Genomic DNA, 144179 nt, shown 5'->3' on the forward strand with positions numbered 1-144179 from the left:
GTGTGCGGGTTAGGTGCATTGGCAATGATAAATTGCCCCTTAGTGTCCTGCGATATGTCCGTTAGAGGGATTAGCAGGGTAAATATTTGGGACTATGGGGATAGGACCCGGGTGGGATTGTTGTCAATGCAGACTCGATGGGCCGAATGGCCTCTTTCTTCACTGTAGGGTTTCTATGATAAGAGGTTTAACAACACCAGGTTAAAGTCCAACAGGTTTATTTGGTAGCAAAAGCCACACAAGCTTTCGGAGCTCTTATCTCCTTCTTCAGGTGAGTGGGAATTCTGTTCACAAACAGAGCTTATAAAGACACAGACTCAATTTACATGAATAATGGTTGGAATGCGAATACTTACAACTAATCAAGTCTTTAAGAAACAAAACAATGTGAGTGGAGAGAGCATCAAGACAGGCTAAAAAGATGTGTATTGTCTCCAGACAAGACAGCCAGTGAAACTCTGCAGGTCCACGCAACTGTGGGAGTTACAAATAGTGTGACATGAACCCAATATCCCGGTTGAGGCCGTCCTCGTGTGTGTGGAACTTGGCTATCAGTTTCTGCTCAGCGACTCTGCGCTGTCGTGTGTCGCGAAGGCCGCCTTGGAGAACGCTTACCCGAATATCAGAGGCCGAATGCCCGTGACCGCTGAAGTGCTCCCCAACAGGAAGAGAACAGTCTTCCTGGTGATTGTCGAGCGGTGTTCATTCATCCGTTGTCGCTGCGTCTGCATAGTTTCCCCAATGTACCATGCCTCGGGACATCCTTTCTTGGAGCGTATCAGGGAGACAACGTTGGCCGAATTGCAAGAGTATGTACCGTGTACCTGGTGGATGGTGTTCTCACGTGAGATGATGGCATCTGTGTCGATGATCCGGCACGTCTTGCAGAGGTTGCTGTGGCAGGGGTGTGTGGTGTCGTGGTCACTGTTCTCCTGAAGGCTGGGTAGTTTGCTGCGGACAATCGTCTGTTTGAGTTGTGCGGTTGTTTGAAGGCAAGAAGTGGGGGTGTGGGGATGGCCTTGGCGAGATGTTCGTTTTCATCAATGACATGTTGAAGGGTCCGGAGGAGATGCCGTAGCTTCTCCGCTCCGGGGAAGTACTGGACAACGAAGGGTTCTCTGTCCAGTGTCCCGTGTTTGTCTTCTGAGGAGGTCGGTGCGGTTTTTCGCTGTGTCACGTCGGAACTGTTGATCAATGAGTCTAGCGCCATATCCTATTCTTATGAGGGCATCTTTCAGCGTCTGGAGGTGTCTGTTGCGATCCTCCTCATCCGAGCAGATCCTGTGTATACGGAGGGCTTGTCCGTAGGGGATGGCTTCTTTAACGTGTTTAGGGTGGAAGCTGGAGAAGTGGAGCAGCGTGAGGTTATCCGTGGGCTTGCGGTACAGTGAGGTGCTGAGGTGACCGTCCTTAATGGAGATGCGTGTGTCCAAGAATGCAACCCATTCCGGAGAGTAGTCTATGGTGAGCCTGATGGTGGGATGGAACTTGTTGATGTCATCATAGAGTTGTTTCAGTGATTGTTCACCATGAGTCCAAAGGAAGAAAATGTCATCGATGTATCTAGTGTATAGCATCGGTTGAAGATCCCGTGCGGTGAAGAAGTCTTGTTCGAACCTGTGCATGAAGAGCTTGGCATAGTGAGGTGCGAATTTGGTCCCCATGGCTGTTCCGTGTGTCTGGATGAAGAACTGGTTGTTGAAGGTGAAGATATTGTGGTCCAGGATGAAGCGGATGAGATGTAAAATTGCATCTGGAAACTGGCAATTGTTGGCGCTGAGCACTGAGGCCGTTGCAGCAATGCCATCATCATGGGGGATGCTGGTGTAGAGTGCCGAGACATCCATTGTGACGAGGAGCGCTCCTGGTTCAACTGCTCCATGTGTGCCGAGTTTCTGTAGGACGTCCGTCGTGTCGCGACAAAAGCTGGGGGTTCTTTGTACAATGGGTTTCAGGATGCCCTCGACATAGCCGGAGAGGTTCTCGCACAGGGTCCCATTGCCCGATACGATGGGACGGCCGGGTGTGTTTGCCTTGTGTATCTTCGGGAGGCAGTAGAGATCTCCAACGCGGGGAGTACGTGGGATGAGAGCACGGAGGGTGTTCTGAAGGTCCGGATCAAAGGTCTTGATCAGAGTGTTGAGTTGACGGGTGTGTTCTTTGGTCGGATCTGTGGGTAACTGTCTGTAGTGTTCCTCGTTGTTGAGTTGTCGGTACACTCTTTGCAGTAATCCGTTCTGTTCAGTATGACGATGGCCCCTCCTTTGTCTGCTGGTTTGATGACAATGTTGTGGTTGGTCTTGAGAGCGTGGATGGCGTTGCGTTGTGCTTGGGTGATGTTCGGTGCTGTCTTGTGAGTGCGGCTGATGAATTTGGTGTTGACGCACCTCCTGATAGCTTGGGCATACATGTCAAGTCGAGGGCAGCGGCCTTCCGGAGGAGTCCAATTCGACTCTTTCCTCTTCGGATGCACTGCGGTTCTCTCTGTCGGCTGTTCCCGTTCATCGGCTGTCTCATTGTCTTCGTTGTTGGCCTCTTGGGGTTTGTGGAAGAACTCCCTCAGCCTCATTCGCCTGATGAATTCCTCTGTGTCTGCTGCGAGACTGATGGGGTCTATTTTGGTGGTGGGGCAAAAATTAAGCCCTCGGCTGAGAACTTCGATTTCATCTGGTTGAAGTGTGTAGTCGGACAAGTTGACAATGGACTTCCCTGCAGTGGTACTGTTTTCTACTGTGGTACCGGGGGAGGCTTGGTTGCTGCTGGTGGTGATGCCGAGTTTCTCGAGAACACCATCCACCAGGTACACGGTACATACTCTTGCAATTCGGCCAACGTTGTCTACCTGATACGCTGCAAGAAAGGATATCCCGAGGCATGGTACATTGGGGAAAATATGCAGACGCTGCGACAACGGATGAATGAACACCGCTCGACAATCACCAGGAAGACTGTTCTCTTCCTGTTGGGGAGCACTTCAGCGGTCACGGGCATTCGGCCTCTGATATTCGGGTAAGCGTTCTCCAAGGCGGCCTTCGCGACAGACGACAGCGCAGAGTCGCTGAGCAGAAACTGATAGCCAAGTTCCGCACACACGAGGACGGCCTCAACCGGGATATTGGATTCATGTCACACTATTTGTAACTCCCACAGTTGCGTGGACCTGCAGAGTTTCACTGGCTGTCTTGTCTGGAGACAATACACATCTTTTTAGCCTGTCTTGATGCTCTCTCCACTCACATTGTTTTGTTTCTTAAAGACTTGATTAGTTGTAAGTATTCGCATTCCAACCATTATTCATGTAAATTGAGTCTGTGTCTTTATAAGCTCTGTTTGTGAACAGAATTCCCACTCACCTGAAGAAGGGGCTTAGAGCTCCGAAAGCTTGTGTGGCTTTTGCTACCAAATAAACCTGTTGGACTTTAACCTGGTGTTGTTAAACTTCTTACTGTGTTTACCCCAGTCCAACGCCGGCATCTCCACATCAGGGTTTCTATGATTCCAGGGAAAGGAGAGGGTGCTGAATGTTACAGTCATATCTAGGGTGGAGAGAAAGGTCAACTTAATGCGGGGTAGGTCCATTCAAAAGTCTGATGGCAGCAAGGAAGAGGCTGTTCTTGAGTTGGTTGGTACATGACCTCAGACGGAGGTCACCTGGTGGAAGAAGGTGGGAGGGAGAATGCCCGGTGTGTGTGGGGTCCTTGATTATGCCGGCTGCTTTTCCGAGGCAGCGGGAAGTGGAGACAGAGTCAATGGATGGAAGGTGTGGATAGAGATGCGCAAAGAGACATATTTAGAATGTATATCTCTGTGAATGGAAAAGTACTGAAGGACTACAATCGATATGTCGATATATTATCCTGTGAATAGGGAGTCACTGAAATTCTGTATCTCGAGTGTAGATGTTTCCCTGTGGGTGGAGAGGCTGTTAGGGTGCAGGGCACTAATCAAGAAAGGTTGTCTTTAATAAAAATGTTAGTTTAAAAGTTTATTTATTAGTGTTAAAAGTAGGCTTATATTAACATTGCAATGAAGTTACTGTGACATCTTAGCGTTCAACTGAACTCAACCGTCCAACCTGCTTTGAGCTCAGCTCAAGTCATGTCATGGAATGTAAAGCTGTATAAACTCGATCCGCTTGAAGCCAATGCAAAAACGGAACTGAACCACTGGATTCCATTCAACCCAAAATAATGCAACATTTAACAAGGCAAAACCATCATGTGGCCACCGGGATTTACTGGATGGTTTCAGAATGAGAAATGAGAAGGGAGCCTGACGGTCAAAGCATCGTCATGAATATCTCCCGTGCTATGTTTTTTTTAGCTCCCATGTTTCACGGAATGGCGATGTTTAAAATGAGAAGGAATGTCTTTTTTTATTCCGCACGATATTATAAATAAGAGATTTTTCGGCCAGATTCCCCCGTTAAAACAGCAATGTCATGATGCTAATTTGCTGTCAACTCAATGATGTGATGCACAGTGTAATTTTTCAGGAATGAATCTTCTGTTTTCTGTTGAGGAACTAGTATACCTTACAATGAGGCTGCTTGAAATATTCAAATCCTGAAATAAAATGCAGTTTCCACGACAGTTTAGCTCATTGTTCTTCAAAGACTTTTACAAAAAGAAGTTTCAACAAATGCCGGAGGTCGAATGTCTCCTTCAGCTTTTAAAAATGTTGATAGTTTACAATCGCACTCCGGTCTTCATTTCTCAGAAGGTGATGCTGCTCTAGTTGCTTCATGTGATATTCAGCTGCAATGAAGCTCGCAGGAAGTGAGTTGATGTCCTCTACAATGATGTCTTCGGTGTTACTGCTTATGCAACTACTGGATTGATGTTACATCAAGTGCTGAAGCAGATTCTAAGCGCAAACAACAACCACGTCCCGAAAGACCAGCCAGGAAAGAACGTGTTTGTCTGGGGAGGAAAACAGAAATAATGTTTCAAATTCACTTCTGTGTTAAACATCAAATCACAGAATCCCTGGAGTGCAGAAGGAGGCTATTCGGCCCATCAAGTCTGCACCGACCACAATCCCACCCAGGCCATATTCCCATAACCCCACATATCCCTGCTAATTCTCCTGACACTAGGGTCAATTTAGCATGGCCAATCAACCTAACCCACACATCTTTGGACTGTGGGAGGAAACCGGAGCACCCGGAGGAAACCCACGCAGACACAGGGAAAATGCGCCAACTCCACACAGTCAGTGACGCGAGACCAGAATTGAACCCGGGTCCCTGGTGCTGTGAAGCAGCAGTGCTAACCACTGTGCCACCGTGCCGCCCCAGATAGTCCACATCTTTTCCCGAAGGTAGGGGACTCCAAAAGTAGAGGACATAGCTTTAAGGTGAGAGGGGAGAGATGCAAAAAGGCCCAGAGGGACAATTTTTTCACACAGAGGGCGGTGAATGTCTGGAAGAAGCTGCCAGAGGCAGTAGCAGAGGCGGATACAATTTTGTCTTTTAAGAAGCATTCAGACAGTTACATGGGTAAGGTGGGTAGAGAGGGATATGGGCCAAATGCAGGCAATTGGGAGTAGCTCAGTGGTTAAAAAAAGGTGGCATGGACCAGTTGGGCTGAAGGACCTGTTTCCATGCTGTAAACCTCTCTGACTCTATGACATGGGGGACAACAGTCAGACTCCGCACAGACAGTAACCCAAGCCGGGAAGTGAACCCTGGTCTCTGGCGCTGTGAGGGAGCAGCACTAACCACTGTGTCACCTAGTCTCAGACTATCTGATCTTATTATTGTTGGGTGAACAAATATATATATATATATATAGAGAGAGAGAGAGAGAATATAATGAATGATATGAATTAAAAGAGTTTCCATAGCTGGAATCGTGGTCTGTGTGGATGAGCAATCCAAATTAAGATGATTTGCAGAGATACAATTTAAAATTCACTTTGTTATATGACTGCATCATATAACCACGATTTTGCAAATTATGGGTCTGTGTGAATTATGGAAAAAGCTATTCGATTTCCCATTCATCTGGTTTTCTTGTGGAATTACCTTTCTTTTTACTGAGTTACCTTTTAGATCAACACTAAATCTCACATCCTGGCAACAAGAAGGTCATTTATTCTTGTTTTCTTTTGAATATTAATGTCTCAAACGGATAAGTAGCGACCGTTTGGTAGATAAGACAACTGCAAATGACTTGCTGGGACTGAAAGGGCTTCACACAATTGATGTGAGCTTAATTTTCAGCTTATCTGGATTTGATTTGATTTATTATTGCCATATTTATTAATATATAATGAAAAGTATTGTTTCTTGCGCGCTATACAGACAAAACATAGAGAAGGAAAGGAGAGAGTGCAGAATGTAGTGTCACAGTCATAGCGAGGGTGCAGAGAAAGATCAACGAAATGCGAGGTAAGTCAATTCAAAAGTCTGACGGCAGCAGAGAAGAAGCTGTTCTTTAGTCGATTGGTACGTGACCTCAGATTTTTGTACCTTTTTCCCGAAGAAAGAAGGTGGAAGAGAGAATGTCCCCGGTCCGTGGAGTCCTTAATAATGCTGGATGCGTTGCCGAGACAGCGGGAAGTATAGACAGAGTCAATGGATGCGAGGTTGGTTTGTGTGATGGATTGGACTACATTCAAAACCTTTTGTAGTTCCTTACAGTCTTGGGCAGAGCAGGAGACATACCAAGCTGTGACCCAACCAGAAAGAATGCATCTGTAAAAGTTACTGAGATTCGTAGCTGACATGCCAAATTTCCTCAGTCTTCTGAGAAAGTAAGAGGCGTTGGTGTGCTTTCTGAACTATAGTGTCGGCATGTGGGGATCAGGACAGGTTGTTGGTGTTCTGGACAACTAAAAATTTGAAGTTCTCGACCCATTCTACTTCGTCCCCATTGATGTAGACAGGGGCATGTTCTCCTTTACGCTTCCTGAAGTCGATGACAATCTCCTTCATTTTGCTGACATTGAGGGAGGGATGACTGTGGCTGCACCAGTTCACCAGATTCCTGATCTCATTCCTGTACTCTGTCTCGTCATTGTTTGAGATAAGTTTATTTATTAGTGTCACATGTAGGCTTACATTCGCACAGCAATGACGTTGTGAAAATCCCATAGTCGCCACACTCCGGCACCTGTTCGAGTACAAAGAACAGTACAGCACAGGAAACAGTCCCTTCGGCCCTCCAAGCCTGTGCCGCTCCTTGGTCCAACTAGACCATTCGTTTGTATCCCTCCATTCCCAGGCTGCTCATGTGAATATCCAGGTAAGTCTTAAACGATGTCAGCGTGCCTGCCTCCACCACCCTACTTGGCAGCGCATTCGAGGCCCCCACCACCCTCTGTGTAAAAAACGTCCCTCTGATATCTGAGTTATACCTCGCCGCTCTCACCTTGAGCCCGTGACCCCTCGCGATCGTCACCTCCGACCTGGGAAAAAGCTTCCCACTGTTCACCCTATCTATACCCTTCATAATTTTGTACACCTCTATTAGGTCGCCCCTCATTCTCCGTCTTTCCAGGGAGAACAAGCCCAGTTTACCAAATCTCCCCTCATATCTAAGACCCTCCATACCAGGCAACATCCTGGCAAACCTTCTCTGCACTCTCTCCAAAGCCTCCACGTCCTTCTGGTAGTGCGGGGACCAGAACTGGATGCAGTACTCCAAATGTGGACTAACCAGCGTTCTGTACAACTGCCACATCAGACTCCAGCTTTTATAATCCATACCCCGTCCTATCAAGGAAAGCATACCATATTCCTTCTTCACCACCTTCTCCAAATCTACTGCCACCTTCAAGGATTTGGGGACTTGCACACCGAGGTCCCTCTGTGTTTCTATACTCTTGATGGCTCTGCCATTTATTTTATACGTCCCCCTACATTTGCTCTTCCACTGAGGGACAATTTTGCATGGCCAATGCATCTAACCAGCACGTCGGTCGGACTGTGGGAGGAAACCAGAGCACCCGGAGGAAACCCATGGAGACACAGACATGGGGACAACGCGGCACGGTGGCACAGTGGTTAGCAGTGCCGTCTCACAGCACCAGGGACCCGTGTTCAATTCCAGCCTTGGGTCACTCTCTGTGCGGAGTCTGCATGTTCTCCCCCTGTCTGTATGGGTTGCCTCCGGGTGTTCCGCTTTCCTCCCACACGCCAAAGATGTCTGGGTTACGTGGATTGGCCATGCTAAATTACCCCTGAGTGTCAGGAGGATTAGCAGAATAGATATGTGGGGTTGCGGGGACAGGGTCTGTGTGGGATTGTGGTCGGTGCAGATGTGATGGGCTGCATGGCCTCCTTCTGCTGTGTAGGGATTCTATGACTATTCTATATCAACATGCAGATTCAGCACAGACATTGACCCAAGCCAGGAATCAAACCCAGGTCCCTGGCGCTGTGATGCAGCAGTGCTAAACACTATGGGATAGCAGCATTTGATGCACAGTTTGTGATAAATCTTTTAGAATGTGATTTATTGTTTACTGTATCAGACAGGTTCTGATTACATTGCAAGGTCTCAAGCGCCAGTGAATGACTGGGCCATACGGTGACACAATGGTTAGCACTACTGCCTCACAGCACAGGAACCCGGGTTCAATTCCCAACTTGGGTCACTGTCTGTGTGATGTCTGCACGTTCTCCCCGTGTCTGCGTGGGTTTCCTCCGGGTGCCCCAGCGTCCTCCCACACTCCAAAGATGTGCGGGTTAGGTGGATTGGCCATGCCTAAATTCCCCCTAAGTGCCAGGGGGCACTAGCAAGGGTAAATAGGGATTACCGGCATGGGGGCTGGGTGGGTTTAGAACATAGAACATAGAAAGCCACAGCACAAACAGGCCCTTCGGCCCACAAGTTGCGCCGATCACATTCCCACCTCTAGGCCTATCTATAGCCCTCAATCCCATTAAATCCCATGTACTCATCCAGAAGTCTCTTAAAAGACCCCAACGAGTTTGCCTCCACCACCACCGACGTCAGCCGATTCCACTCACCCACCACCCTCTGAGTGAAAAACTTACCCCTGACATCCCCCCTGTACCTACCCCCCAGCACCTTAAACCTGTGTCCTCTCGTAGCAACCATTTCAGCCCTTGGAAATAGCCTCTGAGAGTCCACCCTATCCAGACCCCTCAACATCTTGTAAACCTCTATCAGGTCACCTCTCATCCTTCGTCTCTCCAGGGAGAAGAGACCAAGCTCCCTCAACCTATCCTCATAAGGCATGCCCCCCCAATCCAGGCAACATCCTTGTAAATCTCCTCTGCACCCTTTCAATGGCTTCAACATCTTTCCTGCAATGAGGTGACCAGAACTGCGCGCAGTACTCCAAGTGGGGTCTAACCAGGGTCCTATAAAGCTGCAGCATTATCTCCCGACTCCTAAACTCAATCCCTCGATTAATGAAGGCTAGTACGCCATACGCCTTCTTGACCGCATCCTCCACCTGCGAGGCCGATTTAAGAGTCCTATGGACCCGGACCCCAAGGTCCTTCTGATCCTCTACACTGCTAAGAATGGTACCCTTCATTTTATACTGCTGCTCCATCCCATTGGATCTGCCAAAATGGATCACTACACACTTATCCGGGTTGAAGTCCATCTGCCACTTCTCCGCCCAGTCTTGCATTCTATCTATGTCTCGCTGCAACTTCTGACATCCCTCCAAACTATCCACAACACCACCTACCTTGGTGTCGTCAGCAAACTTACCAACCCATCCCTCCACTTCCTCATCCAGGTCATTTATGAAAATGACAAACAGCAAGGGTCCCAGAACAGATCCCTGGGGCACTCCACTGGTCACTGACCTCCATGCAGAGAAAGACCCCTCCACAGCCACTCTCTGCCTTCTGCAGGCAAGCCAGTTCTGGATCCACAAGGCAACAGCCCCTTGGATCCCATGCCCTCTCACTTTCTCAAGAAGTCTTGCATGGGGGACCTTATCGAACGCTTTGCTGAAGTCCATATAGACCACATCCACCGCTCTTCCTTCGTCAATGTGCTTGGTCACATTTTCAAAGAACTCAACCAGGCTCGTAAGGCACGACCTGCCCCTGACAAAGCCGTGCTGACTACTTTTGATCATACTAAACTTCTCTAGATGATCATAAATCCTGTCTCTCAGGATCCTCTCCATCAACTTACCAACCACTGAGGTTAGACTCACCGGTCCGTAATTTCCCGGGCTGTCCCTGTTCCCTTTCTTGAATATAGGGACCACATCCGCAATCCTCCAATCCTCCGGAACCTCTCCCGTCTCCATCGACGATGCAAAGATCATCGCCAAAGGCTCCGCAATCTCCTCCCTCGCCTCCCACAGTAACCTGGGGTACATCCCATCCGGTCCCGGCGACTTACCAACCTTGATGCCATTCAATAGTTCCAACACATCCTCTTTCTTTATGTCCACATGCTCGATCCTTTCTGTCCTCCGCAATCCAGCAGTACAACCACCCAGATCCCTTTCCACCGTGAATACCGAGGTAAAGTATTCATTAAGCAGCTCCGCCATTTCTAACGGTTCCGCACAAACTTTTCCCCCTTCACCTTTTAAGGGTCCTATGCCTTCACATCTCATCCTTTTACTCTTGACATATTTGTAGAAAGCCTTGGGATTCTCCTTAATCTTACCCGCCAAGGTCTTCTCATGACCCCTTCTCGCTCTCCTAATTTCCTTCTTAAGCTCCTTCCTACATCGCGTATACTCCTCTAAATCCTTAACACCTCCTAGCTCTCTGAACCTTCTGTACGCCTCTCTTTTCTTATTCACCAGGTTCATCACAACCTTCGTACACCACGGTTCCCGTACCCTACCAACACCCCCCTGTCTCATCGGAACGTTGTCATGCAGAGCTCCAGACAAACATTCCTTGAAAATCCTCCACTTTCCTTCGGTACTTTTCCCCAAGAATGCCTCCTTCCAATTTACCCGTCTAATTTCCTCCCTGATGACACTGTATTTCCCTTTACTCCAGAGAAACACTTTCCTAGCCTGCCTGACCCTATCTCTTTCCAATGCTATCGTGAAGGAGATAGAATTATGATCGCTATCCCCAAGATGCTCACCCACCGAGAGATCCTCCACCTGTCCAGGTTCATTAGCCAGCACCAGATCAAGAACAGCCTCTCCTCTAGTAGGCTTATCCACATACTGTGTCAGGAAACTCTCCTGGACACACCTAACAAACTCCTCTCCATCCAAACCCCTAGCCCTAGGGATATTCCAATCTATGTTTGGGAAATTAAAATCTCCCATCACGACAACTCTGTTATTCCTACATCTCTCCAGGATCTGTTTCCCCATCTGCTCCTCAACATCTCTGTTACTATTGGGCGGCCTATAGAAAACACCCAGCAAAGTTACCGACCCCTTCCTGTTCCTAACCTCCACCCACAGAGATTCCGTAGTCAGTCCCTCCACGGCGTCCACCTTCTCTACAGCCGTGACACTATCCCTGATCAACAGTGCCACTCCCCCCCCTCTCTTGCCTCCCTCCCTGTCCTTCCTGAAACATCTAAAACCCGGCACCTGAAGCACCCAGTCCTGTCCCTGAGACATCCAAGTCTCCGTAATGGCCACCACATCACAATTCGAAGCAGCAATCCACGCTCCAAGCTCATCCACTTTATTCACTACACTCCTGGCATTAAAATAGACACATCTCAGACCTTCAGCCTGAGCACTTCCCTTCTCCCTCACTCGTCTAACCTCCCTCTTACCCTGTCTACATTCCTTATCTATTTGCGAGCTAACCTCCTCGCTCTCAGTCCCCTCATTTCGATTCCCTCCCCCCAACCTTTCTAGTTTAAAGTCTCACCAGTAGCCTTAGCCAACCTTCCCGCCAGGATATTGGTCCCCCTGGGATTCAAGTGCCACCCGTCTTTTTTAAACAGGTCACACCTGCCCCTAAAGAGGCCCCTGATAGAGAACAAAGAGATTTATGTTAAAGTTTGCAGGAAATGATGTTGAAACGAACAATATTTGTGCATTGAGAGGCGTTCAGGTCTTCACATTTAAATATTAACTTTGGTCAGTGCAGGCGTGAAGGGCCGAATAGACACCTTCTGCACTGCAATCGGTACGTCTTTCATACTGTGGGAGGAAACCGGAGCACCCGGACAAAACACACGCTGATAGGGGGAGAACATGCAAACTCCACACAGTGACCCAAGCCGGGAATCGAACCTGGGTCCCTGGCGCTGTGAGGTAGCAGTGCTGACCACTGTGCTGCCCCAATGAAGTCCCCAGTGATTTTGCACTCTATGTTTCAAGTATTCTCAAGCTTGAAACAAACTCAGTGAATTATTTTAGCGCTTAATCAATCACCTCACGAATTTATTGGAGGAGATGAATGGCAAAAAGTTCAATGAAGTTTGTTACCCTCACTGTAATATTTAGGGACATATCCTGATAGAGAACAAAGAGATTTATGTTAAAGTTTGCAGGAAATGATGTTGAAACGAACAATATTTGTGCATTGAGAGGCGTTCAGGTCTTCACATTTAAATATTAACTTTGGTCTTTCAAGAAAACATGTACCCGGATCATTCCAATGCAGATAAGATGCTCTGTCAGAGAGTCGGTGCAGACTCGATGGGCCGTAGGGCCTCCTTCTGCACTGCCGTGGGTTCGATGGTTCACGGCAATGCTGTGATCTTGGAATTCAGCATGTATAATGCACTCTTTTTTGATACATCTCTTAGATTGTGACTCGCTTTTGCCAAGTGAATATGTGCTGGTCACATTGTTGTCTTTTCATACTCCAGTACCAGTCAATTAAAGGAAACTGTGTAGTTTACAGAGATTCTGATGCCGTTTATATTTCTTCACTGTCTGTCTGAATGTTGTATAATCAATATTGTGTAATCAGTATTGTGTAAGCAACGTTGTGTAATCAATATTGTGCAATAAATATTGTACAATCAGTATTGTGTAATTAATGTTGTGTAATCAAAGTTGTGTAATGAATGTTGTGGAATCAATATTGTGTAATCAAAGTTGTGTCATCAATATTCTGAATATTCCGGGGTACAAGTGTTTTAGGCGAGACAGAGGAGGGACCAAAAGAGGTGGGGGAGTAGCAGTATTAGTTGGCGAGCGTATTACAGCGGTGCAGAGGGAGGACAATTCAGAGGTGTCGTGTAACGAGTCACTGTGGGTGGAGCTCAGAAACAGGAAGGGAGCTGTCAATATGTTGGGGGTATACTACAGGCCCCCCAACAGCTCAAGGGAAGTGGAAGAACGGATATGTCAGGAGATAATGGATAGGTGCAGGAGAAATAGGGTTGTTGTAGTGGGAGACTTCAATTTCCCTGGTATAGACTGGAAATCGCGTAGGGCTGGGAGTCTGAATGGGGAGGAATTTGTAAAATGTGTACAGGAAGGTTCTTTGGAACAATATGTAGATAGCCCGACTAGAGAGGGGCTATACTGGACCTAGTAACGGGGAATGAGCCCGGTCAGGTCTTCAAAGTTTCGGTAGGGGAACATGTGGCAAAAATAACCACAATTCTGTTAGCTTTAGGATAGTGATGGAAAAGGATGAGTGGTGTCCCAAGGGTAAGGTGTTGGAATGGGGGAAGGCTAACTTAAGTGGGATTAGGCAGAAATTGGCAGCTGTTGATTGGGAGAGGCTGTTTGAGGGTAAATCCACATCTGGCATGTGGGCGTCTTTTAAGGAACATTTGATAGGGCTGCAGGATAGGCATGTGCCTGTAAAAAAGAAGGATAGGAAAGGTAGGAATCGAGAACCATGGATAACCAGGGAAATTGAGGGATTGGTGAAAAAGAAAAGAGAGGCGTACGTTAGGTCCAGGCAGCTAAAAACAGAGGGAGCTCCGGAGAAATACAAAGTCGGAAAGAACTCAAACGAGGAATTAGAAGGGCAAAAAGGGGTCACGAAATGTCATGGCAGACAGGATTAAGGAGAATCCCAAGGCATTTTATTCATACGTTAGGAACAAAAGAGTTGTCAGGGAAAAAATCGGACCTCTCAGGGACAAAAGTGGGGAATTATGCTTCAGAGCCCAAAGAAGTAGGGGAGATCCGAAATGAATACTTTGCACCTGCATTCGCAAAGGAGAGGGATGTGTTGACTGGGAGTGTCTCGGAGGGGAGTGTTGACCCATTAGAGAAAATCTCCATTACAAGGGAGGAATATAAAGACTGACAAATCCCCAGGGCCTGATGGAATCTATCCAAGGCTGCTCATGGAGACGAAAGATGAAATCGCTGGGCCTCTGACGCAAATCTTTGTCTCGTCACTGGACACAGGTGAGGTCCCAGAGGATTGGAGCATAGCTGATGTGGTCCCGTTATTTAAGAAGGGTAGGAAGGATAACCCGGGAAATTATAGGTCGGTGAGCTTGACGTCTGTGGTAGGGAAGTTGTTGGAGAGGATTCTTAGAGATAGGATGTATGCGCATTTAGAAAGGAATAAACTCCTTAACGATAGTCAGCATGGTTTTGTGAGAGGGAGGTCATGCCTCACTAACCTGGTGGAGGTTTTTGAAGAAGTGACGAGAATGGTTGACGAGGAAAGGGCCGTGGATGTCGTCTCTATGGACTTTAGTAAAGCGTTTGACAAAGTCCCTCATAGTAGGTTGGTGCAAAAGGTTGGATCTCATGGGATAAAGGGGGAGGTGGCTAGATGGGTGCAGAACTGGCTTGGTCACAGAAGACAGAGGGTGGTAGTGGAAGTGTCTTTTTCCGGCTGGATGCCTGTGACGAGTGGTGTTCCGCAGGGCTCTGTATTGGGACCTCTGCTATTTGTGATATATACATAAACGATCTGGAAGAAGGTGTAACTGGGGTGATCAGTAACTTTGCGGACAACACGAAAATGGCTGGACTTTCAGATAGTGAGGAACATTGTCAGATGCTACAGAAGGATATAGATAGGCTTGAAATTTGGGCAAAGAAATGGCAGATAGAGTTCAATCCAGATGAATGCGAAGTGATGCATTTTGGTAGAACTAACGTAGGGAGGAGCTATACGATAAATGGCAGAACAATAAAGGGTGTAGATACGCAGAGGGACCTGGGTGTGCAAGTCCACAGATCCTTGAAGGTGACGTCACAGGTGGAGAAGGTAGTGAATAAGGCATATGGCTTGCTTGCCTTCATAGGATGGGGCATAGAGTATAAAAGTTGGGGTCTGATGTTGCAGTTGGATAGAACGTTGGTTCGGCCGCATTTGGAATACTGCACCCAGTTCTGGTCGCCACACTACCAGAAGGACGTGGAGGCTTTAGAGAGAGTGCAGAGGAGGTTGACCAGGATGTTGCCTGGTATGGAAGGGCTTAGTTATGAGGAGAAATTGGGTAAACTGGGGTTGTTCGCATTGGAAAGACGGAGGATGAGAGGTAACCTAATCGAGGTGTATAAAATTATGAAAGGCATAGATAGGGTGAACGGTGGGAAGCTTTTTCCCAGGCCGGTGGTGACGTTCACGAGGGGTCATAGGTTCAAGATGAGGCGGGGGGCGGGGGGGGGCAAGGTTTAACACGGATATCAGAAGGGCGTATTTTACACAGAGGGTGGTGGGAGCCTGGAATGCGCTGCCGGGCAAGGTGGTGGAGGCGGATACACTGGGAACGATTAAGACTTATCTAGACAGCCACATGAACGGAGTGGGAATGGAGGGATACAAAACAATGGTCTCGTTTGGACCAGGGAGCGGCGCGGGCTTGGAGGGCCGAGGAACCTGTTCCTGTGCTGTTTTGTTCTTTGTAATATTGTGTAATCAATGTTGTGTAATCATTCCTGTAATCAATGTTGTGTCATCAATATTGTGTAATCAATATTGTGTAATCAATGTTGTGTAATCAGTATTGTGTAATCAATACTGTGTAATCAGTATTGTGTAATCAATGTTGTGTAATCAATGTTGTGTAATCAGTATTGTGTAATCAATACTGTGTAATCAGTATTGTGTAATCAATGTTGTGTAATCAATGTTGTGTAATCAATGTTGTGTAATCAATGTTGTGTAATCAGTATTGTGTAATCAGTATTGTGTAATCAAAATTGTGAATTGAAGGTATTTGACCCAGATTATTTTAACGTGCGTCACTGAACACAGTACTTTAATTTAACAGCAAAGTTCCTTTTCTGACTGTCGATTCTGGGCAGTGGTTCGAGAATCACCATTTTGTTATGAAATAAGGGACCTTCTGTTTCCACTGTCTGTTTACTTTAGGAGGTATAACTTTATCAAAAACAGAAAATACTGGAAAATCTCAGCATGTCTGACAGCATCTGTGAATCATAGAATCCCTATAGTGCAGAAGGAGGCCATTTGCCCCATCGAGCCTACACCGACAACAATCCCACCCAGGCCCTATCCCCTTAACCCCACACATTTACCCTGCTAGTCCCCCTGACACTAAGTGGCGATTTATCATGGTCGATCCACCTAACCTGCAGATCTTTGGACTACGGGAGGAATCCGGAGCACCCGGAGGAAACCCACACAGACACGGAGGGAATGTGCAAACTCCACACAGACAGAAGAGAGAATAGAGACAATGCTTTGAGTCTGACGAAGGGTCATCCAGAGTTGAAACATTTGCTCTATTCTCTCCCCCCAGATGCTGTCGGACCTGCTGAGTTTTTCCAGCATTTCCTGTTTTTATTTCAGATTCCAGCATCCACGGTATTTTGCTTTTATCTTACTCTTCATCAAAGATGGCACCGTTTACAGATTAAATTTTATTTATTGGTCACAAGTAGGCTTATATTAACTCTGCAATTAAATTAATTTTGTTGAAAAGTCACTTATTGCAAACGAGCTGCCAGAGGCAGTAGTGGAGGCGGGTACAATTTTGCCTTTCAAAAAGCATTTAGACAGTTACATGGGTAAGATGGGCTGCACAGTGGCACAGTGGTTAGCACTGCTGCCTCACAGCGGCAGGGTCCCGGGTTCAATTCCAGCCTCAGGTCTCTGTCTGTGTGGAGTCTGCACATTCTCCCCGTGTCTGCGTGGGTTTCCCCCGGGTGCTCCAGTTCCCTTCCACAGTCCAAAGGTGAGCAGGTTAGGTTGATTGGCCATTCTAAATTGCCCCTTAGTGTCAGGTGGACTAGCATGATAAATGGGTGGGGTTACAGGGTTAGGGTCTGGGTGGGATTGTGATTGGTGCAGACATGATGGGCCAAATGGCCTCCTTCTGCACATTAGGGATTATATGATTTCTATGGGTATAAAGGGATATGGGCCAAATACGGGCAATTGGGACTAGCTTATTGGTGAAAACTGGGATGTGTGGACATGTTGGGCCAAAGGGCCTGTTTCCATGCTGTAAATCTCTATGAATCGACTGTGAAAATCCCCAAGTCGCCACACTCCGGCACCTGTTCGCATGTCCTCAGGGAGAATTTAGCATGGTCAATGCACCTGACCAGCATGTCTTTGGACACTAAGGGGCAATTTAGCGTGGCCAATGCACCTGACCAGCATGTCTTTGGACAGTTGGGGAGAATTTAGCATGGCCAATGCACCTGACCAGCATGTCTTTGGACACTAAGGGGCAATTTAGCATGGCCAATCCCCCGAACCTGTACACCTCTGCACACTAAGGGCCCGATTTTACCATTTTGATTCCAAGCGCTGAATCTGGACGCAATTCAGATCTGACTTGGCAATCTGTTCTCCGGGGCCCCATACGCACTTACCCTGGAAAAAACATTGTGAGTCTGAATCGCTCTGTGGGCGGGGCTTCTCGCTCTCGAAACGCTGCAACTCCGATTGGAGCTCTGAACTGCACGTGCGCAGTGAGAAATACATCTGAAATGGGCGCCCCTGTCACATCGCTCCCGGGCAGCAACAAGCGGATAAAGTGACCTGGGAGTGAAAAGTGGGAGTGATGGCCCCCACAGACATCGTTCCACCCCACAACATAACTATCCCCCTTTACACCCACCTCCCCCACTACCCAGACCGATCGCGACCCCTTGTCCCCCCCCGGCACCGATCACCCGCAGAATGGCAACGGCAACCCTCCCACCTCTGCCCCCTTCACCAGAGAATTATCTGGCCTCCCTCCTCCTGCCCCCCCCAACAGAAAACGGCCTGCCCCCCCCTCCCATCCCCTCCCCCCCGCAAAAACAGAACGATCGGGTCCGCTTCCCTGTCACCCCCACCCCCCCTCACTCACCAGAGAATGATCTGATACACCTCCCTCCCCCCCCCCCCCCACCCCGCCCCCCTCACCAGACAATGATCTGATCCACATCCCCCCCCCCTCACCAGAGAATGACCTGATCCACTTCCGGCCTCCCGCACCCCCCGCTCCCCCCACCACTGATCTGATTCAGAGAGCCGCCAGAAGCTCTGGTCTTACCTCCTCAGAGCTGGACTGCCCGAAACAGACCTTTGCCGAGCACATCTGTTCCGCGCCGAATCTGGACGGGCGAACGCGATGGTAAGGGGGGAAAGGCAGGTAAGATTGGGCATCCAACTCATTAAGTCAATTTAAATGCATCACCCATTTCGGGCGCGGTTCGGATCGCGGCCATTTTCGGGCCTTGGTAAAGTGGACATCTGCACGGATTGTTCTAATCGCCTCACACCTGACTTTACCAAGTTTTCGCACCCGTTAAGGCAATTTAACATGGCCAATCAACCGATCCTCCAGATCTTTGGACACTAAGGGGCAAGTTAGCATGGTTAATCCACCTATCCTTCTCATCGTTGGACACTAAGGGGCAATTCAGCATGGCCAATTCACCCAACCTGCACATCTTTGGACACTACACAACCTGCGGTTCTGAGGCTTTATCCTGCTGGCAAATCAACCATGAGGCCCTCAGTGTGGTGTAACATAACCGATGTGTCGTGCAAAAATCAGTATTGTTCATTCTCAGTGTGTGGGCATTGCTGACTTTAGTGTCCATCCTTGGAAATTCATCGTTGGAGCTTTCTTACAACCACAGGGCTTACTCAGTCACTTCAGAGGACAGTTGAGTCAACCACATTGGTGTGGGGCTGGAGTCACGTAGAGCTGAGCCTGGGTAAGGACCTCTCCCGAAGTACATCAGTGAACTGGTCAGATTTTTACAACAACCCATCAACTCCACCGCTATTTTCACGGACTTATTTCCAGGTTTTACAAACTGAATTCAAATGTTTAAACCCCCGTTCTCTGGCCCAGCTCAACACGAAGGCGCCCTAAAATCCTCTTATTCTGCTTACACTCTGTACCCCCAACATCAATAAATCTTGATATTCAGAAATAGGTTGGTACTTCGTGGGATGTCACAGCGCCAGTGACCCGGGTTCGATTCCTGGCCTCGGGTCACTGTCTGTGTGGAGTTTGCACGTTCTCCCCGTGTCTGCGTGGGTTTCCTCCGGGCGCTCCAGTTTCCTCCCACAGTTCAAAGATATGCAGGTTAGGTGGATTGGCCAGGCTAAATTGCCGCTTAGTGTCAGGGAGACTAGCTAGGGTAAATGCATGGGGTTACAGGGACAGGGCCTGGATGGGATTGTGGACGGTGCAGATTCGATGGGCTGAATGGCCTCCTTCTGCACTAGAATTCTATGATTCATCGTGGCAGGAGTGCTAAATGTGGCATGACCAATTCACCTAACCTGCAAATCTTTGGACAGTAAGGGGCAATTAGCATGGCCAATCCACCTAACCCGCACATCTGTGGACACTGACGGGCAATGTAGAATGGCCAGTCCACCTATCCAGTACATCTGTGGACACTAAGGGGTAATGTAAAATGGCCAATCCACCAATCCAGTATATCTGTGGACACTAAGGACACTTTAGCATTGGCAATCCACCTAACAGCACGTTTTTCAGACTGTGGGAGGAAACCAGAGCAGCCGGAGGAAACCCATGCAGACATGGGGAGAACATGCAGACTCCGCACAGACAGTGACCCAAGCCGGGAATCGAACCTGTGTCCCTGGTGCTGTGAGGCAGCATAGCTAATCCAATTAGCCAGGCAGCAGGTTATATTCGTCTTGGCATTCTGCAATGTGATCGGATTCATTGAACTGTCATGATTTTTTCACTATCAGTTTAAATGTCCAAGGATTATCACATTAAAAGCATCTTAGGGAAATGTCTGAGTGAATAACCCATCGCCCCCATGAATGTTTTGGAGGAGTTGAACAACAGGAACTGAACTGAAGGATGTTTTTCTTACCATAAAAGTCAGATCCATAACCTGATGTGAAGAAGACAGATTTATGTTAAATCTTGGATAAAATTATTTCAAAATCAACATGTTTAAAGATATTTATGCCTTCGGAACAAAGAAAAGTGCTGCAGAGGAACAGGCCCTTCGACGTTCACTCTCCTATGTATCTCTTGGAATGGGATTGTTTTTGCTGTGTAAACAAGTGCTGATTGCATCGGGAGGTTTAACACTCAAGCATCAGTGAATAAGTATAATGGTTATTTACTCGTGTCACAAGTAGGCTTACATCAACACTGCAATGAAGTTACTGTGAAAATCCCCCAGTTGCTACACTCCGGCGCCTGTTTCGTTAACACTGAGGGAGTATTTAGCATCGCCAATGTACGTAACCAGCACTTCTATGGGACATTGGAAAGAAATCGGAGCGCCCGGAGAAAACTCATGCAGACACGGGGAGAACGTGCAGACTCCACACAGACAGTGAGGCAAGCCGGGAATCGAACCTAGGTCCCTGTCGCTGTGAGGCAGCAGTGCTAACCACTGTGCCACTGTAGTGGGAGTGGTATAAAGCAGCCTATCAGGAATCACAATGTAGAACAATGTAGGGCATCTTACGGGAAAGGGACAGCAGATTTAAAACAAACATGGGGAGAAATTACTTCTCTCAATGGGTGGTGAATCTGTGGAATTCATTAACTCGGAGTGCGCCGGATGCTGGGACATGGTAAATTTGAGGAGACAGACAGAGTTTTAATTAGTAATGGATTGGAGCATGGGCTGGGTGGCGCTGTTTGGTAATGGGAAGGGGCGGCTGGGCACTATCGTACTTGTTGCACCCCTGATAGTTAAGGGTTTACCCGGCGATTGTCCAGAAGGCCTATTCTACTGGAGAATTGTGCTGTTCCTGCGACCATCTGACAAACTGATTTCAATCACTGACATCAGATCATAGTTACAATGAAAACATTAGGAGGGGAAAAAACTCATGGAACTTTGGATTTAATTTTAAAGGCGCAGACGGTGCCCCGTATGGGACAGCCCCACACGCCCTACCCTCACCCCCACCCCAAATAAACACCCCACCCTCCTCGGAATCCCATGTTCATCCAGCAGAAGGGACTCTTCAGTTCTGGGCAATAAAATGAAACAAAACTTACTCCAACTTGTAAATCAGACAAAACGTTTCAATAATGAAACTTCATTACTCCAACACTCGAGGCCTCACCCTGGGCCATTCCAAGCTCCCACAAACCACAGCAGCTTCTTACTTATACAGAGTCAGCTGGTCAGCTGACCACCACACCATTTTCTCATTGGTTACATAGTTTACAGGGTCAGCTGACCCTCACAGCTTGTTCTCATTGGTCACTGCAACAGATCCAATGTGGTTCTGTTGGTTGTTACATTGGTTCCATTCCAACATTCCACTCACACCCGCCTCTCCCACCACCTGATCCCCACCAACCCAACCAGCCTGAACCCATCACTTCCCGGCCACTCCATGACCTCAGCAACACTCAGAGAATCATAGAATCACACGGCGCAGAAGAGGCCCTTCGGCCCATCGAGTCTGCACCGATACATGAAATGCCTTGACCTGTCCACCTAATCCCACTTGCCAGCACCTGGTCCATAGCCCTGAATGTTATGGCTGTGCCAAGTGCTCATCCAGGCACTTTTTAGAGGATGTGAGGCAACCCACCTCCACCACCTTCCCAGGCAGCGCATTCCAGACCGTCACCACCCTCTGGGTAAAAGGGTTTTTCCTCACATTCCCCCCTAAACCTCCTGCCCCTCACCTTGAACCTATGTCCCTCGTAACTGACCCTTCAACTAAGGGAAACAGCTGCTCAAAGAACAAAGAACAATACAGCACAGGAACAGGCCCTTCGGCCCTCCAAGCCCGCGCCACTCCCTGGTCCAAACTAGACCATTATTTTGTATCCCTCCATTCCCACTCCGTTCATGTGGCTATATCGATAAGTCTTAAACATTCCCAGTGTGTCTGCCTCCACCACCTTGCCCGACAGCGCATTCCAGGCCCCCATCACCCTCTGTGTAAAATACGTCCTTCTGATATCCGTGTTAAACCTCCCCCCCCCCCTCACCTTGAACCTATGACCCCTCGTGAACGTCACCACCGACCTGGAAAAAAGCTTCCCACCGTTCACCCTATCTATGCCTTTCATAATTTTATACACCTCTATTAGGTCACCCCTCATCCTCCGTCTTTCCAGTGAGAACAATCCCAGTTTATCCCTGCTCCTTATCCACTCTGTCCATGTTCCTCATAATCTTGTACAACTCGATCAGGTCGCCCCTCAATCTTCTCTGCTCCAACGAAAACTGCCCAAGCCTATCCAACCTCTCTTCATAAAACCTTGAGATAGAGGAACAGATTTCGGCCATACGGCCCATCGAGTCTGCTCCGCCATTCAATCCTGATATGATTCTCATCCCCATTCTCCTGCCTTCTCCCCATAACCCTTGTTTCTTTTATTGATCAAAAACCTATTTATCTCTGTCTTAAACACACTCAATGACCTGGTCTCCACAGCCCTCTGTTGCAACGAATTCCACAGATTCACCACTCTCTGGCTGAAGAAATTCCTCCATTTTTCTCCGTTTTAAAGGATCGTCCCTTTAACCTGAGGTTATGCCCTCTGGTTCTTGTTTTTCCTACGAGTGGAAACATCCTCTCCACGTCCACTCTATCCAGGCCTCGCAGTATCCTGTAAGTTTCAATAAGATCCCCCTCATCCTTCTAAACTCCAACGAGTACAGACCCAGAGTCTTCAACCGTTCCTCATACGGCAAGCTCTTCATTCCAGGGATCATTCTTGTGAACTTCCTCTGGATCCTTTCCTAGGCCAGCACATCCTTCCTTAGATACTGGGCCCAAAACCACTCACAATACTCCAAATAGAGCCTTATGCAGCCTCAGAAGTCCATTCCTGCTCTTGTATTCCAGCCCTCTCGACATGAATGCTAACATTGCATTTGTCTTCCTGACTGCGAACTGAACATTTAAGAAAAGCTTGGATGGGTTCATGGATGAGAGGCGTGTGGAGGGATATGGTCCAAGTGCAGGTCAGTGGGACGAGGCAATAAATGGTTCGGCACAGACTAGAAGGGCCAAAAGGCCTGGTTCTGAGCTGTAATTTTCTATGGTTCTATGAACTTACACGTTAACCTTAAGAGAATCTTGAACAAGGACTCCCTGGTCCCTTTGTGCTTCTGATTGCCTAAGCATTTCCCCAATTAGAAAATAGGCTATGCCTCCATTTCTCCTTCCAATGTTTATAATCTCACACTTTTCCATGTTATATTCCATCTGCCACTTCTTTGCCCACTCTCCTAGCCTATCCAAGTCCTTGTGCAGTCCCCCTGCTTCCTCAATACTATCTCTCCCTCTGCATATCTTTCAATCATCTGCAAACATGGCAACAGTGGCTTCATTTCGTTCTTCCAAATCATTAATGTGTATTGTGAAAAGTTGTAGTCCCAGCACCGACCCCTGAGGCACACCACTAGTCACCGGCTGCCATCCTGAAAAAGACCCGTTTATCCCCACTCTCTGCCTTCTGCCAGTCAACCAATCCTCTATCCATGTCAGCTTCTTACCCTTAACACCACGGGCACTTGACTTATTTAAAAGTCTCCTATGTGGCACCTTGTCAAAGGCCTTTTGGAAATCCAAATAAATCAGGTCCACTGGTTCTCCTTTATCTAACTTCCTTGTTACCTCCTCAATGAACTCTAACAGATTTGTCAGACATGAGCTCCCCTTGACAAAGCCGTGCTGACTCAGTCCTACTTTATCATGCACTTCCAAGTACTCTGCGATCTCATCTTTAATAATGGACTCTAAAATCTTGCCAATGAAGGAAGTCAGTCTAACCAGCCTATAATTTCCCATCTGCTGCCTCCCTCCCTTCTTAAACCGCGGTGTTACATCAGCTAATTTCCAGTCCTCTGGTACCCTCCCTGCCTCCAGTGATTCTTTTGCTTTTATGCTGTCCTTTACTTTCCTCGTCAGCCATGGAAGCTTCGTCCTCTCTTTAGCAGGTTTCCTCCTCCTTGGGATGAATTTCTGTTGTGCCTCCCGAATAACCCTCCACCCCGGAAAACTCCTGTAATTGCCGTTCCACTGTCTCCCCTGCTCGGCTCCCTTTCCAATCAACTCTGGCCAGCTCCTCCTTCATGTCTTTGCAGTTACCTTTATTTAATTGTCATATTCTTGCATCTGATTCCAGTTTCTCCTTCTCAAACTGCAGGGTAAATTCTATCATATTGTGGTCACTGCTCTCTCAGGGTCACTTCACCTTAAGTTCCCTAATCAAATCTGCCTCATTACACATCACCAACTCCAGAATTCCCGTTTCCCTGGTAGGCTCTGTCACAAGCTGCTCCAAAAAAGTATCTCTTAGACATTCCACAAATTCCTTTTCTTGGGACCCACTACGTACCGGATTTTCCCAGGCCACCTGCATATTGAAGTCCCCCATAATTATTGTAATATTGCCTTTTTATGTGCCTTTTCTATCTCCAGATTTATTTTCTGCCCCTCATCCTGACTACTGCTTGGAGGCCTGTACATAACTCCCATCTGGGTCTTTTTACCATTGTTTCTCCTCAACTCTACCCACAGAGTTTCTCTGCCTTCTGATCCTGTATCGATTCTTGCTATTGATTTAACGCCAGTCCTTACGAACAATGCAACCACGCCCCCTTTGCCCATCTGCCTGTCCTTCCAATAAGACACCTATCCTTGGATATTTAGATCCCAGCCCTGATCCCCTTGCAGCCACGTCTCTGTGGTGCCCACAACATCGTACCGGTCAATTTCAATGTGCGCAACAAGCTCATTTACCTTGATTGATACACTGCACGCATTGAGGTTCAACACCCTGAGTCCCGCATTGACCACCTCCCTTCTCATTCCTGTCACCTTTATTTTGCTCTGCCTGAGGTTCGATTCCTGCCACCTTCTATACTCTCTGTTCTATTATGTGGAAGGCCAGGGAGGCCTGGTATCAACAGCTCCTCCGCTGATGGAGGGGACAGGGAACTCGACATTGGTTACTGACGACCGGCGGGAAGACGATCAAACGTTCGTGGGTTCATCGAGGCCTCACTCACCAGAGAAGATCTTAAAACTGGCTCCAGTCCCCAGGCATCAAGCCCCAAGGGGTTGTCGCTCCCCCTGATCATGTCTATGTGAGATGGTCATAAGGATCAGGAATGAACTATGGGATGTATTATATTGTAAATATGCTGTGGATTCTGCACCAAGCCTGTATGAAGTGAAGAGAGAAAAATGTTCGCAAATGGTTTCAAATGCTGTTGCTGTACCGGGGGGTGTGGGAGTGGCGGGGGGTGGGGGGAGGTGTTACTTACAGGGGAGAGTGTTATATATGTTGGGGCTTTCTTTCAGGGAACGGGATATGTGATCTCAGGTGTGGGGTGAGCTGTTGGGATCCTCGCAGATTGGGCAGTCAATGTTTGGAGTGTTGTGTGAACAGACGGAATAAAGAGTTGTGTCCCTGACACCTGACTGTGGAGTCGATATTGAAGAGAATCCTCAGCACCACAGGACAGAAACAAACAGTCTCGATCCCAGTGCTGCACAGCTCTCCCAGTAGCTTCAATCCTCTATGTCTCCATCTCACACTCTCCTCAAGGTGCTGACTGTCTGTCCCGGTGTCCCAGTGTCCCTCTCACACTCTCCTCAAGGTGCTGACTGTCTGTCCCAGTGTCCCAGTGTCCCCCTCTCACACTCTCTTCAAGGTGCTGTCTGTCTGTCCCGGTGTCCCTCTCACACTCTCCTCAAGGTGCTGTCTGTCTGTCCCGCTGTCCCAGTGTCCCTCTCACACTCTCCTCAAGGTGTTGTCTGTCTGTCCCAGTGTCCCTCTCACACTCTCCTCAAGGTGCTGTCTGTCTGTCCCAGTGTCCCTCTCACACTCTCCTCAAGGTGCTGTCTGTCTGTCCCAGTGTCCCTCTCACACTCTCCTCAAGGTGCTGTCTGTCTGTCGCAGTGTCCCTCTCACACTCTCCTCAAGGTGCTGTCTGTCTGTCCCAGTGTCCCTCTCACACTCTCCTCAAGGTGCTGACTGTCTGTCCCGGTGTCCCAGTGTCCCTCTCACACTTTCCTCAAGGTGCTGACTGTCTGTCCCGGTGTCCCCGTGTCCCTATCACACTCTCCTCAAGGTGCTGACCGTCTGTCCCGGTGTCCCAGTGTCCCTCTCACACTCTCCTCAAGGTGCTGACTGTCTGTCCCGATGTCCCGTGTCCCCCTCTCACACTCTCCTCAAGGTGCTGCTGACTCTGTTCAGGTGTCCCGGTCTCCTTCTCCCACACACTCCTCAACTCACCCTTGCCTCCTTACAACCTCACAAGAGAAAACGCTGAGAAAGTTTGATGTGAATCTTCTTGATCAGGTTCTTCTGTACATAACACTGAGAGATAGTTCTATCTGAAGCCTCAGATTGTACTGTACATAACACTGAGAGATAGTTCTATCTGAAGCCTCAGATTGTACTGTACATAACACTGAGAGATAGTTCTACCTGAATCCTCAGATTGTACTGTACATAACACTGAGAGATAGTTCTATCTGAAGCCTCAGATTGTACTGTACATAACACTGAGAGATAGTTCTATCTGAAGCCTCAGATTGCACTGTACGTAACGCTGATAGTTCTATCTGAAGCCTCAGATTCCACTGTACATAACACTGAGAGACAGTTCTATCTGAAGCCTCAGATTGTACTGTACATAACACTGAGAGATAGTTCTATCTGAAGCCTCAGATTGCACTGTACGTAACGCTGATAGTTCTATCTGAAGCCTCAGATTCCACTGTACATAACACTGAGAGATAGTTCTATCTGAAGCCTCAGATTGTACTGTACATAACACTGAGAGATAATTCTATCTGAAGCCTCAGATTGTATTGTACGTAACAAAGAGATAGTTCGATCTGAAGCCTCAGATTGCACTGTACGTAACGCTGATAGTTCTATCTGAAGCCTCAGATTCCACTGTACATAACACTGAGAGATAGTTCTATCTGAAGCCTCAGATTGTACTGTACATAACACTGAGAGATAATTCTATCTGAAGCCTCAGATTGTATTGTACGTAACAAAGAGATAGTTCGATCTGAAGCCTCAGATTGCACTGTACGTAACGCTGATAGTTCTATCTGAAGCCTCAGATTCCACTGTACATAACACTGAGAGATAGTTCTATCTGAAGCCTCAGATTGTACTGTACATAACACTGAGAGATAGTTCTATCTGAAGCCTCAGATTGTACTGTACATAACACTGAGAGATAGTTCTATCTGATGACTCGAGCTAAGACTGTACTGTACGTAATGCTGAGAGATTGATCCATGTGAAGTCCTATATTAAGATTGTTCTGTCCATGAGCTGTACATAAGATCTGCTACAACCTGGATTAAGCAGACTATATCAACCCTGATTGACGTTAACTTCATCTAAAAACCACGACCAGGATACCCATAAGACAATAAGATATAAGAGCAGAATGAGGCCATTCGGCCCGTCGAGCCGGCTCCACCATTCAATTCTGGCTGATAAGTTTCTCAAACCCATTCTCCTGCTTTCTCCCCGTAACCCTTGATCGCTGTACCAGTCAAGAACCTATTTATCGCTTTATTAAATACAGTCAATGATCTGGCCTCCACAGCCTTGTGTGACAATGAATTCTACAGATTCACCACCCTCTGGCTGAAGAAATTCCTCCTCGTCTCAGTTCTGAAGTAAGAAGTCTCACAACAGCAGGTTAAAGTCCCACAGGTTTACTTCGAATCACGAACTTTCGGAACGCTGCTCCTTCATCAGGTGAGTGGGAAACTGGTGTTGTGAGACTTCTTACTGCGCACACCCCAGTCCAACACCGCCATCTCCACATCACATTTCTAAAGGGCCATCCCTTTCCTCTGAGTCTGTGCCCTCGGGTCCAAGTCTCCTCTACTCATGGAAACATCTGCCCCAAGTGCACTCTATCCAGGCCTTTCATTATTCAGTAAGTTTCAATGTTATCTCCTTCCTCATACTTCCAAACTGCATCGCGTATGGACCCCCAGTCCTCAGACGCTCCTCATGCGTCAAGTCTTTCATTCCCCGGATCATTCTTGTGAACCTGCTCTGGACCCTCTCCAAGGCCAACACATCCTTCCTTAGATACGGGGACCACAATTGCTGACAATATTGTGAATGCGGTCAGGCCAGTGTCTTATAAACCCTCAGCAGTACACCCCTGCTTTTGTATTCTCGTCGTCTCGAAATTAACGCTCGCAGAGTGATCTCTGCTATATCGAATTAATATTGACCCTACATTATTTCCAACTTTCCATACCTCCCTGACCCTCAACACTCCATCGAGGCTGTAACTGCTCTACTTTGGGTTCTAAAAAGTGTTGGATTGAAGGGGGTTAAGTGAAGCTGTTTGTTTAGTGACTGGAATTGATGTGAGTCTCCATGGATCCGATTAGTGTGCCTGGAGGGATTTCCCTCTTCTATTAATAAGGGATTCCGTTCAATGTGTTGTCCCATTGAGTCAGCGGGAGCGGCAACTCCGACACCAACAGAGATCAGCGGCTGTGGAGAGAGAGGGAGGGAGAGGAGAGATCAGAATCTTGGAGCAATGGATTGGAGTCTTCCAACAATGGGTCAGAACAGAGTCATAGAGGTTTACAGCATGGAAACAGGCCATTCGGCCCAACTTGTACATGCCACCCTTTTTTTTAAACTCATAAACTAACCCCAATTGCCCGCATTTGGCCCATATCCTTCGATAGCCACGTAACTATCTAAATGCTTTTTAAAAGACAAAATTGGACCCGCCTCTACTACTACCTCTGGCAGCGTGTTCCAGACACTCACCACCCTCTGTGTGAAAAAAGAATTGCCCCTCTGGACACTTTTGTATCGCTCCCCTCTCACCTTAAACCTGTGCCCTCTAGAATCTGAGAACAATGAACCGGAATGTTCCAACAATGGATCAGAATCTGGGAACAATGGATTGGAATCTTCCAACAATGGATCGGAATCTGGGAACAATGGATTGGAATGTTTCAACAATGGATCAGAATCTGGGAACAATGAACCGGAATGTTCCAACCAAGGACAGGAGTGTATTCTATTGGATTTCTCAGTTTACTGCTGATTATTGGTGGATGACATCAGTTGATCGGATTGTATATCTACTGAACGTGATTCAATGCTTTTACTATCCCCTCCTGGCGATTGTTGGTGTTCCGGGTAAGTCTCTGGCTGGAATTGGACCGGCCCGACCGCCACGGGAATCGGAGCAGGCGAGGGGCGGAGACTGGGGAAGGTCTGTTGAACACGGGTGGGATTTTGCAGCTTGGGGAAGAGTGAGGCTGGAAGGTCCCGTCCCCTGTGTCCAGTTCCTAATTCTAGAAAGGCTGTTTAACTGTATTGATTTTCTTGTCATTTCCTGTACAGGGTTTGCTGCTCTTGTTGAATCTCTGTATCCGGTTATTAATTCTTTCAGCCACTGACAATTGTCTCAGGGTCTGTGGGCTGGGATGTCTTCTGAGTGCTGTGACTTTCCATAGACATGTGACCTCAAACACTATTCCACCGTGAGGAAAAGATTGAGACAGAATCCTTTTCACCCTCTGCATATAACACCAGTTCACCCACCCAATCACCAGGCCACAGAATCAATTTTATTGGTCATATCTGCACAGCAGGATCTCACAGAGAGAACATATTTCATTAAATTTGAAATTTATTCATCAGTGTCACAAGTATGCGAACATTAACATTGCAATGAAGTTACTATAAAAATCCCCGAGTCACCACACTCCAGCGCCTGTTCAGGTACACTGAGGGAGAATTTAGCACGGCCAATGCACCCAACCAGCACAACTTTCAGAAAGTGGGAGGAAACTGGAGCACCCGGAGGAAACCCACGCAGACATGGGGAGAACATGCAGAATCTGCACAGTCAGTGGCCAAGCCTGCAATTGAACCAGGACCTCTGGTGCTGTGAGGCAGCAACGCTATCCCCTGTGTCACCACAAGCTCTCCGAGAGCAACAGGAACACAAACACACAGACACACCCAAACGCACATACATTAATACACACATTTGTTGATAGAAGCAATCAGATTTAGAAACTTACTCCCACTCACACACAAATTCAAGAAGCAAAATTGCTGCAACACTCCAGAATAACGCACACTTAGGAACACTCGTCAGGTACTCTGTTGCTCACACACAAACACGCACACATACACATGCATACTGGTACAGACAATATAGACACACCCAACACATACACGGTAGTGGGGGGGGGGGGTGTGGCGGCAGGATAACAGCTACTCCCTGTCCATTGATGGTGGGATGATCAAGTAAAACCGCGTGACAGCCTGGAATTCAGGTCCACGTCCCATTTCTCACCTCTTGCAACTTTCACCGGCAATGGAAACAGCGGATTCAGTCTCCTGCCCATTTCCGGCAAGAGGCTGTATAAATTATTTCAATTTATTTTAAAACAAATTTAAATGAAATTAGCGAGCCAGGGATGGAATTGTGCGCCACACTTGCCTTTGCAGCCTCACCGGGAGCGGTTGTGTCCCGTGAGGAAAACAGCTGGCCACATGTATGAGGACGAGTCATGATGACCTCGCCGGGAGAACTGAAGGCCATTGAGGGCACTGGGCAAGGTCGAGGGCAAAGGTAGGTGCCCCTTGGGCAATGCCCACCGGGCAGTACCAGGGAGTGGGGCATGAGGTGGCGGGGTCTACAGGGGCGGACCCTGAAGGTAGCGGGGCCGACTCTGAATGTAGTTGCTGGGTGGGAGAGGGTCCCGTTACCACTCTGCCCGCTGTCTGTGGGGTGGGGTGGTCCCCGCTGCCACTCTGCACGTGATTGGTGGAGGCAGGGAGGGGGGCATCACTGCCTCTCTGCATGCACAGTGGGGTAGGGAGGGGTCTCGCCGCCTCGCTGCATGCACAGTGGGGTAGGGTGGGGGTCTCGCTGCCTCTCTGCATGCACAGTGGGTTAGGGAGGGGGTCTCGCTGCCTCTCTGCATGCACAGTGGGGTAGGGAGGGGTTCTCGCTGCCTCTCTGCATGCACAGTGGGTTAGGGAGGGGGTCTCGCTGCCTCTCTGCATGCACAGTGGGTTAGGGAGGGGGTCTCGCTGCCTCTCTGCATGCACAGTGGGGTAGGGAGGGGTTCTCGCTGCCTCTCTGCATGCACAGTGGGGTAGGGAGGAGTTCTCGCTGCCTGTCTGCATGCCCAGTGGGTTAGGGAGAGGTGCCCTGCTGACACTCTGCATGCAATTGGTGTGGGGGAATGGAGGGTGATTGGTCCAGGTGGTGGGGAGGGGGCTGGGTCTATATCTGGTCGAGAGCTGCTCAGAAAGAGCTGAGGACCCCCGGACTACCTGGCGGCAGCTGCTGTGTTGAAGCGAGCTGCAGCAGCAGAGAGCTGACAGATGTCTCTCTCAAACCAGGCAGGTCACTGCTGGCTACAATTGCGCATTTGCAACCAGATAGGTTTGGGAGGTGGTCGGTATCCCAGCCAGCGCTGTGAGAACTGCAAGTGTTGGGGCCACTGCTGTGGGTGGTCCAACAGCCACCGAGTGTTAACAGCACAAAATGAGGCCATTATGTCTGAACTGGTCCTCAAACACCTATCCAATCGAATCCCATTTTCCAGCACTCGATCCACAGCCTTGTCATAGAGTTTACAGAATGGAAACAGGCCCTTCGGCCCATCTTGTGCATGCCGCCTTTTCTTTTTAAACCCCGAAACTAATCCCAATTGCCCACATTTGCCCCATATCCCTCGATACCCATCGTACCAATTTAACTATCTCAACGCTTTTAAAAAAATAAAATTGTACCCGCCTCTACTACTGCCTCTGGCAGCTCGTTCCAGACACTCACCACCCTCTGTGTGACAAAATTGCCCCTCTGGACCCTTTTGTATCTTTCCCCTCTCTCCTTAAACCTGTGCCATCTAGTTTTAGACTCCCCTACCTTTGGGAAAAGATATTGACTATCTCGCTGATGTGTGCCCCTCATTATTTTATAAACCTCGATAAGATCACCCCTCTGCCTCCGACGCTCCAGGGGGAAAAGTCCCAGTCTATCCAGCCTCTCCTTATAACTCAATCCATCAAGTCCCAGTAGCATCCTAGTAAATCTTTCCTGCACTCTTTCTAGTTTAATAATTATATGCTCTGGCGTTTGAGTTGCTGATCAAAATGCCTTTTGTGGTTGTTCCCGCTTCTACCATCCTTTCAGGCCGTGAGCTGCAGATCCCAGCACCCTGTGGATGGAAACATTTTCCCTCAAATCCACACAAAAATCTGCCCTTTACCTTAAATCCACGCCCCTCTGGTTATTGACACCTCTACTAAAGGGAAAAAAGTTTCTTCCTATCCGTGTGCCACATAATTTTGTACATATCACTCAGTTCCCCCCCCCCCCCGCCCCCCCCCCCGCCGCCTGCCACCTGAGAGCATTCCCCACCACCACCCACTACACCCGCTCCACCTCCAGCCATCTCTGCTCTAACGTAAAAAACCCAGCCTTACCAGCCTCTCCTCATAGCTGAAACTCTCCAGCCCAGGCAGCATCCTGGTGAATCTCCTCTCCACCGTTTCCAGTGTAATCACTTCCTTCCTGGAGTGTGATGACCAGAGCTGTACACAGTTCTCTTGCTCTGGTCTAACCAGCGTTTTATAAACTTCCATCATCACCTCCCAGCTCTTATATTCTATGTGCGGCTGCTAAGGCAAGTATCCTACATGTCGTCTTAACCACCTCATCCACCTGTCTTGCTGCTTTTAGGGATCCTCATAAATGCACCCCAAATTCATTCTGGTCCTCTGCACTTCCTCAGACTCGACCGGACATGGTGCATTTCCTTGCCCGGATAGTCGTCCCAAATGCATGGCTTCACATTCGTCAGGTGTAAATTACATTTGCCCATTTGACCAGCCTTTCAGTTTCCTGAGCACGATGGCACAGTGGTTAGCACTGCTGCCCCACAGCGCCAGGGACGTGTGTTCAATTTCTGGCTTGGTCCACATCTGTGTGGAGTTTGCATATTCTCCCCGTGTCTGCATGGGTTTCCTCTGGGTGCTCCAGTTTCCGCCCACAGTCGGAAGACTTGTGGGTTAGGTGGATTGGCCAGGGTATACTGGACTTAGTGTCAGGGAGAATTGCTTGGGTAAATGCATGGGGTTCAGGGGATATCGCCTGGGTGTGATTGTGCTCAGTGCAGACTCGATGGGCTGAATGGCCTCCTTCTGCACTGGAGGATTCTATGATTCCTGTAATCTAAGGCTTTCCTCCTCAATATTTACCACACCACCAATTTTTGTATCATCTGCAAACTTACTGATCACACCTCACACATTCATGTCTCGACCATCAATGTACACTACAAACAGCAAGGGACCCAGCATCGATCGCTGTGGAACCCCACTGAACACAGGCTTACAGTCACAAAAACAACCTTCCACCATCACCCTCTGCCTCCTGCCACTCAGCCATTTTGAATATAATTTACCAAATTGACCTGGTTCCAATCGGAATCACTTCCTTGTTCAGTCTCCCATATTTGTCAAAAGCTTTTCTGAAGAACACGTAGACTACATCGACTGCACTTCCCTCATCTTCTCATCCAGTCACCTCCTCAATATATTCCAGCGAATTGTTAGACATGATCTCCCCCTATCAAAGGAATGCTGACTATTGTTCATAAATCCTTACCTCTCGAAGTGGAGATTAATTCTGTCCCTCAGATTGTTTTCCAATGATTTCCCTACTACGGATATGGTGATGATGGTGTCCTGGCCGTGATCTTGGATATCTCCAGGGCACCTTGCAGGATGGCAGTATGGCACAGTGGTTAGCACTGCTGCCTCACAGCATCAGGGATCCCATTTCAATTCCTGGGATTCCATCAGCACCAGTGAAGCTTTTTTTTTTACTTTGTTCCATTCTCACATCTCGCCTGTTGGGATTTCTCCTATTACAAGAACGTGTGGTATTCCTCTGGAAAGAATCCACTGTGAGCAAGTCCAGTTTCTCGCAGCTCCCCAATGTCCACATTCAGCCTTGTAAATTCAGTCTCGATCACAGCCGTCCCGTGTACATCATCAACCTGCATAAGTTGATTGGTAAGGTCAGGGCACATCGTGCTGATGTTTCAGCTTGAGATGTGAAAGACTGATTTGATTTGAATTGATTTGGTTTATTATTTTCGCATATAATAAATATGTGATCCAAGCCGGGAATCGAACTCAGGTCCCTGTGAGACAGCAGTGCTAACCATTGTGCCACCATGCTGCCGACTCAAGAACAGCTTCTTCTCTGCTGCCATCTGACGTTTGAATGGACCCACATCACATTCAGATGATCTTATTCTACACCCTAGCTCTGAATCCAACATTACATTCTGCACTCTCTCCTTCTCTATGTTCAGAGTTACAGTGTTACAGAGTTCAGTGTTGGGCCAGGGAGATGGTGTCTGTGGACCTGTTGGGGAGGTAGGTGAACTGTAGTGTATCCAGGCAATCTGGGAGGCCGGAATTGATTCATGCCATGACTAACCTTTTGATGCATTTCATAACATTGGATATACAGTGAAAAGTGTTGTTGCTCGAGTGCCATACAGACAACGCATACTGTACATAGAGAAGGAGAGAGGGCAGAATGTAATATTGCAGTCATAGCTAGGGTGTAGTAAAAGATCATCTTGATGCAATGTGGGTCCATTCAAACGTCTGGTGGCAGCAGAGAAGCTGTTCCTGAGTCGGCAGCATGGTGGCACAATGGTTAGCGCTGCTGTCTCACAGGAACCTGAGTTCGATTCCTGGCTTGGATCACTGTCTGTGTGGAATTTGCACATTCTACCCGTGTCGGCATGAGTTTGTTCCGGATGCTGCGGTTTTCACCCACAGTCCAAAATGTGCAGATTAGGTTGATTGGCCATGTTAACTGCCCATTAGCGTCCTGGGATATGTATGTTTGGGGGATTAGCAGGCTACATATGTGGGACTTTGGGGATAGGGCCTGGGTGGGATTGTTGTAGGTACAGACTCGATGGGTCAAATGGCCCCCTTCTGTACTGTAGTGTTTCTATGATTCTGTGATTCGGTTGGTCCATGTCCTCACACAATCTTTATATTTTTCTCTGATGGAACAAGTGGGAAGAGTTGATGTCTGTGGTGCGTTATTCCTGAATTAGGCTGGTTGCTTTTGTGAGGCAACGGGAAGTTTAGACAGAGTTAATGAGTGGGAGGTTGGTTTGAGTGATGGACTGGTCTGCATTCACCAAGCTTTGAAGTTTCTCGCAGTCTTGGACAGAGCAGGAGCCATACCAAGCTAGAATGTTATTTATGGTGCATCTGTAAAAGTTGGTGAGAGTCGCAGCTGACATGCCAAATGTCCCTAAACCTCTGAGAAAATAGAGGTGTTCGTAGGCTTTTTTAATTATAGGGACGTCATGGAGGAACCAGGAAAGGTTTTTCGTGATGTGGACCCTAAAACGTGAAGCTCTCGACTCTTTCAACTTCATCCCATTGATGTAGATCGGGGCATGTACTCCACTGGGCTTCCAGAAGTCGATTTGCTTTGTTGACATTGAGGAAGAAATTATTGTTGTCGCCCCAGTTCACCAGATTCTCTGTCTCTTCCTCCGGCCCACTGCAGGTGTCATCAGCAAACTTGGAAATCGAGTTTCAGGGGAATTTGGCCACACAGTCACCAGTGTATAAGGAGTATAGTAAGGGGCTGAGGTCGCAGCCTTACGGCGCACCGCTGTTCAGGATGATTGTGAAGGAGATGTTGTTGATTGTCCTTAATTTTGCTTTCTATGGATTAGGAAGTTGAGGATCAAATTGCAGAGGCAAGAGCCAAGCCCAGGGCCACGGACTTTGGACACGAGTTTCGTAGGACTAATGGTGTTGCAAGCTGAGCTGTAGTTGATAAACACGAGTCTGTGTTCCATGGTTCACTATCGGGCCAGGGAGAGGCATTGTGGACCTGTTGTGGGATGTCGGTGAACTGTCGTGGATCCAGGCAATCTGGGAAGCCGGAACTGATTCATGCCATGACTAACCTTTTGATGCATTTCATAATATTGGATATCAGAGTCACCGGACGATAGGCATTAAGGCAGCCTGCTTGGCTTTTCCTTTGGTACTGGCCTTTGTTTGAGTTTTACCTGGTGCATAGATTGGCAACCTTCCTGTCGAGAGAGGACTGATGCAGCTGCACTGGTCCAGTAGACCAACGTGGGACAGCAGTAATCGCACTGAGCATTATGGACGATAGCTATTCGCTGAACCTTGAAGCTTTCTCCCACTCTTGAAAGCAAACACTGGAAGTTGTGTTCTGTGCCAATCGAGTGTGAGATTACTATTTTTTCCTGTGCTGTGCTAACAGTGGCCACAATGCTGTGATCTCCTCTCCAGGGTACAGTTCTGTGTAAATATAAGAGATTCCATGCTGTCAAGGCATCAGGATCTCCCTCTGCCAATTGTTAGTATTGTCCAGAGGCAAGGGTCAAACCAGCCCTCTTTGGTACCAGCTCTGATGCAGGGGTTGTCAGTAAACTGTCTGAGAGACGACAGATTACCATCTACAGGACTCCAGTCTGGATTTTCTGTCAGGGTTCACACCCTCATCCTTCTCACCCTCCAAATACCCCACAAGGTAGAGGGGCTATTTACTTTTAGGTGAGTGAGGGTCAATGTTGTGGACTCTCCATAAAGCTCTCTCCCAAATGTATACCACTGTGTTGCTACCATGGAGCAGCACGGTGACACAGTGGTTAGCACTGCTGACTCACAGCGTCAGGGACCTGGGTTCATTTCCAGGCTTGGGTCACTGTCTGTGTGGAGTTTGGACCTTCTCCTTCACTTTCCTCTCACACTGCAAAAGACGTGCTGGATATTTAAAAACAGATTTCAGTGATTTTATGTGTGTACATGATTTTTTATTTCAATCCATCCTCAGTCTAAATGGTAACTTCTTTCCCTGAATCCTGTCTAATTCTATTCTTTATTTCCCTTCCTGACAGTGAACATAATCACAATTGTGACCCTGACGAGCAGAAACTGTGGTCTGTCCAAATGTGTCACTCAGTACCTGGTGGCCATGTCAGCGGGGGATCTGCTGGTCGTTATCCTCGACCTGATATTAAGACACATTCCCATTCTTTATCGGGAACAGTTTGATTTCCTGCTGTCGCTCCCCGTGTGTAACATCCACGCCGTCCTGCTTTATGCAGCCACTGACTGTTCTGTCTGGTTCACCGTCACTTTCACCTTTGATCGATTTGTGGCCATTTGCTGCCCCAAGCTGAAGAGTAAATACTGCAGTGAGAAATCAGCGGCTGTGGTTCTGGGAACAGTGACGGTGCTGAGCTGTTTAAAGAACATTTTCTGGTATTTTATGTTATTTAATAGATATTCGCTGATGAACGAACCCTGGTTTTGTGATGTCACAGAGAATGTTCTGTTCTCTCCGGTCTGGACAACAATCGAGTTCCTCCACAACATTCAAACCCCAACTGTCCCGTTCGTCCTGATTCTGCTGCTCAATGCTTTCACCGTCAGACACATTTTAGTGAGCAGCAGAGCGTGCAGGAGACTCCGGGCTCACAGCAGTGGGGAGAATCCCAGAGACCCAGAGATGGAGAGTCGCAGGAAATCCATCATTTTACTATTTGTTATCTCAGCCAATTTCATCCTCTTATGGTCGACATTAATGGTTTATTCTATATGGATTCGGATGTATTATTTGGGCTATCGGTCGGTATGGTTAGATTTCTATGTTATGGAATTTGGTTTCATGTTGCAACTCACAAGTTGTTGTACAAACACTGCCATTTATGCTGTGACACAGACTCACTTCAGGCAGCAGGTAATAAATCTGCTGAAATATCCACTTACTTCAATTCTTCAACTCATTAGACGCTGAGAGGAAACTACAACTACAAGACCCCTGACTCTTTCTATTGGACTTTCAAATATAAATAACGAACAGCCTCACAAAGACAGAGAGAGTGACAGATAAAGAGAGAGAGAGGGCAGTGAGAGCAAAAGTGAGAGTGATAGAGAGACAGAGATTGACAAAGAGAGGGAAGGGCACAAATACATGGAGCGTGACACAGTTTGAAAGAGTTTCTAACAGATACAGAGAGAGAAACAGAGAGAGCGAGAAAGAGAGAGACAGAGAGAAAGGAAGAGACAGATAGGGATTCTCACAGAGCGAGAAAAACAGGGATAGAGATTGGGGGAATGGGGAGGGAGATGGACAGGGAATGAGAAAGGGAGACAGAGGGAGACAGTTGGAAGGATGCAATGAGAGAGGGAAACTAAGACGGAAAGGGAGACAGAAAGGGAGGCAGAGAGAAACAGAGACAGAGACAGAGAGCGTCAGCGAACTTGAAACAGTGAGACTGAATCAGTACAATGGACACAGCAAGAGCAAAAGACAGAGCGAGGTAGAGAGAGAGAAAGACAGAGAAATAAGAAAAGGGGGACAGAGAAGGAGAGGGAGAAGGAGAGTGAGACTGAGAGGGAGGAGGAGACACAGAGGAAGAGTGTAGAGAGAAGGTGAATGAGGGCGATGCAGAGAGACAGTAAGAGACACAGAGAAACAGGCAGAGAGAGGGAGAGAGATATACAGAGAGGGATGCGCGGAAAGACAGAAAGAGACACAGAGAGAGACATACTTAATGACTTTAACGATAACCATCAGGTGGAGTTATTGGAATATGAGCTCTCTGATTGAGACAGTTAATGCTGTCCAATCCGGGAGCCCTGCAGACGTATATAATATGGTGTGTCGAGGTTACCGGAAGTCAGGGTGTGTACACTCTGGGTGTGGATGTGATGGACTGGTGGTTTTATCACTACACTATTAATACAGAAACTCAGCTAACGTTCTGTGCACCCGGGTTCGAATCCCGTCACAGCAGATGGTGGAATTTGAATAAATATATCTAGAATTCAGAATCAGCTGGTGACCATAAAAGCATTGTCGATTTTCGGAAAAACACATCTGGTTCACCAATGTTCCAGTGAAGGAAATCTGTCGTCCTTATGTGGTCAGGACTAAATGCGACTCAAAGTGGTTGACGCTTAATTGTCCTCTGAACATGGGCAACTAGGGATGGGCAATAAATGCTGGCCGGCCAGCGACACCCAAGTCCCAAGAGTGAATACAAATACTTTGTACTGGGAATTTTTAAACAAACGGTGAACTGTTTCTCACAGCTGGATAAATACCCAATCCCTCTGATCGAGGACTTAACCTCAAAGCTGGCAGGAGAATTCTTGCTTCCAATTATGAACTTATTCACGTTCACTTACACTAACAGCTCGATGAGGATTCACAGCGATATTCAACCATTCATACTCAGAGGAAGTTTAACATTTATAAAGTGTCAAATGTAGGCTTACATTAACACTGCAATGAAGTTAATGTGAAAATCGCCTCGTCGCCACACACTGGTGCCTGTCCGGGTACACTGAGGGAGAATTGAGCATGGCCAACGCACCTAACCAGCACGTCTTTCAGACTGCGGGAGAAAACCAGAGAAACCAGAGTAAACCCACGCAGATACGGAGAGAATGTGCAGACTCCGCACAGACATTGACCCAAGCCAGGAATTGAACCCAGGTCTCTGGCGTTATGAGGCAGCAGCGCTAACCACTGTGACACCTCGTCTACGGTGATAGTTTGGGCAAAGAAATTCCAGAAGTACCTGCATGACGGTGCGGCCCATAATATTGGCCCATATCCAGCTGTGGGCTTTATTACTGTCCGCCTACCATTATTGATTGGAACACCTTCCAGGAGGCCGAGTCGTTCAGGTAGATGCCTTGAGTTGGCTACGATTAACAGACACTTGTCATATTCCCAATGGAAGAGACGGTAATCATGAACTTTCTCAAAACTCTCCCAGTGGCTGCCGATGATATTCAGCTGTGGACGTAAGATTACCCATTCCTGAATGAATTGAAGCAGCGAGTGCTGATGGGGGAATCCAAATGGGCGTTACAGCCTGAATTGCACCCATATTGGAATGGCAGCGAGCATCTGACTATGGAAGATGGCACACTCCTGTGGGGTTCTAGAGTGTCATCCTGAGCCAGGTTCACCCTCCCATCCAGGCTGAACTTTACCATGGCCACCGAGAAGTGGCAAACTGAAGATCCTCCAAGTTGCCATATCTGGTGGCCAGGTATAGAGACAGATATTTGCCCGTGGGTCAGTGTTGGCAATATCAACAAGGGCAGAAGTACCGCCAATTACTACTCTTCACACTTGGGAATGGCCAGGACATCCGTAGACGTGGCTGCACGTGGAGAGTGCCGGACCGTTCATGGTGTCTATGTTCCTGGTAATGGTAGATGCTGATTCAAAATGGATGGCCGTCCACAGGGTGAGTTACTCAAACACAAGGACAAGAGTGGAGAAACTTCACACCTCTTTCATGACACCCGGGATCCCGGAAATGTTAGTTTCTGAAAATGGACCACCCGTCATCAGCCAGGAATTTGTGCATTAGATGAAGTTGGACAGAATTTGACACGTTAGGACAGTGTCATATTACCCATCATCCAACGGCCTGGCAGAAAGAGCGGCCCAAACAGTAAAAGCAGGTTCAAAATACCATCCCTCAGTCTCTTTGCACACCAAACCATCCAGATTTCATCTTCAATTACAGAATGACACCCTCCAACCTCCCCCCCGACCTCCCCTCTTCAACAACTGGAATTGCCCCAGCAGAGTTGGTCATGGGAAGTTCACTCCGCCCAGTGTTAAGTCTGACCTTCTGAGGGCGGGAGCTGACACCCAGTGCCTTTCCCACCAGCCGGGAGAGGCACCGAAAGGCAGGTGATAGGTTATTGGTAAAGAATCATGGCAATGGATCCGCGTGGTTATGAGGCACGGTCGAGTCTGGAACAGGGCCAGTTTCCTATCAATTCCGCTTGGGAGATACCATCCTATGGGAATGCTTCAATCAGCTAAAGCCATGAAGCCCCAAGCCGTGCAGGAAAAATCAATTCCGAGCAGAATTCCAGGCACTCCGGCTCCTGTTCTCCATCTCCGCCAGTGGGAACCTCGGAGTCTGAAATGGACACAGTGGGTTTAGCCTCTCGACCATATTGTCACCCGATAAAGGGAACTCGGGCCACACGCTCATGGTGGAAGAGGTGAGCTCCGGTCTGCTGAACCCCACTCACTTCCGAGGCTGAGCAGCAGGAACCGGACCCAGCATTGAAACGCCAAAAAAGGCTTCCAAGGCGGTCAGCCCTCGGCGGTTACTCAGACCTGGAGGGGGAGGGGGTGCAATGACTTCAATCAGGTTCATGAGTTGGACACAGGCAAATGTAAACTATCAAACTGAGGCCTGTGAAATCTGCCCACTCAGGGAGCTCGACAGAGTTCAAGCTGCAGAGATTGAAGCACTGAGAGTTGGGGTAAGTGTGGGAGTTCAGGGAAGTGGATGGAGATGTATTGCTGTGTCTTGTGTCCCTTACTGCCCGGTCCCTTACAACCAGGTCCAGTGCGGGTCGGTGTCACCCAGACATTACTGCTCAGAAAGTGATGTGAGCAGATGTGTTTATTGAGGCTTTCAGAAGACTTTTGACAAGTTCTAACGTAACAGACTACCATGTAAAGTGAAAGCACATGGGATTGCAGGCAATGTTTAGAGACGGATAGAAAGCTGGTTCACTGATAGAAAGCAAAGAGTTGGCAATAAATGGGCCTTTTTCTGATTCGCAGTCAGTGTCTAGTGGGGTACCGCAGGAATCTGTGCACGGACCCCGACTGTTCACATTATATATTAATTATTCTGAAAATGGAACTAAATGTATCATCTCCAAATTTACAGATGATAAAAGGTGTGTGAGGGTGAGCTATGAGAAACATGCAGACATGCTTCAGTGTGATCTGAACAGGCTCAATGTGTGGGCATGTGCAAAGCAGTTGCAGTAAAATGTGGGTAAATGTGAGGTTATCCAATTTAGCAGCAATAATAGGAAGACAGATTATTATTTGAATGGGTGTAAATTGAGAGAGGTGGATACTCAGCGAGACCTTGGTATCCACATGCATCAGTCAGTGAAAGTCAGCGCGCATGTACAACAGGCAGTAAAGAAGACAACGGTAATGCTGCCCTTCATAGGGATAAGATTGGAGTACAGGAAGAGAGATGTCTCACTGCAGTTGTACAGGGCATTGCTGAGGCCACACTTCGAGTATTGTGTGCAGTTTTGGCGTCCTTATCTAAGGAAGGATATCCTCGCTATAGAGGGAGTACAGTGAATGTTTACCAGGCTGATTCCTGGGATGGCAAGTCTGCGATATGAAGAGAGACTAAGTCGGTTAGGGCTTTATTCATTGCAGTTCATTAGAGTGAAACATATAATATTGAACAGGTTTAGACAGGATAGATTCAGAAAGAATGTTCCCGATGCTCAGGGAGTTGAGGACCAGGGTTCATGGTTTGAGGATAAGCATCAACCTTGTGGAACAGAGGTGAGGACAAATTTCTCCACTCTGATGATCTATGGACTTCACTACCACAGAAAGTAGCTGAGGCCAAAATCTTTCGTGATTTCAGGAAGAAATTATATGTCGCTCTTGGGGCTAAAGTGATCACGGGATATGGGAGCAAGGGATGGTCAGGATATTGAAGTTGATGATGATCCATGATCAAACTGAATGTCGGAGCTGGGTCGAAGGGCCGAATGGCCTGCTCCTGCTGTTCCTATATTTCAATGTTTCTATGATTGTGAAGCTGAGGTGAGTCTGTACACGGTGTGAATCTGAACATGATCCGAGTCCGAACCTTGTGTGAATCTGAACTGCGTCTCTGTCTGAACCTGGGTGGGTCTGAACCTGGTGCGGGGCCTCTCGACATGATTGCCAGTATTCCACTTGCCTTCCTAACTGCCGATTGAACCTGCAGGTTAACCTTTAGAGAATCTTGAACAAGGCCTCCCAAATTCCTTTGTGCATCTGATTTCCGAAGCATATCCCCATTTAGAAAATAGTCTATGCCTCCATTCCTCCTTCCAAAGTGCATAACCGCACACTTTTCCTCATTGTATTCCATCTGCCCCCTCTTTGCCCACTCTCCTAACCTGTCCAAGTCCTTCTGCAGCCCTCCTCCTCCTCCTCCTGCCCCTGCCCCTCCCCCCCCCCCACTTCCTCAATACTCCCTGTCCCTCTGCATATCATTGCATCACCAAACTTAGCAACATTGCCTTCATTTTATTTTTCCAAATTATTAATGTGTATTGTAAAAAGTTGTGTTCCCAGCACCGATCCCTGAAGCACACTGTCGGAAGTAGGCACGGCTCCCAGTCTGAGGCCAGTCAGTTTGTATGGATTACACCCGAGCAACTGACCCAGTCCTGGAGGGGTGGACGCTCGACCGGCTTAGTTGTCACCGTTAGGTTTCCACCGGCAGCAACCCCCTCAGGAGACACCTCTGGAGACACGAGTCCACTTCTCTCCCCCTTAACCCCGTTCGAGATGAAAGACACGGATGAGTGTTCTTCTAAGTCAATTTATTCTTTCTTGCAAGAAAGGGTGCAGTCCCGTAGGAACACACACTTATAATACATGATTATACCTTATATGCATCCGCGAGTTCATCATACGCCCCTCCCCCTCCCTTGCTTATTGGTTCCCGCGCTTCCTTATCCTGAACTGTTCAGCCCTCCAGCGCCTACTTTTCCTTTTATAGTCCGCAGTAACCATTTCTCTCGTAACTCAACTTGTGACTACTGGTACTTTGACCACAAGCAACTGATTACATACTGGTGGTTAAGCATCTGCCCCTGCAAAGCGTTTATACAGCATATTTCACTTCTCGATTTCCCCGCTCTGAGCCTGTCGGTTCATCATTTTCAAAAATTACATCATCCTCCCCTTACAACACCACGAGATTACTGGCTGCCATCCTGAAAAACGATCCCTTCATCCCCACTCTCTGCCTTCTGCCAGTCAGCCAATCCTCTATCCATGCCAGGATCTTGCCCTCAACACCATTGGCCCTTAACTTATATAACAGTTTTCTATGCTGCGCCTTATCAAAGGCCTTCTGGAAATCAAAATAAACCAGGTTCTCCCTATCTAACTTCCTTGTTACCTCCTCAAAGAACTCTAACAGATTTGTCAGACATGAGCTCCCCTTGACAAAGCCGTGCTGACTCAGTCCTACTTTATCATGCACTTCCAAGTACTCTGTGATCTCATCTTTAATAATGGACCCTAAAATCTTGCCAATGAACGAAGTCAGTCTAACCGGCCTGTAATTTCCCATCTGCTGCCTCCCTCCCTTCTTAAACAGCGGTGTTACATCAGCTACTTTCCAGTCCTCTGGTACCCTCCCTGCCTCCAGTGATTCCTGAAAGATCACCACCAATGCCTCCACAATTTCCTCAGCTATCTATTTTAGAACCCTGGGGTGTAGTCCATCCGGTCCAGGTGATTTATCCACCTTCAGACCTTTCAGTTTCCCCAGAAACTTCTCCTTAGTAATGACCACTACACTCAGCTGTGCCCCCTGACTCTCCTGGACCTCTGGCATCCCACTGGTGTCTTCAACCGTGAAGACTGATGCAAACTAATCAGTTCCTCTGCCGTTTCTTTTTTTCCTATTATTCCTTCTCCAGCCTCATTTTCCAGTGATCCAATGGTTATTTTTGCCTCTCTCTTAACTTTTATATATTGGAAAAACTCCTCCTGTTTTTTTTATAATACGAGCTCGCTTACACTCATATTTCATCTTCTCCCCCCTTATTGCTTTTTTAAGTTGTCCTCTGCTCGCTTCCCAATCTTCTGCCTTCCCACTAATCCTTGCCACTAAGGATGCTTTCCCTTTTGTGTTTTTGCTGTCCTTGGCTTCCCCGTCAGCCATGGATTCCTCGTCCTCCCTGTGGCATGTTTCCTCCTCCTTGGGATGAATTTCTGTTGTGCCTCCCAAATAACTCTCAAAGAACTCCTGCCATTGCTGTTCCACTGTCTCCCCTGCTCGGCTCCCTTTCCAATCAACTCTGGCCAGCTCCTCCCTCATGTCTTTGTAATTACCTTTATTTAATTGTAATACCGTTACATCTGATTCCAGCCTCTCCCTCTCAAACTGTAGGGTAAATTCTATCGTATTGTGATCACTGCTCCCTCAGGGTTCCTTCACCTTTAGTTCCCTGATCAATTCTGCCTCACTACACATCGCCAAATCCAGAATTACCTGTTTCCTAGTAGGCTCTGTTAGAAGCTGCTCCAAAAACCATCTCTTCGACATTCCACAAATTCCTTCCCTTGGGATCCACTACCTACCTGATTTTCCCAGTCCACCTGAATATTGAAGTCCCCCATGATTATTGTAACATTGCCTTTTCTATCTCCTGATTAATTTTCTGCCTCTCATCCTCTCACTATCCTCATCCCTACCCTCAGACTGTACTTTACCCTTTACCTCCGCCAATCGTACCCGATCTTTACATTTGAAGGCCAGTTTCCGAAGTTCAAAGTCTCTCTATTTTTCCTTTTCCCTTGCCTCCTTTTTCCCTTTTGCCTGTAATTCAGGTTGATTTAATTATTTTGCTTGCTGTTCCTCTCTTTCCTTTTCTTTTCCCTGTAATTCAATTAGTTTTAATTCACTACTTTTTAGCTACTCTCCCTCTCACATCAACACTATCCTGTAACTTCAACACACTCCCTCACCTCAACACACTCCCGCTCACCTCAATACTCCCCTTCCCCTCTCCACACAATCTCTATCACACAGACATGACACCGGGCAGCACGGTAGCACAGTGGTTAGCACTGCTGCTTCAAAGCTCCAGGGACCTGGGTTTGATTCCCGGCTTGGGTCACTGTCTGTGGGGAGTTTGCACATTCTCCTCGTGTCTGCGTGGGTTTCCTCCGGGTGCTCCGGTTTCCTCCCACAGTCCAAAGATGTGCGGGTTAGGTTGATTGGCCACACTAAAAATTGCCCCTTGGTGTCCTGAGATGCGTAGGTTAGAGGGATTAGTGGGTAAATATGTAGGGATGTGGGGGTAGGGCCTGGGTGGGATTGTGGTCGGTGCAGACTCGATGGGCCGAATGGCCTCTTTCTGTACTGTAGGGTTTCTTTCTATGATTTCTATTTTTTATATTGAGTCAGTTTCATTTGTAACTGAATTCTCGCCATTTCCAACGATTCTGACTGAGCTTCTGACAATTCCAAATGTTGTTCTATTGCCACAATTATCTCTCCTTTCCGTACTCTGTCAGGCAATGTCAACTGGAATGTGTTTCCAATTCCAAAAGCTTTGCTTTAGTCATTATCTGTCAGGTAACTTGCGTGACTTCCTCCACCCGCAGAAACTTCTGAGCCTCTGAAAGAGACATTAATCCAAACCACACTCCCTATTTAAACTGGAATACAACACCTGAAAAGGAAACACAAATCTGCTCACCGCTCACTGTCTTTGGGTTCACTCATCCCAAATCAATCAAGAAATACAGGTTTCAATCCCGGAGCCCCCAGTTGTTCTCAGTCAGGTTGGATACGCCCAGGTGTTCCATGAAGCTGGAGTGACCTGTAACTCTGTACCTTGAATCTGGCTAGAAGGAGCACGAGAGTTTTCACTTCAGGTGTGAGTGAACTGACCCACGAAGAACTCTTATTCAATACAAAGTTTAATTAAGAATATTGTTGACATTTATAGTAAGACAATTAGCAAGAACTTTTAACAATTACAAACAAGAAACACAACAACCACAATAATGTACAACTCTGAAGGAAATATATCTAGTGTGTTCCAACCAAAGCCAACATCCAATCCACAAAACCCTCGAAATCACCACAATACAGCAGAGGTTAAAGCCGAATTATTACACGTGTCCAGCCTCCTGGGCTGAATGCTCAAATTCCCTTGAAAAACTCAGCAGAGGTTGCAGTCGAATCTATTTGGCAAAACACAGCCTTTTAAAAAGAGAAGGACAGGGAGAGGGAGAGAGATTGCGTCTGAGCTTGCTGCTAAACTGCTTCCCAAAACTAAACTAAAATACCAAAAAAAAACTACCACCTGACTGCCACAGCTTAGCTCCACCTTCATGTAAGCTGCATGATTTAAACAATAATTCTTCAAGGAGCACTCACATGACAACATTAACACTCACGCTCTCAACTCAGCACTCCCCATTACCCCAACACTCTCTCTCTCACACCAACACTGTTCTGTCACTTCAACACACTCCCTCACCTCAACTCACTCCCACTCACCTCAATACTCCCCTTCCCCTCTCTACACAATCTCTATCACACAGACATTACACCCTTTCTCCTCAACACTATCCGTCTCGCTTCTAAATTCTCCCCCTCACACCCGAATTCACCGCCTGCGATCCACACTTCCCTTATCTCAAAACCCACCCCTTCTGATCTCAGCGACCACTGCTATCTAAACACTCCCCGCTCTCCTTAATACTCCCCCTCACACATCAACACAGCCCTCTCACATGAACATCCCTCCCCTCAGCTCGACATGCCCCATTACCTTAAACTATTGTGTGCAGTTCTGGTCACCTCACTACAAGAAGGATGTGGAGACACTGGAAAGAGTGCAAAGGAGATTTACCAGGATGCTGCCTGGTTTGGAAGGTAGGTGTTATGAGGAATGGTTGAGGGAACTTGGGCTTTTCTCTTTGGAGTGGAGGAGGTTGAGAGGAGACTTGATAGAGGTTTATAAGATGATGAGGGGGATAGATAGAGTGAACGTTCAAAGACTATTTCCTCGGGTGAATGGAGCGGTAACTAGGGGGCATAACTATAGGGTTCATGGTGGGAGATATAGGAAGGATGTCCGAGGTAGGTTCTTTACTCAGAGAGTGGTTGGGGTGTGGAATGGACTGCCTGCAGGGATAGTGGAGTCAGAAACTTTAGGAACATTTAAGAAGCTATTGGATAGGCACATGGAGTACTTCGGGATGATAGGGAGGAAATAGCTTGATCTGGGTTTCAGACAAAGCTCGGCACAGCATCGTGGGCCGAAGGGCCTGTTCTGTGCTGTACTGTTCTATGTTCTATGCCGTGCCTCAATGGAACAATGTCCCTCTCATGACAAAACCCCCCTTCTCACCTCAACACTCTCACCCCTCAAAAACACTTCCCCTCAACCCAGCACTCTCCACCACCTCAACACATCCCCACACATCAACACACATCCCCGCACCTCAACACATCCCCTCTCATCGCAACAGGCAAATTCTCACCTCAACACTCAACTTCTCACATCTATATTCTCCCATTGAGGTTAACATCATTCCCTCTCACCAGAACACCCCCTCTCAGCTCAACACTCCCCCACTCAACACTCCCCCACTCAACACAACTCTCCCCCTCCCACCTTAACATATCCCCCCTCACATCAATCCTCCCACTCACCTCTACATCACCCCACGCATCACAACACTACCCATCTCATCTCTATACTCCCCGCTCAGCTTCACACTCTCAACTCAACATCCCCAAGAGATAAATCTCCCGTCCCACACCGCATGGGAGTCGGAGCAGACGGGCACAGACCGTGTGAAGATCCCATTACCTCTGGTGGGATTATCCGATTTAGGGGTAAGCGCGGAGGACAAATCCCACCCTCTGTCTCAGCACAACATTCTCCCCCCATCACGTCAGCTCTCCCTTCTCATCTCAGCACATTGCCTCACCTCAGCTCCCGCTATCTCACCTCAATTTTCCCCCCTCTCACCTCAACAACCCCCCCCCCTCATCTCAATACACCCCCTCATGTCATCACTCTCCCTCTCACTTCCACACGCCCCTTTCACCTCAACAATCTCTCTCTCTCACATCAACAATTTCCTCTCATCTTAACATTCCCCCGTCTGGTCACCGTCTCGCTCTCAAATCCCGCCTCCCTCCTCGAACTCAACAATCTCCATCTCACCTCAACACTCCCAGAATCACCTCAACACTGTCTGTCTCTGACCCAAACTCCTCCTTCACACCTCAACAATCTCCATCTCATCACTCCCAGAATCACCTCAACACTGTCTGTCTCTGACCCACTCTCCTCCTTCACACCTCAACAATCTCACCTCTCATCTCAACACTCCCAGAATCACCTCAACACTCTCTGTCTCTGACCCACTCTCCTCCTTCACACCTCAACAATCTCCGTCTCACCTCAACACGCCCAGAATCATCTCAACACTGTCTGTCTCTGACCCACTCTCCTCCTTCACACCTCAACAATCCCCATCTCATCTCAACAGTCCCAGAATCACCTCAACACTGTCTGTCTCTGACCCACTCTCCTCCTTCACACCTCAACAATCTCCCTCTCACCTCAACACGCCCAGAATCACCTCAACACTGTCTGTCTCTGACCCACTCTCCTCCTTCACAGCTCAACAATCTCACCTCTCACCTCAACTGTCTCCTCACATCACAACACAGAACCACTCCTCAACATTTTCCACCCTCACCCCTCACTCACACTCCACTCAAGATATCCCCCTCCTCATGATGCTCCCCCACTCACATCAACAGTCCCCCTCCAACCTCAACACACTCCCAGGCCTCAACAACCCCCGTTCCAGCTCACTCGCTCTACCCTGCATTCTCCCCATCTCACCTCAACAATCTGCTCGCACCCTCTCCCCCCCCCGTGCCCGCACTCCACCCCCTCACACCCGCAACCCACCCCCCCCCCCGCACCCGCACTCCACCCCCCCCCCCGCACTCCACCCCCCCCCGCACTCCACCCCCCCCCCCCGCACCCGCACTCCACCCACCCTCGCAACCGCACTCCACCCCCCCTCGCGCCCACACTCCACCCCCCTCTCGCACCGGCACTCCACCCCCCCCCCCTCGCACCCGCACTCCACCCTCCCCCCTGCACCCGCACTCCCCCCCTCTCCCAAGAAGGTAGATAAGGGCAGTGCCATTGATGTTGTCTACATGGACTGCAGCAAGGCTTTTGACAAGATACCACATGTAAGGTTGTTGCATCAGGTTAAACCTCACGGGATCTCGGGTGATGCATCGAACGAGATACAAAACTGGCTTCTTGACAGAAGCTAGAGAGGGGTTGCAGAGAACTGTTTTTCAAACTGGAGACCTGTGACCAGTGCTGTGCCTCAGGGATCAGTGCTGGGTCCACTGTTATTTGTCATTGAATTAATGATTTGGATGAGAATATAGGAGGTACGGTTCGCACGTTTGCAGATGACACTAAGATTGGTCGCATAGTGGACAGTGAAGAAAGTTATTTCCAATTGCGATGGGATCTTGATCAATTGGGCCAGTGGGCTGACGAATGGCAGATGGAGTTTAATTCAGACAAATGCGATGTCATGCATTTTGGTAGATTGAACCAGGGCAGGACTTACTCAGTTAATGGTAGGGCGCTGGGGTGAGTTACAGAACAAAGAGATCGAGGGGTACATGTTCATAGCTTCTTGAAAGTGGAGTCACAGGTGGACAGAGTGGTGAAGAAGGCATTCGGCATGCTTGGTTTCATTGGTCAGAACATTGAATACAGAAGTTGGAATGTCTTGTTGGATTTGTACAAGACATTGGTAAGGCCACACTTGGAACACTGTGTGCAATTCTGTTCACCCTATTATGTAAAGGATTTTATTAAACTAGAAAGAGTGAGAAAAGATTTACTCGGATGCTACAGGGACTTGATGGATTGAGTTACAAGGAGACGCTGGATAGACTGGGACTTTTTTCTCTGGGGCGGAGGAGGCTGAGGGGTGATCTTATAGAGGTCTATAAGATAATGAGGGACACAGATCAGCTCGATAGCCAATGTCTTTTCTCAAATGTAGGGGAGTCTAAAACGAGAGGGCACAGGTTTAAGGTGAGAGGGGAGAGATACAAAAGTGTCCAGAGGGGCAATTTGTTCACACAGAGGGTGGTGAGTGTCTAGAACAAGCTGCCAGAGGTAGTAGTAGAGGCGGGTACAATTTTGTCTTTTAAAACGCATGTAAATAGTTACATGGGTAAGATGGGTATAGAGGGATATGGGCCAAACGCGGGCAATTGGGATAAGGTTCGGGGTTTTAAAAAAAAGGGCGGCATGGACAAGTTGGGCCGAAGGGCCTGTTTCCATGCAGTAAACCTCTATGACTCTATCTATACATGTACCTTACTGGTCCTGGCAGCATGTGGTTGAGATAGTGCAAGAGGAGCTTTAGAATGTATCGAACCCCATGCTGTATCTGTCCTGGGAGTGTTTGATGGGGTCAGTGTAGAGGGAGCTTTACTCTGTATCTAACCCCGTGCTGTACCCGACCTGGGACTGTTTGATGGGGTCAGTGTAGAGGGAGCTCTGCTCTGTATCTAATCCCGTGTTGTATCTGTCCTGGGAGTGTTTGATGGGGCACAGTGTTCAGGGAGCTCGACTCTGTATCTAACCCCGTGCTGTACCTGTCCTGGGACTGTTTGATGGGGTCAGTGTAGAGGGAGCTTTGCTCTGTATCTAATCCCGTGTTGTATCTGTCCTGGGAGTGTTTGATGGGGCACAGTGTTCAGGGAGCTCGACTCTGTATCTAACCCCGTGCTGTACCTGTCCTGGGACTGTTTGATGGGGACAGTGTCGAGGGAGCTTTACTCTGTATCTAACTCCATGCTGTATCTGCCCAGGGAGTGTTTGACGGGGGACAGTGTGGAGGGAGCTTTAGTCTGTATATAACCCCGTGTTGTACGTGTCCTGGGAGTGTTTGATAGGTCAGTGTAGAGGGAGCTTCACTCTGAATCTAACCCCGTGCTGTTTTTTTGGTAATGCGAAGAGATCTAATATTGTCTCTGCGCAGTAAAGGTTGATGGAAGAGTGCAGAGGCAGTGTACTGTGTCCAATTGGTCTGTACCTGCTCCAGGAGAGATGTATAAGGACAGTGTAGCGTTACTTTTATTCTGTAGGAGCACCCCCCACCCCCCAGCCCCCCACACAACACACAGCCCCCCACTCCATCAAACGAAACATCCGCCCGTTGTCCCTGCCCTGGGTGTGTTTGCTGGGGAAATTGTAGATGGAGTTTTATTTTGTGTTTCCTCTATGCTACACCTGTCCCTGCAGATGCAGAAATAACCTGATTCTTATTGGAACCAGGTATTTAGGAACAGCAGTGACCGCACTCTCCTTTCACAACCTGCACAGATACATTACTGAATTGCTCTGATTGTCAATACACATCCAGGTACATGGATAACCTCATCCCTACTGCCTTTACCTTCCAGGTGTATCACCAACTTCATTCTTACTACCAACTGACAAACAGATCCATCACTGACCTCACTCTTATTGTCGCGACTGATTCCCTGCGACCCCCACGTTACAAAACGAATAAAGGCAACACAGCAGCAGCGTCACACAAACTGTCTCAAAAACCTTCAGCTCCTTCAATTATTCTGATCCTGGGCTGATCTCAACAACATAAAGTTTGAATGCAGAATGTACGTTTGTACCTCCACGAATACACTTGGTTTAAATAATTGCGGAACAGAGCATCTATTTCAGGTCAAGCAGAGGTGGCAGTGTGGGAGCATGGTGCTAAATATCAGAATTATCTGTATCAATATCTGACTGCTCAGGGACCGGAATTAAAATAAATATATTCACTGCATGTGAAACATGTATAAAATGATATGCATTAAAAAGTTACTGCTGGTGTTCAGTGACTGGAACTAATGTTATTCACCTTGAGATCTCTATAAATGTACCTCTTCTGTTCTGTACAGTCAGTTGGAGAAACGGATTTCGAAATGTTTTTCAATTAGATTATATAAGATCTCCACATGCATTTTCACAAATTCCCTCAATAAATCCCCAGCTGAATTTAACAAGGCAATCCCCAGCAATTGAATTCTGGTTTTCACTCTGCGTGAGATGTCAGCACCTCCGGGAATGTCATCCCGCTTGGTTAACGCTGACACACAGACTCACTGTTACTGGGAGATATTGCAAAGTGTTCTTGTGTTGGATCGGGTCATCTCATTGTCCCAATACTGCAAACAATCACAATATGGAACAGGTTCTCACTTCGACACAGGACAATTATTCCCCATTTGGCATTGATTGCAATCAGTTGATCAATCTGATTTACTTTACTGAGGCAGTTTTCACCTGGCCTTCATCAATCTAGGGATTGAGTTTAGGAGTCCGGGGATAATGATGCAGCTATATAAGACCCTCGTCAGACCCCACTTAGAGTACTGTGCTCAGTTCTGGTCGCCTCATTACAGGAGGGACGTGGAAATTATTGAAAGGGTGCAGAGAAGATTTACAAGGATGTTGCCTGGATTGGTTGGCATGCCTCATGAAGATATGTTGAGGGAGCTCGGTCTTTTCTCCTTGGAGAGATGAAGGATGAGAGGTGATCTGATAGAGGGATATAAGATGTTGAGTGGTATAGATCGGGTGGACTCTCAGAGGCTTTTTCCCAGGGCTGAAATGGCTGCTACGAGAGGACACAGGTTTAAGGTGCTGGGGAATAGGTACAGAGGAGATGAGGGGTAAGTTTTTCACTCAGAGGGTGGTGGGTGAGTGGAATCGGCTGCCGTCAGTGGTGGTGGAGGCAAACTCGATAGGGTCTTTTAAGAGACTCCTGGATGAGTACATGGGACTCAATAGGATTGAGGGTTCTTGGTAAGCCTATATATAAGCCTAGGTAGGTAGGGACATGACCGGCGCAACTTGTGGGCCGAAGGGCCTGTTTGTGCTGTAGTTTTTCTATGTTCTATACAACAGAAAATGTTTGCAATTAATTCATTCTAATTCCAAAGTGTCTAAACTGTACTTAGGAAAGATCTGAAGGACTATTTCACAAACTGTTACAACAAATTAACAGAAGACAGTTATTATGAAAGCACGAGTGGAAAATATCAATATCAGTGAGGCTCCCCTGGGATTACTTCATGGACGGTGATGGAAACGTGTTTGATACAGAAGATACACGTCCCTTTTGTCAGCCTGTTTGAATTGGCAGTGCAGCAAGACCATATACTTTACCCAGTGCTGTCCCTATCCTTGGAAATGTTCAATGGAAGCACAATTTACAGTAACCCAATGGCAAATACAGAAACATAGTTCAGAATGGGATTCGACACAGAGTAAACACCCTTTGCAGTGAACTATTCAATGGGACACTGCAGAGTGAGCTTTGCTCTGTCTGCAATCCCGTGTGTAACTGTTCTGGGAGTGTTTCAGAGGGCAGTATCAAGAGGAGATGTATCTGTATTGAACTTTTCTTTACCCATACATGGGATTTTATTCTGGCACTATACAGGGAGAGCAGAACTATATGTATCTCTGAGTCCACCTGCGCTCGTGTTCCTGACGGGACAGTGTCGAGAGATTTTCTGTGTACCTTACCCTATGCTGCTCCTGCTCAAGTCTTTCGTGTTTGGACCGTGTATGCGGACATTTTTTGTGCATCTCACCCTTGCTACACTTCACTGGAGTTCTTGGTGATACAGTGTGATGGGAGGTTTCTAGAAGTCTCAACCTGAGCTGCATCTGAACTCACACTAGTTGCATCTGTCTTGGGAGAGTTTGATGGGGACATTATAGAGGGAGATTTACTCTACATTTAACCACGTGCTGTCCCTATCCTGGTGTATCCTGGGAGTGTTTGATGAGGACACTGTAGAGAGGTTTATTATGTATCTACCCCCACCCCGGCCAATGCTGTAGCTGTTCAGGGTGGTACAGAGGGAATTTTACCGTGTGAATGTTTAATGGGCACAGTCTTAAATTTACTCTGCGTTTATTCCCATGCTGTACACGTCCTGGGAGTGTTTGATGGGGACATTGATGAGGGAAATTTACTCTGTATCTAACCCCGTCCAGTACCTTTCCTGCACGTTGCCCGTCTCCTCAAGTTAGCGTGGCTAATCAAACTAACTCCCACATCTTTGGAGTGTGGGAGGAAACGAGAGCACACAGAGGATTCCCACGCAGACAGGGGAGAACGTGCACACTCCACACAGAGAGTGACCCGAGGCTGGAATCAAACCCGGGCCTTTGGTGCCATGAGGCAGCAGCGCCAACCAGTGTGTTACAGAACCTCACCCCTCACCACAAAATTCCCCCCTCAGCTCAACGCTCTCCCCCCCCTCACCTCAACACTCTCCCCCTCTCACCTCAACACTCTCCCCCTCTCACCTCAACACTCGCCCCTCTCACCTCAACACTCTCCCCCTCTCACCTCAACACTCGCCCCTCTCACCTCAACACTCGCCCCTCTCACCTCAACACTCTCCCCCTCTCGCCTCAACACTCTCCCCCTCTCGCCTCAACACTCTCCCCCTCTCACCTCAACACTCGCCCCTCTCACCTCAACACTCGCCCCTCTCACCTCAACACTCGCCCCTCTCACCTCAACACTCTCTCCCTCTCGCCTCAACACTCTCCCCCTCTTGCCTCAACACTCTCCCCCTCTCGCCTCAACACTCTCCCCCTCTCGCCTCAACACTCTCCCCCTCTCGCCTCAAAACTCTCCCCCTCTCGCCTCAACACTCTCCCCCTCTCGCCTCAACACTCTCCCCCTCTCGCCTCAACAATCTCCCCCTCTCACCTCAACACTCGCCCCCTCTCACCTCAACACTCGCCCCTCTCACCTCAACACTCTCCCCCTCTCGCCTCAACACTCTCCCCCTCTCGCCTCAACACTCTCCCCCTCTCGCCTCAACACTCTCCCCCTCTCGCCTCAACACTCTCCCCCTCTCGCCTCAACACTCTCCCCCTCTCGCCTCAACACTCTCCCCCTCTCGCCTCAACACTCTCCCCCTCTCGCCTCAACACTCTCCCCCTCTCGCCTCAACACTCTCCCCCTCTCGCCTCAACACTCTCCCCCTCTCGCCTCAACACTCTCCCCCTCTCGCCTCAACACTCTCCCCCTCTCGCCTCAACACTCTCCCCCTCTCGCCTCAACACTCTCCCCCTCTCGCCTCAACACTCTCCCCCTCTCGCCTCAACACTCTCCCCCTCTCGCCTCAACACTCTCCCCCTTTCTCCTCAACACTCTCCCCCTCTCGCCTCAACACTCTCCCCCTCTCGCCTCAACACTCTCCCCCTCTCGCCTCAACACTCTCCCCCTCTCGCCTCAACACTCTCCCCCTCTCGCCTCAACACTCTCCCCCTCTCGCCTCAACACTCTCCCCCTCTCGCCTCAACACTCTCCCCCTCTCGCCTCAACACTCTCCCCCTCTCGCCTCAACACTCTCCCCCTCTCGCCTCAACACTCTCCCCCTTTCTCCTCAACACTCTCCCCCTCTCGCCTCAACACTCTCCCCCTCTCGCCTCAACACTCTCCCCCTCTCGCCTCAACACTCTCCCCCTCTCGCCTCAACACTCTCCCCCTCTCGCCTCAACACTCTCCCCCTCTCGCCTCAACACTCTCCCCCGCTCGCCTCAACACTCTCCCCCTCTCGTCTCAACACTCTCCCCCTCTCGCCTCAACACTCTCCCCCTCTCGCCTCTAAACTCTCCCCCTCTCACCTCAACAGGCTTTTTACTCTTATGTGAGGAATAAAAGAATGACCAGGGTGAGGTTAGGGCCGCTCAAGGAAAGTAGTGGGAACTTGTGTATGGAGTAAGTAGAGATAGGCGAGGTGATGAATGAATACTTTTCTTCAGTGTTCACCAAGGAGAGGGGCCATGTTTTTGAGGAAGAGAAGGTGTTACAGGCTAATAGGCTGGAGGAAATAGATGTTCGGAGGGAGGATGTCCTGGCAGTTTTGAATAAACTGAAGGTCGACAAGTCCCCTGGGCCTGATGAAATGTATCCTAGGATTCTCTGGGAGGCAAGGGATGAGATTACAGAGCCTTTGGCTTTGATCTTTGGGTCCTCGCGGTCCACGGGCATGGTGCCAGAGGACTGGAGAATGGCGAATGTTGTTCCTCTGTTTAAGAAAGGGAATAGAAATGACCCTGATAATTATAGACTGGTTCGTCTTACTTCGGTGGTTGGTAAATTGATGGAAAAGGTTCTTAGAGATGGGATTTACGACCGTTTAGAAAGATGCGGATTAATCCGGGATAGTCAGCACTGATCCGTGAAGGGCAAGTCGTGCCTCACAAATTTGATAGAATTTTTTCAGGAGGTAACTAAGTGTGTTGATGAAGGTAGGGCAGTTGATGTCATATACATGGATTTTAGTAAGGCGTTTGATAAGGTCCCCCATGGTCGGCTTATGATGACTTGTTCCACTGGAGCAAGCTGAGAGGGAGTGATTGGAGGCAGCAGTGCTGGTGAGACATTAATTGAATTGTTTATTTATTTAATTAGTCAGCTAAGTGTGTGGGTTTTTTTTGGCCTTTACTTTTGCAGTAGAATTTTAAGTTTAAAGTGAAAACTGGAAGTGGGCTGCTAACGAGTTTGGGAAGGGTTTTTTAAGCGCGTGAAGTATAAAAGGTAGGCTGCAGTATACAGCGGGCAGCGCCGGGAGCGGGCAGTGGAGTGTGTGGGAAGCAGAGTGTGAGCTATAAGGGCTTTGGCTCACAGGGCTTCGGCGAAGGCGAGGAAGGTTGTTTGTATTTCTTCTGTTACACCCCCTTTTTTGTTTTATCTCCCAAAAACTAAAAATGACATGGCTGGTATGAGTGGGAGGCCAGTATACTGCATTCGGTGTGGGATGTGGGAGTTCCTGGAGACAACTTGCCTCCCGGAAGTCCATATCTGTGCCAGATGTGTGGAACTGCAACTCCAGAAGGATCGTGTAAGGGAGCTGGAGCTGAGGCTCGATGAACTCAGTTTAGTAAGGGAAAATGAGAGATTAATAGATAAAAGTCATAGTCAGGTAGTGACACCAGGGTCTCGGAAGGAAGACACGTGGGTCACAGTTAGGAGGGGTAATAGTCAGAAGGGTGATGTGCCAGAAAGTACCCCAGTGGCAGTCTCCCATAAAAGAAAGGGATGGGCAACAGATGGGAGAAGGGAAGGGAGTGAGCAGTCTGTGGAGGGATCCCCTGTGGTTGTCCCCCTCCAAAATAGGTATATTGTTTTGGATTCTGTGGAGGGGGATGACCCTCCAGGGGTAAGCCACGAGGACCAGATCGCCTCCACGGAGACAGGCTCAGGGGTCCGGAAGGGAAAGAAGGGGTTTAAGAGAGCGATAGTTGTGGGGGACGCAATGGTTAGAGGCATGGACAGGCGGTTCTGTGGGAGTGAACGAGAATCCAGGATGGTTGTCTGCCTCCCTGGTGCCGGGGTACTGGATGTCTCCGAGAGGGTAGGAAGCATATTTAAAAAGGAAGGTAGTCAAACGGATGTGATTGTACACATTGGTGAAAATGATGTAGGTAGGAAGAGCAGGGGGGTCATACGAGAGAAATTCAGGGAGTTGGGTGCTCGACTAAAAAATAAGGCCTCCAGGGTAGCAATCTCTGGACTGCTCCCGGTGTCTAGTGCAAGTGAGGCTCGGAACAGGGAGATTCTACAGTTGAACGCGTGGCTAAAGGACTGGTGCAAGAGGGAGGGTTTTAAATTCATAGATAACTGGGAAATCTTCAAGTCAGGATGGCAACTGTACAGAAAGGATGGGTTACACGTCAACTGGAAGGGAGCAAATATCCTGGCTGGGAGTTTTGCTAGAGTGTTTCGGCAGGATTTAAACTAGTGTGGCAGGGGGGTGGGGAACAAAACAGTAGGTCAGTAAATACTGAGGCTGGGGTTGAGCTGGAGGCCAGGGCAAGGCTAGCTAAGAAGAGGAGCACTCTGGAGGGGGATGACCTGAGTGGGGCTGGAGGTCTGGAGTGCATCTGCTTCAATGCGAGGAGCGTAACGGGTAAAACAGACAAACTTAGGGCCTTAATGCTTATGCGGAATTTGGATGTGGTTGCGGTGACGGAAACTTGGTTAACAGAAGGACAGGACTGGCAGCTGAATATTCCGGGGTATAAGTGTTTTAGACGAGACAGAGGAGGGGCTAAAAAAGGTGGGGGAGTAGCGATATTAGTAAAGGAGCATATTACCGCGGTGCAGAGGGTAGACAACTTAGAGGGGTCATGTACTGAGTCGCTGCGGGTGGAACTCAGAAACAGGAAGGGTGCAGTCACTATGCTGGGGGTGTACTACAGACCACCCAACAGCCCACGGGAAGTGGAGGAAAGGATATGTCAGGAGATTCTGGATAGGTGCAGAAAAAAATAGGGTTGTTGTAGTGGGGGACTTTAATTTCCCTGGCACAGACTGGAAAGTGCTTAGAGCTGGGGGTCCGGACGGGGAGGAATTTGTATAATGCGTACTGGAAGGTTCTTTGGAACAGTATGTAGATAGCCCGACTCGAGAGGGGGGCTATACTGGACCTAGTTCTGGGAAATGAGCCCGGTCAGGTCGTCAAAGTTTCGGTAGGGGAACATGTGGCAAATAGTGACTACAACTCTGTTAACTTTAGGATAGTAATGGACAAGGATGAGTGCTGTCCTACGGGCAGGGTGCTAAATTGGGGGAAGGCTAACTATAGCCGGATTAGGCAGGAATTGGTGGATGTTGATTGGGAGAGGATGTTCAAGGGTAAGTCCGCGTCTGGCATGTGGGAGTCTTTTAGGGAACTATTGATAAGGCTGCAGGATAGGCATGTGCCTGTAAAAAGGAAAGATAGGAAAGGTAGGATTCGAGAGCCGTGGATAACCAGGGAAATTGAGGATCTGATTAAAATGAAAAGGGAGGCGTACGTTAAGTCCAGGCAACTGAAAACAGATGGAGCTCTGGAGGAATACAGAGAGAGTAGGGAAGAACTCAAACGAGGAGTGAGAAGGGCAAAAAGAGGTCACGAAATGTTCTTGGCAGGCAGAATTAAGGAGAATCCTAAGGCATGGACTGCCTGCAGTGATAGTGGAGTCAGACACTTTAGAAACATTTAAGCGGTTATTGGATAGGCACATGGAGCATACCAGGATGATAGGGAGTGGGATAGCTTGATCTTGGTTTCAGATAAAGCTCGGCACAACATCGTGGGCCGAAGGGCCTGTTCTGTGCTGTACTGTTCTATGTTCTATGTTCATTCTACTCATACGTTAGGAACAAAAGAGTTGTCAGGGAGAAAATCGGACCTCTCCGGGACAAAGGAGGGGAATTATGCTTAGAACCCAAGGGAATAGGGGAGATCCTAAATGAATACTTTGCATCGGTATTCACGAAGGAGAGGGGCGTGTTAACCGGGAGTGTCTCGGAGGGAGGTGTTGACCCGTTAGAGAAAATCTCCATTACAAGAGAGGAAGTGTTAGGTTTTTTAGGGAACATTAAAACTGACAAAGCCCCAGGGCCTGATGGCATCTATCCTCGACTGCTCAGGGAGACGAGAGATGAAATTGCTGGGCCTCTGACGGAAATCTTTGTCGCTTCTTTGGACGTGGGTGAGGGCCCTGAGGATTGGAGGATAGCGAATGTGGTCCCGTTGTTTAAGAAGGGTAGCAGGGATAACCCAGGAAATTATAGGCCGGTGAGCTTGACGTCCGCGGTAGGGAAGTTGTTGGAGAGGATTCTTAGAGACAGGATGTATGTGCATTTAGAACGGAACAATCTCATTAGTGACAGACAGCATGGTTTTGTAAGAGGGAGGTCGTGCCTTACAAATTTGGTGGAGTTTTTTGAGGAAGTGACAAAAACGGTTGATGAAGGAAGGGCCGTGGATGTCGTCTATATGGATTTCAGTGAGGCATTTGACAAAGTCCCACATGGCAGGTTGGTTAAGAAGGTTAAGGCTCATGGGATACAAGGAAAAGTGGCTAGATGGGTGGAGAACTGGCTTGGCCAGAGGAGACAGAGGGTAGTGGTCGAAGGGTCTTTTTCCGGCTGGAGGTCTGTGACCAGTGGTGTTCCGCAGGGCTCTGTACTGGGGCCTCTGCTATTTGTGATATATATAAATGATTTGGAAGAAGGTGTAACTGGTGTAATCAGCAAGTTTGCGGATGACACGAAGATGGCTGGACTTGCGGATAGCGAAGAGCATTGTCGGGCAATACAGCAGGATATAGATAGGCTGGAAAATTGGGCGGAGAGGTGGCAGATGGAGTTTAATCCGGATAAATGCGAAGTGATGCATTTTGGAAGAAATAATGTAGGGAGGAGTTATACAATAAATGGCAGAGTCATCAGGAGTATAGAAACACAGAGGGACCTAGGTGTGCAAGTCCACAAATCCTTGAAGGTGGCAACACAGGTGGAGAAGGTGGTGAAGAAGGCATATGGTATGCTTGCCTTTATAGGACGGGGTATATAGTATAAAAGCTGGAGTCTGATGATGCAGCTGTATAGAACGCTGCGTCCAGTTCTGGTCGCCGCACTACCAGAAGGACGTGGAGGCGTTAGAGAGAGTGCAGAGAAGGTTTATCCGGATGTTGCCTGGTATGGAGGGTCTTAGCTATGAGGAGGGATTGGGTAAACTGGGGTTGTTCTCCCTGGAAAGACGGAGAATGAGGGGAGATCTAAAAGAGGTGTACAAGATTATGAAGGGGATAGATAGGGTGAACAGTGGGAAGCTTTTTCCCAGGTCGGAGGTGACGATCACGAGGGGTCACGGGCTCAAGCTGAGAGGGGCGAAGTATAACTCAGATATCAGAGGGATGTTTTTTACACAGAGGGTGGTGGGGGCCTGGAATGCGCTGCCAAGTAGGGTGGTGGAGGCAGGCACGCTGATATCGTTTAAGACTTACCTGGATCGTCACATGAGCAGCCTGGGCATGGAGGGATACAAACGATTGGTCTAGTTGGACCAAGGAGCGGCACAGGCTTGGAGGGCCGAAGGGCCTGTTTCCTGTGCTGTACTGTTCTTTGTTCTTTGTTTTGTTTAGCCCTGAACTCAGCGAGAGGTTTTGGTCTCATTTATTATGAGATTTAAACCCAGAACTGCGAGATTGTGTCAGTGGGAACAATAATCAGCTTCACTGTAATTCAATCACTCCAGCCTTCCATCCGATCAAAACACCGTTTGTTCTTTCCTCCTCTCCCTCTCTATTTTTCTTGACTCTGTACTTATCTGTAAACCAATAAATCACTACTTTTTTCCAGTTAGGGTCCAAGGTCAGCAACCTGAATCATTCACTCTCTTTCCCTCTCCACAGAAGCTGTTGAAGCCGATGAGTCCTTCCAACATTTTCTGTTTTGAGGTGGGATTCGCAGCAACTACAATTCCTTGTTTTGGATCACAGTGGATCACTTTTCTCTGACTGAATCTTACCTGTTTGAACAGGTGAAAGGCTGAGGTTTTAGATAATAAGACACTGGAATATATCACCCTGTTTCACATGAAATGAAACAAAATGAGAATTAATCATTTCTTAAAATGCTGCGAATGCAATATATATTTTGTTGTCAGTGCCAGCATCTGTTGTCCATCCCTATTTCCCTCTGAACTGAGTATTTTGCTGGGCCATTTCAGAGGGCAGTTAAGAGTCAATCACATTGCCTTTCCTCTGGAGTCCCATGGAGGCCAGAAAGGAGAAGGATGGCAGATTTCCTTCTGCAAGATGTGTTTTCATGGCAATCAGAAAACAAAGCTTCATTACTGAGACTAGCTTTCACTTCCGTTGCAGTTCTAGACTGCGGTGGGATCGTGACCTGCGAGCCTGGGTCACAGGATTCATACTCCACTGATTTTACCACTATGTCACCATATTCCCGGAAGAGTGTAAGTTTAAATGCTTCACATGGAATCAAACCACTTAATTTCACATTGAAAACAAACATTTAAAGCAGTGTACTGTTGAAATCAGTGTCGTCCACTCAGGATACAGGGGAATTGACGAGATATCTATTGCTTTCATTCAAAGACAGAAAAATGTGGTGAATCCTCAGCGTCAGTGATGAAGGAACTGCGCTCCGAAAGCTCGTGATTTCAAACAAACCTGTTCCACTTTAACCTGGTGTTGTGCGAATTCTTACCGGGTACTGAAGGCCATTTCATTTACAATTCGCAAAAAGATTATTTTTATAAAATTAACAGCTTTCAGCAAATCGCACCGCAATCACATTGCAGACGGTGCAGTGAGTTACTCTCCTGGCCTCATTGCATCAGCCCCAGAGGACGACTTCTCAAGAACACAAAAAGCTCAGCGAAAAGAGGTTGGTGGCTTCATTCATCAAGGATTACCCTGGAGCACGTGACCTTTCCCCCAAATCACACACGCACACACACACACGCCCACAATTGCTCAATAATGCTCAGGTCACCTCAATTTCCGTGTTGGTTTCGTTGATAAAATTCGCTGCTTTCACTGCCATGGTCTGGGTTCGATTCACGGTTAGGGAATGATGATTCATTGCTCTCGTGCAACACATGAATTAAGGAGAGTGGGTGTGGTTCCTGGTCGAAAACGGGAGAGATACTTGTGGCAGGTTGATCAGGAAGAAGGAAAAATCTGCCCCATTCCACAATCCTGTCAATTACCCACAACGATTCAAATTTACATTACGAAGTCTTACAACACCAGGTCTATTTGGAGTCAGGAGCTTTCGGAACGCTGTTAAAATAAAGCAAATTGATTTTATTATCGGAGCAAATGAACCAGTTGGACTTTAACATAATGATGTGAGACTTCTTATTGTGCCCACCCCAGTCCAACCCGGTATCTCGACATCATATTTACATTGCAATTGCTGGTACCTACTGTCAGAATGAGTGAGTTACCTTCTACTGCATTAAATTTCACTGTGGCTCACCACATTCAAAGAGTAGTGTTTGTTATAAACCTTAGTGTGGTAAATCTGTTGAAAACCTTCAGCTTATCACTGCTCTGCTTTCATCACACTCGAAGCTAATGTGAAAAGATGAATAATTTCAAAGCTGAACAACGTGCACAAGACTGGAAGGAGAATGCTACTGTGAATAATTGGCACTGTGCATATTCCTGTATCCAGTCTATGGGAGAACCAGGAGAATGAAACCCTGATGGTCCAGTGCTTAGGATTTGGCGCTTTCAGGGTCATAGATCGGTTTCGATGTGCCAAGATTTAAAGTTTTTGCTAATCTATTTCACAAACCTGAGTTGTTTCCTGATCGAAAACAGCTCTGTCGGAAGTAGTGGAGTTAGATCTATCTTTACTCCGAATTGGAAATGTCACATGGGCAACAGTTCAAGAACAAACACAGATAGTGAAGGTCAGTGATAGGCTGCAAAGCGCTGCCAATAGAGATGGGGATACAAGGTCAAATCTGTATGACAATGGGGTAGATTTTATCGATTAGATTGACACAAACATCTCCGAGACCTGGATCCAAATCTCAGCCAAATCACAAGGAAACATCTCGCGAACTTAAACGCTAAGCTTTCCGACTTCACTCAGAAACCAATAACTCTGAGACAAAGCGGGATGCAGTCTGACCACTGGATCCCCCTCCACCACTTAATAAGACTATGCTGGATCCCGAGCAGTAGTTGACAGCTGAGGGGGCGTAGCTCAGTGGTAGAGCATTTGACTGCAGATCAAACGGCCCCCGGTTCAAATCAGAGTGACCCCTTCCTTGTCTTAATTGTTGCCTTAGTTTCAATTGTGACTGTCTTTCTTTGGCTGCAAAGCGCATTGTGACGTCCACCAACCGGGAAAAGCGTGATATAAATGCGAATCGGTCTTTCCTTAATTACCTTCAGTCCCAATTATTTGATTACTGACAATCGTCAGTGGAAACAGTTTGTCCCTTTCTGCTCTATCAAACGGCCCTTTCCCATGTTGGGAGAAGCGGGAAACCCCTAAATCGCTGCAACACTGTGGGGAATGAAGTAGTCAAAAGGGCTTGCATAGTATTGTAAACGATGTGGTCATGTTGTTGTTTTCGACTATGTTTTAAAAAAAGAGAATTGGGGTTGGATATATACAGCACTCGCTGACACCCTAATATAGTGTGTCTTCGTCTAAGTGGCGGAATTCGTTATTGCGTTCGACTTTAAGCAAATGGTTGGTGGCTCAGTACCATCCAGAGGCGGTGGTTGTACTTTTATTTTCCCCATAAGCATTCATTGTCGCGCAGTTCCGGCTTGTGAACGGAGGCAACAATAAAAATATTTCTCAAGTGTTGCCGCTCGACTGTTGTCAGGAGTTGTCAACATTATTTATTTCATGAATATTGATATCATACATATCACATGCTATAATATATATTCATTTCAAATATGCAATTAAAGTTAAGAATTAGAGTCTTGGCTGGATGTGTTTGTGTGTCAGTTCTCCGATGAGTCCTCATCTGAGACTGGGAAACAATCGCTCAGTATTCTGTAGGTTCAATAAGATTGCCTCTCAGGGAATTTCAGCCCAATTTACACAGCCTCTCATCCCAGGAGAACTTGGCTGATCTCATCGCAGAATTAGAGTCTTGAGAAGCTTGTCTCATCGCAGGAACCTACCAAGTGGACCGTCTCCAATGGAAGGATAGCCTTTTTTCTGAAAAAAAAGCATTGTGGATATCAGAACTGCGCCGAATATTTCACACTTGCTCCCAACAAAACCCTGTATAAATGTAAGTTGGTGTTTTTAATCTTATACAGCAATCTGTTGGCAATAAAGACCAAAATGTCATTTCCCTTCCTATTGTTTGCTGCACCACCATGCTACCTTCCTGCGTTCCTTATACAAACACACCCAAATCTCTTTCAACATAAACGCTTATATTAGGAAAGACGATGGCCTAGTGGTATTATCGCGAGACTATTAATCCAGAAACTCATCCAATTTTATGGGTCCCGGTTTTGAATCCTGCCAAGGCACGCTGTGGAATTTGTATTCAATAAAAACTATCTGGAATTAAGAATCCACTGATGAACATGAAACCATTGTCGATTGTCGGAAAAAAAACCATTGAGTTCGGTAATGTGCTTTAGCGAAGGAAACCTGCCGTCCCTTATCCGTCTTGGCCTACATTGATTCCAGAGCTGCAGCAAAGTGTTTGACCCTAACTGTCCCAGGGCAACCAGGATGCACAATAAATGCTGGCCAGCCAGGGAAGCTCATTTCTAATTAATTAAAAAAAACTAGGTCACCTTTTCAAACATTGTCTGCTCTTTCTCTGTTTATGAACAAGAGAATACCTTTTTGGCAACATGGTGGCACTGTTGCCTCACAGCGCAAGGGGCCCGGTTTCAGTCCCCGGCATTGGATACTGTCTGTACAGAGTCTGCATGCTTTCCCCGTGTTGCGTGGGTTTCCTGCGGGTGCTCCTTCTTACCCCCACAGAGTGAAAGATGTGCTGGTTAGGTACATTGGCCATGCTAAATTAGCTGTCAATTTACCCGAGAAGGTGCCAGTTCTGCCGACGACGTAATTGTCACAGAACTTCATTGCGGTGTTAATGTAAGCTCAATTGTGGCACTAATAAATAAACTTTAAACTGTCCAACCTTACACCCTATCTGCTGCAACCACTGAGCTATGGAGCCAATTCCTGCGCCCAGCGCGGAATTGGTGTATCATTATCGGTGGAGCGAAAAGGGGATTGAATATTCAGGTGCGTGATATTTGATGGAGGTGGAAATATCCGAGATGGAGAACAAGGAGTTAATCGAGGAGACTTGAAAGAGGAAGAATTTGACATGTGTGTCAGTTGCTTTTGTGATAAATGTCTGCCGTCTTATTCTTCTTCAGAGTTTATTGTTATTGTTACATCTCTGATTTTTCCAGCTCTGATAAAATTTATCCAGCTGCGGATTAATCTTGTTTCTCCCTCAACAGACACTGTGAGGCGTGTTTTCGTTTAATACTTGCCTGGGACTCTAACGCGGAACATGGCGCCGAAACCTGACCACGGGACGCCAGGAAAGCTAATATCAGAGATTTGAAATTCATTGATAACCATCTCTGTCTCCACCGCTTCATTTCAGGTCACTTTCGCTACTGACATTGTCACACAGTCATTCCAACATTTTATAACCAACTGAAACAAATTATGTCTTCTTCCTTCATGTTCAAATACTTTCGACTCGAGAAACTCGGTACGTGCTGAGCAAAGTGCCGTTTAGTTAACAGTTTATCATCAATTCCGGGCTATAGCGGTGGAAACATTGACTATGAACCACTCGACCACACAGGCTCCACTATCACTGGCTCAGTGTTTCCTTGTCCACCATTCCTGGTGTCATGTAATCCATCCTCCCTTGTGCTCTACCACAGAAATTCCTTTTTTTTTAATTTCACTGAGTGATTCCTGACTTTTCAATCAGAAAATACTCGGAATAATCAGCAGGTCAGTTCATGTTTAGTGACAAACGCGCAAACAATTCCACTAATCGAACCCCTCTGAAACTAAAACCGTTTGGATTTTTTTCTGTGAAGGCAAAATACTGCAGATGCTGGAACCGGAAACAAAATAGAAAAATGCTGGAAAATCTCAGCAGGTCTGACAGCATCTGTAGAGAGAGAATAGAGCCAACGTTTCCTGAAGTCTGCCCACTCAGGGAGCTCCACAGGCAGCTCCAAGCTGCAAAGAGTGAAGCACTGAGAGTTGGGGTAAGTGTGGGAGTTTAGGGAAGTGGATGGAGTGGTGTTGCTGTGTCTTGTTTCGTTTACTACCCGGTCCTTTACGACCAGGTCCAGTGCGGGCAGGTGTCCCCAGACATTACAGTTCAGAAAGTGATGTGAGCAGATGGGTTTATTGAGACTTTCAGAAGGCTTTCGACAAGGTCTCACAAAACTAACTACCATGTAACATGAAAACGCATGGGATTGCAGGCAATGTTTTGAGATAGATAGAAAGCCAGTAAGCAGACAGAAAGCAAAGAGTTGGCAATAAATGGGCCTTTTTCTGATTGGAAACATAGAAAAACATAGAAAACCTACTGCACAAAACAGGCCCTTCGGCCCCACAAGTTGTGCCGAACATATCCCTACCTTCTCGGCCTACCATCCTATTAAGTCCCATGTACTCATCCAGGAGTCTCTTAAAAGACCCGATTGAGTTTGCCTCCACCAGCACTGACGACAGCCGATACCACTCGCCCACCACCCTCTGTGTGAAAAACTTCCCCCGAACAATTCCCCTGTACCTACCCCCCAGCACCTTAAACCTGTGTCCTCTCGTAGCAGCCATTTGCACCCTGGGAAAAAGTGTCAGAGTGTTCACCCGATCTATGCCTCGCAACAACTTATATACCTCTATTAGGTCTCCTCTCATCCTACGTCTCGCCAAGGAGAAAAGACCCAGCTCCCTCAGCCTATCCTCGTAAGGCATGCCACTCAATCCAGGCAACATCCTCGTAAATCTCCTCTGCACCCTTTCAATCTTTTCCACATCCTTCCTGGAATGAGGCGACCAGAACTGAGCACAGCACTCCAAGTGGGGTCTGACGAGGGTCTTATGTGGCTGCATCATTATCCCCGGACTCCTAAACTCAATCCCTCGATTGATAAAGGCCAGCACACCATACGCCTTCTTAACCACCCCCTGCACCTGCGGGGTCGATTTTAGAGTCCTATGGACCCGGACCCCAAGATCCTTGTGATCCTCTACAGTACTAAGAGTCTTTCCCTTTATATTGTACTCCTTCATCCCACTTAACCTGCCAAAATGGACCACTATGCATTTATCTGGGTTGAAGTCCATCTGGCACTTCTCCGCCCAGTCTTGCATCCTATCTATGTCCCTCTGTAACTTCTGACATCCCTCCAGGCTATCCACAACCCCACCAACCTTCGTGTCGTCGGCAAACTTACCAACCCATCCCTCCGCTTCTTCATCCAGGTCATTTATGAAAATGACAAACAGCAAGGGTCCCAGAACCCTGGGGCACACCACTGGTGACCGACCTCCAACTAGAAAAAGACCCATCTTTACCCACTCTCTGCCTCCCTTGGGCGAGCCAAATCTGGATCCACAGGGCAGCAGCCCCTTGTATCCCACGCCCTCTCACTTTTTTCCGGAAGCCTTGCATGGGGGACCTTATCGAACGCCTTGCTAAAATCTATATAAACCACATCTACAGCTTTCGCTTCGTCAGTGTGTTCTCTCACATTTTCGAAGAACTCCACCAGGCTCGTAAGGTACGATCTGCCTTTGACAAAGCCATGCTGAGTATTCTTGAGCATACTAAACCTCTCTAAATGCTAATAAATCTGGTCGCTCAGGATCTTCTCCATCAGCTTACCAACCACTGAGGTTAGAATCACCGGTCGGTAATTTCCTGGGCAATCCCTATTCCCCTTCTTGAAAATAGGAACCACATCCGCAATCCTCCAATCCTCCGGCAACTCTCCCATCTCCATCGACGACGCAAAGATGCTCTGCAATCTCTTCCCCCGCCTCCAACAGTAACCTGGGGTACATCCCATCCGTACCCGGCGATTTATCTAACTTGATGCCATTCAAAGATTCCAGCACAACCTCTCTCTTAAAGTCCACATACTCCATCTTTTCAGTCAGTGTCTCGTGGGGTGCTGCAGGCATCTGTGCACGGACCCCAATTGTTCACATTGTATGTTAATTGTACTGAAAATGGGACTAAATGTATTATCTCCAAATTTGCAGATGATAAAAGTAGTTGTTGTCATGGGGGACTTTAACTTTCCAAATATTGATTGGAACCTTTGTCGGTCAAGTAGTTCGGAGGAACAGTTTTTGTGCAGTGTGTGCAGGAGGGTTTCCTGACACAATATGTGGATAGGCCGACAAGAGGTGAGGCCACGTTGGATTTGGTACTGGGAAATGAACCGGGCCAAGTGTTAGATTTGGTTGTGGGGGAGCACTTTGGAGATAGTGACCACAATTCAGTGTCTTTTGTTATTGCAATGGAGAGGGATAGGGCCGTACGGCAGGGCAAGGTTTACAATTGGGGAAGAGGTAATTATGATGCGATTAGGCAAGACTGAGGGGGCATAAGATGGGAACAGAAACTGTCAGGGAAAGGCACTAATGAAAAGAGGAACTTTTTCAAGGAACAAATAGTGGGTGTCCTTGATAGGTATGCCCCTGTCAGGCAGGGAATGGCCGAGCGAGGGAACCATGGTTCACGAAAGAGGTGGAATGTCTTGTGAAAAAGAAGAGGGAAGCTTATGTCGGGATGAGGAAACAAGGTTCGGGTGGCTCGATTGAGGGTTACAAGTTAGCAAGGAATGAGCTGAAAAGGGGGCTTAGGAGAGCTAGGAGGGGACATGAGATGTCCTTGGCGAGTCGCACCAAGGAAATCCCCAAGGCTTTTTACTCTGATGTGAGGAATAAAAGAATGACCAGGGTGAGTTTCGGGCCGGTCAAGGACAGTAGTGGGAACTTGTGTATGGAGTCAGTAGAGATAGGCGAGGTGATGAATGAATACTTTTCTCCAGTGTTCACCAAGGAGAGGGGCCATGTTTTTGAGGAAGATAAGGTGTTACAGGCTAATAGGCTGGAGGAAATAAATTTTCGGAGGGAGGATGTACTGGCAGTTTTGAATAAACTGAAAGTCGATAAGTCCCCTGGGCCTGATGAAATATACCCTAGGATTCTTTGGGAGGCAAGGGGTGAGATTGCAGAGCCTTTGGCTTTGATCTTTGGGTCCTCACTGTCCACGGGGATGGTGCCAGAGGACTGGAGAGTGGCGAATGTTGTTCCTCTGTTTAAGAAAGGGAATAGAAATGACCCTGGTAATTATAGACCGGTTAGTCTTACTTCGGTGGTTGGTAAATTCATAGAAAAGGTCCTTAGGGATGGGATTTACGACCATTTAGAAAGATGTGGATTAATCTGGGATAGTCAGCATGGATTCGTGAAGGGCAAGTCGTGCCTCACAAATTTGATTGAATTTTTTGAAGAGGTAACTAAGTGTGTTGATGAAGGTAGGGCAGTTGATGTCATATACATGGATTTTAGTAAGGCGTTTGATAAGGTCCCCCATGGTCGGCTTATGATGAAAGTAAGGAGGAGTGGGATAGAGGGAAAGTTGGCCGATTAGATAGGTAACTGGCTAACTGATCGAAGACAGAGGGTGGTCGTGGATGGAAAATTTTCCGGCTGGAGGCAGGTTGCTAGCGGAGTGCCACAGGGATCAGTGCTTGGTCCTCTGCTCTTTGTGATTTTTATTAATGACTTAGAGGAGGGGGCTGAAGGGTGGATCAGTAAATTTGCTGATGACACCAAGATTGGTGGAGTAGTGGATGAGGTGGAGTGCTGTTGTAGGCTGCAAAGAGACATAGATAGGATGCAAAGCTGGGCTGAAAAATTGCAGATGGAGTTTAACCCTGATAATGTGAGGTGATTCATTTTGGTAGGACAAATTTAAATGTGGATTACAGGGTCAAAGGTAGGGTTCTGAAGACTGTGGAGGAACAGAGAGATCTTGGGGTCCATATCCACAGATCTCTAAAGGTTGCCACTCAAGTGGATAAAGCTGTGAAAAAGGCCTATAGTGTGTTAGCTTTTATTAACAGGGGGTTGGAGTTTAAGAGTCGTGGGGTTATGCTGCAACTGTACAGGACTTTGGTGAGATCACATTTGGAATATTGTGTGCAGTTCTGGTTACCTCACTATAAGAAGGATGTGGAAGCGCTGGAAAGAGTGCAAAGGAGATTTACCAGGATGCTGCCTGGTTTGGAGGGTAGGTCTTATGAGGAAAGGTTGAGGGAGCTCGGGCTGTTCTCTCTGGAGCGGAGGAGGCTGACGGGAGACTTAATAGAGGTTTATAAAATGATGAAGAGGATAGATAGAGTGAACGTTCAAAGACTATTTCCTCGGGTGGATGGAGCTATTACAAGGGGGCATAACTATAGGATTCGTGGTGGGAGATATAGGAAGGATATCAGAGGTAGGTTCTTTACGCAGAGAGAGGTTGGGGTGTGGAATGGACTGCCTGCATTGATAGTGGAGTCAGACACTTTAGGAACATTTAAGCGGTTATTGGATAGGCACATGGAGCACCCCAGGATGATAGGAATTGGGATAGCTTGACCTTGATTTCAGATAAAGCTCGGCACAACATCGTGGGCCGAAGGGCCTGTTCTGTGCTGTACTGTTCTATGTTCTATGTTCTATAAAAGGTGGGTGAGTGTGAGCTGTGAGAAACATGCAGGCATGTTGCAGTGAGATTTCAACAGGCTCAATGTGTGGGCATTTGCAAAGTAGTTGCAGTATAATGTGGGTAAATGTGAGGTTATATACTTTGGCACCAATACCAGGAAGACAGTTTGTTATTTGAATGGGTGTAAATTGAGAGAGGTGGATACTCAGCGGGACCTTGGTGTCCGCGTGCACCAGTCACTGAAAGTAAGCGCGCATGTTCAACAGGCAGTACAAAAAGACCAATGGTATGCTGGCTTTCAGAGGTAGAAGATTTGCGTCCAGGAATAGATATGTGTTGCTGCAGTTGCTGAATGAAATTTTACCAAATAAATCTGTCGGACTTAAGCCTGGTGTTGTTCAAACTCTTACAATGTTTACCCCAGTCCAACGCCGGCATCTCCACATCATCACTGCAGCTGTAAAGGAAATTGCTGAGTCCACACTTCGAGTAGTGCAGTTTTGGTGTCCATATCTGAGGAAGGATGTCCTTGCTATAGCAGGAGTACAGCGAATGTTTACCAGGCTGATTCCTGGGATGGCAATCTGTGATATGAAGAGAGACTAAGTCGTATGGGCTTTATTCATTGGAGTTTATTCGGGTGAAACATATAATATTGGAACAGGTTTAAACAGCGGAGTTTCAGAAAGAATGTTCCCGATGCTCAGGAAGTTGAGGACAAGGGCTCATGGTTTGGGGATAAGCATCAAACTTTTAGAACAGAGATGAGGAGAAATTTCTCCACCCAGATAATCTTTGGACTTCACTCCCACAGAAAGTTGTTGAGGCCAAAACCTTTCGTGATTTCAGGAAGAAATTATATATTGCTCGTGGGGCTAAAGTGATCACGGAATATGGGTGGAAGGGGTGATCAGGATATTGAAGTTGATGATCAGCTATGATCAAACTGAATGGCGGAGCAGGCTCGAAGGGCCGAATGGCCTACTCCTGCTTTTACCATATTTCAATGTTTCTGTAATTGTGAAGCGAGGTGAATCTGTACATGGTCTGAGTCCGAGCCTTCTGTAACTCTGAGCCTCTTCTGAGTCCGAACGATGCGTGAATCCGAACCGCTACTCTGTCTGAACCTGAGTAGGTCTGAACCCGGTGCGGGCCCGAGCCTGGTGCGGGCCTGAGCCTGGTGCGGGCCTGACCCTGGTATGGACCCTCTCGACACGAATGCCAGCATTCCATTTGCCTTTCTAACTGCCGACTGAACCTTCAGGTTAACCTTTAGAGAATTTTGAACAAGGACTCCCAAATTCCTTCGTGCATCTGATTTTTTTAAGCTCTTCATCATTTCGAAAATAGTCTCTGCCTCTATTCCTCCTTGCAAAGGGGAATAATCCCACACTCTTTCTCATTGTATTCCATCTGCCACTTCTTTGCCCACTATCTAACCTGTCCAATTCCTTCTGCAGCCCTCCCTCCCCCCCGACTTCCTCAATATTCCCTGTCTTTCTCCGTATCTTTGTATCATGTGCCAACGAAGCAACAGTGCCTTCATTTCGTTCTTCCAAATCGGTAATGCATATTGTGAAAAGTTGTGTTCCCAGCACCGACCTCTGAGGCACCCCACTAGTCACTGGCTGCCATCCTGAAAAAAGATCCCTTCGTCCCCACTCTCTGCCTTCTGCCAGTCAGCCAATCCTCTATCCATGCCAGGATCTTGCCCTCAACACCATTGGCACTTAACTTATTTAACAGTCTCCTGTGCAGCGCCTTCTCAATGGCCTTTTGGAAATCGAAATAAATCAGGTCCACTGGTTCTCCCTATCTAACTTCCTTGTTACCTCCTCAAAGAACTCTAACAGATTCGTCAGACATGAGCTCCACTTGACAAAGCCGTCCTGACTCAGTCCCATTTTATCATGCACTTCTGCGATCTCATCTCTAATAATGAACTCTAAAATCGGACAGACGTCAGGCTAACTGGCCTGTAATTTCATGTCTGCTGCCTCCCTCCCTTCTTAAACAGCAGTGTTATATTAGCTACATTCCGGTCCTCTGGTACCGTCCCTGTTTCCAGTGATTCCTGAAAGATCACCACCAATGCCTCCACAATTTCCTCAGCTATCTATTTTAGAACCCTGGGGTGTAGTCCATTTCTCCCATGCGATTTATCCACCTTCAGACCTTTCAGTTTCGCCAGAAGCTTCTCCTTAGTGATGGCCACTTCACTGACCTGTGCCCCCCGACTCTGCTGGAGCTCTGGCATCCCACTGGTGTCTTCAACCGTGAAGATTGATGCAAAGTAACTATTCAGGTCCTCTGCCATTTCTTTGTTTCCTATTATTCCTTCTCCAGCCTCATTATCCAGTGTTCCAATGGCTATTTTTGCCTCTCTCTTACGTTTTTATATATTGAAAAAAAACCTCTTCCCATCTTCTTTTATATTACAAGCTAGCTTGCACTCATATTTCATCTTCTCCCCCCTTATTGCTTTTTCAGTTGTCCTCTGCTCGCTTTTAAAGGTTTCCCAATCCTCTGGCTTCCCAAAAATCCTTGCCACTTTGTGTGCTTTTTCTTTTGTGTTTATGCTGTCTTTGACTTCCTCGTCAGCCATGAATGCATCATCCTCCCTCTGGCATGTTTCCTCCTCACTGGGTTGAATTTCTGTTGTGCCCCCCGAATAACTCTCAAAAACTCCTGCCGTTGCTGTTCGACAGTCTTCCCTGCTGGGCTCCCTTACCAAACAACTCTGGCCAGCTCCTCCCTCATGTCATTGTAGTTGCCTTTATTTAATTCGAACACCTTTACACCTGATTCCGGCTTCTTCCTCTCAAACTGCAGGGTAAATTCCATAATTTGTGGTCACTGCTCCATCACCTTAAACTCCCCAATCAATTGTGCCTCACTACACATCACCAAATCCAGAATTGTCTGTTCCCAAGTCTGCTCTGTCACAAGCTGCTTCAGAAATCCATCTCTTCGACATTCCACAAATTCCTTTTCTTGGGATCCACTACCGACCTGATTTTCCCAGTCCACCTGCATATTGAAGTCCCACATGATTATTGTAACATTGCCTTTTGTATTGGCCTTTTCTATCTCCTGATTTATTTTCTGCCCCTCATTCTCTCACAATCCTCATCACTACCCTCACACTGTACTTTGCCCTTTACCTCCGCCAATCATTCCCGACGTTTACGTTTGAAGGCCAGTTTCCGATGTTCAAAGTCTCTCAATTTTTACTTCTCTCTTCCCCTTGTCTCTTTTTTTCCTTTTGCCTGCAATTCAGATCGTTTTAATTATTTTGCATGCTGTTCCTCCCTTTCCTTTCGCCTGTAATTCAAGGAGTTTCAATTATTTTTCATATTTCAGTCAGTTTCATTTGTAAATGAATTCCCGCCATTTCCAACGATTCTGATTGTGCTTCTGACAATTCCAAATGCGTTCGCCACAATTATCTCTCCTTTCCGTACTCTGTCAGGCAATGTCAACTGCAATGTATTTCCTAATTCCAAAATCTTTGCCTTACTCACTTTCTGTAAGGTAACTTGCTGACTTCCTCCAGCTGCAGAAATTTCTGAGCCTCTGAAAGAGCCATTAATCCAAACCGCACTCGCTATTTAAACTTGAATACAACATCTGAAAATAAAACACAAATCTGCGCACCACGCACTGTCTTTGAGTTCACTCATCCCAAATCAATCAAGAAATACAGATTTCAATCCCGGAGCCCCCAATTCTTATCAGTAAGGTTGGATACTTCCAGGTGTTCCATGAAGCTCGACTGACCTGTTACGCTTTACCTTGAATTTGGCTGGAAGGAGCACGAGAGGTTTCACTTCAGGTGTCAGTCACCTGACCCACGAGAAAATTTTATTCAAAACAAAGTTTAATTGAGATTATTGTTGACATGTATAGTAAGACAATTAGCAAGAACTTTTAACAATTACAAACAAGAAACACAACAACCACGATAATGTACAACTCCGAAGGAACTATCTCTCGTGTGTTCTAACCAAAGCCAACATCCAATCCACAAAAACCTCCAAATCACCACAATACAGTGGAGGTTAATGCCTACTTATTGCACGTGACCAGCCTCCTGGGTTGAATGCTCATAATCCCTTGAGAAGAAACGCTGAATAGGTTGTAATCGAATCTGCTTGTCAAAACACAGCTTTTTAAAAAGAGAAGGACAGGGAGAGGGAGAGAGAGATTGCTTCTTGGCTTGCTGCTAAACAGCTTCCCAAAACAAAACTAAATGACCATAAGGAAAAATAAAACTATCACCTGATTGCCACAGCTTCACTCCACCTCCATATAAGCGGCATGATGTAAAATAATTCTTAAAGGTACACTCACATGACAACATTAACACTCACGCTTTCAACTGAACACTCCCCGTTACCGCAACACTCTCCCTCTCACATCAACACTATCCTGTCACTTCAACACACACCCTCATCACAACACCCCCCCCCCCACTCACCTCAATACTCCCCTTCCCTCTGACAATCTCTATCACACAGACATCACATCCTTTTTCCGCAACGCTATCTGTCTCAACTCAACACTATCCATCTCACATCGAAATTCTCCCCCTCACATCCGAATTCACCACCTGCGATCCACATCTCCCTTATCTCAAAACCCACCCCTTCTGATGTCAGCGACCACTCTTTTCGAAACACACACCACTCTGCTTAATACTCCCCCTCACACATCAACACAGCCCTCTCACATGAACATTTCTCCTCTCAGCTCGAAATGCCGCCTTATATGAACACTGCCATGCTTCAATGGAACCATGTCCGTCTGATGTCAAAACTCCCCTTCTCACCTCAACACACCCACCCATCAAAAATACTTCCCCTCAACTCAGCACTCTCCACCACCTCAACACACTTTCCCAAACCTCAACACACATTCCCCTCACTGCAACGCAACCTCTCTCATCGCAACAGGCCAACGCTCATCTCAACACACAACTTCTCAAATCTACATTCTCCCACTCAGGTCAACATCACCCCTCTCACCAGAACACCCCCTACCAGCTCAACACTCCCCCACTCAACACAACCCACCCCCTCCCAACTTAATATCCTTAAACCTCACATCAGTCCTCCCTGTTCACATCTACATTGCCCCACGCACCACAACTCTACCCATCTCATCTCCACACTCTCCATCCAGCTTTGCACTCTCACCTCAAGATCCCCAAAAGCTAAATCTCCCGTCCCACAACACATGGGAGTTGGAGCGGGCGGGCACAGACCATGCAAAGATCCCATTAATTCTGGGGGGATTATCTGATTTTGGGGTGAGCGCGGAGGACAAGTCGAGCCCTGCCTCAACTCAACATTCTCCGTTCTCATGTCAGCTCTCGCTTCTCATCTCAGCCCTCTGCCTCACCGCAGCTCCCACCATCTTACCTCAACTTTCCCTCTCTCAATTCAACAATCCACTCTCATCTCATCACTCTCCCTCTCACTTCTACACGCCCCTTTCCCTTCAACAATCTCCCTCTCTCACATCAAACAATTTCCTTTCATCTTTACATTCCCCCGTCAGGTCGACGGTCTCACTCTCAAATCCATACTCCCCCTCGAAGCTCAATAATCTCCGTCTCGCCTCAACACTCCCATAATCACCCGAACACTGTCTATCTCTGATCCACTCTCCTCCTTCAGACCTCAAAAATCTAGCAACTCATCTCAACTGTCTCCTCACATCTCAACACTGACCCACTTCTCAGCATTTTTCACCCTCACCTAATCATTCCCATTTCACTCAACATATCCCCCTCCTCATAATGCTCCCCCTCTCATCAACATTCTCCCTCCAACCTCAGCACAATTCCTGGCCTCAACAGCCCCCTTTCCCTCTCACCTCCACATCCCCCTTTACCTCTCCCCTCTTCATACCCCTTTCCCTCTCACCTCAAAATCCCCCTTTCCCTCTCACCTCAACATCCCCCTTTCCCTCTCAGCTCAACATCCCCCTTTCCCTCTCACCTCAACATCCCCCTTTCCCTCTCCCTCAGCATCTCTCTTTCCCTCTCACCTCAACACCCTCCTTTCCATCTCACCTCAACATCCCCCTTTCCATCCCACCTCAACATCCCCCTTTCCCTCTCACCTCAATATCCCCCTTTCCCTCTCACCTCAGCATCTCCCTTTCCCTCTCACCTCAATATCCCCCTTTCCCTCTCACCTCAGCATCTCCCTTTCCCTCTCACATCGACATCCTTCTTTCCCTCTCACATGACGACTCCACCGCTGCACACCCCTCTCACACTCACACTCCAACCCCTACACACCTCCCCCTCTCGCAAACGATGCAGAGTGAAGGTACATGGGGACAATGAAAACATTTGTTAAGTAGTGGATAGCTCGTATCTGAAATGCAGTGTCTGATCATGAGCCGTAAGCACATTAAATCAAGAATTTCAAGAGGAAATGGGAAGCTGAAGGGTAACTATTTTCAGAATTACGAGATGAGAGACAAATCAAATGAGCCAAGATCTTATCAACTGGATGACCAGTCTCGAGGGGCTTAATGTTTTCCTCCAAGGAGGTAGGCTTGTCCTCCACTCCCGCCCCCCCCCCTCCGCCCACCCCCACGACTGTACTTCCAAAAGAATGCTTGATGGATAAGTGCAGGGGCAGAGTCCTGTGTCTAATTGGTGCTGTATCTGACCTGAGAGAGATGCATAAACACAGTGTAGAGTGAGGTGGAATCTGTATGCAATCGCTCATTCGACACAAACTCTCACCAGCTCCCAAACCTCAACACCAATCTTCTCATCACTACTTACTCAATTACATCACTAAATTCTTTTATTATCAATATATATCCAGGTGGATGCCTGACCTCAGTACTACTGCCATTACCCTCCAGGTGCATCACCGACTTCATTTTTAATATCCACAGACAAACAAATGCAACACTCACCTCATTCTCACTGCTTAGTCCTTGGAACCTCCACATTACAACATCGATTATGGACAACACAGCAAAAGTGTTACACAAACTGTCTCAAACACTTTTAAGAATTCCTTCAATGTTTCTGATTCTCGGCTCATATGAACAACATAAAGATTGAATTCAGGACTAAGTCTCTTCCTCACGAATACACTTGGTTTACCTAATTGCTGAAGAGAGCATCTATTTCAGGTCAAGCAGAGGTGGCAGTGTGGGAGCATGAATATCAGAATTTATGCTCCCACAAATAAATATCAGAATTATCTGTATCAATATCTGACTTCTCCATGACGCTTGCTACGTTGTTTTTGGCCAATTATTAGCAGTCGGTCCAAACTGAGATAGCTGATTCCAGCTCCGGAAAGAGGTCAGAAATTATGTGGAGGGAAAGGAGATCTTTGGATCATTTATTTGGATAGAAACAATGGAATATCCCCCATTAACAGCGACTTTGCATGTCAGCGTTAAACAAGAGGGCTTACATTCCCAGACCTGCTCAAAACTCTAACATCACTCAGTGACCGAAAGCATCATTCAGTTGCTGGGGATTGGTTTGCTGAATTCAGCGGAATATATATCTGTGGAAATCATAAAGCTGCATTTTGTGACCTTATACAACTTAATGGAAAAAAAAAATATTTCTAAAGCTGCTTCTTCTACTCACTGGAAGGAAAAGAAGGGCCACAAATACTGAGATCTCAAGGTGAAGAACATTAATTCCAGTCACTGAACGGCAGCATTAACCCTTTTAGAATCCAAATCTTTTTATACACGTTGACACGCATCTAATATCTTTATTTTAAATCTCGTCATGTACTTGTCATCATATGACAAAGGTTTAAGGTGTGTGGGGAAAAGTTTAGAGGAGATGCACGATGCACGTTTTTTACACTGAGGATGGTGAATGTCTGGAACGCGCTGCCCGGGGAGGTGGTGGGAGCAGGTACAATAGCGGCATTTAAGGAGCAACTAGACAAGTACATGGATAGGATGGGAATGAAAGGATACGGACTCTGTGAGTGCATACGGTTTTAGTTTAGGCAGGTATCATGTTCGGTGCAGGCTTGGAGGGCCGAAGGGCCTGTTCCTGTGCTGTACTGTCCTTTGTTCTTTGAAGGCTGAGTTGTACTCAATAAATAGGAGTCTGGCACAGTTGTCCTGGTTACCTAACTGTTCCAGGGTTGAGCGCAGGGCCAGGGAGATGGTGTCTGTTGTGGACTGGTTGTGGTGGTAGGCTAACCAGAATGGATCCAGGCAATCTGGGAGGCTAGAAATGATTTGTGCCATGAATAACCTTTCAAAACACTTCATAATGATTTTGAATTGATTTGGTTTGTTTGTTATTGTCACATACATTTGCATACAGTGAAAAGTATTGTTTCTTGCGCGCTATACAGACAAAGCATACCGTTCATAGAGAAGGAAAGTGAGAGAGTGCAGAATGTAGTGTTACAGTCATAGCTAGGGTGTAGAGAAAGACCAACTTAATGCAAGTTCTTCAATTCAAAAGTCTGACGGCAGCAGGGAAGCAACTGATCTTGAGTCGGTTGGTACCTGAGCTCAGAATTATGTGTATTTTTTCTGATGGAAGAAGGTGGAAGAGAGAATATCCGAGGTGCGTGGGGTCCTGAATTATGCTGGATGCTTTGCTGAGGCAGCGGGAAGTGTAGACAGAGTCAATGGATGAGAGGCTGGTTTGAGTGACGGATTGGGCTACATTCACGACATTTTGTAGTTCCTTGCGGTTTTGGGCAGAGCAGGAGCCATCGCAAGCTGTGATACAACCAGAAAGAATGCTACCTATGGTGCATCTGTAAACGTTGATGAGAGTCGTAGCTGACATTCCAAATTTCCTTCGTCTTCTGAAAACGTAGAGGCGTTGGTGGGGGTTTCTTAACTCTCGTGTTGGCATGGGGGGACCAGGACAGGTTGTTAGTGATCTGGACACCTAAAACATGAAGGTCTCGACCCCTTCTACTTTGATGGATGGATGTCAGAGCCAGTGGAAGATCGTCATTAAGGCACGCTGCTTGTTTTATCTTTGTTACTGGGATAATTGCCGTCTTCTTGAAGCAGATAGGGATCTCAGATTGTTGCAAAGAAAGTTTGAAGATGACGGTGAATACCCCCGCCAGCTGATCCACGCAGGGTGTGACTGTTCATCTGTGTCCGGCATCCGGGCCAGTCACTTTCCATGGGTTGACTTTCGAGTGCGCTGTTCTGACATCTGCAATGGCGATCTCAGATGCAGTTTGATCCGAGGCTTCTGGGGTGGAGAGCATGCTCTTACTGACCTCATGCTTAACACGGGCAGAGAACGCATTGAGCTTATTAGAAATGGGTGTGTTGAAGCCAGCGATTTTACTTGCCTTCATCTTGTAGCCTGCTATGTCTTGCAGACCTTGGCATAGTCGATGGGGGTCTGTGTGGCTAGCATGGGACACTAGCTTGGTCCGGTGTTGGCTTTTGGCATCTTTGATGGATCTGTGCAGATCGTATCTGGCTTTCTTGTATAGATGTGGAGATGCCGGCGTTGGACTGGTGCAAACACAGTAAGAAGTTTCACAACACCAGGTTAAAGTCGAACAGGTTTATTTGGTCGCAAATGCCACTAGATTAAGGCAAAAGGCCTGTTTCTGGGCTGTAATTCTCTATGCTTCAATGGTTCTATGGCAAGAACTTTAACAACAGTTCGTTAAAGTCCAACATGTTTTTTGGGAGCAAATGCCACGAGCTTTCGGAGCGCTGCCCCTTCGTCAGGTGATGTGGAGAAATGCTCACAAACAGGGCATACAGAGACACAAACTCAATTGACAGAATAATGCTTGGAATGCAGTCTGAGATTCTGCAAGTCCAGGCAAGCTGTGGGGTTACGGATAGTGTGACATGAACCCAAGATCCCGGTTGAAGCCGTCCTCATGTGTGCGGAACTTGGCTATCAGTTTCTCCTCAGTGACTCTGCACTGTCGTGTGTCGTGAAGGCCGCCTTGGACAACGCTGACACGAAGATCAGAGGCTGAATGGCCGTGACGTTCGTGGCATTTGCTACCAAAAAACATGTTGGACTTTAACGAACTGTTGTTAAAGTTCTTGCCATAGAACCATGGAAGCATAGAGAATTACAGCCCAGAAACAGGCCTTTTGGACCTTCTTGTCTGTGCCGAAACATTTTTTGCCTATTTCCACTGACCTGCACTTGGACCATATCCCTCCACACCCCTCTCATCCACGAACGCATCCAGCTTTTTCTTAACTGGTAAAAGTTACCACTTTCTCATTTCCCACTTATTAATAGCATTTACCACTTTATCCGGCAGCTCATTCTACACTCCTACCACTCTCTGTGTGAAGAAGCCCCCCAAATATTCCCTTTGAACTTTTCTCCTTTCACCCTTAACCCATGCCCTCTGTTTTTTTTTCTCCCCTAGCCTCAGTGGAAAAAGCCTGCTTGCATTCACTCTATCTATACCTATCAAAATCTTATACAACTCTATTCAATCTCCTCTCATTCTTCTCCGCGCCAGGGAATCAAGTCCCAACCTATTCAATCTCTCTCTGTAACTCAGCTTCTATGTCCCGACAAAATCCTTGTGAACCTTCTCTGCACCCTTTCAACCTTATTTACATCCTACCTGTAACTAGGTGACCAAAACTGTACACAATAATCTAAATTCTGCCTCACCAATGCCTTATAGAACCTTACCAAAACACACCAACTTTCAAACTCGACACTCGGATTTATAAATGTACCAAAGGCACTCTTTCCGACCCTATCCACCTGTGACATCACTTTTAGGGAATTCTGTACCTGTATTCCCAGATCCCTCTGTTCAACTGCACTCTTCAGAGTCCGACCATTTACCGTGTACGTTCTACTTTGGTTTGTCCTTCCAAAGTGCAATATCTCACACTTGTCTGCGTTAAATTCCTTTTGCCATTTTTCAGCTCATTTTTCCAGTTGGTCCAAATCCCTCTGCAAGCTTTGAAAACCTTCCTCACTGTCCACTGCACCTCCAATCTTTGTATCGTTAGCAAATTTGCTGATCCAATTTACCACATTATCATCCAGATCATTGATATAGATGATAAACAACAATGGACACAACACCGATCCCTACGGCACACCACAAGTCAAAGGCCTCCACTCAGAGAAGCAATCTTCCACAACCACTCTCTGGCTTCTTCCATTGAGCCAGTGTCTAATCCAATATACTAAATCCCCATGTATACCCAGCGACTGAACATTTCTAACTAACCTCCCATGAGGGACCTTGTCAATGGCCTTGCTGAAATCCAGGTAGACAACATCCACCGCCTTCCCTTCATCCACTTTCCTGGTAACCTCCTCGAAAAACTCTAATAGATTGGTCAAACATGACCTACCACGCACAAAGCCATGTTGACTCTCCCTAATAAGTCCCTGTCATCCAAATATTTGTAGATCCTATCCCTCATCACACCTTCCAATAACTTGCCCACCACTGACGTCAACCTTACTGGCCTATAATTTCCTGCATTTCTTTTGAAAACTTTTTTAAACAACGGAACAACATGAGCCACCCTTCAATCATCCAGCACTTCCCCCGTGAATACTGACATTTTAAATATGTCTGCCAGGGCCCCTGCAAGTTCAACACTAGCTTCCCTCAAGGTCTGTTTGGGATACCCTGTCCGGTCCTGGGGATTTATCCACTCTGATTTGCCTCAAGACAGCAAGCACCTCCTCCCCTTTAATCTGTAAAGGCTCTATGACCTCCCTACCTGTTTGCCCTATTTCCGTAGACTCCATGCCCGTTTCTTGTATAGGTCAGGGTCGCCTGACTTGAACGCCTCAGACCTGCACTTCAGTAAGTAGTGGACATCCCTGTTCATCAATGGTTTCTCGTTGGGAAACACACACAATATCTTCTTGGGCACACAGTCTTCTACACACTTCCAATGAAGTCAGTTACTGTCGTGACCTACTCGTTCAGGCTGGTCGCAGAGTTTTTGAATATTGACCAGTCCACGGACTCTAAGCAGTCACGTAGGAGTTCTTCCGATTCCTCCGACCAACACTGCATGACTTTATTTGATGGATCATCCCGCTTTAGCCTTTACGTGTAAGCCTATAGCAGGAGCATAGCCTTGTGGTCTGATTTGTCGAACTCTCTCTTACCCCAGTTGCGTCTTTCCTGATGCACACTCTCAAAGAACAAAGGGCAAAGAAATGGACAGCACAGGAATAGGCCCTTCGACGTTCCAAACCTGTGCTTATCATGATGCCCGATTTTAAAATAAAACATTCTGCGCTTACTCGATCCGTATCCCTCTTACCTCAAATAATGTATCAATCCAGATGCCTCTTAAATGTTGCTAATGTGCCTGATTCCACCAACTCCCCTGGCAGCGCATTCCAGGCACCCACCACTCTCAGTGTGAAAAATTGAAATTCTAAGGGCACATCGCCCTTAATATTTCCTCCTGCATTTGAAACCGCTCCCCCTTGTAATTGACACTTCCACCCTTGGAGAAAAGCCTCTGACTATGCACCCTGTCTGCGCCTCTCACAATTTTGTAGACCTCTATCAGTTCTCCCCTCAGCCTCCGTCTTTCCAGTGTAAACAATTCTGGTTCATTCAACCTCTCCTCATAGCCAGCGGAGCTGACTTCTTCCTAACTTAAGTTACTGTTATAAACACCATTCCTCTTACAATAACTGCTTCCCCCATCATCACGCCCTCACTCCCGCCCCATCTATCCTTCTCTCTTCCTCTTTTTCACTTTCACTCGCTCAGAGTCTTCCTCTCTCACTCTTATCCATTCAATTTCCGAGTCTCACACCCTTTCTAGATTCAAACCATCAAACAAAACGTCCATCTCTCTCGTGCTCATCTCTCTCCTTCCACATCAGAGCACGTTTCTGAACACTGTATCAGATGTGGGTCCAGTGTCACTTGGAGGCTGTGCATTGCTCGTCACAGTTAAGTCTGTTATTTTACTGCTCCAAGAGGCGATGTGATTGTATCTGCTGCAGGGCCTGAATTTTCTGAGATGTCCCATTTTTTCTGAATATTTTCTCAGTTTGAGGAGTTGCAGTAGATTTCAGGATAAAAAACAAATGTATTTGCAGACTAAATAGTTCCAAATTATTGATCAATAGAATTTTGCAATTTATGCTAAACTCTAACCCATTTAAATCACATCGCAGATGTCCACAGTTCAAAATCACACAGAGAGACAAGGTAACAATTGAAACTCAATTACTAAAATGTCACCGTCCAGTGACAAGTATCACTGAAACAATGTGAGATCTAGAGGTGGGACCGATGGTGTTTGAGTGGACAACATCTTCCCTGTTATTATTAGTTGATCAATGTTATTAACAGAATCCAGTGTTTGGTAAGAGGTAAGTCAATACTAAAAATAAATATTTTCCATCACTGAACTCAATGTCGAAATCTGTTTATTCATATATTTTTAAAAAAACTTCAAACCAGGTTTCTGCCACAATGTCCCTAAGGTGAATATACAGTGCATAAATTAAAGGGGTGGGTTTGGGAACATATAACGTCAGATTTTAAGACAGAGAGACTGTCAGCACCTCGAAGAGGCACATCACCTCACACTGAAGATAATGATTCCAGTCGTGGTCGTTCAGAAAATATTCTACCCAATCATCGCGATTCTTGGTGTTCCCGGTGAGTGACTAACTATTGAGGTTGTGCAAATCTGTGTGTGAATGGCTCGCTGATTTTAAGCTCTGACTGAAAATGCTCCATGCTGATCTCGTGGTCACTGTTATACAGACTCCAGGTGAACGATGTAATTTACTTAAATCAAATGGCTTGAAATATCTCTGTGTGTTTAATCCTTTTCATCAACTGAAAATGAGCCTCTGTCTGTTATTCACGGGCTCACTACTCAATGAAGTTAATGTATTGAGGAGTGAACTACTCAGTCTTATCTATTGTAAGATTGGACCTCAGTGAAGGTGATCTCCCTGAAATAACGTTGTGTGGGAGTAAGAATATAATGGAAATTTGAATGTGGGTCAACAACCAGAGTGGAATACCAGACACCAGTGAACAAGTATTGCAGGGTATATTTGTCAGTGTAAAATTGTACTGATTGTGGTTCTTTCACCTGAGTGGAATATCTGATCAAAGTCTCCTTTAATATCTGGCAATATCTGTCCACGTAGAATTGTATTGTGTTTAGGAAAAGAATTGGAATGAAAGAAGTTGTTTCAATTTTAAACACATTCTATTTGAATTTGGTGAGTGAGATGTCCATTATGTGGAGCTGTCTGAGTCTTTTATCTTTGGAATATGTTGAAAACAGGAAGAGTTTGGCTTTTAAATTCTTTTTTAAATCCAATTCAATCAAATCAAGTCCAATTCAGAGTCTCAACAAGTTGAGACACTCCCGATCCAAGCTGACAAGACGGGGCTCTGGCCTCCTGTCTGGGGCTTGATCTACATGATCCAAGCTGATTGGAGTGGGCATTGCACTTCCTCCAAGGCTTGATCTCATTTGCATCTTCGCCAAAAGGCCGAGATGCCGCTTTTAAAAATTACTTCAAATGAAGCTAAAATGCAACCTTATGACTTCAACCAAGTACAGCATGTCGACACTACACTTGATCTGAGCCAAAAGGCCAAGAAGAGTTTGGCTTTGCTTTAATGATGTTTGGTGGTGATTGTGTGATGTGAAATTTCTCCATACCTTGGCTTTGTATTGAAAAGAACCAGATTTCAGCGAGTTCCTGATATTTAAACAAACCAATTACAAACCAAGGAGTATTCTGTGATTGTCAAAGATTGTGTGATTTGTTCACATTTCCATTGATCTGGAAATGGATTCCAATGTTTTTTTTCCGGATTGTTATGGTTATGTCGAAACTGTGTTGCTGCTTCACGCGATTTGTGAATCTGATCACCTGAAGCCCTAAACTCCTCGAAAGCATTCAGATACTTGAATTCTATAGACTGATTTGAAAACACATTGTTCTGATCAGAATGCAGAACCTGACACTGAGCTGTGGTGAAATTAATTTCCAATTTGAATACCCAATTTGCAAGTTTATAATTTATTAATAATGTGTTATTGTGTTGAGTTGTATTCTTCCACTCTGATCATTCTCATTCTCAGTTTGGATTGGTTTGTAAATTTTGAAATTATCACTTTGCTTCCTGATTCCATACTGTTTATATAAATTGTGAAGGACAGTGATCCCAGTGCTGATCCTTGTGGAAAACCACTCCCCCCCCCCTCCCAGCAATCAGAGAAAATCCCTTTCCTCCGGCTTCCTGTGTTGTGTCTTTGTAACCAGCTTCTCGTCATTCTGCTGCTGGTCCTCTAACTCCACTTGTCCTGAGATTACTGAAGTCTGTTATGTGTTAACTTACTGAAGGCATCTAGAAACACCATATCATTCCTGATAATTGCTAAAATTATTAAATGAAATCTGTCAAGAATGATCTTAATTTTGGAATATGTGCTGATTGTTCTTTATCACAGCCTCTGTTACTTTTTCAGTCTTTTGAAGTTAGTTCATTTATTATTTTTATGTTGAGGTTGTGACTGGACAACTGCTCTTTGGATTTTTAAAAAATTTAATTTCTGTTTAAATTCAAGAAAAAACATAAACCTTCTATTGTTTTCCATTCCAGTGGGTAACTTCTAATGATCAGATGCTTAAGAAGACAGGCATGACAATTTTCTTTATTAGCTGATGTATAGAAGACAGAAGCAGAGAGGTCATGATGGAGATGTGTGAAACGCTGTCATTTCAGAAATCGTGCTGGTCATCCTGCACAGTAAGATCCCACAATCACATTGCAATGTGGCAGCAGCCACATTTAAAACACAATCGTCGGTGTGAATTGGTGAAAAGCTAAAACACACCATCACAGATTCACCCTCAGTAACACAATCACTGTTTACAAAAACAACCTTTTGGGAGGAGGAAGTGATTGATTAAGGAAAGAAAAATAGAGTATGAAAGTAATCTACAGTAGAACATAACAACTGACTTGAAAATATGTCTATCGGTATGTAATGAGAAACAGATTGACAAACTAGGACATTTGCAGTCAGAAATGGGAGATCCCATAACGGGGAACAAAGTAATAGCCAAGGAATTAAATCGTACATTGCTTCGATCTTCAGAAAGGAAGACATGAATAGTGTGCAAAAAGTACAGAGAGGAACACGTTTTAGAGAGAAGCTGAAGGAAATTTGAATTTGTAGAGAAATTGTTTTGGGGAAAATGATGGGATTGAAGGTGCATAAATCTCTCGCTCCTGATAATCTTAGAAACCCTACAGCACAGAAAGAGGCCATTCGGCCCATCGAGTCTGCACCGACCACAATCCCACCCAGGCCCAACCCCATACCTCTGGATAATTACCCACTAATCCCTCTAACCTATGCATCCCAGGACATTAAGGGCAAATTTTTAGCATGGCCAATCAACCTAACCCGCACATTTTTGGACTGCGGGAGGAAACCGGAGCACCCGGAGGAAACCGACACAGACACAAGGAGAATGTGCAAACTCCACACAGACAGTGACTCAAGCCGGGAATCGAACCCAGGTCCCTGGAGCTGTGAAGCAGCAGTGCTAACCACTGTGCTACCGTGCCGCCCACATCTTCACCCCAGAGTACTTAAGGAAGTGTTCCTGGGAATAGCAGATCCAATGATGGTTATTTTCCAATTTTATTGGATTCTGGGCTGGTTCCTACAGATTGGAGAGTAGCTCATGCAAAACCGGTATTCAGACACGACTGAAGAGAGAAAGAAGTGACTATGGACCAGTGAGCCTCAAGTCGGTGCTGGGGAAGTCGCAAACGTCAAATTTCCAGGAATTCATAACTCGGCATTTGGAAGGCAGTGCCATAATCAGACAAAGTCAGCATGGATTTACAAAAGGGAAACCACGATTGGAATATCTTGGAATTGTTTGAGGTGGAACTAGTAGAGTTGACCGAGGGGAACCAGTGGGTGTGGTTTATTCAGTCTTCCAGAAGGGTTACTCAATGCATCATCATGGGGCGGCACGGTTGCACAATGGTTATTACTGCTGCTTCACAGCTCCAGGGACCTGGGTTCGATTCCCGGCTTGGGTCTTTGTCTGTGTGGAGTTTGCACATTCTCCTCGTGTCTGCGTGGGTTTTCTCCGGGTGCTCCGGTTTCCTCCCACAGTCCAAAGATGTGCGGGTTAGGTTGATTGGCCATGCTAAAATTGCCCCTTAGTGTCCTGGGATGCGTGGGTTAGCGGGTAAACTATGTAGGGATATGGGGGGAGGGCCTGGGTCGGATTGTGGTCGGTGCAGACTCGATGGGCCGAATGGCCTCTTTCTGTACTGTAGGGTTTCTATGATTTCTATGATCTCCAAATTTGCAGATGGTGCAAAGCTGGGAGGGACGGTGAACTTTGAGGAGGATGCAGAGCATATTCAGCGTGATTTGGACAGGCTGAGTGTGTGGCCGTATGCAGATAGCAGATGCAGTCTATTTTGAGGAAATCGACTCTGGCAGGAATATTAGGAAGGCAAGTTATTATTGAATGGGTGTAAATTGAGGGACGTGGATTCTCATCTAAACCTTGGTCTCCTCGTGCATCATTGACTACAGGGAACCAGGCAGGTACAGCAGGCAGTGATGGAGCCAAGTGGTCTGTAAGCTTTCATAGCGAGATGATTCCTATTTAGGGATAGGGATGATTTGCTGCAATTTATAAAGGATTGGTGAGGCCACACCTGGAGAATTGTGTACAGTTTTGGTGTCCTGATCTGAGGAAGGATGTCCTTGCTATAGAGGAAGTACAGCGACGGTTTACCAGGCTGATTTCTGGGATGACAGGTCTTTCATGTGAGGAGAGATTAGGTTGGTTAGGATTATATTCAATGGAAATTTGTAGAGTGAGAGGGAACCTCAGAGAAACGTATTAAATTCTAACATAATGAGGCAGGGTCGATTCAGAAAGAATGTTGCCAATGATGGGGGAGTCGAGAACTAGGGGTCATAGTTTTAGGATGAGGGACAAACCTTTTGGAACTGAGTGAGGAGAAATTTATTCAGTCAGAGTGTGGTAAATGTGTGGAATTCACTGCCACCGAATGTTGTTAAGTCAAATTAAATCAGATTAGTGAGAGGGGAACTCATAGAAACTTATAAAATTCAAACACGATTAGACAGGGTCGATTCAGAAAGGATGTTACCAATGGTGGGGGAGTCCACAACTGGCTGTCTTAGTTTGTTGATAAGGGAAAACCTTTTTAGAACTGAGGGGAGGAGACATTTCTTCAGTCAGAGGGTGTGAATGTGTGGAATTCACAGGCGTTCTGTGATTTCAACAATAAATTAGATACAGCTCGAGGGGGTGAAGGGATCAAAGATTTGGGGTAAGGAGGAATCAAGATATTACATTTGATGGTCAGCCACAATAAAAATGAATGGTGGCAAAGGCTCCTACTCATGCTTCTAGTTTATATGCTTCAATGTCTGGGTGGCTCGGCTGGAATAAAACAGTGGAGGACCTTACCACGTACCCTATCCACGTACCCTTACCACGTACCCTATCCCCTCTCACTCCCCGAAGAAAATTTATCTTCTCACCTCTCCCTTCCTCTCGGGCTTCTCTCTCTCTCTCTCCCCCCCTCTCTCTCTTTCTCTCTCTTGCACCCTCCTCTTTTTCTCTCTCTCCTTCACTGATAACACAATCTAACGAGAACGTTGGGTGAGAGAGTTGGAAAACCGAATATTGTATCCTGAGTGGATTGAATTGACGTGGCTGCTGCAGTTTTATTTAACGATTCATCGATTCATCTCATAAAATTAAACACAGTAACTGTATGGAATGACGCCAATGGAAAAGACATCCTGAGACCCCTGAGATTAGGCCTTGAATTGAGGGCCCAGTCACCGAGAATGCAATAAACCTTGTGGACAAAGAACAGGATTCTCCTCACCCCAGTGACACAGAACTATGCTTCCCAGCCTCAAAATATCCAACACACAGATGGAAGGGGCAAGAGGGAAAAGCGAACCACTGTTCTCCACCATCTGTCCCATCCGCACACTCCTCATATATCCCACACAATAAAACAAAACGCAATGGGATTTTACTTTCCATTAATTTTAGGGTGCAACATTGAAGCAAATGGATGGAGAGAGAGAGGAAAAGTTGTGGTGACCGAGGCAGAGATATTGAACCCACTTCCCTACCCACTCCCCTCAAATAATAAATCCTCCAACTCTCACCACTCTATCTAAAAACGCAAGCGGGTCACAGGGATTGAGAACAAGCCTTATCAAGGCCAGGGGTTTGATTTTTATCACCTCCTCCCTCCCATGTGCTTTATCGTCACTGAGCTAATTTGCCTTTTAAGTTGTGTGGTTACAATTTGCAGTTCTGTATATGCTGCAGGCCATTGATGCACGGCAAGATCCCATGGGCAGCAATGTTTCCACACCGCCCAACCGAGTCGTCAAGTGGCTACAACCTCAATCGGGAAGACGCTGTTCATTTCCTCAGGATACATTTCAAAACAGGCTGTCTCAGGATTGGAGTGTTTAAACATCACACTTTCTGGAAAGATGTGACAGGGACATCAGCAGTTACTGCACACAGAAAACCTCTACCCCCAAATCCTGTGCCGTTTTCCCTCCACCCCAACTCCACAACGTTCAACTATCTCTCCGCCTGTTTAACCTGATCCTCCCTTTTCTCTCTCGCTCCGTAACATCAGCCCTTCCTCAGTCTGTTTCCCCACTCACTCACTGCCTCTCTCACAAGCCACACAATGGAGATACAGAGACACAGATAGTGAGACAGTTTCACGAGAAAGAGGTTGATGCCCTTTTAACGAGCCATGTCAAATTCCCGCAGTGGAACACCTTGCTTTGTAATCAGTTAAATGTGTGTGGGAAGGTGTGAACTGTTCTTCATTAACATTCAGTGGTGAACTAACAGAAATATTTGGCACTCACTTTAAGTGAACAATTAACAATTTAATTATTTAACCAACAGGGAACTTTAGTTAAAGAAGGAACATTGTGAATGAAGTAAGATGCTACTGGAATGCTGTTCAAATAAATACAAGGACCAATCATTAACAGAAAAAAAGAACAAAACATGGTCACTCGCAAAAATGTATACAATTTGGTTTTGTGGCTTTGGAAAACTTTTGGCATTCGTCTTTGTATTCCGCTGCCTGCAAGATATTTCTGATTCAGGTCGATAGATGGAGAGGTCTATTAAGTGAAATTCAAAGCTGGAGAGAGCTGCTTTTTCCCTCTCTCGGCTATGAGAGGTGGGAGCCCTTCAGTTGAACTGCAGGCAGGCAGTTGATCCCCTGCTTTTATAACGGTGATGACATATGAATTTTCCTGCACCAGGATTGATCTCATCTTGTCAAGAACATAAATTAACATTTGACAGCTTACAGATAGCTGAGTGTCTTCTTTGAACTGACAGGCTGAACTCAAAATTCAAAAGCCTGCAAAACATGTTACTGAGGCAACCTTGATGCTTGGTCTTTGCTACAAATCTTGCAGCCTTGGTGCTCTGTCTGTACCTGCATTTTAAGCCTCCAAGCTTTGACACGAGTCCAACTTTAAAGGGACACAAAACCAGCTTTTAAAGGGACCACACTTCACAAACACAGCTTCGCAACACCAGACATAGAGCGAGAGCTCCGACAAACACCACCACAGCAAACTGTATTCAAATAGAACCCTGTGCATTTCATTTCATTCTCACATTTATCTCTCTGCCTCAGACACATTTTTCATTCCACAATTTGACCCGCTTCTAGCAAAAGAACTTTCATTCCAGGCTATCCAGAATTATTTAGAGTGATAAGATTAATTTTTAATCTGACTTCACTGCTGTTAATTTAGAGATTTCTGATGCAACTTGTGCACAGGAAAATCCAAAGCACAGAGGCAGTTTGAAAATTCAGTTCAAAGTTTATGATTGTTTTCTGTGTGTGTGTTTCTTGTTTTAATGTACATACTGAGGCTGGAATATTGGTCACACAGTAAGATCCCGCAGGCAGCAATGTGAATGTCCGCTCAGTCCTCTGCAGAAAGTGTTCATGAACTCCCTCACTCCCATTTTGCAAGTTTAAGCATCTTTATATTCAAGGCCTTGGAACCTTCTTTGCAGTTCGTGAACTATTTTCAAAGAGGATGATCATTGTTCCAAGGCAGGCAAAAGGCCCATGACAGTGCATGCACAGCCAGATCCCACAGCAGCTATGTTGTGAAACTAATCGAATGAGACACAGACATTCCCCTGCCTCCGTCCGCACACCTTCTGTGAGATCCTTCCTTCACTGCACCCAATAAAAAGCCCCACACACCAACGCTCTGTGTGTGTGTGCATTGTCCCAAGTCTGGAGAATTCCTTTCACTTCCCTGGAAAGATGAAACTCTCTCTTAACACTGAGACAACCTTTTAAAACAAGTTTTGCAGCAAGATCGCATAAGGTGCAGTTAGCAGTGTGGGGTGTCTTTTACACTGTTTAATGGAATGTACCCCTGAAAAGTGTGAGCTGGTACACTTTTGAAGGAGTAATTTGACAAGGAAGTACTCAATGAATGTTCGGACTCCAGGAAGATCTATGGCAGAATGTGACCTTGGCGTATTTGACCACAGATTTTTGAAAGCAGATGTGCATGTGAGTAAGGTGGTGAAAATGACATTTGGGACACTTGCCTTTATCAATCGAGGGAATGTTAACAAAAGCAGGGAAGTAATGTTGGAATTGTATAGATCTTTGGTGTGGCCCCAGCTGGAGTACTGCGTGATGTTCTGGAGGGGGTGCAGAGGAGATTCACCAAGATGCTGCCTTGGATGGAAGATCTACGTTGTGAAAAGAGGTTGCCTTATATTAACGATATTGACGTTATAGCAAAGAAGACTGAGGGGCGATCTGATCGATGTGTACAAGATTATGAGGGACATGGACAGATTGGGTAAGGAGCAACTGTTCCCCTTATCTGAAGGGTCTATCACGAGGAGACACTGGTTCACGGTGAGGGCAAGGAGGTTTTGGGGGATGTGAGAAAATAATTTTTTACCCAGAGGATGGCGACAGTCTGGAATGTGCTGCCAGGGAGGGTGGTGGAGGCGAATTGCCTCACATCCTTTAAAAGGATTCTGGATGAGCACTTGCCACATCATAACATTCAGGGCTCTGGACCAAGTGCTGGAAGTTGGGGTGAGATGGGATTTCAGGTGTTTCTAATGTGTCAGGGCAGACTGGACGGGCTGAAATGCCTCTTCTGCACTGTCTGATTCTAATATTCTATAACCTCTCATTCTTGGTTCTCCTCATTCTCTCTCACTCTTTCGTTCCCTCAATTTTTTCCATTCAGACAGAAAGATTGAAATGGAGAGAGAGAGAGAGAGTTCCACAGAGAGAATCTTCGAAACCTGAATTAAAATGCTAGCCCTGCTCCATCCTGCCCACCCCTGTCCCCTCTCAGTCTCTAGAAGCCGCTCAACTCCCTCTTTCAGTTTGGGAAGCGGCTGCTGATTCCTTCAGTACACTTTTTAAATCCTCTCTGACTATCTGACAGGGTTTGAGTGGAGCTGCAGCTCGTGACTACACACTGGAGACCCTCACATCCTGTTCCTCTTTCTCAAATGCTCTCCCTCCATCACCACCTCTGCTTTGACTTTCCACTGCCCTCGGGCCTCCCTCTGTCTCTGTTCCACCCCTCCTTCTCTTTTCTCCTCCTGCCGCTATCGCTCGCTCTCATTGTAAAGATGGATGTTTTCATCTAGGGCCAGGTCTTTGCAACCACACTCACCACCTTTTACTCCATCCCTCCTTCTAACTTCCTATTTCTGTCCATATCTCTGCTTCTTTCCCTCTCTTTCATGTGCACTGTGTTGAAAGGAGCGATGCAATATTTCTGAGCCACACTGCCAATAACCACAAATCATATTACTGTAAGGGGGTGGGAAGAACCACCTTATCTGGGGGTCTCCAGTTAGGAATCATTGCACAGCTTCCTGTCTCTGGAGAATAGCCTCAGTCAGAGCCCTGAGATTCCTTATTTACAGAAATCAATCAATAGATCAATAAATCAATTAATTTATTAATTAATAACTACTGGGAGGCACATTTTAAAACATCTACCATAGGAATGGACACAGCTTGTTCCCAATTTAAAGAGGGGAGTTTATCTTTTTCTGTTACTGAGGGGATATGTATCCAAACTTAGAATTCACATAACGCTGGGTGGAGGATTACACCAAGCGCGAGGTTGGGGGAATGAAATGTCTCTTCCCCCCGCCCCCCCCCCCCCGCCCCACTTTGTCCTCTCTGCATATGGTCACAGTGCTGCCCATGGGATTATGCTGTGCTTCAAAGCCCCACAAAGAAATCTGGAAAGGGAGAGGGAGAGATTCTGGAGGGAGGTGAACAGAAATGGGGAGAAAGCGAGATGTAGAGAGCAATGCTGGGGTAAGACAGAGAGATATGGGGAGAAACAGGAGGAGAGAGAGAACAATTGGAGAGCGATAGGGAGATATGGGGTAAAGCTATAATGTGAATGAAGAATGGAAATGCACTGGATAAGAGAGAAGTCCGGATAGAGGGGAATAAAGCTGGTAGTAGAGAAGAAGAGTTTAGGAAGAGATAGATAGGGAAGCAAAGGAGAAGGCATAGAGAGAGGGAGAGGAGAAAGGAAAAAAGAGACAGACAGAGGATATAATCTGGAAATTAGATGCAGAAAGGCTGCGGAGGGGAGTCAGAATGGGGAGGAAATTTGGAGAGGGGAAGTTAAATAGAAAAATCCTGAATTGAATTCCAACTCCATCAGCTGACCAGTCCAGAGACGTGTTAAATCCGGGGTGGGCTCTGATAATTGGGTGCAGGAAGGGATGGCAGATTCTATTGCCAATCTCTGGTATACCTCTGTCTAATTGGGAAACCATACCAGTCTGAAATAATCCTGTAAAACAGATCAGATGAGAAATCCAATCTCTCTGAAATATTTGAATGATCAGTATTTGCAGATTTGCTCCATCAAAGTGAGAGAAGTATAATTCACAGCTTCCTGTCCCCCAGTCCCTACTTAACCAGCGGTGTTATATTGGCGACTTTCCAATCTGCAATGTTAATCTCTAACACAACTCCTCCAACAACACCGCCACCCCGGGAACCCCATTGGATTGATGCCAAAATTCTCTCCTTACTGTCGGTTCACACATGGAGAACGTTTACTCACTAATTTCCTGGCTCTCGTCCCTTTTTCACTGACAGTTAATTTACTGGGAATTGTGATCCTGAGTCGGGGAAAGTGTGGCCTCTCCACCTGCACCACTCGCTACCTGGTGTCCATGGCAGCGGCGGATCTACTGTACATCATCATTCACCCCATTCTCAACAAAGTAATTGATTATTATGTTCCCCTGAATTTCCTGGACCACCCCTCTGTGTGTCGTGTTCACACTGTCCTGCGGGCTGGAGCCACAGACTGTTCTGTCTGGTTCACTGTCACTTTCTCCTTTGATCGATTTGTGGCCATTCGCTGCCAGAAACTGAAAACTAAATATTGCACTGGGAAAACTGCGGCTGTGGTTCTGGCAACAACCGGCATCCTGCTCTATGTGAAAAGCATCCCCCTGTACCTTACAATTCATTCTTACTGGATAGTCCAAACTGCCCAGTGGTTCTGTCTGACAAAGCCAAGCTACTGGACTGATCCTGGCTGGCATATATTTTCCTGGTTTGATGTGGTTTTAACCCCATTGCTCCCGTTCGGTTTAATCCTGTTGATTAACGCTCTGACAGTCAGACACATTTTGGTGACCAGTCGAGTCCGGAAGGGACTGAGGGCTCAGAGTCAGGGAGAGAATCGCAGAGACCCCGAGATGGAGAGCAGAAGTAAGTCAATGATTTTACTCTTCAGCATATCCGGAGCTTTCATTCTCCTCTGGTCAGTGTATATTGCATTTTTTATCTATTCGAAAGTGAAAGGATTAACTTTCGCCACTGATCCTGAGTTCACGTTTCAAGAAGTCGGATATATGCTGCGGGATTTCAATTGCTGCATAAACACAATTATTTACACGGTGACTCAATCCAAGTTCAGGGAGCAGATCAGGATCGCGGTGAAATATCCGCTCACATCAATTATTCAATTCATGAAGAAACAAAACTGACTGACAGCCAATGGGAGACTGGGATCATTAACAAACCGCCTCAGCCAATCAGAGACCGGATGACCGCCTCAGCCAATCAGGGACTGGATTGCTCACTGAACATCTCAGCCAATCAGAGACAGGGATCACAACTGACAGCCTCAGCCAATCAGAGACTGGATTGCTAACTGACAGCCTCTGCCAATCAGAGACCGGGATCACTAACTGACAGCCTCAACCAATCAGAGACTGGATTGCTAACTGACAGCCTCAGCCAATCAGAGATTGGATTGCTAACTGACCGCCTCAGCCAATCAGAGACTGGTTTGCTAACTGACCACCTCAGCCAATCAGAGTCTGTGTGTGTGTGCGTGTGTGTGTGTGTCTGTCAGTGTCTGTGTCTGTGTGTCTGTCAGTGTCTGTGCGTCAGAGTGTGTGTGTCTGTCAGTGTCTATGTCTGTCAGTGTCTGTGTGTGTGTCTGTTAGTGTCTGAGTGTGTGTCTGTAAGAGTCTGTGTGTGTGTCTGTTAGTGTGAGTGTGTGTCTGTAAGAATCTGTGTGTGTGTCTGTCAGTGTCTGAGTGTGTGTCTGTAAGAGTCTGTGTGTGTGTCTGTCAGTGTATGTGTGTGTGTGTCTGTCAGTGTCTGTGTGTGTGTCTGTTAGTGTCTGAGTGTGTGTCTGTAAGAGTCTGTGTGTGTGTCTGTCAGTGTATGTGTGTGTGTGTCTGTCAGTGTCTATGTGTGTGTGTCTGTATGTGTGTCTGTCAGTGTTTGTGTGTGTGTGTCTGTCCAAGTCTGTGTGTGTGTCTCTCTCAGTGTCTGTGTGTGTGTGTCTGTCAGTGTCTGTGTGTGTGTCTGTCAGAGTCTGTGTGTGTCTGTCAGTGTCTTTGTGTGTGTATCTGTCAGTGTCTATGTGTGTGTCTGTCAGAGTCTGTGTGTGTTTGTCAGTGTCGTTGTGTGTGTATTTGTCAGTGTCTATGTGTGTGTGTCTGTCAGAGTCTGTGTGTGTCTGTCAGTGTTTATGTGTGTGTGTCTATTAGTGTCTGTGTGTCTGTCAGTGTCTGTGTGTGTGTGTGTGTGTCAGAGTCTCTGTGTGTGTGTCTGTCAGTGTTTATGTGTGTGTGTCTGTCAGTGTCTATGTGTGTGTCTGTCAGAGTCTGTGTGTGTCTGTCAGTGTCTTTGTGTGTGTATCTGTCAGTGTCTATGTGTGTGTGTCTGTCAGAGTCTGTGTGTGTGTCTGTCAGTGTCTGTGTGTGTGTCTATTAGTGTCTGTGTGTCTGTCAGTGTCGCTGTGTGTGTGTGTGTCTGTCAGAGTCTGTGTGTGTGTCTGTCAGTGTCCGTGTGTGTTTCTGTCAGTGTCGTTGTGTGTGTGTGTGTGTCAGTGTGTGTGTGTCTGTCAGTGTCTGGGTGTATGTGTCTGTCAGTGTCTATGTGTGTGCGTCTGTCAGTGTCTATGTGTGTGTGTGTCTGTCTGTCTGTCAGTGTCTGTGTGTGTGTGTCTGTCAGAGTCTGTGTGTGTGTGTCTGTCAGAGTCTGTGTGTGTGTTTCTGTCAGTGTCTATGTGTGTGTGTCTGTCAGAGTCTGTGTGTGAGTCTGTCAGTGTCTATGTGTGTGTGTCAGAGTCTGCGTGTGTGCATCTGTCAGAGTCCGTGTGTGTGTGTCTGTCAGTGTCTAAGTGTGTGTGTCTGTCAGTGTCTATGTGTGTGTGTCTGTCAGAGTCTGCGTGTGTGTGTCTGTCAGACTCTGTGTGTGTGTGTCTGCAGTGTCTGTGTGTGTCTGTCAGTGTCTGTGTGCGTGTGTCTGTCAGAGTCTGTGTGTGTGTGTCTGTCAGAGTCTGTGTGTGTCTGTCAGTGTCTGTGTGTGTTTCTGAAAGAGTCTGTGTGTGTGTCTGTCAGTGTCTGTGTGTGTTTCTGTCAGAGGCTGTGTGTGTGTCTGTCAGAGTCTGTGTGTGTGCGGCCGTCAGAGTCTGTGTGTGTGTCTGTCAGTATCTGTGTGTGTTTCTGTCAGAGGCTGTGTGTGTGTCTGTCAGTGTCTGTGTGTGTGCCTATTAGTGTCTGTGTGTGTGTGTCTGTCAGTGTCCATGTGTGTTTCTGTCAGAGTCGGTGTGTGTGTGTCTGTCAGAGTCGGTGTGTGTGTGTCTGTAAGAGTCTGTGTGTGTGTCTGTCAGTGTCTGTGTGTGTGTCTGACAGAGTCTGTGTGTGTGTGTCTGTCAGAGTCTGTGTGTGTGTGTCTGTCAGAGTCTGTCTGTGTGTCTGTCAGTGTCTGTGTGTGTGTGTCTGACAGTGTCTGTTTGTGTGTGTCTGTCAGAGACTTTGTGTGTGTGTCTGTCTGAGTCTGTGTGTGTGTGTTGTGTCTGTCAGTGTTTGTATGTGTGTCTGTCAGAGTCTGTGTGTGTGTGTGTGTCTGTCAGAGTCTGTGCGTGTGTCTGTCAGTGTCTATGTGTGTGTGTCTGTCAGTATCTGTGTGTGTGTGTGTCTGTCAGAGACTGTGTGTGTGTCTGTCAGAGTCTGCGTGTGTGTGTGTCTGTGTGTGTGTGTCTGTCAGTGTCTGTCTGTGTGTCTGTCAATGTCTCTATCTATCTGTCTGTCAGTATCTATGTGTGTGTGTGTGTGCGTGTCTTTCAGTATCTATGTGTGTGTCGGTGCCTGTCAATGTCTGTGTCTATGTGTGTGTCAGTGTGCATCCCTGTGTGTTTAGGGGTCTGTGTTTGTATCAGTGTGTGTGTGTGTGTGTACCTGTATGTGTGAGTGTCAATTTGTTTGCATATCAGCGTGTATCTGTGTGTGTCTATCAGTGTGTATCTGTGTTTGTGTCTATCAGTGTGTAACTCTGTGTGTGTCTATTAGTGTGTATCAGCGTTTGTGTGTCTTTCAGTGTGTATCTGTACAAAGAAGAATAGTACAGCACAGAAAAGAGGCTCTTCAGCCCTCCAAGCCTGTGCCGCTCCTTGGTCCAACTAGACCATTCGTTTGTATCCTTCCATTCCCAGACTGCTCATGTGACTATCCAGGTAAGTCTTAAACGATGCCAGCGTGTCTGCCTCCACCACCCTACTTGGCAGCGCATTCCAGGCCCCCACCACTCTCTGTGTAAAAAAACGTCCCTCTGATATCTGAGTTATACCTCGCCCCTCTCACCTTGAACTCGTGATCGTCGTCTCCGACCTGGGAAAAAGCTTCCCACTGTTCACCCTATCTATCCCCTTCATAATCTTGTACACCTCTATTCGGTCTCCCCTCATTCTCCGTCTTTCCAGGGAGAACAACCCCAGTTTACCCAATCTCTCCTCATAGCTAAGACCCTCCTTACCAGGCAGCATCCTGGTAATCCTTCTCTGCACTCTCTCTAAAGCCTCCACGTCCTTCTGGTAGTGTGGCGACCAGAACTGGACACAGGACTCCAAATGTGGCCTAAGCAGCGTTCTATACAGCTGCAACAGCAGACTCCAGCTTTTATACTCTATACCCCGTCCTCTAAAGGCAAGCATACCATATGCCTTCTTCACCACCTTCTCCACCTGTGCTGCCACCTTCAAGGATTTGTGGACTTGCAAACCTTGGTCCCTCTGTGTTTCTATACTCTTGATGGCTCTGCCATTTATTGTATAACTCCCCCCTACATTAGTTCTTCCAAAATGCATCACTTCGCATTTATCCAGATTAATTTCCATCTGCCATTTCTCCGCCCAATTTCCAGCCTATCTATATCCTGCTGTATTGTCCGACAAAGCTCATCGCTATCTGCAAGTCCAGCCATCTTCGTGTCATCCGCAAACTTGCTGATAACACCAGTTACACCTTCTTCCAAATCATTTAAAAATATCACAAATAGCAGAGATCCCAGTCCAGAGCCCTGCGGAACACCACGGGTATTAGTGCATATCAGTGCATATCAGTTTTTGTGTGTCCATCAGTGTCTAACAGTGTGTATATCCGTGTGTACGTATGTGTGTGTGCATCAGTGTGTATCTGTGTGCATATCAGTGTGCACCTGTCTGTGTGTGTGTGTCTGTATCTTTGAGTACAATCTATATGTGTGTGTGTGGATATATGAGTGTCTGTGCACGTTTGTGTGCATTGTCCCAAATTTGGAGATTTCCCTCCAGTCCTCTGAGGGGTTAAGCTCCCTCTTGAAGCTGAGCCGAACCCTTTTAAAAACAGGGCAGCATGTGGAAGGAGGGAAAAGAGCTGACCTTCGAGTCCAGATGACGCTTTGTCAAAGCTTTGAGCTTTGAGCTTTAACAAAGGGTCATCTGGACTCGAAACGTCAACTCTTTTCTCTCCTAACAGATGCTTCCAGACCTGCTGAAATTTTCAAGCGGTTTCTTTTGTGGTTTCAGATTCCAGCATCTGCGGTAATTTGTTTTTATCCTTTTAAAAACATGATCCATTAACGCACAGAGATATCACGGAGACTGAGACACGCAGAGTGAGAGAGACAGAGAGAGAGGGAAAGATAGAGAGAGACACAGAGAGGGACACGCAGAGAGAGGAACACAGAGAGAGAGAGGAACACACAGAGAGAGGCAGACAGAAAGAGACAGACAGAGAGAGGGAGAGTGAGAGCGAGACAGAATGAGACAGCGAGACAGAGTGAGAGAGAGATCGAGACAGAGATTCAGAGTGAGAGAGCAAGGCTGGAAAGGCGGCGGCTAAGAGGGGATCTTATTGAAACATATAAGATGATTAGAGGTTTAGATAGGGTGGATAGTGATAGCCTTTTTCCTCTGATGGAGAAATCCAGCACGAGGGGGCATGGCTTTAAATTGAGGGGGGGTAGTTATAGAACCGATGTCAGGGGTAGGTTCTTTACCCAGAGGGTGGTGAGGGATTGGAATGCCCTGCCAGCATCAGTAGTAAATGCGCCTAGTTTGGGGGCGTTTAAGAGATCCGTAGATAGGTTCATGGACGAAAAGAAATTGGTTTAGGTTGGAGGGTCACAGTTTTTTTTTAACTGGTCGGTGCAACATCGTGGGCCGAAGGGCCTGTTCTGCGCTGTAATGTTCTATGTTCTATGTTCTATGAAACAGCGAAATCCACCCCCACTCCCTCCGAGGAATTACAGTGACAAAAGCCTGAACTTCGAAAACTGAATTGTAAAGGCCTCTGTGCATTGCATTTAATAATTAGATTCATTGCTCTGCCTCTCACCCCAGTTATTTTGGATACACAGCAAACTAATAGACCGTGTGATATTAGAAAATTAATTTTCTCTTTGTCATACACCAGAGGGTTAATATATTTGTGACGAATTGCAAAGCTTGGCTATTTGAACCGCAGGTCTTCAAACTCCAGCACCCCCACCCTCCACCACCACCTCGATCGGGCAATAAAGCGACAACAACACATGTGAGAGTGGCCTGTGGAACAGGCCTCAGTCCATCATCCTACTCTGGAGAAAAGCTCTGGGCCAAGGGTTCTGAGTCACATTGCAGTCTTGAAAAGTAAAATTCCTGGGAAGAAGAAACAGAGAAAAATAATTAATTAAATGCAAGAAAACATTGCAATTAACCAGCCAACTCATCACCAATGGGGGGAAATCATACAGACCCTGCTCATCGCTAATGGGGGAATCATACAGACCTAGCTCATCGTCAATGGGGGGAATCACATAGACCCTTTTCATCAACAATCGGGGGAATCACACAGACCCGGCTCATCACCAATGGTGGGAATCACACATACCCAGCTCATCAACAATGGGGGGAATCACACAGAGCCAGCTCATCGTCAATGGGGGGAATCACCCCGACACGGCTCATCAACAATGGGGGGAGTCACACAGACCTGGCTCATCATCAATGGGGGGTTTCACACAGACACGGCTCATCACCAGTGCGGCGGGGGGGGGGGGGGATCACACAGACTCAGCCCATCGCCAATGGGGGAATCACACAGAATCAGCCCATCGCCAATGGGGAGAATCACACAGATCCAGCTCATCAGCAATGGAGGGAATCACACAGACCCAGCTCATCATCAATGGGGGGAATCACACAGACCCGGCTCATCGCCAATGGGGGGAATCACACAGACACAGCTCATCACCAATGAGGGAATCGCACAGACGCAGCCCACCGCCAATGGGGGAATCACACAGAATCAGCCCATCGCCAATGGGGAGAATCACACAGACCCGGCCCATCGCCAATGGGTGGAATCACACAGACCCAGCTCATCGCCAATGGGGGTATCACACCGATCCAGCTCATCGTCAATGGGGGGGAAACACACAGACCCGGCTCATCACCAAAGGGGGGAATCACACAGACCCGGCTCATCACCAAAGGGGGGAAATCACACAGACTCAGCTGATCGGCAATAGGGGCAATCACACAGACCCAGCTCATCACCAATGGGGGGAACCACACAAACCAGGTTCGTCGGCAATGGGGGGAATCACACAGACCCGGCTCATCGGCAATGGGGGGAATCACACAGATCCGGCTCATCGGCAATGGGGGAATCACACAGATCCGGCTCATCGCCAATGGGGGGAATCACACAGACCCGGCTCATTGGCAATGGGGGGAAATCACACAGACCTGGCTCATTGGAAATGGGCTGGCCAGCGATCGAGCTGGCCGAGAAACTGCAGGCTGACAGATCAGGGCCACTGCACCTGCGCAGAGTTCTGGAACTGTCAGACTCCTGCATGAATAGGCCCTGCCCACCGAGCTTTTAATGACATTCACAGTTGTAGCCTCTGCATTGCACAGACTGTGGGAGATTCGAGTCTGACCTTTCAGTGAAAAAAACAACGTGAGTTACACCTGTTTCCCAGTCAATTCTACACTCCGACTTGTTTTGGCAGAAGCGTCCCCTGGGACTTGTATCAGCCAGAGAGTCAACGTCGTTTCTCAAAGGTAGGGGAGTCTAAAACTAGAGGCATAGGATAAGATGCGAGGGGAGAGATACAAAAATATCCAGAGAGGCATTTTTTTTCACACAGAGGGTGATGAGTGTCTGGAACAAGCTGCCAGAGGCAATAGCAGAGGTGGGTACAATTTTGTCTATTAAAAAGCAGTTAGAGAGTTACATAGGTAAGATGGGTATAGCGGGATATGGGCCAAACATGGGCAATTGGGACTAGCTTAGTGGTTAAAAACAGGGTGGCAAGTTGGGCCGAAGGGCCTGTTTCTATGCTGTAAACCTCAATGACTCTCTGACTAACTTTCATAAATATGCGATCTGGAATGTCTCATTACTGAGCAGTCCAGCTACCGCTGTGTACAATCGTGCTATTTAAATATAATTTATCAAAGAACATTTATAACTTAACTCCATGTCTTTACAGCACCTACTCCAGACCCTTACCACAGATGCAATGTTTATAATTCGATGTTTTATTATTTTGAATCATGTAAATGCAAAGGAGCAGAATTTTAACAGAAGACCATTCTTTGTGAAGATTTTGAAAACAATTTGTATTCGACAAAAGTTAATTTCACTCCCAAAGGGACTCATTATGGCCAAAATGTTGCATCTGTTACATCAATAGGTCACTTTGTCACAGGTCAACCAATGAGGGTGGAATTGTTCGATTTATTATTGTAACAAGTATTAGTATACAGTGAAAAGTATTGTTTCTTGCACGCTTCACAGACAAAGCATCTCGTTCATAGAGAAGGAATGGAGAGGATGCAGAATGTAGTGTTACAGTCATAGCTAGGGTGTCGAGACAGATCCAACTTATTATGGGGTAGGTCCATTCAAATGTCTGACAGCAGCAGGGAAGAAGCTGTTCTTGAGTTGGTTGGTATGTGACTGCAGACTTATGTATCTTTTCCCCGACGGAAGAAGGTGGAAGAGAGAATGTCCGGGGTGCGTGGGGGTCCTTAATTATGTTGGCTGCTTTTCCGAGGCAGCGGGAATTGTAGACAGAGTCAATGGATGGGAGGCTGGTTTGGTGATAGACTGGGTTTCGTTCATGACCTTTTCTAGTTTCTTGCGTTCCTGGGCAGAGCAGGAGCCCCATACCAAGCTGTGATACAAACAGAAAGAATGCTTTCTATGGTGCATCTGTAAAAGTTGGTGAGAGTCGTAGCTGACATGAAGGCCCTTGGTCGACTTTCTTAAATATTTTATCAGCATGGGGGGAGAGGTGGCAGGACAGGTTGTTGGTGATCTGGACACATCGAAACCTGTAGTTTTTGACTATTTCCACTTCATTCCCATTGATGTAGACAGGGCATGTGCCTCCAAGACACTTCCTGAAGTCGATGACAATCTCCTTCGTTTTGTTGACATTGAGGGAGAGATTATCGTTGCTGCACCAGTTCACCAGATTCTCCATCTCATTCCTGTATTCTGCCTTGTCACTGTTTGAGATCCCAGCCACTACCATGGTGTGAGCAGCAAACCTGACAAGTAAGTTGGAGGCGAATTTGGCCGCACAGTCATGACTGTATAAGGAGTGTAATAAGGGGCTGACGACACAGCCTTGTGGGGCACCGGTGTTGAGGATGATCGTGGAGGAGGTGCTGTTGCCTATCCTTACTGATTGCGGTCTGTGTGTTAGGAAGTCTCGGATCCAGTTGCAGAGGGAGGAGACGAGCCCCAGGCCATGGGGTTTGGAGATGAAATATTATCAATGTATAAATTAGATCCCTTTACTACACCAGATCGCCATTCATTGATGTTTACGTAAGTTTTACAATTGCAAGGTGGAGAATCAAAGTTGCCGATTAAATTAAATTCTCATGGTTTTGCGAATGTGATCTTAATTTCGGGAGCAAATACTTGAACTATATTTATAGAATTATCAAATCTTAACGTGCAAAAGGAGACCATTCGGTCCATCGTGTCTGCACCGCCCAAAATCCCATCCAGGCCCTATCCCCATCACGCCATGCATTTACCCTAGCTGGTCCAGCTGACAGTAAGGGGCAATTTACTGTGGCCAATCCACCAAAGCCGTACATCTTTGCAGTGTGGGAGGAAGCCGGAGCACCCGGAGGAAACCCACGCAGGCATGGGGAGAAGGTGCAGACTCCACACAGGCAGTGACCTGAGGATATGAATCGAACTCAGGTCCCTGGGGCTGTGAGGCAGTAGTGCTAATCACTGTGTCACCGTGCCACAGATCAAATATTGAACCTTGAAAAACAGGTAAATGTAGAGCATGTGCAGATTTGCGAATCATGGCGACCCCCGCCGCCCTCACCCGCCCCCCGCAGGTCAGCGTTCCTATCCTTTGGTTGCATTGATAGACACAATAATGATGTTCAGTCTATTTTTCGCAGAGATCAGTCTGGTGAAGTAATGTTTCTCACGCAGACGGAACAAATCACCAATGATAAAGTCAAACAGATGTTGGTGGAGAAACGTTAGGTTACTAACAAACAGAATACACAAAAGTGCAATAATTTGCATTGAGATGTCAGATTGACCATCTGAGCAACGCGTCGACAACGTTATCTTTTGTTCCACAGGATATGGCAGGAGAAACAACTCTGATAAATATTTCAATTCAGATCATTCGTTATCCTGCAATGTATATGTTGAATATAGAATCATAGAATCCTGACAGTGCAGAAGGAGGCCATTCGGCCCTTCGAAACTGCTCCGAACACAATCCCCACCCAGGCCCTATCCCCACATATTTACCACATAAATCCCTCTAACCTACGCATCCCGGGATACTGTGACTCAATTTAGCACGGCTAATGTGCCTAACAACATTTATTTCGGGCTGTGGGAGGAAACCGCAGCACCCAGGAAAAAACCCGCACAGACACAGGAGAACATGCAAACTCCAACAGACAGTGACCCAATTCGGGATTCGAACCCAGGTCCCTGGCGTCGTGAGGCAGCAGGGCTAACCAGTGTGCCACCGTGCCGCCCTCATAATCTCATAAACAGACATCTGCTTGAGAAGTGACAGCCCACATTTTATTTTGCGACAGCATCTTACAAATCGCTACGAAAGAAAAGAACACTTCACATCTATAAACATCCACTCCCTCCACCACCGACGCTCAGTAGCAGCAGTGTGTACTATCTACAAGATGCACTGCAGCAATTCACCAAAGATCCTTAGACAGCACCTTTCAAACCAACAACCACTTCTCTCTAGAAGGACAAGGGCAGCAGATATCTGCAAACACCACCAACTGCAATTTCCCCTCCAAGCCACTCACCGTCCTGACTTGGAAACATATCGCTTTTCCTTCACAGTCGCTGGGTTTAATTCCTGGAATTCCCTCCTTAATAGCATTGTGGGTCAACCCACAGCCCGTGGACTGCAGAGATTCAAGAAGGCAGCTCAGCACCACCATTTTTTTATTCATTCGTTGGACATGGTTGTGACTGGCTGGGTCAGCATTTTTTACCCATCCCTAGTCACCCGAGAACTGAGTGTCTCGCTCGGCCATTTCCGAAGGCAATTGAGAGTCAACCACAATTCTAAAGCCCATGTAGTCCAGACCAGGGAAGGTCAGCAGATTTCCTTCCCTAAAGGACATTAGTGCACCAGATGGGTTTTTTCCAACAATCAACAATGGTTTCATCGTTATCAGTAAATTAATATTTCCAGATATCTATTTCATTGAATTCAAATTCCACCATCTGCCATGACGGGATTCGAACCAGGGTTCCCAGAACATTGGCTGAGTTTCTGGATTAATGGTCGAGCGATATTACCACTGGGCAGTCGCCTCCCCTCCAAAATAAGGAATAATATTGCACATGGAAGATGTGTTGATGCCTATCTTAGCTGTTGAATAATTGGGGAACATTTCAAATCCATGTAGCATAATTGATCAATAACTTCAAATTCAGTGTAAACAACATGTTGAAACTGGTCCCTAAAGATGTAAGTCAGACAAAGATTTGTGAGGACCATAATTTCCAGTTCTATTGTATAACGATTGTATTAATATGGATTTTGAATTGGGTGTAATCAATAATGCTCATAAAAATGTTCATCTATCACAGGACGCAATCACTGTGGATACTCTCACCATCACCACCCCTACTATTATGTTAAATATTTAATATATTGAAGATTCATCAACATTGTTAATTTGATTTGATTTATTATTCCCACATGTATTGTGATACAGTGAAAAGTATTTTTTCTTGTGCTCTATAGAGACAAAGCATACCATTCAAAGAGAAGGAAAGGAGAGAGTGTAGAATGTCGTGTTACAGGCATCGCTAGGGTGCAGAGAAAGATCAACTTAATGCGAGGTAGGTCCATTCAAAAGTCTGATGGCAGCAGGGAAGAAGCTGTTCTTGAGTCGGTTGGTACGTGACCTCCGAATTTTGTGTCTTTTTCCTGATGGACGAAGATGGAAGAGTGCATGCCCGGGGTGTGCGGGGTCCTTCATTATTATGGCTGCTTTTCTGATGCATGGGAGATATGGACAGAGTCAATGGATGGGAGACTGGTTTGAATGATGGACTGGGCTTCGTTCGCGACCCTTTGACATTTCTTGCAGTCTTTGCCAGAGCAGGAGCCATACAAAGCTGTGATACAGCCAGAAAGAATGCTTTCTATGGTGCATCTGGAAAAGTTGGTGAGAGTCGTAACAAACATGCCAAATTTCCTTAGCCTGCTGAGAAAGTAGTGGTGTTGGTGGGCTTCCTTAACTATTGGCGAAAAGGGACCAGGACAGGTTGTTGGTGATCTGGACAGCTAGAAACTTGAAGCTCTCAACAATTTCTACTTCACTCCCGTTGATGTAGACAGGGGCATGTCCTCCACTATGCTTCCTGAAATCGATTTGATTTGATTTATTAGTGTCATATGTATTAGTATGCAGAGAATAGTATTGTTTCTTCCACGCTTAACAGTCAAAGCATACCGCATATAGAGATGGAAATGAGAGAATGCAGAATGTAGTTTTACAGTCATAGCGAGGATGTAGAGAAAGATCAATAATTACCTCCTTTGTTGTAGTGACATTAAGGGAGAAATTATTGTCGCCGCATCAGTTCACCAGATTCTCTACCTCTTTCCTGTACTCTGTCTCATCATTGTTTGAGATCCGAACCACTACAGTGGTGTCATCAGCAAACTTGAAAATCGAGTTGGAAGGGAATTTGGCCATAAAGTCAAAAAGTGTATAATGAGTAGAGTAGGTATTGTAGGTACTCCTCATGAGTACATGAGGACAACTAGAGCAGGAGTTATACCAGGCTGTGAGACAATCAGAAAGGATGCTTTCTCTGGTGACAATGATGACAAGCGATGACATCACAAATTGTAGCAGCCATTGAAGAAATAATCATCCAGGATCCTTGGCGCAATGTTGATTAAGCATGAAGAATAAATAATTGATGATAAATGTTCTACTTACAATTCCTCGCCAATGTCTGTTCTCAACTCTGAGCACCACCAGTTATCGATGCAGTGAAGGCAATGGAGGTTATGTGGAAAGATAGACTGTAATCAATGAATAGAGGTGAGAGACAAGAAGGAAAAGAAACATTGAGAAAAATTTTGCCCAGAGCGAGGGGGAAATGATTCAAATTGCAGTTTTTGGAGAGGGATGCTTGGTATTTCAAACAGGGGCAGAGATGAGGGGGGTCGATTCCCGTGTTGTCCATTCTATTATGCCATGATACATCTGCTAAATGGGGAAATGTGGGGTCCCATTCTCCCATCGCGACCGACAGCTTTTCAGGGAGATACGCGTCGTCAGCCTTTTTTCTGGGATTTGCGCAGGCGCCAGGAATGCATGCGCGTCTCCCAGAGCCGGAGAACAGTCAGAGTCCAGATCGTACTTGAAACCTCTGGGAAGACAGGTAAGTCATTTGAATCTTTTTCTAATATAGTTTAAACATGTTTTGCACTAACGGGAACTTGCCGGGCCCAAGAGAATCTTCAACCCCGCCAGGGGTGCTTTATTCCGGCGGGGTTCAGACTAGCTCCCCACGTTCGGGGAACTCGCGGGAAACACCGCTGGAAAGAAGGGGGGGCAATCGTGACCCCCCCCCCCCCCAGGTGTTGGGCGTTGTGAGGGTGGTGTCCGCTGGACATGGGCACCCTGGCAGTGTCAGCCTGTGCCCCCTGGCACTGCTCGATAGGCAAGGTGCCAATGCCCAGGGGGCACCACGGCACTGCCCAACGGGCATCGGGCAGTTCCAAGGGGGGAGCCTACTGTGCGTGGGGCCTCGGGGCGATTGGAGGGGGCGGGGGTCCTGCTGCCACTCTGCAGACAGGATGGGTCTGGCGGAGGGAGGGAGGGCAGCGATTGGGGCAGCCCAGGGGGGGGGGTGGGGATGTGGTCTGCATTCGGGAAGCGTCTGAGGGGGTGGGTCTGGGTGCGTGAGGGGGTTAGGTGGATCACCACTGTTGGGCGAGTGGGCTGGATATCGGGGCACTCCAGGGCAGCGGGGTCAGGGCCGGCCCGGAATTTGCTGTGGAGGCCAAAACTGCACACAGTACTCAAGGTGTGGCCTCTCCAAGGCCCTGTGTAACTGATCTTCAATGCACTTTTTTACCTGATTGTGGGACTCGCGTCAAGACAGCAGAATTTAAGAATGCAAGAAAATGAGGATTAATTATCCTGTCTATGGTGTATAATCAAATGCATCGGGATCGATGAATGGCACTTCATCCATCTGTGCAGGCCCTATCTCTCCAATGACACCTTCACAGTATCACCGAATACTACAGTGCAAAAGAGTCTGCACCGAAGCATGAAGGGCCCTGACCTGCCCACCTAATCCCATTTTCCAGCAGTTGGCTCAAAGCCCTGAATATTATGACGTGCCAAGAACTCATCCTGGTGCTTTTTTTAAAGGATGTGACGCATCCCGCCCCCACCACCTACCCAGAGAGTGCATTCCAGACCATCACCCTCTGAGTAAAAAGTTTTTCCTCAAATCCACACCCCTCACTTTTAACTTGTGTCCCCTCATAACTGACCATTCAACTAAGGGGAACAGCTGATCCCTATCCACCCTGTCCATGTCCCTCATAATCTTGAATACCTCGATCAGGTTGCCCCTCAGTCTTCTCTGCTCCAGAGAAAACAACCCAAGCCTATCCAACCTCTCTTTGTAACTTAAATGTTCCATCCCAGGCAGCATCCTGGTGAATCTCCTCTGCACCCCCTCCAGTGCAATCACATCCTTCTTATAATGTGGTGACCAGAACTGCACACAGTACTCCAGCTGTGGCCTCACCGAAGTTCTATACAACTTTCTGCTTTTGTAATCTATACCCCGATTGATAAAGGCGAGTGTGCCATATGCCTTGTTCGCCATCTTATTAACCTGCCTTTCTGTCTTCAGAGATCTGTGGGCAAACATGCCAAGGTCCTTTTGTTCACATTGTTGAGATAATAAGTGCACATCCCGCGGACACTAAGGGGCAATTTAGCATGGCCAATGCACCAAACCTGCACAACTTTGGACTTTGGGAGGAAACTGAAGCACCCGGAGGAAACCCACGCAAACACGAGGAGACTGTACAAACTTCACACACACAGTTACCCAAGGCCGGAATCGAACCCAGATCCCTGGAGCTGTGAGGCAGCAGTGCTAACCACTGGGGCACCATGCCACCCAAATGTTTCTATGCACCAGACCCCTGCCAACTTATACAGTCTCTTACGTCGGCCAATTGATAGCCAAGATTGAATTTGAAGAAATACTGTTTGTAATGCGGGTGGTCACCTGCAGTGTTAAATATTTGGGAATCTTTCAAGAACTTGCAGAATATTTGGTGGATAAGTGGGAAAGTAGCAATTTGCAAATCGCAATTAATTTACTTCCTACAGTTTCCAAGACAGTCGAAAATTCATAAATTACTTTAAGCTCCCGTTACATTGTGTAATTGATACAATATTGTGGATTTTCAATTGTATATCTGCAGCAAATTAAAACACAAATCTCCTTGTTTCACATTAGGTAGATACTATGGAGGCTTTCGGAATCCCTATCCTAACGGTAATGGGATTTTTATTTATTTAATTGACTTCTTCACAGAGAGGCGCGGACCTGGGTTTCATTCCAGCCTCGGGTCAGTGTCTATGTGGAGCCTGCACATTCTCCCCGTGTCTGCGTGGGTTTCCTCCGGGTGCTCCGGTTTCCTCCAACAGTCTGAAAGATGTGCTGGTTGGGGCATTAAATCGGACAGGCGCCAGAGTGTGGCGACTCGGGGAATTTCACAGTAAATCCATTGCAGTGTTAATGTGAGCCTTTACTTGCGACTGTCAAATTAACTTTAACTTTCACCCAACGGAAGGATGCAATTACAATATTGTACATTATTACCTTTGCCAATAATGCTCCATCTATCAGCAAGATTAAAAATTATTTAATCCATTTCACCTGAACGTTCTTCCCTCGTTACTAGGAAACGGAACTACATAAATCCGGTCGATTCAAGGATACTGCTATCAGCTGAAAAGATTCACTGCTAAGGGGCGTCAAGTTTATTGGCAACGCCCAGTCTCATTATGAGCATGTGAAACTGTACCAACCTTGTTAACCATGAGCGAAATCACTCCCGTACCTTCCAAAATCTTGATTAACTTGCAACTGCCTGACGCAAGTTGATAAGAAGAACTGCTCTCTCGATAATCCTTTGCCTCAAAGTTATTTAGTCAATATATTACTATCTATTTCCCATCATGCTGAGCAGTTAGATCATCCATTGGCCAAGGTTTGCGAAAAACAATGAGAATACAGTTTAATTTCAGAATGCTTGGTTAATTGTGGTTACAGTAAACTGTCTGACAACACCAGGTTAAACTCCAACAGGTTTATTTGGTAGCAAATACCATAAGCTGCTCCTTCGTCAGATGGAGTGGAAATGTGCTCTCAAACAGTGCACAGAGACCCACATCAAGTTACAGAATACTGATTAGAATGCGAATCCCTAAAGCCAGCCAGGTCTTAAAGGTACAGACAATGTGGATGGACGGAGCATTAAACACAGGTTAAAGAGATCTGTATTGTCTCCAGACAGATCAGCGAGTGAGATTCTGCAAGCCCAGGAGGCAAGCTGTGGGGGTGACTGATAACGTGACATAAATCCAACATCCCGGCTTAGGCCGCCCTCATGTGTGTGGAACTTTGCTATCAGTTTCTGCTCAGCGACTCTGCGCTGTCGTGTGTCGTGAAGGCCGCCTTGGAGAACGCTTACCTGCAGGTCCAAGGCTGAATGCCCGTGACTGCTGAAGTGCTCCCCCACAGGAAGAGAACAGTCTTGCCTGGTGATTGTCGAGCGGTGTTCATTCATCCGTTGTCGTAGCGTCTGCATGTTTTCCCAAATGTACTATGCCTCGGGACATCCTTTCCTGCAGCGTATCAGGTAGACAATGTTGGCCGAGTTGCAAGAGTAGGTACCGTGTACCTGGTAGATGGTGTTCTCACGTGAGGTAATGGCATCCGTGTCGATGATCCGGCACGTCTTGCAGATGTTGCTGTGGCAGGGTTGTGTGGTGTCGTGGTCACTGTTCTCCTGAAGGCCGGGTGGTATGCTGCGGACAATGGTCTGTTTGAGGTTGCGTGATTGTTTGAAGGCTAGAAGTGGGGGTGTGGGGATGGCCTTGGCGAGATGTTCGTCTTCATCAATGACATGTTGAAGGCTCCGGAGGAAATGCAGTCGCTTCTCCGCTCCGGGGAAGTACTGGACGACGAAGGGTACTCTGTCCACCGTGTCCCGTTATTGTCTTCAGAGGAGGTCGGTGCGGTTTTTCGCTGTGGCGCGTCGGACGTGCCGGATCATCGACACGGGTGCCATCATCTCACGTGAGAACACCATCTACCAGGAACACGGTACCCACTCTTGCAACTCGGCCAACATTGTCTACCTGATACGCTGCATGAAAGGATGTCCCGAGGCATGGTACATTGGGGAAACGATGCAGACGCTACGACAACGGATGAATGAACACCGCTCGACAATCACCAGGCAAGACTGTTCTTTTCCTGTAGGGGAGCACTTCAGCAGTCGTGGGCATTCAGCCTTGGACCTTCAGGTAAGCGTTCTCCTTGGCGGCCTTCACGACACACGACAGCGCAGAGTCGCTGAGCAGAAACTGATAGCCAAGTTCCGCACACATGAGGACGGCCTAAACCAGGATGTTGGATCTACGTCACGTTATCAGTAACCCCCACAGCTTGCCTCCTGGGCTTGTAGAATCTCACGAGCTGTTCTGTCTGGAGACAATACACATCTCTTTAACCGGTGTTTAATGCTCCCTCCACCCACATTGTATGTACCTTTAAGACCTGGCTTGCTTTAGGGATTCGCATTCTAATCAGTATTCTGTAACTTGATGTTGTGTCTCTGTGCACTGTTTGAGAGCACATTTCCACTCCATCTGATGAAGGAGCAGGTCTCCGAAAGCTTATGCTATTTGCTACCAAATAAACCTGTTGGACTTTAACCTGGTGTTGTGAGACTTCTTACTGTGTTCCCGCCAGTCCAGCGCCGGCATTTCCACATCATAATTGTGGTTGTACAGACAACACCTTTGCATATTGTATTAGACACATGGACAATCCTTATTCTATCAGCATCTTCTAATCTTTACCCGAACCTAATCTACTTATCACAGTAAATTTAAAATGAGGGGCTTTATACTATACGTTTTCTATTACCCTCCATCAGTCATTGTCTCTGCGGAGTTTGCATGTCCTCCCCCGTGTCTGCGTGGGTTTCCTCTGGGTGCTCCAGTTTCCTCCTAAAGTCTGCAAGACGTGCTGGTTCGGTGGATTGTCCATGCTAACGTGCTCCTTAGTGTCAGGGGGACTAGCAGGGTAAGTACGTGGGGTTATGAGGCTAGGACCTGGATGGGATTGTCGGCGCAGACTCGATGTGCGTAATGGTCTCCTCTGCACTGTAGGATTTCTATGATTCTATGATTTATGACGGGGACAGGAAAAGTTGGTGAAGCTGAGAAAAACCAACGGAATCTTCGGCTTAATAGAAATCAGCGTCACAGATGATGTGATCTTCCTCATATAGTTCTTCATATTAGTCATGTCCATCCAGAGTATTGTGTTGAATATTGGATGCCGTCGGTTCTCCAGGAGCTTGGAGACGATGCCAAACAGATATATCACAGCGAATTAATGGGGCTGAAAGAGGTTAGAGGGAAAAAGAGCCAAAGATACACAATAAACCGTATATTGTTTGGCTTAGATCAGGGAGTACTTACTGAAGCCATAGGGATAAATGAATTAGGAGCAGAAGTCGGCACATTCAGCCCTTCGAGCCTGCTCCGCCATTCAATCAGATCATGGCTGATCTCTCCCTGGTCTCAAATCCACCTCCCCACCTGTTATCCCTTTTTTATTAGAAATACCTCTGTCGCCTTCTTGAAACAATCTGACAAGTAGAACTGCTCTGTCGATAATCCTTTGCCTCAAAGTTATTTAGTCTATATATTACTGGCTATTTCCCATCATGCTGAGCAGTTAAATCATCGACTGGCCAAGGTTTGCGAAAAACATTGAGAATACAGTTTAATTTCAGAATGCTTGGTTAATTATAGTTATACAGACACACCTTTGCATATTGTATTAAACACATGTCAATCCTTATTCTATCAGCATCTTGTAATCTTTACCCTAACCTAATCTACTTATTACAGTAAATTTAAAATGAGGGGCTTTATACTGTACGTTTTCTATTACCCTCCATCAGTCACTATCTCTGTGGAGTTTGCACGTTCTCCCCCGTGTCTGCGTGGGTTTCCTCCGAGTGCTCCAGTTTCCTCCTACAGTCTGCAAGACGTGCTGGTTCGGTGGATTGTCCATGCTAACGTGCTCCTTAGTGTCAGGGGGACTAGCAGGGTAAGTACGTGGGGTTATGAGGCTAGGACCTGAATGGGATTGTCGGCGCAGACTCAATGTGCGGAATGGTCTCCTCTGCACTGTAGGGTTTCTATGATTCTATGATTTATGACCGGGACAGGAAAAGTTGGTGAAGCTGAGAAAAATCAACAGGACCTTCGGCTTAATAGAAATCAGCATCACAGATGATGTGATCTTCCTCATATAGTTCTTCATATTAGTCAAGTCCATCCAGAGTATTGTGTTGAATATTGGATGCCGTCGGTTCTCCAGGAGCTTGGAGACGATGCCAAACAGAAATATCACAGCGAATTAATGGGGCTGAAAGAGGTTAGAGGGAAAAAGAGCCAAAGATACACAATAAACCGTATATTATTTGGCTTAGATCAGAGAGTACTTACTGAAGACATAGGGATAAATGAATTAGGAGCAAAAGTCGGCACATTCAGCCCTTCGAGCCTGCTCCGCCATTCAATCAGATCATGGCTGATCTCTCCCTGGTCTCAAATCCACCTGTCCACCTGTTCTCCATATCCCCTTATCCCTTTTTTTATTAGAAATACCTCTATCGCCTTCTTGAAACCATTCAATGATTCAGACTCCACCGCGCTATGGGGCAGCGAGTTCCACAAATTCATCACCCTCTGCGAGAAGTAGTACATCCTCATCTCATTTTTAAATCTACCGCCTCTAAACCGACCCCTGTGACCTCTTGTTCGAGATAGCCCCATAAGAGGAAACATTTGGTCTACGTTTATTTTATCAATCCCTTTTAATCTTTTATCTACCTCGATCAGATCCCCTCCCATCCTTCTGAACTCCAGTGAGTACAAGCCCAAACTGTTTAATCTCTCCTCATGCGTCAACCTTTTCATCCCAGGAATCAATCTGGTGAACCTCCTCTGAACTGCCTCCAATGCCACCACATCCGTCCTCAAATAAGGAGACTAAAACGGGACACAATACTCCAGATGTGGTCTCACCAATACCTTAATCAATTACAACACTTCTCTACTTTTATACTTCAGTCCCTTTGCAATAAATGCCAACATCCCATTTGCCTTTTTTATTACAGGCCGCACTTTCATACCGATTTTCTGCGATTCATGAAATATAATCATCACAGAATCATAGAATCCGACAGAGCAGAAGGAGGCCATTCAGCCCGTTAACTCTGCACCGAGCACAATCCCACCCAAGTTCTATTCCCATAACCCCACATAGTTCTCCTGCTCATCCCCCGACACGAGGGAAATTTAGCATGGCAAATCAACCTCGCCCGCACATCTTTGGACTAGTTTATAAGAGTTAACATAGATTAAAGTTTTAAAGTTTAAGATTTATTTATTAGTGCCACAGGTGGGCTCACAGTTACATTGGCAAAAATTGCTGACAACATAAAAATAGATGGGAAAGCAGTCGGTGATGAGGAGATAAAACGTTTAAAAATGGATATTGACAGTGCAGGGGAATGGGCCAAAATCTGGCAGATGGAGTTTAATGTGGATAAATGTGAGGTTATCCATTCTGGGCGGAAAAATAAGAGGGCAAATTATTATTTAAATGGGAAACAGATTCAAAAAGCATCTGTGCAGCGGGATCTGGGTGCCCTTGTGCATGAGTCTCAGCAAGTGGGAATGTAGGTGCAGAATTTTATAAGGAAGGCAAATGGAATCTTGGCATTTATTGCAAAGGGTCTGGAGTATAATAGTGGAGAGGTGTTGTTAGAATTGTATCAGACATTGGTGATACCACACTTGGGAGTATTGTGTTCAGTTTTGGTCACCTTCTTTGAGGAAGGATGTGGCGGTACTGGAGGCGGTTCAGAAGTGGTTCACTGGATTGATTCCAGGATTGAAGGGACTGCCATATGAGGAGCAGTTGAGTTGCTTCGGCTGGTACTCGCTGGAGTACAGAAGAATGAGGGGGGATTTGATTGAGGTATACAAAATATACAACAGGGTGGATGAAGTAAAAGTTAACCAAATGTACCCCCTTCCAGAACAGTCGAGGACAAAAGGTCATAGTTGTAGAGTAAAAAGGGGGAGGTTCAAGACAGAGATAAGGAGCAGCTACTTCTCACAGGGGGTTGAGAATCTATGGAACTCACTGCCCCAGAGTGCAGTGGATGCAGAATCAACCAATTCAAGAAAGAGATAGATAAATATTTGATCAATCGTGGGATAAAGTGCTTTGGGGAAAAGACAGGGAAGAGGAATTCGGGTGAGATGGAGATCAGCCATGATCATATCGCGTGGCGGAGCAGGCTCGAAGGGCTGAATTACCGTCTCTCACTCCTACTTGCTATGTTGACTGTTCCTATTAAGATTATGCACTCCAACTTTATTGACAATTATGAACCATAACTGTTCCAAAAGGAAGTTATTTTCAGAATGAATTCGAAGTCAGCTGATCTTTTGGGAAATGTGCAAATAAGGAGAAGCCATAGCTAGTGCGTGTGCAGAATTTCAGAAAATGTGCACTTAACATTCTCACTGTAGATTGGAACCAATGTAGGGTATGGAATCAATGGAGGTCTGATTTACCAATTGGAACCAAAGTTGATGAATTGATATTGTTTTGTTGGAGAATGCTTGGCCATGAAGTGTGAACGTGGTACATGTTGGTAATTATCCCAAGTTTCCCCCGGCCGTCTCCGGATTTAGATTGTCAGGCTATCACGTGTGAAGTTGAGGTTAAAATGTCACATATAGATTTACTTGTTTGATAACCACGCTTAATTTTCAAAACTGAATGTTGAATCAGAAAATGCCAACAGTGCAAAAGGAGGCCATTTGGCCCATCAAACCTGCACGGACACCCAGACCCCATCTCCATATCCCCACATATTTATCCCGCAAGTGCCCCAAACATTAAGTAGCAATTTAGCACGGCCAATCCCCCTAATCTGGCGGCACGGTGGCACAGTGGTTAGCGCTGCTGCCTCACAGTGGCAGGGATCTGACACCGATTCCCGGCTCAGGTCACTCACTGTCTGTGTGGAATTTGCACATTCTTTCCGTGCCTGCGTGGGTCTCTTCTGGGTGCTCCGGTTTCCTCCCATAGTCCAAAGGTGCGTTTTAGGTGGGTTAGCCATCCAAATTGTCACTAGGTGTCAGGGGGACTAGCCAGGGTAAATGTGTGGGCCTACAGGCATTGGAGTTGGCTGGGATTGTGGTCGGTGCAGACCTGATGGGCTGAATGGCCTCCATCTGCACTTTCGGAATTCTACGATTCTATGCGCCTGCATATCTTTGGAGTGTGGGAGGAGACTGGAGCACCCGAAGTAAACCCACGCAGATGCGGGGAGAATGTGCAGTTAGCCGAGGCCAGAATCGAACCCAGGCACCCGGCGCTGTGAGGCAGCAGTGCAAAACACTGCGCCACCCTGATGCCCCGTTTGCAAAGTTGTGATTAATGAAGTGCTAAATGAATGCACACATTTCGAAAAATGTTTTTTGAATTAACCATTCTGCCCTTGCTCTGTTGACAGGTGCATTGTGCCACCATGATACCGATCGTCACTGCAGTGAAACAAGCTACTGTAGAACATGTGTACCCTACCCATACCATTATAACTAAAAACGCCACCTTCCATTAATTGGGCCATTTACCATTTGGTGCAGACAGAGAATATATGTATTTAGTTAAACAAAAGAAAAGTTGCGTAGTTGAAGCCAGCAGGGAGATACTGGCAGGAAAAATGGGTTGTGTTTAATTGTGCAAGATATTACGGGAAAAAGTTGAAAGAATGTTAAAGCATTGGCAGACTAAATACTCAGGGGCGGCACGGTGGCACTGCCGTTTGGCACTGCTGCCTCACAGCGCCAGGAATCTTGTCTTGGGTCACTGTCTGAGCGGAGTCTGCACGCTGTCCAGTGTCTGCGTGGGCTTCCTTCGGGTGTTCTGGTTTCCTCCCACAGTCCGAAAGGTGAATTGGCCACGCTAATTTCTCCTTCAGTGTACCAGAACAGGCGCCGGAGTGTGGCGACTAGGGGATGTTCACAGTAACTTCATTGCAGTGTTCATGTAAGCCTACTTGTGGCACTAATAATTAAGTTGAGGTGGAACCACAAAACCAAGTTTACTCATTCATTTCCTGATTTTCATGTGATTCCTTCTTCCTAATCTGAAATTTGCCGAAGTAATTGTTGTTTCTGCTCGCAACCTGCTTCAATAATTTATCCAACGCCAATTGGCAACCGGTGACAAGTGGTGTCCCGCAGGGTTCAGTGTTGGGGCCACAGCTGTTCTCTTTATATATTAACGATCTAGATGACGGGACTGGGAGCATTCTGGCCAAGTTTGCCGATGATACAAAGATAGGTGGAGGGGCAGGTAGTATTGAAGAGGTGGGGAGGCTGCAGAAAGATTTAGACAGTTTAGGAGAGTGGTCCAAGAAGTGGCTGATGAAATTCAACGTGGGCAAGTGCGAGGTCGTACACTTTGGAAAAAAGAATAGAGGCATGGACTATTTTCTAAACGGTGACAAAATTCATAATGCTAAAGTGCAAAGGGACTTGGGAGTCCTAGTCCAGGATTCTCTAAAGGTAAACTTGCAGGTTGAGTCCGTAATTAAGAAAGCAAATGTAATGTTGTCATTTATCTCAAGAGGCTTGGAATACAAAAGCAGGGATGTACTTCTGAGGCTTTATAAAGCACTGGTTAGGCCCCATTTGGAGTACTGTGAGCAATTTTGGGCCCCACACCTCAGGAAGGACATACTGGCACTGGAGCGGGTCCAGCGGAGATTCACACGGATGATCCCAGGAATGGTAGGCCTGACATACGATGAACGTCTGAGGATCGTGGGATTATATTCATTGGAGTTTAGGAGGTTGATGGGAGATCTGATAGAAACTTACAAGATAATGAACGGCTTAGATAGGATGGACGTAGGGAAGTTGTTTCCATTAACAGGGGAGACTAGGACGCGGGGGCACAGCCTTAGAATAAAAGGGAGTCACTTTAGAACAGAGATGAGGAGAAATTTCTTCAGCCAGAGAGTGGTGGGTCTGTGGAATTCATTGCCACAGAGGGCTGTGGAGGCCGAGACGTTGAGCGTCTTCAAGACAGAAATTGATAAATTCTTGATTTCTCGAGGAATTAAGGGCTATGGGGAGAGAGCGGGTAAATGGAGTTGAAATCAACCATGATTGAATGGTGGAGTGGACTCGATGGGCCGAATGGCCTTACTTCCGCTCCTATGTCTTATGGTCTTATGGTCTTAATTCAGTCGTTTCTTCCAATGGAATTCCCGCACTGTTGAATCAGTCACCTCCTGGAGAATGGATGATCATGTCTCACCACCAGTGGTCATTGTGAACTAAGTTGTGTTGGGCACAAGAACCGCATATGGCATCACCCCGACTGAGAAATAAAATCACGTCTGCCCGACATTTAGTGTCCTCGTGTAATCTGCCAGTAAAGAAATGTTCATCAAAAGAGGAAAACTTTCCTCTCAGAATCCTGAATGAATTCAAAGACTCGACTCTGGAATTTGCCAATCATTTTCAGGAGCATAATTGCATGTTTATTTGTGTTAAAGTCATGATATGCCAGCATGTTATACTTAGGGAGGCTGCAAAGAAACATCATGAGAATGTTTTTTGTAGTATTTGGGCATTCCATAAGTAATTTCAAGACGACATTCTACAGCCTGGTTTTAGCTGATGCCAATTTGCTCTCCTCTGAAAGGTGCTGGCTCTCAAGATTGCCATGTGTATGATCTAAATAACTTCCCAGCTGTTGAGGAATCATGAGTATTGTCTTGTATTGTTGATGTATTTAGTCGATGGATAGAGGCTTTTCCAACGACAAATAATAAAGCCTCGACAGGAGTGAAGTTGTTATTGACAGAAATAATACCGAGATTCGGGATACCCCAACACGTTAGCTCAGACAATGGCCCCCATTTCGTAGTGAAAATTAATAAGGAATTATGCGATGCCTTACACATTCAGCAACAGTTCCACTGTGCTTACCACACCCAGGCAGCAGGGATAGTGGAAAGAGCCAATGGGACCCTTAAAGCTAAATTCGCCAAGCTAACATCTGAAACCGATCTAAACTGGTTGAAAATCTTACCCTTACCACATGAGGATAACACCCCACTCTACCACTGGACAATCGACTGGAGAGATAGTTTCCAGTAAACCAAGCAGAACGCCTTGAGATGCGAATACAAGTCCGCCCACCCAGATAGACGAACACATTATGGCTGATGAAATGCAGAAGTACTTCCGACAGCTAACATAGTCTTTAAAGTTTCTTTATTCGCAGGTGCAGTGTGCCGTTCGATCAACTCCATGGACACTGGATCAAGACTCCGACCCACAGGACAACTTCCCGGGACTGCAGATAGCCGACTTCGTCCTGATCCGGAATTGGGATCGACCCAAACTTGGTCCTCGCTGGAAAGGCCCATTCCAAGTTCTCCTCCAGACTCCAACTGCAATCAAGGTCAAAGGACATTCTCGCTGGATCTATATCCACGACGTCAAGCCTTGGAAGCCGATACTACTGACAAACCATGAGGCTTATTCTCATCATCTTCATCCTTCCGGCTATTTTGCTGGCACCAGGACAGTCAGATCAACGGGAAGCAAGCCGGGAAAATGTACTATTGATGACTATCTCACGTGAATACCTTTTTGTCTTTGTCTTATGAGTGTGCTTTAACATATAATGCAAGTGCGTGCTGGGTCTGCACAAACATACCACCACAGTCTACAAGTGGGATCCCCATGGACGCTATTCCTTTCAATACCCTGGAAATGATAGAGTAGATTTTGTATCAAAACGAGTCATGACCGAAGCTCAACGGTATTGAATGATAGTCTTCCCATCCGATGGGACCGCAATAGCGGCTCGAGAACTAATTAATATGGCAGGACTCTTGAGAAAATAGCAAATGAAACTGATGATGCTTTGGAGGAAGTCAGCACTGCCATTGCAGAAGTGTCAGCTGAGGTCGTGGCTATACGAACGGTAGCCCTTCAAATTCGGATGGCTTTGGATAATTAGTTGGGTGAAACTGGAGGCACCTGCGCTCGAGTAGGCTCCGAATGCTGCACGCGTATTCCTGATGCCTCCGATAACGTTACCAACCTAGTTGAACATATCAGACAGGCAGGAGAAAACCTTCAGGAGGAAGGGAAGCTCTATCATGATTATCATCCGCTCAAGTGGTGGTCCTTTAGCAGTCTCTTTGGGGACTGGGGATGAATGATACTGCATGCGGGCATCGTTATTTTGGTGGTTTGCTTACTGTTAATCTTGCTGAAATGCGTGTGTCAATGTATAACTCACACCAGATTCCAAGCCCCCCTATAAATGAGTTATCATGAAATGATAAAAGGAGGGAATGAGATATTGAAGGGGTTAATATCGGAGGCAGACCCTGGGGGTCTCTCAAAAAATTGCAGACTTAAAGCAGGCTTTGCAACATGGGATGAAGCAAGCATGCTTATTTTCTGCTCAAAAATTGAGGTTAATCCCTCACTTCTTGCAAAACGATGTAGATCTGACCTCAACTTGCTGAATGCGGTCAACTACCCGATCTCTGCGAGCGGTTGAGTTATGAATCCTTTCTGTGTAACATAAGGAACAAGCAGACCACAGGTCCAGATGGCCAAACCTGGTCTATTTCGATAAGGAGGAACTAAAATGATTAATTATGAACCCGTGGTAACTTGTTTTGAAAGAAAAGTGATGGGAAGTTAATTATTGCTGACCACTGAGAAAGGACCTAATTGGTCATCTTAAAGCAGCGTTATTCGATCCAAATTAGGCATTCATGTACCGTGTCAAAAGAGTAGAAAAAGGGTGCCATCTCTAACTGAGCGCGCACTCTTGCTAGACTGCGTTCTAACGACTGTCCGCCTGCTTACCAGTAAGTGTATAAATTGCCTTTGCTTTGAACTACAGTTGGTGTCTGCGTTTTGCTTCAAGAATGTAACATGTCTCCTCGAAATGAACTGAATAATGGGAGAGGGGGGAATGCTGATGGGAGAGGGGGGAATGCTGATGGGAGAGGGGGGAATGCTGATGGGAGAGGGAGGAATGCTGACGGGAGAGTGGGGAATGCTGATGGAAGAGGGGGGAATGCTGACGGGAGAGTGGGGAATGCTGATGGAAGAGGGGGGAATGCTGATGGGAGAGAGGGGAATGCTGATGGGGGAGGGGGGAATGCTGATTGGGGAGGGGGGAATGCTGATGGGAGAGGGGGGAAATGCCGATGGGAGAGGGGGGAATGCTGATGGGAGAGGGGGGAATGCTGATGGGAGAGGCGGGAATGCTGATCGGAAGGAGAGGGAAATGCTGATGGGAAGGAGAGGGGGCTATCGATGGGAGGGGGAGGTGAATGCTGAGGGGGCTGTGCTCAGGTTAGCGGCGAGGGTGTTGAGATGAGTGTGGGGGTGTTGAGGTGACAGTGGGAGAGATGAGAGTGGAACTGTTGAGGTGAGCGGGGAGTTTGTTGATGTGAGGAGGGGAGTGTGTTGGAGTGATGGGGGAGTGTGGAGGTGAGAGGGGGCGCGTGTGGATGTGAGAGGAGGAGTTTTGGGGTGAGAGGGGAATGTCCCGGTGAGTGGCGAATGTTGATGGGGATGAGCTCTGGTTAGCGGCGAGTGTGTTGAGATGAGTGACAGTGGGGGAGTTTAGAGTGGGAGTGTTGAGCTGAGGGGTGAGTGCTGAGTTGAGGGCAATGTTTAGGTGAGAGGTGAAGATTCGACATTGGAGTTGTCCAGTGCACGTGAGAGTGGATGAGGTTTACGGTGAGAGGTGTTCTTGTTGAGAACAGAGTTGGTGAATGTTGAGGTGATACGTGGTGAGTGTTGATGTGAGGGGTGGGTATTGAGGGTAGACGGAGTGGATGAAGGTGAGAGGGAAATTTTGAGGTGTGAGTGGGAAGGGTTTTGGTAAGATGGTGTGTGTTATGGAGAGTGGCAGAGCGTTGAGGAAAAAGTGGGTGGGCGGATATATGACAAAATGTTTTTATGTGAGTTGGGGACAGCTTTGTTCAGATTGTTAATGTTGAGATGACAGGCGGAACTTTGAGTTCAGGCGGGATTGTTGAGGTGACAGTCAGAGAATGTGAAGGTGGGAGGTGGAGCGAGTTCAGGTGAGAGGGGAAGCGCTGAGGTTGGAGGGGGAGAGTGCTGAGCAGAAAGTAGGAGTGCTGACTTGAATGTAGATTGTTCTAGGGTGTTGGAACGGGGGTTGTTGAGGCCAGGGAGTATGTTGAGGTTGGCGGGAGAATGTTGATGTGAGAGGGGGAGCATTATGAGGAGGAGGATATCTTGAGTGGAGTGGGAATGATGAGGTGAGGGTGGAAAATGTTGAGGAGTGGGTCAGTGTTGAGATGTGAGGGGACAGTTGGGATGAGAGGCGAGATTGTTGAGGTGTGAAGGAGGAGAGTGGATCAGAGACAGACAGTGTTGAGGTGATTATGGGAGTGTTGAGGCGAGATGGAGATTTCTGAGATTCGAGGGGGAGTGTGGATTTGAGAGTGAGACCGTTGACCAGACGGAGGAACGTTAAGATGAGAGGAAATTGTTGATGTGAGAGAGAGAGAGTTTGTCGAGGTGAAAGGGGCGTGTGGAAGTGAGAGGGAGAGGGATGAGATGAGGAGGGTTGTTGAGGTGAGATGAGGAAAGATGAGGTCAGATGGCGGGAGCTGAAGTGAGGCAGAGTGCTGAGATGAGAAAAGAGTTCTGACATGAGAAGGGAGAATGTTGTGGTGAGACAGGGTGTGATTTGGCCTCCGCGCTCACACCAAAATCAGATAATCCCGCCAGAAGTAATGGGATCTTTACATGGTCTGTGTCAGTCCACCCCGACACCCATGCGGTGTGGGACAGGAGATTTAGCTCTTGGGGATCTTGAGGTGAGAGTGTGATGCTGGGTGGGGAGTGTCGAGATGAGATGGGTAGTGTTGTGATACATGGGGTAATGTAGTGGTGAGCAGGGAGGATTGATGTGAGGAGGGGATATGTTAAGGTGGGAGGGGGTGGATTATGTTGATTGGGGGAGTGTTGAGCTAAGAGGGTATGTTTTGGTGAGAGGGGTGATGTTGACCTCAGTGGGGAGAACATCGATGTGAAAATTGAGTGTTAAGGTGAGAATTGGTCTGTTGCGATGAGAGGGGATGTGTTGAGGTGCGAGGATGTGTGTTGAGGATTGGGAAGTTTGTTGCAGTGGTGGAGAATGCTGCGTTGAGGGGAAGTGTTTTTGAGGGGTGAGAATGTTGAGGTCAGCAGGGGAGATTTGACATGAGAGTGACATATTTTCATTGAGGCACAGCAGTGTTAAGATAAGGGGGCATGGCGAGCTGAGAGGAGGAATGTTCATGTGAGAGGGCTGTGTTGATGTGTGAGGGGAATATTAAGGAGAGCGGGAATTGTTTTGATAGGAGTGGTCGCTGAGATCAGAAGGGGTGGGTTTTGTTATAAGGGAGGTGTGGATCACAGGCGGTGAATTTGGGTGTGAGGGGGATACTTTCGATGTGAGACGGATAGTGTTGAGGTCAGACAGAGAATGTTGAGTAGAAAGGGTGTCATGTCTGTGTGATAGGGGTTGCGTAGAGAGGAGAAGGGGAGTCTTGAGGTGTGCTGGAGTCTGTTGAGATGAGGGTCTGTGTTGAAGTGACAGGATAGTGTTGATGTGACAGGGAGAGTGTTGTGGTAATGGGGAGTGCTGAGTTGAGAGCATGAGTGTTAATGTTGTCATGTGATTTAAAAAAAAAATCATGCAGCTTAAATGGAGGCGGAGCTAAGCTGATTTTTTTTCCCTTTGGTCTTATAGTTTTGTTTTGGGAAGCAGTTTAGCAGCAAGCTAAGAAGCAGTCTCTCTCACTCCCTCTCCCTGTTCATCTCCATTTTAAAAGCTGTGTTTTGCCAAATAGATTGGACTACAACCTCTTCTCAGTTTCTTCTCAAGGGATTTTGAGCATTCAACCCAGGTGGCTGGATACCTGTAATAGGTAGGCACGAAACTATACTGTATTGGGGTGATTTGGAGGGTTTTGTGGATTAGATGTTGGCTTTGGTTGGAACACACTGGAGATATTTTCTTCAGAGTTATACATTATCGTGGTTGTTGTGTTTCTTGTTTGTAATTGTTAAATGTTCTTGCTAATTGTCCTACAAGACATGTCAACAATATTCTTAATTGAACTTTGTTTTGAATAAAAGCACTTTGTGCGTCAGTTCACTCACCTGAAGTGAAATGTGAGGTCATCCATTATGGTAGGAATAACAGCAAAGTGGACTATCATTTAAATGGTTAAAAATTGCAGCATGCTGCTGTGCAGAGGGACTTGGGTGTCCTTGTGCAGGATTCTCAAGGATTTGACTTGCAGGTGCAGCAGGTAATTAAGAAGGCAAATGGAATTTTGTCATTCGTTGCTGGAGGGACGGAGTTTAAAAACAGCGATGTTATGTTGCAGCTGTTTCAGGGGCTGGTGAGGCCACACCTGGAGTACTGTGTACAGTTTTGGTCTCTTTACTTGAGAAAGGATATAGTGGAACTGGAGGCGTTGCAGAGGAGATTCACTGGGTTGATTCCGGAGTTGAGAGGGTTGGCTTATGAGGAGAGACTGACTAGACTGGGGCTATACGTATTGTGATTCAGAAGAATATGGGGAGATCTAATAGAAACATAAAATTATGAAGGGAATAGATAAGATAGAAGCAGGGAAGTTGTTTCCACTGGCGGGTGCAACTAGAACTAGGGGGCATAGCCTCAAAATAAGGGGAAGCAGATTTAGGACTGAGTTGAGGAGGAACTTCTTGAGGAGGGTTGTGAATCTGTGGAATTCCCTGCCCAGTGAAGCAGTTGAGGCGACCCCATTGAATGTTTTTAAGGCAAGGATCGATAATATTTTGAACAGTAAACGAATTAAGGGTTATGGTGAGCGGGTGGGTAAGTGGAGCTGAGTCCACAAAAAGATCAGCCATGACCTTATTGAATGGCGGAGGAGGCTCGAGGGGCAAGATGGCCTACTCCTGTTCCTAGTTCTCATGTTCGTTTGAAACCTCTCATGCTCCTTCTAGCCAAATTCATGGTAAAGCGTGACAGGTCACTCGAGTTTCATGGAATATCTGGAAGTATCCAACCTGGCTGATAACAATTAGAGGCTCCGGGATTGAAATTTGTATTTCTTGATTGATTTGGGATTCGTGAACTCAAAGACAGTGAGTGGTGCGCAGATTTGTGTTTTCTTTTCAGGTGTTGTATTCAAGTTTAATTAGGGCGTGTGGTTTGGACAAATGGCTCTTTCAGAGGCTCAGAAGTTTCTGCGGTGGAGGAAGTCACGTAAGTTACCTTCCAGAAAGTGCCGAAGCAAAGGTTTTGGAATTGGCAAATACATTGCAGTTGACATTGCCTGACAGAATGCGGAAAGGAGAGATAATTGTGGCGATAGCACAGCATTTGGAATTGTCAGAAGCACAGTCAGAAACGTTGGAAATGGCGAGAATTCAGTTACAAATGAATCTGACTGAATATGAAAAATAAGTAAAACTCTGAATTGCAGGGAAAAGAAAAGGAAAGGGAGGAACAGCAAGCAAAAGAATTAAAACGATCTGAATTGCAGGCAAAAGGAAAGAAGGAGGCAAGGGAAAGGGAGAAGGAAAAATAGACAGACTTTGATCATCGGAAACTGGCCTTCAAAAGTAAACGTCGGGTACGATTGGTGGAGTAAAGGGTAAAGTACAGTCTGAGGGTAGGGATGTGGATAGTGAGAGAATGAGGGGCAGAAAATAAATCAGGAGATCAAAAAAGCATGTGAAAAAGGCAATGCTACAAGAATCATGGTGTGAATTCAATACGCAGGTGGACTGGGAAAATCGGGTCAGCAGTGGATCCCAAGAAAAGGAATTTGTGCAATGTCTAAGAGATTTTTTTTTTGGAGCAGCTTGTGACAGAGCCCACGAGGGGACAGGCAATTCTGGATTTGGTGATGTGTAATGAGTCAGAATTGATTAGGGATCTTAAGATGAAGGAACCCTTCGGGAGCAGTGACCACAATATGATGGAATTTACCCTGCCGTTTGAGAGGGAGAAGCTGGGGTCATATGTAGCAGTATTAGAATTAAATAAAGGTAACTACAAGGACATGCAGGAGGAGCTGGCCAGATTTGATTGAAAAGGGAGCCTAGCAGGGAAGACAGTGGAACAGCAATGGCAGGAGATTTTGAGAGGCACAACAGAAATTCAGGCGGCACAACAGAAATTCATCCCAAGGAGGAGGAAACATGCGACAGGGAGGATGAGACATCCATGGCTGACGACGGCAGTCAAGGACAGCATAAACGCAAAATAAAAAGCATACAAAGTGGCAAGGATTAGTGGGAAGCCAAAGGATTGGGAAGCCTTTGAAAGCGACCAGATTACAACTAAAAAAGCAATAAGGGGGGAGAAGATGAAATATGAGTGTAAGCTAGCTTGCAATAAAACAGAAGATAGGCAGAGTTTTTTTTCAATATATAAAAAGGTAAGAGAGATGCAAAAATATCCATTGGACCACTGGAAAATGAGTCTGGAGAAGGAATAATAGGAAACAAAGAAATGGCAGAGGAACTGAATAGTTACTTTGCATCATTCTTCACGGTGGAAGACACCAGTGGAAATCCAGAGCTCCAAGAGAGTCAGGAGGCACAGGTGAATGTAGTGGCCATCACTAAGGAGAAAGTGCTGGGGAAACTGAAAGGTCTGAAGGTGGATAAATCACCTGGACCAGAAGGCTACATTCCGGGGTTCTAAAAGATAAAGCGGAGGAAATTGTGGAGGCATTGGTGGTGACTTTTCAGGAATCACTGCAGGCAGGAATGGTACCAGAGGACTGAAAAGTAGCTGATGGAACACTGCTGTTCAAGAAGGGAGGGAGGCAGCAGACGGAAAATTATAGTCCGATTAGCCTGACTCCGGTCATTGGCAAGATTTTAGAGTCCATTATTAAAGATGAGATTGCAGAGAACTTGCAAGTGCATGATAAAGTAGGACTGAGTCAGCACGGCTTTCTCAAGGGGAGCGCATGTCTGACAAATCTGTTAGAGTTGCTTGAGGAGGTAACAAGGAAGTTAGGTAAAGGAGAATCAGTGGACGTGATATATTTCGATTTCCAGCATAGGAGACAGTTAAACAAGTAAAGTGCCAATGATATTGAGGGTAAGATCCTTCCATGGATAGTGGATTGGCTGACTGGCAGAAGGCAGAGAGTGGGGATGAAGGAGTCTTTTTTCAGGACGGCAGCCAGTGACTTCTGGTGTGCCTCAGGGTTCGGTGCTGGGACCACATCCTTTCACAATATACAATAACGATTTGGAAGGACGAGATGAACGCGAAGTTTGCAGATGATACAAAGATACGTAGACGGACAGGTAGTACTGAGGAAGCGGGGGCGGGGGTGGGGGGGGGGGGTGCTGCGGAAGGACTTGGACTTGTTAGGAGTGGCCAAAGAGGTGGCAGATGGATTACAATGAGGAAAGGTGTGAGGTTATGCAGTTTGGAAGGGATAATGGAGGCATAGACTATTTTCTAAATGGGGAAATGCTTAGAAAATCAGAAGCACAAAGGAATTTGGGAGTCCTTGTTGAAGATTCTCTTAAGGCTAACGTGCAGGTTCAGTCGGCAGGTTGGAAGGCAAATGGAATGCGAGCATTCATGTCGAGAGAGCTAGAATACAAGAGCAGGGATGTACGTCTGAGGCTGTATCAGGTTCTGGTCAGACACCATTTGGAGTATTGTGAGCAGTTTTGGGCCACAGATCTAAGGAAGGATGTGCTGGCATTGGAAAGGGTCCAGAGGAGATTTACAAGAATGATCCCTGGAATGAAGAGCTTGTCGTTGAGGACTCTGGGTCTATACTTGTTGGAGTTTAGAAGGATGAGGGGGACCTTATTGAAACTTACAGGATGCTGTGAGGCCTGGATAGAGTGGACGTGGTGAGGATGTCTCCGCTAGTCGGAAAAGCTAGAACTCGAGTGCACAACCTCAGACCAAAGGGACAATCCTTTAAAACAGAGATGAGGAGGAATTTCCTCAGCCAGAGAGCAGTGAATCCGTGGACCTCCTTGCCCGCAGAAGACTGTCGAGGCCAGGTCAATGAGCGTCTTTGAGACAGAGATAGATAGGTTCTTGATTAATAACGGGATCAGAGGTTATCGGGAAAAGGCAGGAGAATGATGATGAGAAAAATATCAGCCATGATTGAATGGCAGTGCAGACTGAGTGGCCTAATTCTGCTCATATGTCTTATGGTACGGGGAATAAAGGATACAGGTGGATATAGGGAGCATTTGGAATATGTTCAGAGTGCAGGGAATTTGGGGTAGTGCTTTGGAAACAGGTTTGGGTGGTGAGGAATGGGGGCTAGGCTGTTTGTGAGAGGGATGGGGGAATGATCTCCCCGGTTTGCAATCCTCCCCGGGTTTACACATACCTGTCTTCAAAGTATCATCAGCTGTGCAGCCTCATCTGGTTCACAACATTTCCAGGTTCATATCCGCATCAAAATCGCTCAATCAACATGTCCAACCAATCAACAGGTTCAGGCCCTCACCAGATTCAGGTCCGCATCAGGTTCAGTCCCGCACCAGGTTCAGGCCCGCACCAGGTTCACAATCATTGAAACATTGAAATATAGGAAAAGCAGGAACAGGCCATTCGGCCCTTCGAGTCTGCTCCGACATTCATTTTGATCATGGCTGATCATGAACTTCAATATCCTCATCATCCGTTCCTCCCGTATCCCGTGATCACTTTAGCCCCAACAGCTAGATATAATTTCATCCTGAAATCACTGAAGGCTTTGGCCTCAGCTACTTGCTGAGATAGTGAAGTCCAAAGTTTATCTGCGTGACGAAATTTCTCCTCACCTCTATTCTGAAAGGTTGATGCTTGTCCACAAACTACAAAACCTAGTCCTCAACTCCCTGAGCATCGGGAACATTCATTCTGAATCTCCCCTGTCTAAACCTCTTCCAATATTGTATGTTTCACCCTAATAAACTCCAATGAATAAAGCCCTAACCGACTTAGTCTCTCTTCATATCACAGATTGCCATCCCAGGAATCAGTCTGGTAAATATTCGCTGTACTCCCTCTATAGAAGGACATCCTTCCTCAGATAAGGACACCAAAACTGCACTACTCGAACTGTGGCCTCAGCAATGCCCTGTCCAATTGCAGTTACACATCTCTATCGCTGTACTCAAATCTTCTCCCGATGAAGGCCAGCACACCATTGGCCTTCTTTACTGCCTGTGTACATGCAAGCTACTTTCAGTGACTGATGCAAGAGGACACCAAGGTCTCGCTGAGTGTCCACCTCTCTCAATTTACATCCATTCAAATAATAATCTGTCTTCCTCTTATTGCTGACAAAATGGATAACCTCACATTTGACCACATTTTACTGCAATTGCTTTGCACATGCCCACACATTGAGCCTGTTCAAATCACACTGAAGCACATAGCTCACCCTCACCCACGTTTTATCATTTGCAAATTTGGAGATCATATAGTTAGTTCCATTTTCAGAATAATCAATAATGTGAACAGTTGGGGTCAGTGCACAGATTCCTGCAGTACCGCACTAGACACTGACCGTTAATCAGATAATGGCCCATTTATTGCCAACTCTTTGCTTTCTATCTGCGAACTAGATTTCTATCCATCTCAAAACATTGCTTGCAATCCCATGCGCTTTCACTTTCCATGGTAGTCTGTTGTGTGAGACCTCGTCGAAAGCCTTCTGAAAGTCAAAATAAACCACATCCACTGGTTCTCCTCAGTGAACTCTACTGGTTACATCCTCAAAAAATTCCAATAGATTCTTCAAACAAGTTCTCCCTCCTGTAAATCCATGCTGACTTTGTCTGATTTTACCACTGCCTTCCAAGTGCTGAGTTATGAAATCCTTGATAAATTCCCCAGCTCCAAGTTCGCCTGTGCTGACGATAGGTTCACTGGGATCAGTATATCTTATCACTGGTCATGTGTCTGTAAAATGCTGACATGGAGATCAGTCACAGAGTAACAGCATCGAGCAGCTTACACACAGATTTAGACAACTACAATGGTTAGAGTCACGTCCCAGGAACACCAATAACACCATGGGTCACGTGGAATATTTTCTTCACCACTTGAAATTCCTGATACATTTTCAGCATGAAGTGATGTGTCCCTGCGCTCTGCAGGTAATCTCTGTGTTAACTCCATGGCGATACATTCCCAAAGACTTTCATATACACCCTATGGTATCCCTCTGGGATATTGACATTGCAAAATCGTTCATCTTCGAGTTTCTTCAAATCAACAAATAAAGACATTGAGGTTGTGGAATATATTTATTACTGAGGTTAAGTTGCTGCAATTCAAAGAATGGACAATGCTGATCATGTTAATTTGTAATCTTAGAGACTATGTTACCCACCAAAGGTGCTGTCATCTAAAACACAACACTCAAGATCCTACGTTGCTTCAGTATTGTCTTTCACATGTCTGTGACCTTTGACTGATTCAATTCCAAATGTTAGAATGTCCCTCTCTGGGCTGTTCCACTCTATCCTGGGATATAGTTACCCTCTTTGACTCTGGAAATACACTGAATCCATACAGGACCTATAATTGTGACTCCAATTTCAGATTCAATCTGCAATTAATTCAGGGCCACAGCAACTGAATCTATCCCCTCCAGTTCCATGTTCCTCTGCAGCCCAGATGAGATGTCCAGGCAGGCAACACAGCCTTCGGGACTCTCACTCCTCTCCACAGAGGAAAGTGTCTATACCCCTGACGAACTATCCGCATTCACAACTCTATTTCCCTTTTCTCCTCGCTGTTGAATGGTTCCCTGAACCACCATGCTATAGTTCGGTTGCTTATCCTCCTTGCAACCCCCGCCCATGTCCGCACAGGGAGCAGGTCTCATTCCCTAAAGGACATTAATGAACCAGACAGGTTTGCAACAATGGCTTCATGCTCATCAGTCAATTCTTAATGCAGATTTTTAAAAATTGAAGCCAAATTCCACCTTCTGTCATGGCGGGATTCGAACAGAGGAGCGCAGAACATTAGCCAGGTTTCTGGATTAATACTGGTTTGACAATACCATTAGTTCATCACCGACACTGAGACAAAATCAAGGGCTGAGGTTCATTTAACACCACCTCCTGGATTCATCACAAGACTTGCTTGTGGTCACACTCTCCCGTCCCTGACCACTGACCTAATTTGATGTAGTTATTCTAAGGGGTGTGATTACCTCCTGAAACACAGCGTCTCGCTAACTGTCTCCCTCCCTTATGTGCCGCAGCGTTTAAAACTCAGACTCCAGCTCATCAAATCTGAATTCGAATTCCTCGAGCAGCCAACACTTCCTACAGCTGTGTTCACAAGCAAACACAAATGGGACCGCACGCTCCCACATCATGCAACTACAACACATTACCTGGCCCTGCATCTGTATTTCATCGACTTAGTTTTAGTTTTTTTTTAACCTTGTTGTCCCCCTTTTACCTCATTGTCTGTTTGTCTCTCTCTCTCTCTCTACCTCGCTCTGTCTTTTGCTCTTGCTGTGTCCATTGTATTCTTTCAGTCTCACTCTTTCCCATTCTCTCCTGCTCTCTGTCTCTACATCTCTGTTTCTCTCTGTCTCTGGCTATTTCCCTCTGCTTCACTTTTTGTCTCCGGTTTCCCCTTCGTCTCCCTCTCCCTCTTATTACAACCTCCAATCTGTCTTCCTCTGTCTCCCTTTCTCATTCCCTGTATACCACCCTTGCCATTTTCCCCACTCTCTACCCCTGTCTCTCTCGCTCTGTGAGTGTCTCGCTCTGCCTCTGTTCTTTCTCTCTGTCTGTCTGTTTCTTTCCCTGTACCTGCTAGAAACTCTTTCAAACTCTGTTGCTCCACATGTCTTTGTGCCCTTCCCTCTCTCTGTCAATGTATATGTCTCTATCACTCTCACTGTTGCTAACAGTGCCCTCCCTCCCTATGTGTCACTCTTTCTGTCTCTGTGAGGCTGTTTGGTGATGTACAGTTTGAATGTCCGATAGGAAGAGTCAGGTGTCTTGTGGTTGTAGTTTCCTCTCAGGGTGTACTGAGTTGAAGAATTGAAGTAAGGGGATATTTCAGTAGATTTTTTAGCTGCTGCCTGAACCGAGTCTGTGTCACAGCATAAATGGCAGTATTTGTGCAGCAACTTGTTAGTTGCAGCATGAAGCCCAATTCCATAACAAAAATATCTAATGTTACCGACCGAAAGCCCAAATCATACATCCGAATCCATATTGAATAAACCATTAATGTCGACCATAAGAGAATGAAACTGGCTGAAATAACAAACAGTAAAATGATGGATTTCCTTCGACTCTCCATCTCTGGATCTCTGGGATTTTCCCCACTGCTGTGAGCCCGGAGTCTCCTGCGGGCTCTGCTGCACACTAAAATGTGTCTGACGGTGAAAACATTGAACAGCAGTATCAGGACGAATGGGACACACGGGGTTAGAATGTGGTGGAGGAACTCAATTGCTCCCCAGACCGGAGATTCCAAAACATGCACTGTGACATCACAAAACCAGGGTTCGTTCAACATCCGATATACATTTAAGAACATAAAATACCAGGAAATGTTCTTTAAACAGCTCAGCGCCGTCACTGTTCCCAGAACCACAGCTGCCGATTTCTCGCTGCAATATTTACTTTTCAGCTTGGGGCAGCAAATGGCCACAAATCGATCAAAGGTGAAAGTGACGGTGAACCAGACAGAACAGTCAGTGGCTGCATAAAGCAGGACGGCGTGGATGTTACAGACGGGGAGTGATAGCAGGAGATAAAACTGTTCCTGATAAACCATTGGAATGTGTCTCAATATCAGGTCGAGGATAACGACCAGCAGATCTCCCACTGACATGGCCACCAGGTAACGAGTGACACATTTGGACAGACCACAGTTTCTGCTCGTCAGTGTCACAACTGTGATTATGTTCACTGTCAGGAAGGGAAATAAAGAATACAATTAGATATGATTCAGGGGAAGTAATTACCATTTAGACTGAGGACGGGTTAAAATTTAAAAAAACTGTACACCCACACAAAAGAAATAAATCTATTTTTAAAAAATACAGCACGTCTTCTGCAGTGTGAGAGGAAAGTGGAGCACCCGGAGGAAAGCCACACAGACACGAGGAGAAGGTCCAAACTCCACACACAGTGACCCAAGCCTGGAATTGAGAACCCTGATGCTGAGAGTCAGCAGTGCTAACCATTGTGTCTCCATGCTGCTCCATGGTAGTGACACAATGATATACACTTAAGTGAGAGTTTTCCAGGGAGTCCACAACATTGACCCTCACTCAGCTACAGGGAAATAGGCCCTCCTCCTTGTGGGGGATTTGGAGGGTAAAAGGCTGACGGAGTTAACCCTGTCAGAAAATCCGGAGTGGAGACCTGCAGGTGGTAATCTGTCGTCTCTCAGACAGCTTACTGACAACCCGTGCAGCAGAGCTGGTGCCAAACAGTGTTGGTTTCACACTTTCCTCTGAACAATACTAACAGTTGGCAGAGGGAGATTCTGATGCCTCGACAGTTCTGACTATTATACTTCCACAGGACTGTACCCTGGAGAGGAGTGCACAGCATTGTGGCCACCATTCGCACAACACAGGAAGAAATAATCATCTCACAATCGATTAGCACAGAACACAAGTCCCAGAGTTTGCTTTCAACAGTGGGAGAAATCTTCAGCGTTCAGTGAAGAGCTACAGTCCATAGTGCCCAGTGCGTTTGCTGCTCTCCCACTATGGCCTACAGGACCACTGAAGCTTAGTGAGTCCTCTCTCAGTCGGAAAGTTGCTAATCTATGCACCAGGTAAGAAAAACTCAAACTACAGCCGGTTCCAAAGAACAGCCAAGCAGGCACCCTAAATGACTATCGTGCGGTGACTCTGACATTCAATATTATGAAATGCATCAAAATGTTAGTCAAGGCATGACTCATTTCCAGACTCCCAGATTGCCTGGATCCACTACAGGTCACCTACCTTGACAAGAGGTCCACAGACACCATCTTCCTGAACTTACAGTCAACCCTGTAACACCGACTCCTGTTTATCGACTACAGCTCAGCCTTTAACACCATTATTCCTACTAAACTCATGTCCAAAAGCCGTGACCTGGGGTTCGGGTCCTGCCTCTGCAATTTGATCCTGAACTACCTGACGCGCAGGCAGCAATAAATAAGGACAGTCAACAACACTTCCTCCACAATCATCCTCAACAGCGGTGCCCCACAAGGCTGTGTCCTCAGTTCCTTTCTATACTCCTTATACAGAGAACAGAGAGAACAGAGAACACAGAACAACGCGGCACAGGAATAGGCCCTTCGGCCCTCCAAGCGTGCACCGCTCATGTGCCCACTAGACCATTCTTTTCTATCCCACTATTCCCAGTCTGTTCATGTGGCTATCTAGATAAGTCTTAAACGATCCCAGCGTGTCCGCCTCAATCAGCTTGCTTGGCAGTGCATTCCAGGCCCCCATCACCCTCTGTGTAAAATACGTCCCCCTGATTTATGTGTTGAACCTTGCCGCCCTCACCTTGAACCCGTGACCCATTGTGTTCGTCACCTCCGACCTGGCAAAAAGCTTCCCACTGTTCACTCGATCTATGGCCTTCATAATTTTATACACCTCTATTAGGTCGCCCCTCATCCTTCGTCTTTCCAGGGAGAACAACCCCAGTTTACCGAATCTCTCCTCATAGCTAAGACCCCCCATACCAGTCAACATCCTGGTAAACCTTCTCTATACTCTCTCCAAAGCCTCCACGTCCTTCTGGTAGTCTGGCGACCAGAACTGGATGCAGTATTCCAAATGTGGCCAAACCATCGTTCTATACAGCTGCAACATCATATGCCAACTTTTATATTCTATGCGCCATCCAATAAAGGCAAGCATGCCATATGCCTTCTGCACCAACCTCTCCATCTGTGCTGCCAACTTTAAGGATATGTGGACTTGTGCACCCAGGTCCCTCTGTGAGACTATACTCCTGATGGTTCTGCCATTTATTGTATAGCTCCCCCTTACATTAGATCTACCGAAATGCATCACTTCGCATTCATCTGGATAAAATTCCATTTGCAATTTCTCTGCCCAATGTTCCAGCCTATCTACATCCTGCTGTAATCTCTGACAATGTTCATCACTATCCGCAACTCCTGCAATTTTTGTGTCGTCCGCAAACTTACTGATCACACCAGCTACATCTTCCTCCAAATCATTTTTATATATATATATATATATATCACAAACAGCAGAGGTCCCAGTACAGAGCCCTGCGGAACACCACTAGGCACAGACCTCCAACCGGAAAAAGACCCCTCCACAGTTACCCTCTGTCTTCTATGGCTAAGCCTGTTCACCACCCATCCTTGCTAGCTCACCTTTTATCCCATGATATTTAACCTTTTGCGCCAGCCTGCCATGAGGGACCTTGTCAAACATTTTACTAAAATCCATATAGACTACATCCACGGCCCTTCCTTCGTCAATCGTTTTTGTCACCTCCTCAAAAAAAATTTTTAAGTTTGTGAGGGATGACCTCCCTCGTACAAAACCATGCTATCGCTAATGAAAGTATTCAGTTCTAAATGCGCATATATGCTATCTCTAAGAATATTCTCCAACAACTTCCCCACCACTGACGTCAAGCTCACTGGCCGGGTTATCCTTGCTACTCTTCTGAAACAACGGGACCACATTTGCTATCCTCCAATCCTCTGGGACCTCAACTGTGTCCAGTGAAGAGACAAAGATTTCTGCTAGTGGCCCAGCAATTGCATCTCTTGCCTCCCTGAGGAGTCTAGGATAGATGCCATCCGGCCCTGGGGATTTGTCTGCATTAATGTTTCCTAAAAAACCTGACACTTCCTCCCTTGTAATTGAGATTTTCTCTAACGGGTCAACACATCTCTCTGAGACACTACCAGTCAACATGTCCCTCGCCTTTGTGAATACTGATGCAAAGTATTCGTTTAGGATCTCACCTACTTCCTTTGGTTCTAAGCATAGTTCCCCTCCATTGTCCCTGAGAGGTCCGATTCTTTCCGTAACAACCCTTTTGTTCCTAACGTATTTGAAAAGGATTTCATTCCCTCACTTAAACCTTTCGATGCACTGAATAGAACAGTACAGCACAGTACAGGCCCTTCGGCCCTCGATGTTGTGCCGAGCTTTGTCCGAAATCAAGATCAAGCTATCCCACTCCCTATCATTCTGGTGTGCTCCATCTCTATGTGCCTATCCAATAACCGCTTGAAGGTTCCTAAAGTGTCCGACTCCACTATCACAGCAGGCAGTCCATTCCATACCCCAACCACTCTCTGAGTAAAGAACCTACCTCGGACATCCCTCCTTTATCTCCCACCATGAACCTTATAGTTATGCCCCCTAGAAACAGCTACATCCACCCAAGGAAATAGTCTCTGAACGTCCACTCTATCTATCCCCCTCATCATCTTATAAACCTCTATTAAGTCGCCTCTCATCCTCCTCCACTCTAAAGAGAAAAGCCCTAGTTCCCTCAACCTTTCCTCATAAGACCTACCCTCCAAACCAGGTAGCATCCTGGTAAATCTCCTCTGCACTCTCTCCAATGCTTCCACATCCTTTTTATAGTGAGGTGACTAGAACTGCACACAACATTCCAAATGTGGTCTCACCAAGGTCCTGTACAGTTGCAGCATAACCCCGCGGCTCTTAAAATTCAAATCCCCTGTTCATAAACGCTAACACACTGTAGGTCTTCTTCACGGCTCTATCCACTTGAGTGGTAACCTTCAGAGATCTGTGGATATGAAACCCAAGATCTCTCTGTTGCTCCACATTCCTCAGAACCCTGCTGTTGACCCTGTAATCCGCATTCAAATTTGTCCTACCAAAATGAATCACCTCGCACTTGTCAGGGTTAAACTCCATCTGCCATTTTTCGGCCCAGCTCTGCATCCTATCAATGTCTCTTTGCAGCCTACAACAGCCCTCCATCTCATCCACTACTCCACCAATCTTGGTGTCATCAGCAAATTTACTGATCCATCCTTCAGTCCCCTCCTCCAAGTCATTTATAAAAATCACAAATAACAGAGGACCCAGCACTGATCTCTGTGGTACACCACTGGTAACTGGTCTCCAGTCTGAAAATTTTCCATCCACCACCACCCTCTGTCTTCTATGAGATAGCCAGTTACTTATCCAATCGGCAAAATTTCCCTCTATCCCACACCTCCTTACTTTCTTCATGAGCTGACCATGGGGAACCTTATCAAACGCCTTACTAAAATCCATGTATACGACATCAACTGCTCTACCTTCATCTACGCACTTGGTTACCTCCTCAAAGAATTTAATCAAATTTGTAGGGCAAGACTTACCCTTCACGAATCCATGTTGACTATCCCGGATTAAGCTGCAGCTTTCCAAATGGTCATAAATCCTATCCCTCAGGACCGTTTCCATTAGCTTACCGATCACCGAAGTAAGACTACCCGGCCTTTAATTACCTGGGTCATTCCTATTTCCTTTCTTGAACAGAGGAACAACATTCGCCACTCTCCAATCCTCTGGCACTATTCCCATGTAAGAGTTTTAACAACACCAAGTTAAAGTCCAAAAGCCTTATTTGGTAGCAAATACCACCAGCCCTCGTATGTATATACGTCGATGATTGTGTGGCCAAATTCCACTCCAACTCGATTTGCAAGTTTGTTTATGACACCACTGCAGTGGGTCGGTTCTCAAACAACAATGAGATCGAGAACAGGGAAGAGATAGAGAATTTGGTGAACTGGTGCGACCACAATAATCTCTTCCTCAATGTCAACAAAGCAAAGGAGATAGTAATCGACTTCAGGAAGCAGAATGGAGTCCATGCCCCTGTCTACGTCAATGTGATGAAGTTGAAATGGTCGACGGCATCAACGTTTTGTGGGTCCAGATCACCAGCAACCTGTCCTGGTCCCTCCACGACGATCCTATAATTAAGAAAGCGTACCAACGCCTCTACTTTTTCAGAGGTCTAAGGACAATTGGCATGTCAGCTATGATTTTCTCCCACTTTCAGAGATGCACCATAGAAAACATTCTTTCTGGTTGTATCACAGCTTGGTATGGCTCCTGCTCTGTTCAAGACCGCAAGAAACTTCAAAGCTTCATGAACGGAACCCAGTCCATCACTCAGACCACCAATTGACACTGTCTACACTTCCTGCTGCCTCGGAAAAGCAGTCAGACAAATTAAGGACCCTGCGCACCACGGAGATAAACTCTTCCAAATTGTTCCGTCGGAAAATAAGATGAAAAAGTCTGAGGACATGTACCAACTGACTCAAAGTGTCATAGAACCATTACACTGCAGAAGAAGGGCATTTGGCCCATTGAGTCTGCACCAACAACTATCCCACCCATGTCCTATCTCCTAACTCCCACATATGTACCCTGCCAATCGCTCTAACATACATATCCCGGGAACCTAATGGGCATGGCCCATCAACCTAACCTGCACATCTTTGGACTGTGGGTGGAAACCAGAGCATCTGGAGGAAACTCACGCAGACCTATGAAGATTGTACAAATTCCGCACAGACAGTGATCCAAGCCGGGAATCGACCTCAGGTCCCTGTGAGGCAGCAGTGCTAACCATTGTGCTATGATGCTGCCAACTCAAGAACGGTTTCTTCTCTGCTGCCATCAGACGTTTGAATGGACCGTCATCGCATCAAAATGATCTTTTTCTACACCCTGGCAATGACTGCAACATTACATTCTGCGCTCTCTGCTTCTCTAAGCACGGTATGCTTTGTCTGTATCGCACCCAAGGAACAATATTTTCCACTGTATAATAATACATGTGAAAATAATAAATTGAATCAAATCAAATCAAATCGGTCTTTCACATCTCAAGCTGGAACATCAGCACGATGTGCCCTGGCCTTACCAATGAATTTATTGGTTGGTGATGTATACAGGACTACTGTGATCAAGAATGAATTTGCAAGGCTCAATGTGGACATTGGGGAGCTGCGAGAAACTGGACTTGCTCTAAGTGGATCATTTCCAGATAAACACCAGACGTTCTTGGAACAGGAGAAATCCCAACAGGCAATATGTGAGAATGGAGCTGGTTTCAAAGTAAAACAAAAAGCTTCACTCGTGATGATGGAATCCCCGGGATTGAATTGGGGACTCTGATGCTGTGAAGCAGCAGTGCTAACCACTGTGCCATACTGCCACGCTACAAGGTGTCCTAGAGGCATCCAAGATCACGCCTAAGACACCATCATCACCATATCCGTGGTAAGGAAATGATTGGAAAACAATCTGAGGGACAGAATTAATCTCCACTTCGAGAGGTACGGATTTATGAACAATAGTAGGCATGGCTTTGTCAGGGGGAGATCATGTCTAACAATTTGCTTGAATATATTGAGGACGTGACTGGATGAGTAGATGAGGGAGGTGCAGTCGATGTAATCTACATGGACTTCAGAGAAGCTTTTGACTAATTCCATCTGGGACAGTGAAGAGGAAAGTGATAGTCGATGGGATCCAGGGCAATTTGGTAAATTGGCTGAGTGGCAGGAGGCAGAGGGTAATGGTCGAAGGTTACTTTTGTGATTGCAAGCGTGTGTCCAGCGGGGTTCCAAAGGGATCGATGCTGGGTCCCTTGCTGTTTGGAGTGCAGATTAATGATCAAGACATGAATGTGTGAGGCATTATCAGTAAGTTCACAGATGAAATCAAAAATTGATGGTGTGGTAAATATTGACGAGGAAAGCGTTAGATCATAGGAATCATAGAATCCTACAGTGCAGAAGGAGGCCATTCAGCCCATCGTGTCAGCGCCGACCAAAATCCCCCCCAGGTCCTATCCACATAACACCATTCATTCACCCTAGCGAGCCTCCCTGACACTAAGGGCTATTTAGCCTGGCCAATCCATATAACCCACACGTCTTTGGAATGTGGGAGGAAACTGGAGCTCCCGGAGGAAACCCACGCAGACACGGAGAAAATGTGCAAACTCCACACAGACAGTGACCCAAGCCAGGAATCCAACACGTGTCGCTGGCGCTGTGGGGCAGCAGTACTCACCACGACGCCACCGTAACGGACAGGCTGGTCAGATGGGCAAATGGAACTTAAACCTTAAAAATGTGAGGCGATGCATTTTGGGAGGACGAACAGGGCAAGGAAATGCACAATGAACAGTAGAGTGTGAGGAAATGAAGAGGACCAGAATTAATTTCGGGTGCATATATGTGGATCCCGGAAGGCAGCAGGACAGGTAGATGAGGTGGTTAAGACGACATGTCGGACAGTTGCTTTTAGCAGCAGCAGCATAGAATATAAGAGCTGGGAAGTTATGATGGAATTGTATAAAATGCTGGTTAGACCAGAGCAAAAGAACTGTGTGCTGCTCTGGTCATCACACTACAGGAAGGATGTAATTGCAACAGTAGAGTGTGAGGAATTGAAGAGGACCAGAATGAATTTCGGGTGCATATATGTGGATCCCGGAAGGCAGCAGGACCATTAGACCAGAGGGGCGTGGAATTAACGTAATGGGCAGATGTTTGTGTGGATTTGAGGAAAAATATTTCCAGCTCAGGGCCTGAAAGGATGGTAGAAGCGGGAACAATCACAAGAGGCATTTAGATCAGTAATTCAAACGCCAGAGCATACAAGGCTGTGGATCGAGTTCTGGAAAATGGGATTCAATTGGATAGGTGTTTGATGCCCAGATCAGACATAATCGGCCGAAGGGCCTCATTTTGTGCTGTTAAATCTATGACTGTTAGAGCACCCTCAGTGGTGGCCCCATCACTTGCAGCTCTCACAGCGCTGGCTGGGATACCGACCACGTTCCAAACCTATGTGGTTGCAAATGTGCAATTGTAGCCAGCAGTGAGCTGCCTGGTCTGAGAGAGACATCAGTCAGCTCTCTGCTGCTGCAGATAGCTTCAACACAGCAGCTGCCCCCACATGGTATGGGAGCCGCAGCTCTTCGTGAGCAGCCCCCCTCCCCACCACCCGGAGCAATCCCCCCCCCACCCCCGACCTGCCCCCACAACAATTGCATGCAGAGCGGCAGCGAG

The 144179-nt window shown here is 46.7% G+C and overlaps 1 protein-coding gene and 1 non-coding gene across 2 annotated transcripts; both read left to right on the forward strand.

Moving 5' to 3' along the window:
* The first annotated feature begins 18236 nt into the window (after positions 1-18236).
* Positions 18237-38151, forward strand: LOC144480728 (putative G-protein coupled receptor 139). The gene is made up of 3 exons (XM_078200317.1): positions 18237-18428; positions 29135-29432; positions 37250-38151. The coding sequence occupies exons 1-3, from the start codon at positions 18408-18410 to the stop codon at positions 38149-38151; spliced, it is 1221 nt and encodes a 406-aa protein (XP_078056443.1). The 5' UTR covers positions 18237-18407.
* Positions 38152-64606: 26455 nt separating this feature from the next.
* trnac-gca (transfer RNA cysteine (anticodon GCA)) lies at positions 64607-64678 on the forward strand. The gene has a single exon. It is a non-coding gene; the product is annotated as a tRNA-Cys (tRNA).
* The last annotated feature ends 79501 nt before the right edge of the window (positions 64679-144179 follow it).

This window comes from Mustelus asterias, chromosome 30 (assembly GCF_964213995.1).
Source record: "Mustelus asterias chromosome 30, sMusAst1.hap1.1, whole genome shotgun sequence".
Taxonomy (NCBI): domain Eukaryota; kingdom Metazoa; phylum Chordata; class Chondrichthyes; order Carcharhiniformes; family Triakidae; genus Mustelus; species Mustelus asterias.

Bases quoted from the DNA above. Each gene is read 5' to 3' on its own strand.
- LOC144480728 (XM_078200317.1), top strand. From the start codon at position 18,408: ATGGTAAGGGGGGAAAGGCAG. The intron at 18,429-29,134 runs GTAAGATTGGGC...TGTGCCCTCTAG, and splicing joins TGGTAAGGGGGGAAAGGCAG to AATCTGAGAACAATGAACCG. The intron at 29,433-37,249 runs GTAAGTCTCTGG...CCTTCCTGACAG, and splicing joins GGCGATTGTTGGTGTTCCGG to TGAACATAATCACAATTGTG.